Source organism: Vulpes vulpes, chromosome 4 (genome assembly GCF_048418805.1).
Source record: "Vulpes vulpes isolate BD-2025 chromosome 4, VulVul3, whole genome shotgun sequence".
Classification (NCBI taxonomy): domain Eukaryota; kingdom Metazoa; phylum Chordata; class Mammalia; order Carnivora; family Canidae; genus Vulpes; species Vulpes vulpes.
This window is the reverse complement of record NC_132783.1, coordinates 67,514,418-67,640,468: the sequence shown is the minus strand read 5'-3', so window position 1 is coordinate 67,640,468 and position 126,051 is coordinate 67,514,418. Positions and strand designations below refer to the sequence as shown.

Genomic DNA, 126,051 nt, shown 5'->3' with positions numbered 1-126,051 from the left:
ATAGCCAAAATAAGGAAAAAGCCCAGATGTCCAATGACAATGAATGGATAAGAAGATGTGGTATATACACAATGGAATACTACTCAGCCATCAAAAAAGATTAAATCTTACCTTTTCCAATGATGTGGATAGAATTAGAGGATATAATGTTAACCGAAATAAGTCAATCAGAGAAAGACAATTATCATTCAATCATATGTGATTTGGGCAGCCCAGGTGGCTCAGCGGTTTAGCGCCACATTCAGCCCAGGGCGTGATCCTGGAGACCCAGGATCGAGTCCCATGTTGGGACTCTGCATGGAGCGTGATCCTGGAGACCCAGGATCGAGTCCCATGTTGGGACCCTGCATGGAGCCTACTTCTCCCTCTGCCTGTGTCTCTGCCTCTCTCTCTCTCTCTCTCTCTCTCTCTCTCTGTCTTTCATGAATAAATAAATAAAATCTTAAAAAAAATCATATGTGAAATTTAAGAGCAAAACAGAAGCTCATAAGAGAAGGGGAGGGAAATAAAATAAGACAAAATCAATGAGGGAAGCAAATCATAAGAGACTTTTAACTATAGGGAACAAACTGAGGGTTACTGGAGGAGAGGGCGGTGAGAGATGGGGTAACTGGGTGATGGGCATTAAGGAGGGCATGTGATGTGACGAGCACAGAGTGTTATATGCAACTGATGAATCACTAAACTCTATCTCTGAAATTAAATATATGTTAATTAATTGAATTTAAATTTAATTTAAAAAATAAAAATAAATATAATTATTATCTCTCTTACATAGCCTGGAAATTCTGTGAAGATACCAATCATATCTCTCTTCTTCACTAAGAGTGCCTGGCACATAATAGGTATACAAGTATCTTCAAATGGATGACAATATGAAATCAGAGAGTGTATGTTAAATTTCAGTCCTACCACTTACAGGGGATGCACACTTGAGCAATTAATGTTTTCCATCTTTTACACTTATTCTATAAAGTAGAGTGACCATAATCCCATTTTACAGGATAGGATTTTGTGATGATTAAATTGGGGAATATATGAATAGGGTATGAGTCTCATGGCAAACACTTAGGGGAACAAGAAATGTGATTTTTTTTTATTGTCTCTGTATGTGAATTCAGTTTCTATTTCAGCCACCATTCTGCTGGATGATGGAAATTTATTATTTGCTAGTTAAGTGTTTTGTCAGTCATTTCCAGGCAAATTGCCCCACCCCTCCCACGTCACTTCCCTGCAGTTAACTTGAGTTCTGGAGGGCTTAACTTTGTGAGAGCATGTATGTGTGAAAGAGCAGTGAGCCTCTAGTCTCATATATCCATCATCTTCACACACATTGGCATCTACTGACATGTCTGGTTTCCAGTCTGGTTTCTGGTCATATGGTTCTTATAGATTCTGACTAAAATGTTACTTTAGGTTTACCAGTTTTCTGGGGGGTAGATCTAAGCCATAATAAGCCATACAAAGACATTATGGTGCTTCTGGAACACTTATGGGGAGTGCAGGGACCCAGCTGAGCTGTCTTGGCATATCTGTCTGGACATAACATGTCAGCTCTCCTGCCTTTTACCCATCTGGACCTTCCAGTGAGGCTTGTGGCTCCTCAGGCTCCTTCCAGATACTAAAGCTCTAATTCCCTCTACTTTCAGATTCCCTGCTCTGTATGAAGGGTCTGTTCTCCCCATCCCTTCCTGTGGGGCCAGTATGGAGCCAGCAGTCTGCAACACCCTCCTACTAACATGCCAACATTCAGCTTTCCAGCTCTCCTTGATTCTGTATTGTTTTATCCTAAGGACATTTTTGTTTGGTTGGTTATTGTTTTTTCCTAAAGCAGGAGAAACTGATTCTAACTGATCTCATAGTCTTCTACATTTTTTTTTTTTTAATGATAGTCACAGAGAGAGAGTGAGAGAGAGAGGCAGAGACATAGGCAGAGGGAGAAGCAGGCTCCATACACCGGGAGCCCGACGTGGGACTCAATCCCGGGTCTCCAGGATTGCGCCCTGGGCCAAAGGCAGGCGCTAAACCACTGCGCCACCCAGGGATCCCGATCTCATAGTCTTCTAAAAACTGTCATTTATGACATAATTTATGTGTACTGAGTTATTTTATGCTCAAAACTTTCTTATTCTCAAAGTTTGAAAATTACTTTTTTTTTCTTTCTTAAAATATTGTCTTTGCCATGAATTCAAAACCTTATTTGGAAGTCACAAGACAAGTCTTTATTCTCTTTTTTCTCTGTCTGGTACTACTTTGACCACCATCCCTTTGCGATAGGTGTAAGATTTCAATGAAAGGATCTTGAGATAAAGAGAAATAATTGAAAATAAACTATTATAAAATACTGAGACTATTTGACTAATGTATCAAAATGTCATTCAAGTTACATGTACATAAAAGATGTACAAGTATGAGTTGGTCACAATTTCTTTATTTAGCATTGTTTCACTAAAAGCTTTCAAATCAATGCTCTTAAACTTTAATCAATGCATAGTGTAAGCACTTGAAAGTCTTTGCTTCTTTTATTTTTAAAAAACCCTTGTTCCCTATTTTTAGCAAGTCCATTACTTCTATGTTTTCTTTGCTCTGACTGTGATATCTGTCTTAGATATTAAGCTCCTCTGGAGCAGAGATTGTATTTTTCCTAAATACTATATCCATTTCCTGAGAGATTGTTCTGATAGCTCTTCCATCTTCCTTTGTCACTCACACAAGACATGTGGCTCACTTTCCCTACTATCCTCAAATAGAGTCCTATGTTTGAGCCAAAATATTCTACTTTCAGTTTACTTATTACCAATATCTATTGAGAATATAACATATATCATATAACATATAACATATGTTGGGATGGGGGGGCAGAAAAGTAAAAGAGTAATAATACCTAATGTTTGTTGAACACTGCATACTGCCCACTGTTCTTAATGTTTTATATGTGTTACTTCACTAAGTTGTCCCAACTCTGAGGGATATACTATTATTATCTCCACCTATAGCTGAGGAATCCAAGTCTCTGAGAGATTAAGCATCTTGCCAAAACTATCCCAGCTAGATCCTGGATTCCAACTCATGTAGTCTAGCTCCAAAGCCCATATTTCTAATATCTATACTGCCTTTGATCTCAGAAGGTTTGCCAAATTTCTCTTAAAACCTAGGGATCCAGGATGCCTGGGTGGCTCAGCGGTTAAAGCATCTGTCTTCAGCTCAGGGCATGATCCTGGAATCCCGGGGTCAAGTCCCACATTGGGCTCCCTGCATGGAGTCTGCTTCTCCCTCTGCCTCTGCCTCTCTCTCTCTCTGTGTCTCTCATGAATACATAAATAAATAAAATTAAAAAACAAACAAACAAAAAACCCCTAGGGATCCTTAGGTAGAAATAAGTCAAAATATGATTGATGTTAAGAAGCTATAGTCCATTTAAGTGTATAGTGACTTCCCTGTCATAAAGGAATGCTTTTGGCTGCGGATTGGACAGTGACATGGTTTTGAGTCATCTCCAGCACTTTGTCATACAGAAGATGCCCTGTCTGGTGGTTTATGTGTTATCTCCCTTTTCTGATGTATCTTTGCTGGGGAGATGGGTGAATAAAGCTATCCGAGTTTATTTTTATTTTTTTTAGATTTATTTATTTATTTATTTATTTATTTATTTATTTATTTATTCATAGAGACACAGAGAGAGAGAGAGGCAGAGACACAGGCAGAGGGAGAAGCAGGCTCCATGCAGAGACCTACGTGGGACTGGATCCAGGGTCTCCAGGATCACGCCCTGGGCTGCAGGCGGCGCTAAACCGCTGCGCCACCGGGGCAGCCCAAGCTATCCGAGTTTAAAGCCACTTTCACACAATGGTCTGCAACTTCTCTGATCTTTCTTATTCCTACCAATTAACTGGTAGGTTTACAAACCTTGAGGGTTGGCCCTTTGTTTTATTATGGGAGACTGTTGGACTTACAGGCACTACAAATATATCCTAACATCCCATTGATTTCCTGTCTAAAATAATATTGAGTGGAGAAAAGAAGGACATCATGAACCATGACTTCTGCTGTGGTCAGGGTGAGGAAGCATGGAGCCCAACCAAGGGGAGTCAATGGCCCATTTGTGTGGGTGCTTAGGGTGAGATCAAAGGAAGAGGTGAAGCTTCGGAGGTCAAACTATGGGTAGAACACAACATCTAAGAATTAAAAGAGCAAAAACAAAGAATAGTCAAGGCTATTATTCAACAAAAACAGGTTGAGAGCAGAAAAATGTAAACATCCAGACACAGTTAACTGAAGCATCCAACTAAATATGAACATTTCCTTAATCACTTGAATAGCAGATGGGTCAACCCAATCTTGTCTTTTTGAACTCTTTTCTGAATTCCTATCTTTTCTAAAAGAAAAAGATGGCCATCATAATAGCATAAAGGCAGAGGGTTATTTCATGCAATCTAAAGGCAGAAGTGTAGCTAAGTCTCAGAAACATGCAAGGTCTCAGAAGACCCTCTTTCTTCTCTGTCTTTGCATTTCTGCTTAACTCTTCACTCTCTGCTTCTTTTGCTTTTTGTAAGATCACAACAGCTCGTTAACTTTGGTGTTAGAGGCCCACGCCATCCAGATTCTTTCTCTGGATTCCAATTCTACATTCTAGGAAGAGAAGATTTTAATTGACCCAGCCTGGTTAGATGACTACCCTTGGACTAAACAATTGTGCCTAGGTTTGGGATCAAGTTGTGTTAGCATGGCTGATGAGAATCTACCCCACAGGCCAGAGCCTACCCTTCGGTTTCACCATCTTTCAGGCCAGTCTGTGTTGCTGTAAGAACCAGATTAGATAATATATATGAAAGGATGGCTTGAAAATGTTAAGTACTATTACAATTTTCATGGCTGAAATTTGTAACCATGGGGAAATATTTGAAATTGCTTTTATGGTAATAATATTAGTTTCCATGCAGTATAAAGACACTCTGGATATATAAAGAGCCCTGTGAATTGGAGTCAATTTGTTTCATCTGATATTTTATTCTAAACTCTTTTGCTTGCAAAGGATGCAGTGAGAGAAGGACAGGCTTTCCAAGACCATGTTTCCTGATCTGTAGAGAAGAGTCTCAGCATTAGAGGAAGTGTGGGACAATCATTATTTGGTACTCAAAAAGTTAAAACAGAAGATTGTTAAGCACCAGTCAAGGGTGTCTGAAGGGGAAAGTGGCTGGATTTTAAGATTCCTCTATAGAATCTGTCTTCTGGAAAAGAAGCCAATTTTATGCCCTGGAGAGGATGCTTTGTGTTGCTAGTGGTAATTGCTCCTCATTAACTTTGCCACAAAGCAGCTTTGGTGCATTGTGCATAGCAGTGGATATGGCTGCTTTTTTCTAGTTAAATTCAAACTACTTTAGACCATATGGTCCCTGGGCTGTAGATTATTATTAAATTTCCTGAATCATCCTATACTGTAAAATATAAACAAACAAAAACTTAAAAGAAAAATTAAGTTTTCATTTCAAAATTTCAGAGATTCTTATGTTTGAGAATACAGCATTTATTTTTAGTTGATAAAGTCTTAAATACCCTTCTCATTCATACTTGAAATTCAAAGGACAAAGCAGATTGATTGTTTTACTTGTAATTTGCTGTTGCGATAAATTGTTCAACTTATTTGTAGTTTTTTGGGAGAAGAGGCAACATTATCCTGCCTCTAGAGTATTTCTGGGACACTTAGGCATAAAAACCATCCTGGAGGGGTGCTTGGATGGCTTAGTCAAGTATTTGAATCTTGATTTGGGCTCAGGTCATGATCTCAGGGTCCTGACATGGAGCCCTGTGTCCAGCTCCATGCTCAGCACAGGGTCTGCTTGTCCCTCTCCCTCTGCTCCTATCCCTATTTGTGATCTATCTCTAAAATAAATAAACAAACAAACAAACAAATAAATAAATAAAATCTTAAAAAAAAAACAAAACAAAGAAACAAGACCATCCTGCAGCACAAAAAACTCATGCCTTGATGACAGTGCACTTCTCTGCCTTGATGACAGTGCATTGTGGAGTTTCAATTATTAATGTGCTGTTCCAAAGTGTCCAAATGCTTCTCTTTTAAAAGAAACAGGGCTATGGGAAATGGACTACTTAGGGTGACACTAGAGGGATTTATTTTTACAACCAGGAATTAAATATGAGGCCATCTTTCTGAGATCCATGAATAGTTTAGAATAGAGATGGAGATGACCAAAGGAAAGAGAAGCACATAGAAATAATTAAAGACTAAGATGATCAGGAGTAAGTAAAGGATATTAAGAGAAGATGTGCATTGCTAAAAAACAAAATTCCACTGAGTAAATTTAAAAAATCCTATTGGTTTTCTTCACTGATTCATGAACTGGGCAGCATCCCACCAAACAGATAGAAAGGAGCTATTTGGAGCTATACAAAAATGAAAGACTTTCATAAGCAGAAGGGAGCAGGAATAAGGATGTCATACGAGACCCAAAAAATGGGTTGGTTATTACAAGGTGGTTTTCCTCTAGGGGATGACAAGGGTCTATTAGGCAGATTACCTAATGAGCGCTAATCAGGCGATTCTTGATTGACTGGTTTTAGATTCCATTTCTAAGAGGGCCAAAATTGTAATTTTAAGTCTCAGTTTGGTGATGTGGGGCTTAGCATAAGTGGCTCCATTTGGGGCCTGCTACCTTATTTTTCTTTTTCCCCCCCTTTTTTTAAGGTTTTATTTATTTATTCATGAGAGACACACAGAGAGAAGCAGAGACATAGGCAGAGGGAGAAGCAGGCACCCTGTGAGGAGCCTGATGCAGGACTGGATCCCAGGACCCTGGGATCAGAACCTAAGCCAAAACCAGACACTCAACCACTGAGCCACCCAGGTGTCCCCGGACTGTTGCCTTTAACAGCATGTGCACACACACACACAAAAGAACAAAAAGAAAATAACATATTTGAATCTGAGACTTAAAAGGAGAAAATTTCCTAGTGGATCTGTTGATACCTTCCACAGGGAAGAAAAAACAAAAGAAAGATTCCCACCAGTTCACCAGTTTTCAGAAAGGTTATGGGGATGAATAATCTTGAACCTATAGACAGTCAGTTGGTCCACAAAGACAGACAGGGAACCAGGCAATGATGGAGAAAACACAACGTAGGGAACAAGACAGACACGATCTCATCCTAGAGGAACTTCTTGTCACGAGGAGAGAGATATGTAAATAAAATGGCAGATGATGATACTGCTACAGAGAAATAATCCAGGCTGCTTCCAGGAACATATTAGAGGCACACCTGACCTGGAGAATGGGGATAGCCTGGACAGCCTCACATTCAACAGTACTGAGTGAGAACAGAGAGCATGGTTTGTCTGGATTCCTGAGATCCCCTCTACTGTCCATCAGTCACTCAAAGCTCAGAGGGAAATTATCAACTGTGGCTTCATAGAAATACTTGAGCTTGAAGTCAATCCAGTTCTAGGTCCATCATCACAAGTTGCGAGACCTTGAGTTTCCTCATCTCAGTTTCCTTGCTTATAAAATAGAAATAATAAAATATTTCCATAATTCTAAGTGGTTATTAGATGAACATTAATTTAATAAGAAATGTTAAAGGTCAGGGTAAGTAGAGGAAGAAATATCTCTCAATTGTAGGATACTTCCAGATTTCAGCCACATCAATACATAAAAATACGTACATCATAAGGTTGAGGAAATATGGTTGCCCAAGACTGTGAAGATTAAATGAAATTATATGTGAGAATATGCTTCCACATTGTGCCTTGAGCTGAGCATCTGTGTCACGCCCTCCCCCCACCCCCGCTGCCCCAAATTCATGTATTGAAATGTGGTGGTATTAGAAGGCAGGACCTTGGAGAGGTAATTTGGTCATGAAGGTGGAATCCACATGAGTGGGATTAGCACCCTTAGAAGGAAAGCCACCCGGTGGCTCAGCGGTTTAGCACCCCCTTCAGCCCAGGGCTGGATCCTGGAGACCGGGGATCAAGTCCCACATCAGGCTCCCTGCATGGAGCCTGCTTTTCCCTGTGCCTGTGTCTCTGCCTCTCTCTGTCTCTCATGAAAAAATAAATAAAATCCTTTGGAAAAAAACAAAAAAAAAGAAGGAAAGATGATAGCTTTCACTATCCTTTCACAGTGCTCTCCTCACTCCCCTCTCCCTTCCATGTAAGGATACAAGAGCAAACGATGTCAGCAAACACCAGAACTGCCAGTGCCTTGATCTTAGATCTGCCAACCTTACCTGCTTCACCCTCTGCATGGCCCTGACTTTAAAAATATACAAATGACTTGAAAATAATGGATATGGTATTCAATCCTGGGATCACATTTCTTCATGAGCCCTTTTTATTAAGTAGACTATATTGTTATTAATAACTAATATATAGAGTCTTTTAGAACCAAAAGGAAATTTCAAGTTCAATGAATTCTATGCTTAAATCTTAGAATACAAAAAACTGAGGATCAGAGAATAAGAGACTTTTCTACATGGCAAAGTTGGGAGAGAAAGAGGGCTTTTTATAGATATAAAAGATATATTTGACAATTGTTACTAATTATGGTTCTATACAGTGAGATATTGGAAATGACTATGTAACCTCAGTTTATACAAAGCAGCTGTAGAATACCAATCCCCCAAGTGAGCAATGCCTTAAGCAGTACAAGGCTAAGCTGATTTAGGTTGTGGAATTGAGGTGGTGGGAATGGAGGGCATGTGAGAAAGGCATAGGTGCACAATTCTGTTGTATTAGATGAGCTTCCTCTCCAAGGAAAACAAAATCATGCTCAGCCTGAGTGACAGAGTTATTGGAATTACAGGTCCTCTGTACAGGAAAAGATTTACATACCCCTCCAGCAGTCTTCCCCATGCTGCTAGGCAGTTTACCTTGGTCTAAAAATGACAGAGTGGGTCTCAGGTTTATGGCTGCTTGGTGAAGGAGGGGGCTGTTTACAACAGAACTGTAAGAGGTTATGACTTTCTTTGCAGTCACCAGGAGGCTGCGCTGGGCTAGACAGAGGGATGATAATGCTGAAATCACAAGAAATGCATCTTCAAGTGCATTCAATCACAGGCCTGCCTATACTCATGCCAGGCGTTCATGACCTGATACTGTAGCAACTTTCTTGAAGGCTTATCAAAGCATTGCAGGCAGGATCCACCTCATTATGGTTTTATCTATAGAAGGCAGATTTGGATAGGCTTGTCACCATCTCCCACCTGGGGATACTTGATACCTGGTTAAATAATTGTTCTAAGCTCCCTGTAGCTGAAGGGAAGTCAAGTCAGGTCTCTTAACCTCTGTGGGGCTCTGTTTGGCAGGAGGTCGGCCTGCCTGCTCTTCAACCTTAAGACAAACTGGAGTCAGGCTGCTCAATAGCGGACAAAATGGAACTGAACAGTCATAGGATGTTAAAGCCGGAAGTGGGCTTTGCAGTTTGTATTTAGGATTATTTCATTTAGTTCGCATACATAATTTGACTCATTTGACAGCCGCGAGATGGGAGACAGAAAGCTTAAGCAACCTGCCCAGGGTGGGGCGACGGCTCAGTAGAGGAGCCTGCAGCCTGAAGTTCGGGCGGCCTTACGGACTGCTGTCAGGAGGGCATCGCCCCCCCGTCCCCGGTGGTCTACCTGCCAGCGATCCCAAGCCGTAGTCAGGGCTGCAGCCTTTTCCTGCTGTAACCCGCCAGCCAGGGCAACCCCCAGCGGGTGACGAGCAGACGCTGAGACTCCACGCCTGGCTCGGTGGCGCCTATCTGGTCTTTGTTTGGAGTACCGGGAAATCTGAGAACGGGGGAGGCGTGACTTCAATATCCAGATCGTTTTTAAACAAACGATTTCCTAATTTGTGTCTGTTTCACGCCTGGTGACACCTCCGCAGGCAGCGCCTGCCGCGCGGCGAGCCCTTCCTCCTGCCTATCCGCACCCGCCCCCCACCCCACCCCCACCCCGGCCTCCCCCAACCCCCTTCGCCGGCAGCAGAGACAGAGGAGGGAGCAGAGGAGACAGCCAGCGCCGCTGTGGGAGGCTGTCGGTGCAGCTCGCGGCTGGCGTGGAGAGTTCCCCATTCATAAAACCGACACCTCCGCGCGCTGACTTCCCACCGGCCCCCAACAGCCCAGCCACAGGCGGGTGGGACCGGGTCCCAGGCGCTGCGTTCCGGGGGCCAAGGGGCCTGCCCCCGCGCGTCTTCGCTCTCCGCCGGGGAGTCTCGTTCCAGAATTCCTGCCTCGTGCCCTCGCCCAGCCTGTGCGGGCGGCCCGCAGGGACCGCGGATGAGCCCTCGTGGTTGAGACCGAGAGAAAATGGCTTGCGGTCCCGTCCGTAAACGAAACCTCGCCCTTTGACTTCAGGCTGCCCGACATTTTGTGACTTGGCATTTTCGGGCCTATCAGAGACCCAGGGAGCGACTGTCAAGCCCCGCTACCTGACCGTTTGCAAACAACTGGCTTTCCGGGTCCCCCTGTGCCCTTTAATGGGGATGGGCGGGAGCGCGGGAGCCGGCGGGGGAGGTGCTGGCGGGGCGGGGCGGGCCGGGGCGTCGCTCTAATTCAATTGCGCTCTCCAGCCACATAACAGATGGTCGTTAACAACGATCCTCTCTACCAAACCCTTGAAATTGCCCCTTGACTCGCCCAGCAGCCCCGGCAAGCCCTTACTCGCTGAGCTGACGCCCCTCGGCTCCTCCCGCCCCCCAGCGCTCTCCGCTCTGGAAATCACAACTCCTCGGCTCGCCGCGCGGGGAGGGGGCAGGCGGGGGGCGGGGGCGGCGGCGGGGGCGGGGCGGCGGCGGGGGGCGGGGAGGGGATTCCCGAGCCAGCCGGGCGCTCGCCCTCCGCCGCCGGCTGCAGCGTCGCGCGGCCAAGGTCAGAGGCGCCGCAGGAGCGGCAGCGGCGAACCAAGGAAGCGGGTCAGTCCTGGCCGCGGGGGAACAGCCCCAGGGCGCGTCGGGCCGGCGGCAGCGGCCCCCGGGGGGGCGGCAGGCGGAGGTCTCGGAGCGGCCGGGCCCCGCGGAGGCAGTAGCGGGAGCCGGGACCCTGCCCGCGGGGGGCGGCCGCCGCGTCCCCGCCCGCAGCTGGGCTCCGCCTGGAGCCGGGGCGCTGTCCGCCGCCTCGTGGTGCTGAACCCAGTCCCGCGGCCCAGCGGCCCTGCTCGCTCTCCTCCTCACCTCCTGGTCGCTCCGATTGGGGCGGGGCAGGGGCAACAGGGAGCCACGAGCAGCTGCCCCCTGGGGCCGACGGGTGGAAGCGGGACCGCTAAGAAACGGCAGCGCGGCCGCTGGTCCTGATGTGCCGCGGAGACGCGCACTGCAGCCGGCGGCGGCGCTAGTGCTGATTCATCACCTAGAGCGCCTCGCAGGCCACCGCGAGGGCAGCTGCTGGCTCCGGACTCCGGCCGCAGGTGGAGGAGCCTCGCGGGCAGGAGGTGAGGACCCCCTGCCTTCTCTTGCCCCCGGTGGTCCCAGGGCGGTGGCCCCAGGATAGGAGAGGGGCGTGCCCCCGGGGCTGCGAAGTGGGCATGCCTGTGTAATGCCCTCGCTTGCAGTCTCTCTGGTGCTAACGAGGCTCGGTCCCTCCGCCTGTCTCTGGAGCTTGGGCCGTTCCACCTCCCCCCCTGAGCAGCTCGGTCTGCCGGTGCAGCGATGGAGGAGGAGCTGAAGTGCCCCGTGTGCGGCTCCCTGTTTCGGGAGCCCATCATCTTGCCCTGTTCCCACAACGTTTGTCTTCCTTGCGCTCGTACGATCGCCGTTCAGACACCGGACGGCGAGCAACACCTGCCCCAGCCGCTCCTGCACTCCCGCGGCTCCGGGCTACCGGCGGCCGCCGCCGCAGCGCCTCCTCTGGACCAAGACCCGGCGGCTGGCCCGGCCTGCAGCGGCGGGAGCGGGGGCGCAGCTGGCGGCCTGGGCGGCGGTGCGGGAGGTGGCGGGGACCACGCGGACAAGCTGAGCTTGTACAGTGAGACCGACAGCGGTTACGGGTCCTACACCCCGAGCCTCAAGTCTCCCAACGGGGTTCGCGTGCTGCCCATGGTGCCCGCACCGCCTGGCTCCTCGGCCGCCGCGGCCCGCGGAGCCGCCTGCTCCTCGCTGTCCTCGTCCTCCTCAAGCTCCATCACGTGCCCGCAGTGCCACCGCAGCGCGTCCCTGGACCACCGAGGCCTGCGCGGCTTCCAGCGCAACCGGCTGCTCGAGGCCATCGTGCAAAGGTACCAGCAGGGCCGCGGGGCCGTGCATGGGGCGTCCGCAGCCGCGGCAGTGGCCATCTGCCAGTTGTGCGACCGCACCCCGCCTGAGCCGGCCGCCACGCTATGCGAGCAATGCGACGTGCTCTACTGTGCTGCCTGCCAGCTCAAATGCCATCCATCCCGGGGACCCTTCGCTAAGCACCGCCTGGTGCAGCCGCCGCCGCCGCCCGCGCCCGCCGAGGCAGCCTCAGCATCCCCAGGCGCGGCCCAGGGCGCCCCCAGCGGAGGCGGTGGCTGCAAGAGCCCGGGGGGCGCAGGGGCGGGAGCTGCTGGGGGCGGCGCTGCCCGCAAGTTCCCTACGTGCCCGGAACACGAAATGGAGAACTACAGCATGTACTGCGTGAGCTGCCGAACCCCGGTGTGCTATCTGTGCCTGGAGGAGGGCCGTCACGGCAAGCACGAGGTGAAGCAGCTGGGAGCCATGTGGAAACAGCACAAGGTGAGCGCAGGCTGGGCAGGGCGCAGGGACACAGGTGCAGAGAAGCGGGCGCGACAAGGGCCCCCGGCCTCCTCCCCGGAGAGGTGGCAGAAGGCAGGAATTCCTTCCTTCCTTCCTTCCTTCCTTCCTTCCTTCCTTCCTTCCTTCCTTCCTTCGACAGACGCTGAAATGAATCCAGGGACTCTGAAGTGGGTGTTGGGCATGAGAAGATGACTTACTCGGTCCCCTTTCCCCTGAGATTGGATGATTTTACACAAAGGGCACCCAGAATGCAGAAGCAGGGCCTTTTCACTCCCAAAGTTGTCTAATAAATTACCCTGAGGGCTTTGCAGGATTTATGGCATCCGGGGCCCCCTTCCTCCCTAGAAAAAAAAAATTTTAAGTGCAAGTGTTCCCACCCACCTGCAAAAAAGTGTCTGATCCCTCCCCGCACTTGGTTCATCTTCCCTGAAGATAGGAAGGTTCTATCCTAGCACTCAGTGAAAGGACACACTACTTCCTACAGAGCAGAACTCGCCTCTGCTTTCAGAGCAGATATGCCTACACTCTCAAGGAGTCTCCAGCACTTTCTACCTCCAGAATGCCTCCCAGCCTAGAGGGAAGATATCATTCCTCATGGGCCTTATTTAAGAGTTTGGGTGTGTGGCCTTTTAGGAAGGGAGCATCATTCCCTGAGAGATTTTCTCTTGCTGAGACGCTGCCACTCCTGGCAGTGGGAGTGTGGTGGCCCTGCAGATCAAGCCATACTTTTCTCTGCAGGCTGCCGAAAGCCTCCTTCCCCTGTGACTTGCCTGGGACTGGCACCTCCCAAGTGAAAATGGAACAGCCTCTAAGTGCCAACTCATGGTTGTCAATGTGTCCTCAGTACCTGACACTGGGAGGGAGAATCCTCAAAATGAGGTCACATCCTTTTTCAGGATCCCTGGGCAAGAGTGGAGTAAGTTCTTCTCATGAACATTCACCTTAATTTTCTATCCAAAGGCCAAGCCATGCAACCGGACTTGCTGGCACCTGAGGTCAGTGATTGTGGCCTGACCAAGTTAGAGTCCCTTATTCAATGACCCCAACTACATCAGCAAATTTGGACACTTATCATTCAATATCTTCTTTCTCATAAACTCTCACTCCACAAATAGACAGAAGGTCTCCAAATGGCCCAACAGGAGCTATGTATTCTGCTTGAGGAGGAAAGACATGGAAAAATAAGGAATTTGCCCTGGTTACATTGAATCATCCGACTGGAAATGGACAAAAAGGGTGGCATAGATGAGAGAAGGGACTAACCATTCCTATTATGGATTTGTTGTATTTAGTTACTGTATAATTTCATCTGCTACTATGTGTGTGCTATTATTGTAATTCAACATTTTCAAATCAGAAAATTAGAAAAGAAATGGGGGAAAACATTAGAAATCTACCTTGGAGTAGGAAATTTGCAGAAGAGACATCATTTCACAAATAAATCTTTTGCAAAGAAGCTGTGATCAGCACCAAGACAAGAAGCATAGGTTCACATTCAGATTTCACAAGCTGTTACTTTTTCACAGCCTAGAGGGCCAGAATTAATTCTAGGTGTTGCCACCTAAATCTTTAGATTTAGTGAAGAGTGGAAACCAGCATGATTTGAGATGAGTGTGCACTCTTAGAAGAGACTAAGACTCTTGCCAGGAAAAGTTAAGTTGGATAATGAACTATGATTTAAAGAACCAAGACTATGCAGGAAAAAATCATTGGTCATCCTTCCTTTCGTATCCAAAGCACCTTTAGAACATTTCTATCCCGGGATCCCTGGGTGGCACAGCGGTTTGGTTTGGCCCAGGGCGCAATCCTGGAGGCCCGGGATTGAGTCCCACATCGGGCTCCTGGTGCATGGAGCCTGCTTCTCCCTCTGCCTGTGTCTCTGCCTCTCTCTCTCTCTCTCTCTCTCTCTGTGACTATCATAAATTAAAAAAAAAAAAAAAGTTTCTATCCCCAACCAACAATGGAAAGTTTTGAGGAAATATGGAAAGCACATGTGATATTTGCTCAACAGAGTGGGAAAGTTATCTGTGGGAAATAGGACAATGGAGAATCTAGTGTCTCGATTTTATACGTAATGCCACAGCTTCAGGAAACTAAGGCATCATCCCAAATCCAGAAGGAATGATGTGAGATACTTTTCAAGAATGAATAGAAGTTCTCCTGTTACCTTTCAGCAGGTGCTATTTTTCTACAGAAAGGACAATTGAGTGCTTACTATGAGCAGCCCAACCAGGGGCTAGGGAGCACTGCTGGAGGTGTTTGGTCTGAATTTGTGGGCAGATGTCTAGACATCCACTGTGAGGCTGGCTGGTTTTTTTTTGTTTGTTTGTTTGTTTGTTTGTTTGTTTGTTTGAGGGTGGCTAGTTTTGAAAGAGAAACTGGAACACTCAATTTCACACTCCCACCAGGGCAGTTTAAGCTCTTCCATAAAACTTAAAGTTTCCATTGTTGTTGCCATTCAAAAATCCCAGCAGCCATGACAAAGCCTTGTGGTACTACCAGAACTAGATTTGGGACAGAAACATTTCCCTAACACTCCTGTGACTGCAGAAGCCTTCATTAAAGCCCTGCTCTAATTCTTCCCAAGTGTGGCTGGAGCTTGCCATCTAATTACTGATTCTTTAGCAAAGAGACATCAATGTGACACTGAAATCTATTTTAAAACAAGATTATCACCTTTTGAAAACAGTGTAAAACCTTTAGGTTTGGGCCAAACACATTTTTACGTATTTAATTTCTTATTGAAGTATAACTGACATATGATATTCTGTTAGCTTCATATGTACAACATAGTGATTCAACAATTATATACATTGTGAACTGACCTGTGACCGCAGTACATCTAATTACCATCTACCCCCATACAAAGTTAATACAATACTATTGACTGTTTTCCCGTGTGCTGTACATTATATCCCTATGACTTAGTTATTTTACAACAGAAGGTTTGTATCTCTCGATCCCCTTTACACACCCCCAAGCCCCTTGCCCTCTGGCAACCACCCCTCTGTTCTTTATATGTATGAGTCTGGGATTTCCTTTGTTTATTTGTTTGTTTTGTTTTTTAGATTCCACTTATAAGTGAAATCATGTGGTATTTGTCTTTCTCTGTCTGACTTATTTCACTTAGCATAATACCCTCAGCTCCATCCATGTTGTCACAAGTGGCAAGAGCCCATTCTTTTTCATGGCTGAGTAATATTCCTCTGTGTGTGTGTGTGTGTGTGTGTGCACGTGCGTGTGTGTGTACCACATCTTTATCCATTCATCTATTGATGAACACTTAGGTTGTTTCCATATGTTAGTTATTGTAACACATTTTTATATTATTCTTTTGGAAAGGGATTAATCATTTCAAAGAACTTCTGATGTGAAGAAATAATGTGTTGTAAAAGATAGAACACAGAAGGACAGCTTTTGTCTTTTTGCCTATTGATTATGGAATTCCAATTTTCCTGAAGCCAGAGGAAAAGGATCATTGTGAGCTATATCTCTTCCCTAGAATGACATGTCACAGAATGTGAATCCGTTTGTCCATAACCCTTGCTGGGTGCAAATGCTCAACCCTGAATTAAAACGGTTAGAAATTGATTCCTGAACTAGGTTTAAAATGCTGGATAAATCCTTTTTTAGAAATCTTTGGAAAACTCTGGAAGATTAGAGAGTATTAAAACAAAACTCTCATTGATACCCTAGGATTACTGTTCTTAATGAGTCATCACTTCACAAGAGCAAAGGAGGTGATGCAGCCTAGAAATCTCAGGGAAAAGAGGGCTTCAGATTACTCTCATGTCTTGAAGTTCTGCCAAAGGGCACTTGGCTTCTCAGCACTTTATTCCTATCTTGTTTTAGAAAAACAATAAGGAAAGGCTTTTAGCCTTTAAAGCCTCAGAAGAAAGACTCCTCCATTAAAAGAAATAACATATAAATAAGAAAGGCAGAACCTGTAATCAAATCATAGCTGAACTATGATCTCAAGTACACTTACTTGAATATTGGTAGTAGTTTATAGCACAGGTAATAAATGCTTGTTAAGAATTAGAATTACATGGGATGCCTGTGTGGCTCAGCGGTTAAGCATCTGCCTTCAGTTCAGGGCATGATCCTGGAGTCACAGGATCGAGTCCCACATTGGGCTCCCTGCATGGTGCCTGCTTCTCCCTCTGCCTCTGTCTCTGTGTCTCTCATGAATACATAAATAAAATCTTTTAAAAAAAGAATTAGAATTACAAATGTAGAATTGTAAAAATTAAATATCTCCATATTCTAATTTGGAGAGGAAAAAAATCTCTAATGTTTTAGGGTTTCCTTGTAGAATTCTATCATACGTTTATTTTGTGTTTTTTTCTTTAATAATACAATATAAATATTTTTCTGTCAGTTAATGTATGTCATTTGTGATGACTGCATGCCATTCTTTCATATGAATTTAATATTTTATTTGATTAACACCTCAGTGCTGGATTTTAGGTTGTTTTGAGTCTTTTGTTGTTACAGACATCTTTCTAGTTAAATCAATGCCTATACTCTTTTTTTTTAAAGATTCTAAAAATTTATTTATTCATGAGAGACACAGAGAGAAAGAAAGGCAGAGACACAGGCAGAGGCTCTGAGCAGGGAGCCCTACGTGGGACACAATCGTGGGTCGCCAGGATCAGGCCCTGGGCTGAAGGTGGCGCTAAACTGCTGAGCCACCCGGGCTGCCCCTCAATGCCTATACTCTTATTATTTCCTTAGGTTAAATTTCTAAATATGGAGATGCTATGTGAAAAGATATTTGGCCTTAAGATATTTGTTTAATGTTGCCAAATTGCCTTTCATAAAGTTTATGCCTATTTTCTTCCAAAAGAAAAATTATGTAAATAATAAAATATTCGTGTAGACAGGACCATGGGGGATGAAAATAAGGTGGATTATCTTGTTTCTAGTAATTACTGTTTGCTATTTTCATTACGTTATTGTTAGAGCTGTTTTTTTTAGAGCTGTTTTTAAAAAAAGAATTACAAGTATCTGGATTTTTATATTTTTAACTACTAGTTGGCAATCTGCCCTCCCTCAAAAATTGGTTTGATCTGAGCAGCTATTGCCCAAGTACCCCTCTTTATTTGAAGGGCTGTGAAAAGACTGGCCTTCAGGGCCCACGTAAGGCATTTTAATGTGGGGTTGGATGGGGGGCAAGAGCGTTCAGTAGAGAGTAGTAACTGGTAAGATGTCTCCCTTTGGGGAGATCTGAGTTCTACTACTCTATGGCTGATTGCTGTGCACTAGCTGCTGACCCAGGGCTACTAAATGGAAATGCAGCAGGGTCTTCAGAGCATGTGGCATGGAAATATGCATAATCTGAGTGAAAGCCTGGATTTTTGAGAATCTTTTACCAACTCTGAAGTCCTCAGAAGTGAAGTATCTAGACTGGCTTCTGTTCCATCTGCCCCAGATTGTCAAAGAACCAATGGCTAATCTGCTCAGACTTCTGGAAACATGATTCTGCTCTGATAACTAGAGTTTACCACATCCTCTCAAACTACCCTCTATGTTAACATCACCTTGCCTTCAAAGCTGGCTGGATGATAGCCCTGCCCCATGCTTGGATTTAATTCCAAGCAAGTCAGTAATTCCGGAACAGTTATTAGAAAGAACCCTTATGTTAACCACTTTTGAAATATATGCCTTCCTCAGCACTCCAAACATTCGGAAAACAGAAAGTGGATTTCAGAGAAGAAGACAAAAATCCATAAACTTGAACCGCTTTTACCTTCTTTTTGAAGATTGTTTATAGAGACAGAAGGGTTTAGAATTTAGAAAGAACTTAAAGAATGAGAAAGGACATTACTAGGGATAAATATATTTTACACTATATGCTGTTGTGTCATTTCAAGGTTGAGGTATTGTATTTTCAGCCTCTAGAGGGAGATCTTTTATGTGGATGGATATTCATGTTGATGGGACTTGAGCTGTGGATGTCAATAATGTGGACTGTTCTAGAGGGAAGCTTATATCTTCATCTCTGAGACAGACTAAGGAAAGGGTTGACAAACTCTCACCCACCATCTGTTTTTGTAAATAAAGTTTTACTAGAACAGAGCCATGCTCATTTGTTTACAATATTGCCCATGGCTGCATTTGGCTACAGTGGCTATTGGAAGAGTTGAGTAGCTTCAGCAAAGATCTGCGGACTGCAAAGCTGAAGATATTTACCATTTGGTCCTCTGTAGAAAAATAGTGTGCTGACCTCTAGACCAGGACCTGTGATTACAGTGTGGTTGGCTGAGCCGCAGCAGCAGCCAGGAGCTTGTTGGAAATGTAGAATCTTGAGACCTGCTATAGTCTTACTGAATCAGGATTTCCATGTTAGTGAGATCCCATGTTGATTTGTATGTACTTCAAAATTTGAGAAACCCTGGTGGGATGATTTTTGGGGCCCAAGGCTTTGGGCCTGTTGTTCTAACTCTGTAAGAAGTGTAACAAGATGTGTAAGCCATCTGAGAAATGGGGTGGCCCTTCAAGCCTGAAGCTAATACTCAATAAGTAGACTCTAGGGAGTCTGAGCAGATTGAACCAGAGAATCTTACTTAATTACCCTGACACTAAACAGAATCTTTGGGTTCAGCAAATTCTGTGTGTTGGGAGACAATACAGTGTTCAAAAACCACGTGGTCCAGAGAAGCAAGAATCTCTGAGGGATGAAGGTGTGTGCAAAGCTGTCTGGGCCCTTCTGGGCTCCAGCGTGGGCATCTCAGGAGAAGGAAATGCTAGACAAATGCTCTTTGCTGATTTCCTGGGGTTGAAGAGAAACAGATTTACTGTTTATATCTCTGGATTTCCTTTATATTTGCTACTTAGTTGTTCTATAAAGAGAGTGCTTTGTCCACTCTTATCCAGTTTTGAAGGGCCTGCCTAGGGAGTGGTGGAGGTTAGAAGTATCAAAACCATGGAGCCGAAAGGAGCAAGGGAGAATGCAGATGACATTGTAAGGGAAGGAGGAGGGTGTGAATTCACTCCTCCCTGCTTGGAATTTCCTCTTGCAAAGCAAAAACTGTGGATTTAAAAATTTTAATTCTAGAATAGGCTGTTTCCAACAGATATCATCAATTTCAACCTCCTCATTTTGTAGATGAGGAACTTGAGGCACAGGGGTTTGCTATAGTTGCACAGCAAGTTGTGAAATGATTCTGGTAAAAGATGATCCTTTTAAGTTCTTCATTGTACATTTTGATTAACTATATAAATGTGATAGAATGCTGTGTATGTATCTGAACAAAAACGGGTGTATATAGCATCATCTAATTAATCTAAAGTAATTATGAATGGAAGAAATATTCTAAAAGGTAGGGACAGAGATGGGGACACAATTCCTCTTTCATTTAACTGCAATGGAGCAGCAGAAAATGGAAGTAAGTGGGTGAGGAGGAGTCAAAACGTCCTGTTTAGAAGAAGTAGCATGAAAGAGTTTGAGGTCTGGAAGGAATATAACAGATCATGCAGCACTGCCTCTTCATTTTCCAAGCAGCTATAGAGGGGTTAAGTGGTTTGGAGGAGAGAGAGGGTAGGGAATGGTCCAGAAGGAACAGAGACAGGTGAGGTGGGGCTGGTGAGCTCAAGAGTATGGAAGAGGTCTAAATGACATAGACAGGAACATTAGCACTTGCCAGAAGGCTGGGCCTTGGTCACATGTCATTTGAAAAATCTGTTCAGACAGTAGATAATTTTTAAAAATGAGGTCAATGGGCAGCCCGGGTGGCTCAGCGGTTTAGCCTGGGGTGTGATTCTGGAGACCCGGGATCAAGTCCCACGTTGGGCTCCCTGCATTGAGTCTGCTTCTCCCTCTGCCTGTGTCTCTGCCTCTCTCTCTCTCTCTCTCTCTCTCTCTCTCTCTATTTCCCCTCTGTGTATTCTCATGAATAAATAAATAAAATCTTAAAAAAATAAAAAATAAAATAAAAATGAGGTCAAGGTTGCATTATGAAAGTGGGTAAATATTTTTACAAATATTGTCCAATCTCTTGATCCTTGGTAACAATTTGATTCTGGGTGGTAGTAATAAACCAGGAAACCAATAAAATATGAATAATCAGAAATGAGAGGCCTCTTAAAGTGTGTGGCTTATCATCACTTAACAAATTATGTGTTACCTACCGTATGGCTAGCTTTCCCTATCAGCTGAGTGGTATCCCCATGTAACTAAAAGTAATCTCTAGTATATGGATAACTAAAAAGCAGAGGGTGCATTTTGAACATTAATCTTTTTTTCGGAGCTTATACTTCTAATGGGTATTTATTCTTCGGTTCAACTAATTACTTATTCAATCAACAAGTAAATCTTGAATATCTATATCATACCAGGTACCATTCTAAACATTTAGGCCACAGAAGGATGTGTGTTCTCTTCCCACAGAACATAAACATAAAGAGAAAGAAGATCAACAAGTACACAAATAAATAAATATTTTCTGATATTGGATGATTTCTTAGTGGATATTATATAATTTCTGATATCCACTAGGATGGAAGTAAAATAATGTGATAAAAAAAGACTTGGGGGACTTCCTTGTGGGGAAGGTTGAAAAAGCAAGACTTGAAAACTGGGTAAGAAGTGGCCAGCCCTGCCCAGTTCTGAAGGCAGCATGTTTTATAGGGAAAACAAGAACCAAGAACCAGAGGTGGAAGATGCCCAGTGTGTTTGGGACAGAAATGGGCCCCTGTGTTTGGAGTGTAATAAAAAAAGATGAATAAGTAGTAAGAGCAGAGAGATAGGCAGGGTGCAGAGGAGTCAGGGCCTGACCCCAGATAAGTGCAGTAGGAGACAGCCAGAGGCCTTTAAGCTGAGGAGTCATTTTTTTAAAAATCATTCTAATTGCTGTTTACAGCAAGAGTAGAGGGTCAGAGCGGAGGCAGTGAGACCAACTGGAGACTATTGGAGTAGTTTGGGCTGTAAAGATGGGGACTTGAATTAGGAGAGATGTAGCAATAATGGAGAGAAGTTTATATGTTCATATCCTGCCTGGGATTCTTTGAGCTTCTTAGATTTGTGGTTTGATGTATTTTATTATTTTTGGAAAATTCTCTTATTTATTTCTTTAGATAATTCATTTCTCAATCTCTCTCTCTCTCTTATCCTTCTGGAATTCCAATTATATATATATGTTAGATTGTTTGATATTGTCCTACAGTTCTTAGATGCTCTATTCTTTTTTCTTTAATCATTCCTCTTGTCTCTTTGTGTTACAGTTTCAATAATTTATATTGGCTACTCTTCAGGCTCACTGATTTTTTCCTAGGCTGTGTCATGTCAACTGATTAACCCTTTCTGGATTTCCTCTGCATTTTCATAGTGGTCCTGCCCCTTTTCCAGCAGTAGGAAGTTTCAAATAGCCTGGCCCAATGACTGTTTTCTGCATTTCCCTACCCCCCCCCCCCCCCCAGAAAGATATGGTTTTTCTCTTTTCTTTTTCTTCAGCCACATGGGTCTTCTCCTTGCTCAGAGTGATGGGACAGAAGGATAGTGTTGTTGCTTGTCCCTAGTGGTTTAGGATTTTGTTGTGGAAGGGAGAAGGGTCCTCATGGGGCTTTGTACTTCCCTGCAGTGACAGTCCCATTCCTCTTGCAAGCCAACTTCTGGGGTGCAAATGTTTCCCTCTTTTAATCTAGGAGTCACTTTAGATTGTGTAACTAATCAGGTTTCACTTTTCTCTTCAGCTGCTAGAATGCTTAGAGCCAAATATTTGGTGCATACATAGTAGATTTAATTATGTTACAGATTCCAAGACTTATTTCTGGCTTCATTTAATGTCCCCACCCTTCCATTTCTCTCTTTTAAGTTATGCACTATTGAATTCCACAGACCCTTGCAAACTGCCTTAAATACCTTTTGAAATAAATTAATAAAGTAGCAAATAGTGGCCTGCTTGAATAAAACCAAAAGAACAAGAAACCTCTGGAAAATCTCATTAAGATAATACCCTACTTCTGAACAGTGTTTAGTCACTGTTAAAGAAATGCTGCTTGAAAACATTCAGCTCAAGGAACAGGGACCTTCCCAGTCACTGGGACATGTGACTGTTCCCTTTCAGTCCCATATAATAAAGAGACTCCAAAATAACTGTACCTGCTCTAGACAATAGGATCATTCACCCTATTTCACATCTTTCATGGGAATATCACCACATACCATCAGCTTGTTTGGAAGGTGTGGTTATTACCTCTCAAATTGGTTACCTTTACAAGTATTTGCAGCTTATCACTGATGAATGTTTGTCTTCCTCACAGAGGGACAAGTCAGGGCACATTAGAGGCAAGAAAATCCTGCTGGGGGTGATGGTGTCAGGAAATGTGAGAGGTTTGAGATTTTAGCCTATGTACAGGCTATCAAATTCACTTACCACAATTTCATGGATGCAGGCAGAAGACATGAGACTCCCACATCAGAAATGAAGAACAATTTACCACTCAAAGCAACCGCAGTAGTCAGAGTATCAGCATTTTTGTGCCAGTTTCCTGATCCCCCACTCACACCAGGTGGTATGAAGAGGGCCAGATGCCACCTGCACACGTAGTAGGTCATATCACAGGAGAGGAACTTCAAACTTAGGGAGCCCAAATCCATTATAATGGGTGATTAGTATGGGACACTTTGCTCCAGAAAGAGACGCATCTCTAGCTTCCAAGATTGTTGCCTATACAAACATTCTTGGAAAGATTGTCCAAAAAAAGAGCAATCTCGTTGGTCAGACTTATAGGAACGAGGGACCCATAGAAAATTATCTTCCAAAAAGAAAAGAAAATTATCTTCCAACAGGATTAAATCAAAATTGAAATTATTTCTTCAGTGATTTCTGCTTCATGTACATCATAGGAAGTTACACAGGGCCCCCTGGTTGCCAAAGCTGCTTCTTTCAGTTTGAGTCTACAGGCCTCAGAGCCATCTGGGTAAAAGAGGCAGGATTCATGGTATCATCTGTCATATTTCTTGCTCCTCTGGAGTTTGCTGGGTGTCATGAGGATAGTGGTAGTGGTTATGGTGATGATAATTCTGGTATCTCTGGTATCTCATAAAGTATGAGTTAAAGCTGCTCAGTTATGGTACCTTCATTCCTGAGTCTATTTGCATTTCCTCTAGCACCTGAAGGACAAACATCAGCTCATAGCTCTTTGTATTATCCAAGCAAAACATTCCATTGGATAAGCATTTGTTGGGCATCTACCATAATTCACAGGCTGTGCTGGAGACTGTGGATACATATAAAACAGGCTACAGGAGAGCTCGCAGACAACTGGATGAGAGGAATCATTTTATAACCAACCTAATATACATGGAACTAATGTTAAAAAGTGGAATGAAGAAAGAATGGAATGAGTGCCATATTTGAAATGTGAATGGAACAGTGAGGGAAGAGAGAGGAGAAGGCAGTTAATTCTGCCTAGAGTTTCAGAAGGGGAAAATAATAGTGAGGGGAGATTGAAGAGAGGATGATGTTTGAACTGATGTCATGAACGATGAGGAGTTTTGTTAAGAAAGAAAGAAAAAACTTAAATGTACAGCAATGTGTGAAGTGTTAAGAAGGATGTTTAAGGAAAAAAAAAAAAAAAAAGAAGGATGTTTAAGATCTAGTTTCTACTTTCAAGCAGCTTATTATCCGCTGGTAGAGTGCCAAGGATTAACACACATTAACTTAAAGCAGAGGGACATTGAGAAATATAATGCCATTTCTGATTTTATTTTTAAAAAAGGGGCAGCCCTGGTGGCTGGGCAGCCCTGGTGGCTCAGTTGTTTAGCGCCACCTTCAGCCCAGGGCCTGATCCTGGAGACCCAGGATCGAGTCCCGCGTCAGGCTCACTGCATGGAGCCTGCTTCTCCCTCTGCCTGTGTCTCTGCCTCTCTCTCTCTCTCTCTCAGGAATAAATAAAATACTTTAAAAATAAATAAATAAATAAATAAATAAATAAATAAATAAATAAATAAAAAATAAATAAACAAATAAATAAAATTCAAAAATAAATAAATAAGGGATCTTCAATTTTTCATTTTTAGCATCTGAGACTTACTGAAAACATTCTAGATCTGGAGTGGTAAAAGAATGATGTGATAAATGGATTCCAGAAGCCACATTTAAGGGGACATCTAGCCTGAGAGGCTAAAAGAGATTGAATCTTAGCTTTACTTCAATTTCAGTGGAGAGCAGAAATCCCCTGGCTATATTCCTTTGGAAGATTCTTGTAAATTTTTATCATTATCCCAGGTTGTTATATTTAGCCTGTTTGCCAGTAAAACCTGGTAGCAAAAACTTCTGAACATTTCAGTTTGCTTTGCTTAGTTAAGGGGATAAGAGTGGAAAAGGAAGAGACAAAAAAAAGAAATAAGAAAGCTAGATGAGAAAAGAGATTCACAGGAGGAAGGAGGCAATGAAAGGGAATGGACCAAAAGGTTGATTAAAAGGATGATTTTGGATGGTCATTAGCTCCAGTCATTAGACAAGAGGGTTCATCACTGATGCATAAGAAATAAAGAACAACATGAGAGCACAGGTAACTGGTGCTGAAAGTGTATGAAACCAACCCTAAGTATGAATACGAATGAGCACAAAGTAGGGGGCCATACCAACAGAGACATGAGGGAGGGCTATGAGAAAAGAGGAAAGTTGAGTTGACTGGAAGAATTTGGAGAAGTGAAAAGGAAGGAGATGTCCCAACAAAAAGGCAAATGCTCTTTTCTATAATTTGACCACTGAAAGAAAGGTCTAAGACCAATTCTCGTCAAATATGATTGTCACAAAGACAGTTCTATAATAGTTACCAGTGACTGCAATTGACCTGATCCTAACGAAGTAGTTTAGGAGATAGAAAACCTCAAACCTCACCTACCTTTGCTCAGCAAATGGCTTCTGTATATTGGCAAAGTCAGGATTCTGGTCCTGGGGGTTTGTGTACCTGACATCCTATTCCAGGCTTGTTTGGTACTATCCACGCATGATTGGCATTATCACCTGATCTCTGGCCTATCTTCATGCAAGCATGGTTTTGACTGTGCCTAATTTTACTTTTCTGCCAGTTGAGTATTCTCAGAGTCTTTATAGACTCTCCTTCTAATACTCTAGCTCATCTTGATTAGATTGTTCTTATTTATATCTTATTTATGTCTTATTTATATTATTAATCAATGGTGTCTTGCAGCTAACAGACTTACCAGGTGTCTTTCTTTATTTAACCAACTTTATCCCTCACATGCATAAATAACACTCTGCTTTGACCTTCTTGACAGCAAGAACTGTGTCTTATTTATCTTTGTATTCACAGTATCCAGCAGGGTAGCTGGCACCCAAGAAGCCACGAGAAACATTTATTTCATAAAGGAATAGTGAAAACACCAAAATGTATTCTAACAACAATACCACAAATGACTATTCCAGCACAGTTCCTATTAATTCATGGTGAATCATGGAACAGAGTGATTCATGAAGGAGGGGCATTCCAACCAATGGTATGGAAAATAAGGGGGGGGGGCGGATTTTGCATATTTCTGGGCCCCTGATTGAAAAGAGCCATCTACACTCATTAACATGGAACTTCCTTCTCTCATTTTATGTCTAAGAGGTTTCAGAAACAGTGAGCTGATCTCATGGCATGACAGAAGCTAGCTGGAAGTGTCGGTGTGACTTTACCCAGATTTTTTTTCATTAAGTTCTAAAATTTTAATTCCAATATAATCAAACATACAGTGTTACATTAGTTTCAGGTACACAGTATAGCAATTCAACAATTCCATACCTCACTTACACACTGCTACATCTTGTCCAGAGGCTAGATTGAGCAGAAATCTACTAAAGTGACATTACTGAAATCTTTATGCTGTGGAGGCAGTAGAATGTGGGGAATAAGAAAATTCATTTTAGAGACAACAGTCCTAAAATTCTATCACTTGCCATGGAATGACTTTGTACTAAATGTGATATTGTGCTTGAAGAACTCAAGGCAGTACACACCTCCTAGTAGGTGTTCAGTAGAAGAAATCCACTAATGCCATGGTTATTATCATGAAAGTCAAGGTCAAGTATGCTGTGGAAGGGGCAGAGGTGGAGCACAGGAGTCCTCCTGCAGTAGGGCTGAGAAGCAGTGCCATCGTTGGATGGGACCACTTCACACCATCACATTAAATGGATGTCTAGAGAGATCCATCCCAGGATCACCTGCACCAACCGTCTGGTCCCTCACTGGCTAAAGTTATGGGGAAGATGTGAATTGAAATCAAAAAGTCTTTGGAGCTGTGTCTTTGGGTCAGTTTCTGATGCCTCTGTGCCTGTTTCTTCACCCTGGAGAGGCTGGTGTGGGACGAGCTTAGATGAAGTAAGTAAAGTACCTACTGTACCTTTAAGGCACTCATTCATTATAGTCCCCCACTTTCCTGAAGGTACCAGAAACTTGACCTGCTTCCCTTTCCCTGATATCCATATTTATTTATTTATTTTTGATATCCATATTTATGATGTGAGACAGAGTGTGTGTGATATGATTCCATGCAGTGAATACATATGAAATAATATGTGGCAGGATACAAAAGTATACATAATATATTTTCTTGCTAGGGCTACTGAAACAAATGATCACAAGTGAGTGGCTTAAAACAGCCATAGTGCATCCTCTCATTATTCTGCAGGTTAGAAATCAGAGATCAAAATGCCAGCAAGGCCACACTCCCTCTTAAGCCTCTGCGGAAGGATGGGTCCCAGGCCTCTCTCCTAGCTTGGGGTGGTTCTTTGGCTTATGGCTGTGAACTCCCATTTTCACGTGGCATTCTCCCCAAGTGTGTGTGTCACTGTGTCCAATCTTCCCCTTTTTATAAGGACATCAGACACCTTTGATAAGGGCCCACCCTACTACACTGTGATTTCATTTTAATTTAACAGATTACATCTGCAATGACCATAACCCCAAAATAAGTCACATTCTGAGATAATGGAGATTAGGATTTCCATATCGGAATTTCTGTGGGACACAATTCAACTCATGGCACACAATAACATTCATAGTCAATCTGGGTAGAGGAATGAATCAAAAAAGAGCTGGCAATTGAAAGACAAAAGCACAAATCCAGACAGATTAAACCAATTGTTTCCTGAAGCCCTCTGAAAATATTCAGCCACACTGAATGGCTTTGCTCCTGATGTTGCAGAAATGAGGCTCACTAATGGGTGTGGGGATTTAGATTCCAGTTGTGGGTCAGGGGCAATGAAGGTCCTGGAGTTGGGGGGGGTAGTTTGGGGGATGGCTAGGGGTGTTAGATTGCAGTGCTGGACATCTGCAGGGCTCTGAAGACTCCTAGGAAAGATGGAGAAGAATGCAGGAGAAGCAGGTTTCATCCTTAAAACTTTTCACCCTTACATCTTTCCAACCCTACAATTTTCCCATGAGTCCTCATGATAATCACCAAAAGTAACTATATTGAAAATATTAATCATTCAGGATAACCATAATAAATGTTATTGCTTAACACTGTATATTAACTATGCTGGAATTAAAATTAAAAAATAAAAGCAGCAATATATATAAAATTGTATATATATTGTATATATATATATATATATATATATATATATATATATATATATATATAAAATTGCTGCATCAGGACATTGTTCTCACATTTAAATATCCTGAATTAGAAGGTATTTTGGGGGAAAGAGCATGGAGCTGTTTGTTTTCAGCTATAAAATTGCTTAGCAGTTCAGGATGGAGATTTCAAATGTGATCTTACTTAGTAATGTGCTTTTTTTAAAAAACAACAACAAATAGCTTTAGTGTTTTTTCTTTTTTTAAAAAAAGATTTTATTTATTTATTCATGAGAGACAGAAAGAGAGAGAGAGGCAGAGACACAGGCAGAGGGAGAAGCAGGCTCCATGCAGGGAGCCTGATGTGAGACTCGATTCCAGGTCTCCAGGATCAGGCCCTGGGCCAAAGGTGGCTTTAAGCCACTGAGCCACCTGGGCTGCCCTGTTTTTTCTGATTGTAAAAGAAGAATGCTCATTGTTTAAAAAATTCAGACAATACAAAGATGTAAAGAAAAATGTGAAAAATCACCTGTACTCTTACAACTTATAACATGTATGACACACACACACACACACACACACACACACACACACAAATTACCTTAATAGTGGCTAGATAGATAGATAAATACAATATGTCTCTATACGTATCTCAAATAGTTTCCTGCCCCAAGCTGTACGGGACTCCTGTCAAATCCATTGCATTGAAGTCAGCAGCAAGGAGGGTAGATGATGGATAAAGAAGGCAATGGTAGAAGGAGGGGTTGGCGACCCAGGGGAAAGGAAGAAAAAAAGGCACACGTTCCATTTTTTGTTTGTTTGTTTGTTTTCACTTGTTTTAAGTAAGAAGTAGGCACTATAATCCCCAACAAAAAGACTCTAGAAGAGTAAAAACTCACCCAAGAGCCAATGGCTAGTAAAGGAAAGCCAAAGTCAGCCTGATTCCAGACATCACGTTGCTACATTTTATTATTTCTTCAAAGTACTTTCTGCTCTCCTTTTGGGATAGTTGTGCTTCTTACCCCATTCATACAAGGCTGGGCCATGTAACTCATGGCACCAATGAAGTGAGAGCTGACATTATATGCATCACCTCTCAGGAGAAGCTCCAAGAGTCAGTATGTGTTTCAGCGGTAGCTCCTTTTCCTCATCTCAAATGTGAGATGCTTCTTTAGCTGGATCCTGAAATGAAGACGATACGAAATTGAGTTACAGGTGACCTGTGGTGAGCACTCTGTGTGAGCAAAAAGTAAATCTTTGCTGTTGGCAAAGTAAATCTTCCCTATTGGAAGCTTTTGAGCTATGTTTGGGGTGTTTGTTATGATAGCTTAACTAGCTTACACTGTCTGGTACAACCCCGCTCTTTCCACTTCACTATCCTTTGTCTCTCTTCTGAGACTTGCCCTGTTTCTTGGTCAAAATATTTCTCTTTTCCTTTGATTGCAAAACATTGAGGAAACACTTTTTAAACCTAGTGGTGTCCTCTACCAGACCCATATTTAGGTTTCTTCTTAGACTTGAATTTTTTTGTTGTTGTTGAAATTTGGGCTTTTTCCCAAGATCCCCTGAACTATATAGAGAGATACTCCCTGTCACATGTATAACTCCTGGAACAGGACATGTTATTCAGAGATGACTAAAAATGTCTTTTAAAAAAATTTATTTATTTATTTATTTATTTATTTATTTATTTATTTGAGAGAGCATGGGGTGGAATGGTTAGAGGGAGAGGGAGAGAGAATCACTAGCAGACTCCCTGCTCAGCATGGAGCCCTACGTGGGGCTCAATCCCATGACCCTAAGATCATGACTTGAGCTGAAACCAAGAGTCGACACTCAACCAACTGCATCACCCAGACATCCCAAAATTGTTTTTTATTATTATTTTGGTTGTCTTTGAACTTTTTTTCTCTAAACCTTTTTCTGGATAGTTCCATTTTGTATAAAATCCATGTACTCTTTGATGGTAGAAACATAAATGTAGCACTTCCTGAGCAAGTTTAAAAGTGATAGTTTGATATAGTTACTATACCTCAATAAGTATGTTCTCCTCATAATATCTCTGTGTGGTTAATGACAAATGAGAATCATATAATCCTTTTGTATAGTAAGTTACCCCAAAGAGTAAGAAGGGAAATGGCATGATCATTCTAATATCATATTGCATGTCAGATTCAAAGCTAAGATAGAGTTCTAGTCCTTGTGTCTGATCCTTGGTTCACTTTGTAAACTTCCCTGTCTTATTGTCAACTAAAAAAAAAAAATCATTTATTCAACAAATACTGACTATACCCTGGTAGTTCATATAAAAATGAAGCAGAGTCAGGCAGCCCTGGTGGTGCAGCGGTTTAGCACCACCTGCAGCCGGGTGTGATCCTGGAGACCCGGAATCGAGTCCCACATCAGGCTTCTTGAATGGAGCCTGCTTCTCCCTCTGCCTGTGTCTCTGCCCCTCTCTCCCTCTGTCTCTATGAATAAATAAAATCTTTAAAAAAAATGAAGCAGAGTCTCCATCCTCTAAAACCACACAGTTTAGCAGAAGGAAAAATAAAGACTGGATGACAGTGTAATATAATGAAGTGTGGGGTGGCATGCAGGCCCAGGAAAGATGCATCTATAGACTCAGGGAGGGCCGGGGTTGGAGGGCAAGACAACATGAAGGAGGGACACTTGAGCCAAGTTTTGAATGACAACTGTGTGCATTGGCAAGCAAGAAGGGCACAGCAAGTGCAAAGGTGCAGAGGTGTGAAGCAGCCTGACAGGTTGTGCTAAGGTGGTTTGTGTCTGAAAGGTGGTACCAGCTGCTGCCTTTGCCTGTTAACTGCAACAGGAACTGACAAGCCCAAGTCCCAGTGGGGCATGAATTTTCCAATTATTCTGAGTCTGGTTCCTGCACATGTGCACTCTTGAGGGTCATTTGGCACTAACTGACCCCCCTTATCAGAATAGGAAGGAACTGTGTGCCCACGGGTTTATCTAATGACTGGAAGCCACATCCTGGTGATATCAGCCACCAGGCTTGCCTCTTCTTATTTTTGAGCTCAGCATTAAATCCTAGCCAGGAAGTGTGATTGGGGGCTCTGACATTATCAATATTGGCAGCTTCCAGATCCCAGTTGACAGGCCGGACTGCTCCCCCTGCATGCCTGGGGGCAGGAGTTCATGGAGAACTCCTAAGCTGTCAGCATTTGGAGAGTCGTAGCCTGAAGATGAGTCGTGGTTAGAAAGGAAAAGAGGCCTCTCTCCTCACCACCTCCATAAAGATGGCATTCATCGAGGTGCAGCATGAATCATGAATTATAACATAGCTATCTTTGTGTTTGTTTGGCCTCCTAACCACTAAATCAGTTAGAGTTCTTTGTTGCAAACAAAAGAAATAAACTCTGGTTAACTTGAAGAGAATTTATTGGAAATATAGTACTTTTTTCTGAGCACTCGCGGAATCAGTGAGAGTTTTAAAAGATGGTGTTGAAAGTATAACAACAGTGAGCACACGCATAGCGTTGCCTGTTCTCACCTTCTCACATGTATGAAGTCACTTAACACGATAAAGTAGCTACCACCATTATCACCCTTTTCGTGGCTGAGAAAATGGCAGCAGGGAAAGACGAAATGATTCACCCAAGCTCACAGAGTATGTGGGTCAGGATTCAATTACAGCATTCTGGCTCCACAGGCTTTTCCAATGCTAAGAAGCAAGCTCGACAGGAATAGTCTACTACCAGGAGTCTGGACAGGGAGCAACAGAACACGTGCTTATTTTTCTAGTCTCTTTGTCCCTTTGCTCAGTTTCAAATTCCAAGTAGCTGGCATACTGCTGGTCTAGATCAGGCGGTGTTTGCTCCTTGTAGGGTGAAGGCAATGGTATCAGGGCCGACTCCAGTCCCACTAGACTGTACCCCATGGGGAAAAGGCAATTTCTCAAAGCAAAATTAAAGTTCTATTATGAAGATCTGGATGGTGAACAGCAAGAAAACCATAGTTCCTGCAATTTCTGGAGAAGCCTCTCTGGGGTCTTTTTTTTTTTTTTTTTCTATGATAGTCACACAGAGAGAGAGAGAGAGAGAGAGAGAGAGAGAGAGAGGCAGAGACACAGGCAGAGGGAGAAGCAGGCTCCATGCACTGGGAGCCCGATGTGGGATTCGATCCTGGGTCTCCAGGATCGTGCTCTGGGCCAAAGGCAGGCGCTAAACCGCTGCGCCACCCAGGGATCCCTCTGGGGTCTTATTAGTAGAGTGCTGGCCCCTAAACCCAGGGCTTTCCATGAACCTGAGACAGCCCTGTGGAGTGGATATCATTACCCCATTTCACAGGTAAGGACACAAAGGCTCAGAAAGTGTAAGAAACTCAGTCACATGAAATTAGAGTTTGCATTCAGACCCTGACTCCAAAGTCCACTTCTAGGGGTCCCTGGGTGAGCACTCAACAGGGCTTCTGAGCACGTGGTGGGCAGATTGAAGGGTCCACTTATTCTGCTCTCAGGGTCTCAGTAAATATGAAGCTGAACTATGACCTGGGGAACAGAGCCCCTCAGTCACTGTTGCCCATATACCAAAGCCTGAGTGGCTGGCTCGGTGAAAATGTCCATCTGCAGGGATTTCTGAGTCTAGCCAGCTGACATATAGCTACACTAAATCCATTCCTGTTGTCCACTTTCACATAGCCTTTATCTGAAACCTCTCTGCTACAAAGGAGTCTCCTCTTCCCCTAGACCTCTCTCCATTCCATCCACTTACTTTTGAGGGGTCTAAGGAAATTAAAAGAAGGAAGTTGGAAGGGTTCCTGGCTCTATTTTTCTCATCTGTAATGGGGAAAATCTAAAATTGCCCAAAGGAGTGGATCTCAGGTGCTCCCACCAGGGTAGGACCCCTGGGAACAGGCCATAAAGCTGGGATGAGCCAGACAGGGTAGGCCAGGAGCTGAGGCCACATCAAGAACAAGGTATCAGAACCCCTAGAAATAGAACTAAATGCAGTTTCCCTCTGTGCCCCTAAATCCCACCAAAGGGAGACGACTCATCCCTGCTTTTCTCCTGCCCCAGAGTCCATGGCACTAGATTCAGTCAATTCACTATTCACTAGTGAGCAATTCAGATACTACCAAGTGCCTGTTCTTTGCAGGCACAGTGCTGAGGACACAAAGATGAATTTGCTTCTCACTCTGAAAGTGAGAACGCCGGCCAGTAGACAAGTAACTAGATCTCAGGACAGACAGTGATGAGGACTGTCACTGGGAGAAAGCAAGATGTGGAGGGAGAACAGTGAAGAAGGAGTCCCACAACTCCATGGACTCTCAGAAGACTCTGTGGGAGAGGGGAACTAGGAGTGGGACCTGGGCAGGTTGAGCAGGACTGAAGACGAACATCATCAGTGGAAGTGACAGCTGGGACAAGGGCTCACAACTGGGGTGTGAAGCCAGGGTTGTGGATCTGCCGGGAGGTAGGTGCTTGGGTTGCAGGTTAGCCCAGGAAGGAAGAAGGTGCTAATCCTTCTGAGCACATCACTTGTCTTCCTCATCTGCAGGAGGCCAACAGATGGTTGCTGAGTGAATAAACCAGTGAATGGATGAAAGTCTTGACAGCCAGGCTGAGACGTTCTGACTTTGTTGTGCATGAGCCACAGGAGAGAAAACCTTCAAACCCAGGGGTCAGAAGGGGAGACATTCTGGCACTTTTTACAGAAGAAGGAATACATTTCCAGGCAGAACAGAACAGATGAGGATCGACAGCTGTGAATGTCCTTCTTAGACCCTTTTGCATTTTGCTGGGGCTGCCTTAACAAAGTACCATGAACTGACTTAGAATACTAGAAATTTATTCTCTCAAGGCCAGAAGTCTGAAATCAAGGTGACACAAGGCCACTTCCTTTGAAGGCTCTGGGGAAGCATTGGTTCTACGCCTCTCTCCCAGTATCTGGTAGCTTCTGGGCCTGCTGCTGCTTAATTCCGGTCTTTACGGGTAATGTCCCTCCATCTGTGTCTGTCTCTGTGTCCAAACTTCCCCTGTATCTAAGGACACCAGTTTTACTGGATCAGGGCCCAGGAGGGTACTTGGAAAGTAATCTCTCTGCTTATCCTGGAGCCCTGGCCTTTTCATTTTCTTTTCTTTTTTTTTTTTTTTAATTTTTTTTTATTTATGATAGTCACACACACACAGAGAGAGAGGGGCAGAGACACAGGCAGAGGGAGAAGCAGGCTCCATGCACCAGGAGCCCGACGTGGGATTCGATCCCGGGTCTCCAGGATCACGCCCTGGGCCAAAGGCAGGCGCCAAACCACTGCGCCACCTAGGGATCCCGCCTTTTCATTTTCTTAAGTGAATCCCACACATCTCTATTATTGCTGTTCTGAAATCAGAGGATTTCAGGCATTTTTAACCCTTTGTAGGGATTACCATCAGCCACACATTTAAAAAACCAACACCTTATTAGTGAGTGGAAGATGAAAAGGTGGTAGAAACCCCCTGTGGTCCATGTAACCCCATTTCACAACTTCCTCCCCTGTGTCAAGTGAGGTTACCAAATGCTTGCTGAATACCCAGCTCCTTTTTCAATACGTGTCCCTTTTCTACTGTCGCCCAAGGGGGTGTCAGGCTGTAGGAAGGGGTGTGGGAAAGGCAGGTCAAGAGGAAGCCAAGTGCCCCAACAGCAGAGGAGTAGGGAAACCAATCTCGCTCTGAGCCGGGATATGTACAGAAGTACTGGTGGTACTTCCCCATGGAGACCTGCTGCAAATGGGCCCCTGGTTAGGATGAGGGACATCTAGTTCTAGTGAGAGCAGAGTGAGTCATTGGGCATGCCCTTCGCAGATAAAAGCATGTCCTCTTGTCTGTTTGCCCTTCTAGAGTTGAGCTGCCTGCATGCCCCACCTCTACCTCCCTATTCTTGCCTCATATACCCTCCTGATGTGATAGTATGATATTGCCATCTATAAATAAAATAGATGAGGGTCTTCATCTCAGTTCCTGGCACAGAGCTCCTAAAATCCTAGAATATCCTATGGGATAAAAGCAATAAAGTTTTCTTTTATATTAATGAGGTGACTTTTGGGAAGCCCCTGGGTAACCTACAGATGGCCTTGTGCCTGGAGAGTTAGGCCCTTCTGTCCCACCCACCCACACCTCCCCACCCCTACCCCTACACTTCACCTCCCCACCTCCAACCCAACCTCCAGGGAAGGGAGAGAGGCTGGAGGTTGAATCAATCTCCAGTGTCCAATGACTTAATCCATCATGCCTCTATAATGAAGCCTCCACCAAACCCCAAAAGGATGGGGTTCAGAGAGCTTCCTGGCTGGTGAACACATGGGGATTTGGGGAGAGTGGCCAGCTCAGAGAGGACATAGACATTCTATGCACTTTCCCCAAGCCTTACCCTAGGCATCTCTTCCATCTAACCAATCCTGAGTTATATCTCATTGTAATAAACTAGTAATCTAGTAAGTAAAATGTTCTCTGAGTTCTGTGAGCTGCTCTAGCAAACTAATCAAACCCAAGGAGGGGGTCCTGGGAACTTCTGATCCACAGCCAGTCTGTCAGAAGCGCAAGTAATACGTGAGCTTGAGATGGGCATCTAAAATGGGTGGTGGACAGTCTTGTAGGACTGAACTCTTGACCTATGGGATCTGATGCTATTTCTAGGTATTGAGTTGAATTGGAGGACACTCAGCTGGTGTTGCTTGGTGTGTGGGGAAAAACCACACATGGAAAATGGTGTCAGGATCATAAATAGAAACATCTTTTTGAGAGCTATGTTCTATGACTGTGTCCACATAATCCCTCCCACCCTTCAATTGCATTAGGACCCATGTTAAATGAGGTGTGGGGACAACATACCCACTCTCATATACCTACCTGGCGCACTCTCTGCTCTCTTGCTTTCCCCAATAAGCCCACCCCCAGGGTAGAACTGGACTGGGAAATAAATACTGCTCAGCATCTCCTTCTCCTGAGGGTGGGCCACAAGGCTGCATGGCTGTGCAGGCACATCACCCAGGCTGAAGGGAACGTCACTTTGACATCTGGAAAGTTGCTATGGCCCTTGCATATTTGAAATTTTCATGGAGTGGAGAATGGAGCTCAGGTCTGACAAATAACTGAGATATTGGCAGATAGGCAGCCTGAACAAGCAGAATGACGGGGGCAGGGATCTGTTCAAGACTAAAGTTGCAAGGACTCCTGGGTGGTTCAGTGGTTGAATGGCTGCCTTCAGGTCAGGTTGTGATCCTGGGATCTGGGATCGAGTCCCCTGCAGGGAGCCTGCTTATCCCTCTGCCTATGTCTCTGCCTCTATCTGTGTGTCTCTCATGAATAAATAAATAAAATCTTTAAAAAAACAAAAAACAAAAAACCCTAAAGCTGCAGCCAGAGATAAGGGACAATCCCAGCCCACCAGCCCTGCCTCCAAGGAGTGTTGGTGTAAGATCAGGTTTTCTCTTTCCCCCATGTTGGTTGAGTATCTGAAAGCAGCATGAGCTAAGCACGTGGGCTTTGGGTTCAGAAAAACCTGGTTTTGAGCCCTGGCTCCACCACTTTCCAGCTGGGTGATCTGGAGCAAACTACTTCAAGTCTCTGAGCCTCAGTCCTCTCCGTTATGAAATGAGGATAATAATAGCATGTCCCTAAGAGGTTGTGAGGAATCAGCTAAATTAGGCATGTAAAGGCTTGGTGCTTAGTGAATGTTGTTCTTTATCCTTTTGTTGTTAGTGGGATGTCCCCTGTGTCAGAGAGCTGTGGCATTGTAAGAGAAGACAACTTGCAGCTGGGTTCAGGCAACCAGAATGTGCTCTGAGGCACAAAAACTACACCCCTTTCAGTAGAACCCCTGCTTCTGGCCTTAGAGGACAGGTTTTCCATGGATGGGTCTTGTCTTGATACCTGCCCTGTGACCTCAGGAAGGAACTGGGGACCCAAGTGGAAACAGGCCTTCAGTCAGGCACCATTTCTGGTCACTATGATGTGCCAGGCACCTGGCTCAGAGCTGGGAATAGAATACTGAATACACCCAACGTGACCTCACCCCAAGAGTATGTCTGAAGTAGCAGACATTGAACATTCCAGTGATCACACTGGAAAGGATAAATTCAGTTGCCAGGTGTTGCAAGCTGCATAATGTTCCCCAAGGACACCCACATCCCAATCCCAGACCTGTGACTATGTGACCTTATATGGTAAAAAGGACTTTGCAGGTGTAAGGAGTTTGAGATAAGGAGATGGTCCTGGATGACTCATCTGTATCCAATGTCAGCATGAGGGTCCATGTAAGAGGAAGGAGGAGGCCAGAGTTAGTAGTAGGAGACCTGAGGACCACAGCAAGGGGCTGACAGATGGGGGAAGGGCCAGGAGCCCAGGAGAGCATGTGCCTCTAGACAGTGAAGAGTCAGGGAAACAGATTCTCCCTTAGATTCTCTAGAAGGACCCAGCCCTGTTGACACCTTGATTTTAGCCCTGTAAGACTCCAGAACTGTAAGAGAATATACCCAGTATTGATTCAGGCCACTACGTTTATGGTAACTTATCATAGCAGCAATAAGAAACTAATACACCCTAAGAACTCACAACTGGGGGAACTGAATAAGTCTAGAAATAAAGGAAAGGTAGATCCCCTCAGAGTATTCTATTTCACATCAGCCCTGGGGTAGAGGGTCAGTAGGGAGGGTTGCTGTCTTCATAGATACAGGTTTTCAGTGTGAACGGGGCCATGCCAGCAGCCTCCATCTAGAGGTTCTGAGGTGGCAGGCTCATAGAACAGAGCACTGGATCAGCATCTAGAGCCCCATTCAAATACCATGTCTCCTCCTTACTGGCTCAGTGGCCAGAAACACAGGAGTCAGTGAGGACAGAGCTGATCCTCTATGCCGTTTTGCCTCAGGGGGCCCTCCAAATCTGTGCCACATCCACTGGAAAGAAGCTTCCTAAGTAACCCCTGGTTGCTTAGTTCTTCCACCAAAGATACTTTCTGCTACTGGGGAAGAGGGGGGTCCCCTTAGCATGTGACCCACGGTAAACGCAGAAGAGACCTGCCACCCAGCATTTCTTCCCTCACAGCAATAGTGGTCTGATCTTTCCCTAAGTGGACTTCTGCCTAAGGATCTTGTCCCCGTAGCATCAGTCCTTCACACTCTGTGGAACAAAGTTTCTATGACCTGGCCCCTTGGGTGTGGGTATTGAGTCCTGGGAGCCTACTGGGAAGGAGAGATCATATGGGATCAAGGAATCTGGGAGGTCTGGCTGCCACTACCTCACTGGGGAGAGGGGGTGTCCCCATTCCCATCTTAGCACCTGTGTGGGTCAATCGCTGTCCCTCACCCAGAACCTCCATACACCTGCCTTTCCTATGAGTTGTCCCCAGGGAATGGAGTGCTAGGTTTTCCAGTCTCCGGCTCTGTCACTATATCTATTTCAATAGTAAGGCCCACCTCTGTGTTTTCAAGCCTCAATTTAGACTGACCACTAGGATAATTTTGTTTATTTGGTTCCTGAGCTCTTAAAGCCTGTGGCTAGCAGTTTGGAGAAGACTGGAAAACAGCTGCTCTCTGCCAGCTGGAGAAGGGGTGCTGCTATGGGAAAGGGCTTTTTCAGCTATTGGCAGGTCACTTAGAAAAGGGAGTGAGCAGGAGTAGGTGGAAAAATGCTTGGCCTTCAAGCAGAAGCCAGGTATGGAAGGACATTTGAAATCCTGCCTTATATGACTACATTTGGGTGGATCAGTGGTGGCAGTTAACTAGAAAGAGTTAATGCCCAGAAGTCATGAAAAGCATCTTGATCAGCAGAGCAGGGTCAGACTGCCAGTGCCCAGTACCATATGGGGCTTTGCGCCCTAGAAACAGTAGGTTCAGAGTGGCCACATGGCCTTTTTAATTATGCCCAGCATGTGGGAGAATTGAGTCTTGCATAGCTCAAGGGAACTAATCAGACAAAATCTAGAACAAAATCACTGACACGGATATTTATGCAGCACATTCTAGGTGTAAGGCATGGTTCTATTCACACAACATGCACAGGACAAGCTTGCCAGGCATCAGGGGCCTGGTATCGGCCGACAGGAAAGCTATACACTTCTTCTGGGCCACATGTCTCAAAGGCAATGAGCTACATCCTAGAAGCCAGATCTGTTGAGATCAAAGGGGACACTTCATTTGGGGAAGGTAGCAAAAGCTTCGGGAGGAGGTGGCATTTGGGAAGGGTCTTTACAGATCAATGGTATGTTAACAGGCAACAGCAAGCAAAACTGGAGCAAGATTGCTTATGAAGCAGAAGGCACTGCAGGAGTCAAGGTGGGGAGGACAGGAGCCCAGGGGTGGCTGAGTCCCATTTGACCTAAAAGTAAAAACTACATGGGCAGCGCTGGGAGGTGACAATAGAGAGGGCAGCAACATCCAGAGCCTTAGACATTGAGCTAGGGGCTGGACCTTGATTCAATGGGGAGGTGGAGAGTGCTGGTGAGAAGGAAATGACATGGTCAGAGCTGTGTTTGAGAGACAATGGTCAGGAGGTTACTTGGATAGGCAGGGTTCAATTTTCTGGCATGACTTTTAAGTGATGATCTTCAGCGGGTAATTGGGCATAGCCCCCATCAGTGCATATGGACAGCACTGGACTCAAAGCCCCACCTCACACCCTAGTAGATGGTGACTAATGGCTCCACTGAGGGCCTTGCCTTTTCTCATTTAGCAGTGGGGTCTATAGCACTAAAAGGAAAGATTCCCCAACTCATGGAAAAAAATGTTCCTCAAACTTTAGTAGATGATGTTAGATGCACACAAATATATATTATAATAGGATGGGGTCTCGGGGAGCCTGGGTGTCTTAGTTAAGGGTCCGACCCTGGATTCTGCTCAGGTCATGATCTCAGGTTCATGAGATCAAGCCCCACATTGGGCTCAGTGCTCAGTGTGGAGTCTGCTTGAGATTCTCTCTCCCTCTGCCCCTCCCTGACTTGCACACACATGCACACGCATACACATGCTCTCCCTCTTTCTTAATAAATAAGTAAAATTTTAAAAATAATAATAACATGGGTCTTATGTCCCCACCCCCTTCAAGCCTAAGGACAATAGTTTCCTAAAACTCCTTGAGCACAGAGTTTTAGAGCTTTTACTTTCAAACAAGATGGCTTCTAGTAAACTTTAGTGCAACTTCACAAAACAAGCGTTTAGTGAGTGTCAGTGGTGCGTATGGCATACTACCCGCACAGGGTGTGTCTTCTACCATTTACCATACACTCACACACTCATGCACTCCTTTACAGTCACCTTTTACTAGAAGCTCAGTTTCTCTGTGTGTGAAATGAGACGTTGAACTGAGCCGTATCTACATCCTTGGTGTCTAACCTCCTGCATTCCTGCTGGTATCCTGATGTTAGCAAATAAAGACCAGGTTTGAAAGGAAGCAGCTTAGGAGTGACCATGACAAATAGGAGAATTATCTCTGAGGCCATTTGAACCAAAACTATGATAGATCCCAGTTAGGCAGGAGCCCAGTGGCTCAGTGGGTGAGTGTCTGCCTTCGGCTCAGGTCATGATCCCTGAGTCCTGGGATCGAGTCCCACATCGGGCTCCCCATAGGGAGCCTGCTTCTCCCTCTGCCTATGTCTCTGCCTCTCTCTGTGTCTCTCATGAATAAGTAAGTAAAAAATTTTTTTTTAATTCCAGTTAGGCAATTTTTAAAAATATAGTTATTTGAGGGAGAGCAAGAAAGCGCACAAGCAGGAGGGAGGGGCAGAAGGAGAGGGAGAAGCAGACTCCCTGCTGAGCAGGGAGCCCCACTCTAGGGACTAGCTAGATAATTTAAATAAATTCATGCTTTAGTCTGTTCAGGCTGCTATAACAAAATACCATAGACTGAGTGACTTCAACAAAAGATTCATTTCTTACTGTTCTGGAGGCTCTAAGTCCAAGATTCAGGGGCTGGTTGAGTCAGTTCCTATTGAAACCTCTCTTCTTTGGTACATGCACAAGAAGAGAGAGAAAGTAGGATATTTCTTCTGTCTTTCCCTCTAAGGACACCAATGCCATCATGGGAGCTCCACCCTCATGACCTAATTGCCTCCCAAAGCACGTCCAAGTACTATGACATGGGGTTAGGGCCTCAACATATGGATTCTGGGGGAACACAAACACTCAGTCCACAACAATTCATATATGACAGGCCTGGATTGAACAATTAAAGAGGATTTTGAGAGTGCTTGTGTTATGTGACTAAGCATAAACATATGACATCTTTTGAGGTCTTTCCCATTTTATAGGTGGGACACTGTAGAACACAGAAATGAATAAACCCAGCTAACTGGTGACAGAGCCAGGGTTTGAACTATAGTAGCCCAGAGTCCTCATGCCTAATGCATTATAATGCACTGTGCCATCCAGAATGGAAGGTGAAGGCAGAGAACTGTCCTGTGTACCTAGAAGCTGCTCCTTGGAGCTGCTGGTGAAGCTGTGATGCTGGGCTAGGAAGCAGTTAGTTTGACCCAGCTTGGAAATACTTTTTTTTTTTTTTTTTAAGATTTTATTTGTCTCTTGAGAAATGATTTCTACCTTCACCCCAAAAACGTTTCTCCCTTTCCACTTGAACACCCAGGTCCAGTTTTCACAATGCTGTACCTCTGGGCAGTTGAGGTAACTTGTGCTCATTTCACACAAGGAGCATTCGAGGTCAAGAAAAGTACAAGTATGTGCTTGCAGGACCAGCCCCAATGCCCTCCCTCCCCAGCACTTACATGGCCATCAGGCATTCTCCCATGGAGGAACAACAGACCAGGGCATTGGAGACCTCATGCAAATGAGCACACTGCTGGACCCTCAGATGGTTTGTGCTCTGGTATCCTCTCTAGGTGGTCATTGAGAAGAAGGAGCAGGAAAGGTCAGGCAGCAAGGCTGGTGGGCCTGCTAGCAGTGTCTACTGAGCTGTCTAAAATCCCTGTTGTTAAAGATCCCCTTGGAGCCCCTTTGAGCTGAGTATTTGCTTAAGGTCACTGGTGTCCTTCAAAACCACTCTGTTCTTGGGCCCCTTGCCATACTCCTTGGTCTACTCGCCAAGTAGGAAGCAGGTGGACAGGCCCTGCAGTGTTTTGGGCTGCTGGGAGGCTGGCACTGGCTGGATAGAGTGGGGACAGAGCCATGCGGGCACCAATACCAGCTGGAGGGTGGAGGACCCTCACTGAGGCAGCCTCTCAGGGCTTCTCACTGGCAAAGGGTGCAAGCAGCAGTGATGGAGCTCCTGGGATCTGTCCTATGTTAGCATGTACCTCCAGGCAAGCAATCACTCTGCTCTTTTTAATCAGCCAGTGAGCATTTTCTGAGTCCCTACTTTATGTCAGCACCACTGGCTAGAAATGCAAAAACAAAAGACAAAGCGCCCAGCATCAAGGATACTATAGGTTAATGGGAAATGGGCCCCTTTTTGGGGAAGGAACTGGTGCAGCCTCTGTAGGCCTCATGCTTTGGGAGAGCAGAATAGGGAAGGAAGTGCTACACTTTTTAGACACTGATAACTTCAATTTAAAATCCTTGTTTTGGGGGCGCCTGGGTGGCTCAGTCAGTTAAGAGTTCAACTCTTGATTTCAGCTCAAGTCATGATCTCAGGGTCCTGGGATTGATCCCCTCATCAGGCTCCACGCTCAGTGGGGAGTTTGCTGGAGAGCCCCTCTCCCTCTGCCCCTCCCCCTGCTCATACTCACATGTGCTCTCTCTCTCTTTCTCTCAAATAAATAAATCATCAAAAAAATAAAATAAAATCCCTGTTGTTAAAGATCCCCTTAGGGCCCATGAACAATGCTGACTTCTCAGTCTCCTTTGCAGGTGCAGCTATCTGGGGATGGGTTCATTTGTCCTAGGACCCACACCCCTCCAAGGATGGATGCAGAGATCTGTGCTGTCCAGAACAGCAGCCACCTCCATGTGGAGGTTGAAGCTTAAACTAAATAAAATTTAAAATGCAGCTCCTCAGTTACATTAGTTGCCCTTCAATGTTCAGTACAACATGTGGCTGGTGGCTGCCAAAGTGGACCGAGCAGACATAGAAGCCTTCTGTCATTTCCATAAATTCCATTGGCTAGTCTTCGTGCATAGATACTTGCAGTAGAAAGTGGCACATCCTGGGGATGAGTACTAAGATGAGCACTGGGTGTTGTATGTAAGTGGTGAGTCACTGAATTCTACTCCAGAAACCAATATTGCACCATATGCTAACTAACTAAAATTTAAATTAAAAGAGAGAGGGGGGGGGGGAGAGAGGGAGAGGAAGGAAGGAAGGAAGGAAGGAAGGAAGGAAGGAAGGAAGGAAGGAAGAAGGAGGGAGAGAGGGAGGGAAGGAAGAGAGGGAGGGAAGAAAGGGAGGGAGGGAGGGAGGGAGGGAGGGAGGTTGGAAGAGGCACACCCTGGGCCAGCCATGGTGGGAGGAGACTAAACCGCCTGGGCAGGGGTAGGGATGGGGAAGGCAGTGGAGAATCTTCTCTGAGCAGAGCCCAAACCCCAGCTTCCTTCACCTTCAGTGTTGGTGCTTCCTAGGTCTGAGGCTCCCTGCTTCTCTTTCCACATGACTCCTTGAGTCGTTTCTTGCATGCCATGGCTTCACTGACCACATTCCTCAGAAATGCTCAGCCAGGCTGCATTTGTACAGTTCAGTGGATCTCAAACTACATTAGATCCCCTCAGAGAGCTTCATAAAAGACAGGCTCCTGGCCCTTCATGCCCAGTCTGATCAGCAGGCCCGAGGGTGGGGCCAGAGGAGTTGCATTTCAAGCAAAGTCCCAGGTGACAGGTGACCCTGATGCTACTGGTCTGGGAATAACACTTTGAGAATCCTGGGATGGTCTAAAGAATCCCATTCATTGATTCATTCATTCCACAAATATTCCTATAAAGCTACCACGTGCCAGGCGCTCTTTCTAGATGTGAACAAAGCAGCGCTCCCTGTGCTAGGGAGCTTATATTCAAGCAACTGGAAACCGTATGGCTATGTCAGATAGCGATGAACAAAGCAGGGCAAGGGAGGAGGGCTATTTTATGGGGTGATCAGGAAAGGCCTCACTAACCAGGTGATCTTTGAGCAAAGATGTCAGGAAAGCAAGGGAGGGGCAGGATATAACCCTGACCTTTCTGCTTCCATCTTCAGCTTTTTAATTAGAAAAATGTGACTCATTTAATATGTTTAACAGTAAAGGTCATCAGTCTCTGTGGTAGCTAGGTTTGAAGACAAATTCAATTGTGTGTGTATGCATTTTGTTAAAAAGGAGCCTGAGGCTAAAGGCCATAGATTCCCTCTGGGCTGGCAATTCCACCTTTGGTGGGACTGATGTCCTGTTTGGCCCTCCTCTGCCCACACCTGCAAGGTGAGGGCTCCTGAGGGTTAAGGGGGACTGCCATAGAGCCTGTATCCCACCTCTAGAGGATGCCTTAGAGTTCCCAGTCCAGATGGCTCCAGCCTATTTCTGGGCTCTGCAGGCCTCTTCCCTGTCTACCACGCCAAAAGAACCAAAAAGGGGTGGGGTGGGGTGGGGTGACCTGGGGCCTGAAATGTCCATACCTAAACATTTGAGGGATAGAACTGTCACGGGAGGAGAGGGCTCTATTTGCCTTCTGGTCCTGGGTTCTGCAACCATCAGGAGCAGACCTGTCAGCCTCAACCAATTAGCTGAACACTCCTTATCTCTATCCAGCTTTGGGGTCCAGGCAGGAGAGTGTAGGTCAGTCAACATTTATCCACCATTGCTGGACGAATAAGCAATTGGTTAAGGCTTGTGGGTTAATAGTGGTCTCTGCCTGCATGAGGATGGTAGGTATGTGGGATCCACCCTAGCCTCTCACACATGCCAGCCTTTCTGGTGCAGTACAAACTGCACTAATTTTCCTTTGCAATACGTGATATCTTTTTAGGCCCAACTGTCCCAGGCCTTAAATGGGGTTTCCGATAAGGCGAAAGAAGCAAAGGAGTTTCTGGTCCAGCTGAAGAACATCCTGCAGCAGATCCAGGTGAGCAGAGCTCCAGCACTAGGAGGGAAATTGTGTAGGAAACAGATGAGAAGTGGCAAAATGAAAGGGAAAGACCTCTGGCTAGCATTTTATTGATGATGAACATAGAAGGTTTAATGGTCCTACTGCATAGCCTCAGACGCATTGATTAAGTGCATCGATATATCAATGCATCATTTACTGAATCAATGTGTTTACTGAGCACCCATGCTGTGTCACATGCTGAGCCCAACACAGATCAATAAGGCACAGTCTCTGGCCTCAGGAGCTGACTGTAGGGGAGAGTGCACATGCATATGCTCTATGTGAATGTGCATGCATGGAGGACTGGTTCATAGAGATGATGAATCCATGAAATATTCCAGTGTCTGCATGGAGATGAGGGACCACAGGCATTGCGTTCTTAATCTTGGATTAGGCCCACACTCATGACTGAATTTTAATTTAATCACCTCTCAAAAGGCCCAATCTCCAGACATATTCTAGGGTGCTGGGGGTGAGAGCACAGACCACAACACAAGGTTGGAATCCATGCTGACTTCAGAAGGATTCTTTGTTAAGACCAAGAAAGATCATAAATAAATAAAAAAAAATAAAAAAATAAAATTAAAAAAAAATCCCTGGGTGGCGCAGCGGTTTAGCGCCTGCCTTTGGCCCAGGGTGCGATCCTGGAGACCCGGGATCGAATCCCACGTCAGGCTCCCGGTGCATGGAGCCTGCTTCTCCCTCTGTCTGTGTCTCTGCCTCTCTCTCTCTCTGTGACTATCATAAATAAATTAAAAAATTTTAAAAAAAATTAAAAAAAAAAGACCAAGAAAGATCCTACAGCAAGAGCACTGTATTTTGGATTGTCTTACTGTCTTCCAATTATAAAAAGCAAAACTATATATTGTAGAAATTTTGGAAAGTAGAGAACAATAGACAGAGCTAAGAAAAAGTTCACCAATATCTCCCCACCTTAGGTGACTGCTTCACCATTTTGACATGTTCTCCCATGATTTAGACATACGTGTGCATGCACGTATACATGCACGTATACAGATTATTCTGTACATGACTTGTAACCTCCTCCCTCCTTTTTTCCTGATCAGTCTTTCATGAGCATTTTCCATGACATTAAAAACTCTTAATAAACAAGGTTTGAGTGACTATGGGATATTCCATTGTACAGATGTGTCAAGATTCATGGTACTCCTCCCCGATTCATGTTCACATTGTTTCCAATGTAATAATGTTACACATGATTCTAGGAAGAGCTTCTCTGAAATATTTCTTTGTGTTTAGCTCTGCCCAGGTTTCAGCCTGTCTTCTCCCTAAAGTTCTCTGCTTCCCCCAGGAAAATGGACTGGACTATGAAGCCTGCCTAGTTGCTCAGTGTGATGCACTGGTCGATGCTTTAACTCGGCAGAAAGCCAAGCTGCTCACCAAGGTCACTAAAGAGAGGGAACACAAGCTGAAGGTAGGTACCTGGGTCATGACACCCTAGTCCCCATCACACCCTCCGTACCACATGTGCAGTGGAGCACACAGTAGGTACCAGGTCAACATTAGATGAGTGAGAGAATGAATGAATGATGAATGAATGAATGAGTGGAGTGAAGAAGGGATGAGCAAGCTGTCCCTGCACCTGCTTACACTCATGTGACTTTCCCCAAAGCCACATTCTCCTTGCAAAGCTGCAATCAGATACCCTGACTCCTGCTGTTCTCAGGCCATCTTCTCTGAGGTCTTGGTTTCTAAGGGACTCTGCCTCTCACCTTGCAGAGCAGAAGTGACCAGTGACAGAGGGGAGGCCTTGTTCTGCTCAGGTTGCCAACTCTGTCCCCTCCTTCAGGCCCTCTCTAATATCTCACACACTCAGTAATCAGCAATAATAATATGACCAGTGTCCACCAGGAGAAGAGGGTTTTCCTCACATGACACTGGGCTCCTGATCCGGGCAGGTGCTGTGAATACTCTGCCTCAACAGAAGATTGTGTTATTGTCTTGGAGGTTCGACCTATTTTATAGACACTTCCCAATGAATTAGGAAATAGTACTTTTTTAAAAAAAGATTTTATTTATTTATTCACGAGAGACACAGAGAGAGAGGCAGAGACACAGGTAGAGGAAGAAGAAGGCTCCCCATGGGGAGCCTGATGCAAGACTCAATCCCAGGACCCCGAGATCACACCCTGAGCCAAAGACAGATGCTTAACCAGGTGCCCCAGGAAATAGTACTTTCAAGGAAAGAAGGAATGAGTGTTGGGGATGGTCTGTGGCTTTCAAGTGAAGCAGCTGCACCCATTGAGTCATCCATGACCACCAACAGATGAGACATATGATAAGAAGCTGGTCACTGGTCACATGGAGACTGTGCACTTTCTCTACTACCCAGAGTTCAGGAACAGTTTGTTCTCTTGAGCATTGGGCCAGCTTGTTGGGAAGTGGGTCCATTTATTCCCCAGGAAAGAGGGCACATCAGCTCAGGAGCAGAGCAGCCAGGGGAGAGGGTCAAGATGGTTGCCTCTTCCAGGGCTTTGTCCATGCTAATTTTTCAAGTCCCACCACAGTCTGGCTGCTCTTCCTCTGATAGATGGTTACTAGGGGTTCTTTTCATCACAGATGGTTTGGGACCAGATCAATCATTGTACATTGAAGCTGCGCCAATCAACAGGGCTGATGGAGTACTGCCTGGAGGTGATCAAGGAGAACGACCCCTCCGGGTTCCTACAGGTAGGCTTGCACTCAGAGGACATAGACAGGTTTGGCTTCCCATCTCCAACTCCACTGGCACTCCCCAAACTAGCTGAAGTTTTAGGACAGTCCCTTTCAGTGAACTGAGTAGATATTCTTTTGCTCAGAGATTCCAGAAGACCTAGGTTCTCATCTTGGGTCTGATTCTCACTTGCTGTGACCCCCGTTCTGTGTCCTTGTTAAGAGAGGAGGTCAAATGTCATGATTTCTAGGACCAAAATGTCATGCGTTTATGCTTTGACTTCAAGAGACCCCAACTCAACATTTTTCCCACAAATGGGAGAAGACAGTCTTTGCCAAACAAGCTAGAAAGACTGCAGCAGAGGAAGTAAGTAGCAGAATCCACCCGGCCCATTACCTCAATGTGCAGACCCCTGTAGGCCTGGACATATGGCCATGCCTGCAGAGCCCGGGCAACCTTGCTGGGGCATCCCTCCAACAGCCAGGCTGAATCAGAGCCACGAGCATCTCTCAAGAACATGACAGTGATTCAGATGGTGGCTCAGTCCTCCGTCTGTGGGGAAAATGATGAGTCCCCTTGACTAGTCCTTAAGAAGAGTCCACGGGATCATGGCTACACAGGGACATGTGCCAGTGTCTGAATGAGCAGGACTTTCCAGCAGAGGAGAGCAGAGCTGAGTGCATGATGGAGAGTTTGGAGCAGACCAACTTGGAGGGAATACACCATGGGGAGTGAGCTTCAAAACTCTGAGGATATAGGAAGTGCTTTCTTCAGACCCTAGGACAAACCACTAGCATGTGGTTTCCTACTTTCCACTTTGCAAAGTACTAGACCTAGCAAAAGCAATATAATGAAGAATGCTTTTGCATATTTAAAAAGAATAATTTGCTTCACAAAATGGTTTGGCCTGATATCCTTAAAACAGCAAGCTCTTCTTTACATTTATTTTTTTAAGATTTTATTTATTTATTTGATAGAGAGGGAAAAAATAGTGAAGGAGAACACAGGGCAGAGGGAGAAGCAGGCTCCCTGCTCAGCCGGACTCGGGACTTGGGGCTCCATCCCAGGACCCTGAGATCATGACCTGAACTGAAAAGGCAGACGCTTAACCAACTGAGCCACCCAGGTGCCCCTCTTCTTTACATTTAAGTGATTGGTCCTTTAAAATATGATTTAAATGATCCAGTGCATTTTTCTTTGTGCAGTCATGCTGGCAGCGATCATAAATTTTCTGCCATGGCTTGAGAGCACATGGCTAATACAGCCCCTTCCCATCCCCCAAGCCACAGAGACCAAGCCCCTACTCCTTCCCTACCACTTGCTCTATGATTTTTCCTTTGCATATTGAAACTCTAACCTCTGTGCTCCCCTTTAAGATCTCAGATGCTCTGATCAAGCGTGTCCAGGTGTCTCAGGAACAGTGGGTCAAAGGTGCCCTGGAGCCGAAAGTATCTGCGGAGTTTGACCTGACCTTGGACAGTGAGCCACTGCTGCAGGCCATCCATCAGCTGGACTTCATCCAGATGAAATGTAGGGGTGAGCCGTAGTTGGCCCAGTTCAGTCTGTGCTTCTTTCTAAAGAGGAACTCACTCTGAGAGGGTGTAGGACACAGCTTTGAACAAGTCAACAAACTCCCTCACAAGACTGAGCTGATATTTTAGAAAAGGAAATAGACAGTACACAAATATATCATATAATGTCCAATGGAGGCTTTTTGGGAAAGGGGGATATTTTGAGGTGAGGAGGAGGAGAGAGATGCAATATAGGGGAAGAATATTCTAGGTGGCACAGGGGTGGCAAATGCAAAGGCCCCTGAAGCAGGAATCCATTTTCTGGGTTCCAAGAAGAGCAAGAATGTCAGAGGTGAGAGCAGAATGAACAAAGTGGAGGATGCTAGAAGGCAGGGGAGAGCCATGAGAGACAGGCTAAGGGTCAGATAAAGTTGCATGACTTGCACCAGGTTACAACATTAGCAAGTGATGGCCAGAACCAAAGTCCTATTCTAAAGGCTACCTCTCCAGAGGCATCAAGGGTACATTCAGGAGAGGCAATAAAGCTCTTTGATTTTTTAAAACCAAAATACCAAAGGACAGAGTGCCAAATCTACAGAATCTGAGTGCAGGAAATCCTTTCCTGAAAATCATGTGGCCATTTTTACACTGAAGACAAAACCAGTGTCTTACACAATTGCATACACACTCCCACACTCGGTTTGCACCTCAGGTGAGGTTTGGAAATGCTGCCTGCACCTAGGTGTGAATGAGACGTGGTGCTGAGGGGCAGGAGGAGCCTGGCAGCGTGTGGGAAAGTACAGCAGAAGAAGGGGGTAGCTCTGGAAAGTGGGGGTGCAAAAGGAGGAGGCTGCTCTGGGTGGGACTGGGTAGTGGATTCACAGAGGAAGTGGGAGAGCCAACAGCAGAGCCTAGGATGGAGAGGGGACCCCTACATGCTTGTAAACTGAGGCCTGGGGACTCGGTTATGCTCAGCCAACCCTGAAACCAAGACTGTAAACAAGACAGGGCTGCACCCAGCTAAACCACCAGATGAAACTTGGGAGGCAGCCCTAATAATTGGAGCCAAATTGGAATCTCTAGTGTTTACCAATCTGATGTTACAAATTTCCCTTTAACAACTCCTAGTGTGGACTGGATTTGTTTCCAAAATCTCTTGAGCTTGAACAAAGCTAGAATATAAAAAGTTTCTCCCGATCTCCTCACGATAGAACTTACGGTACATTTGATTCAAATCCCTAATTCCAAGGGTTGACTGCTGGATGCTCTAAGATTGCATCTCCCTCTCAGATCTGGTTCCCTGGGCCTTTAAAGTGCCTCCAGCCAAAGGTTTAAATGTGTCTTTGAATTCTGCATGCCCCCACCCCAACAGGACCCTCCCAAGCCGTGGTGTAAGCAGCACTCTGGCCCCACAGAGAGGGTCCATACAGGCCTGAGCGTGACCAGGAGGCACGCGGAACCCAGCTCTGTTGAAATCCCTCATGGGCTTCTCTCGAGTCTGAGACTCAAATCTAGGGATTCTCAGTGAGCAGGTGGGGAAGAAGACAACCCTTACTTAGGGCCCTGGACGCATCTGCCATGCCTCTCCCACCCCTTACTCCTGGGGCTAAGGTGCGCCAGCGAGAAGTTGGGAGTGACCACAGGGGGGCCCCGTTCCTTCTGGGGACCAGGGGCCCTGCCATGGGGGAGGAGAGTCCCCACAGGTGTCCCATGCCTTGTAAGGGTTTCATGCACTGAACCAGTAGTTCCTGTTACAGTACCACCCGTCCCCCTGCTGCAGCTGGAGAAGTGCTGCACCCACAACAACAGTGTCACACTGGCCTGGAGAATGCCGCCCTTCACCCACAGCCCTGTGGACGGCTACATCCTGGAGCTGGATGACGGCGATGGGGGGCAGTTCCGGGTGAGGCCCTGCTGCTTGTTTTGAGGGGTCCTAACATCAAGGCCTCTGGACTAGCCCATGGGGCTGTTCTCAGTTCTGATGCTGCCCCCAAAGGGCATTGGCCCAAAAACAGAGAGCCGGTGGGTCTGGACCCTTGGGAGATGGGGCTTCCTTACAGAGGGCTAGGTCTGGGCAGCTCTGGCAGGCAAAGGTGGCAGCCCCAGGGAAAATTTAGGACAGCTTTCCTGTGCAGACAGAGGTCTGAGGCCAAGGAAGAGCTCAGAGAATGTATCACCTGGACGGATCTATCTCCCAGTTCACCCCACCAGTGCAGTCCTAGCTATTCTTCACCCCCTCCCAGATATCCCTGCTCAAGCAGGTCTCCACTCCCTCAACGCTCTATCACTCCCTGCCCTGCCCGCGTCACTGATTGTTTTACCTGGCAAGGTGCTCTGTGTGTGTGAAGATAGACACTTGGTAAGTGGTTGTTGGGTTGGGATGAACTTCTACACTCATGTTTCCAGTGATGAAATATCACGGGGACAATAAAACTCTTAGTGAGTCAGAAATGGTCTTCTCTCCCCCCTCTGGTTGAGACCCTAAGCTGACCCTCTAATGTAAATCTATTTTGAGATTTCACACAGCGAAGCTCAGGTCACTGTCAAGTTGCATTGTTGGAATGAATGCCGAGGAGCACAAACTCTAGGTCTTCTTAGAGCTCCTCCTTTCCATTCCTGAGGAGACTAAGGCACACTGGCCTACCACTGCCACTGTGACAACTGTGACATTTCTTCCCCATGGGACCATCTAACAAATCTTGCCGAAAATCAATATCCCTTTTGTTTCTCTTAAAGGGATGTATGCATATGTCATTTCATTTTTTTTTGTTTGAAAGATAGCCTATAAGAACAGAAGAGTTGGGGGAAAACCTGCAGCATTCCCTTGAGAATTATTGGGTCCCCTGTGAATATGGGCAATTTAGGGAAGAGAGGAGTTGAGGTTGGGTCAGCCAGGAATGGCAGATCATTCACTGGGTTTAGAACCTCAGTCATTCTGGCCACACAAAGGAGCTAAGACTGGAAATAACTCCTGGACCAGAAACCAGGAAAAGAGCCCCCGTTTTGGAAATGGGAAGAGAAGACTGTTTTTAGAATGTTCAAAGAAGCAGCCACAGAACTTAAATACACATGGCCTCTTCCCTTTGAGACATGACCACTAACAGGAGCTAGAATTTATGAGGAGCCTCATGTTATAGTGGGAAGTGTGCTGGGTTTGAATGCAGGCAGACCTGGATTTGAACCCTGGTTTCCAAATTGGTTCACTCTGATCTTGGGCAGGTTCCTACCTTCTCTGAGTCTCCTCATATATAAAAATACAAAAGATAGTAACAATATCCAAGGGGTGTGTGAGGATTAAAATGCCTTATACAATGCTTGGCACACAGCTAATTATCATTAATAACTTAGAATAACAAATGAAGAGCCAACTCCCTAAACAACCCTATAGGAAAGATGTTTCAGACAAAGTAGAAACAGTGGCGTAGGAGGAAAGGGGGTTTCTGGACCTCTACCCCCTTGGGGAGTCCTGTCTGACTGGCTGGCCTCAGCAGAGTCAGGACATTCTCAGGCAGCACGCTAGCTGGCTGCAGACCCACCTTCACTCCCTGCCTCCCTAGGACCCCGTCACACCTCAAGTCCTCACAGGCAGAGGGGCTGACCAGCCAGTAGTCAGACTCTGTGCCCCACTTGGACATGGTCTGTGGCCCTGTTGCCATGTATCCAAATTCCCCTGATCCAAGAACTCTATTGGGGCGCTAGCACTTTAAATGTCAACACATTGCTAAGAAGAATTTTCCAACTAACTGAGGCGCCTCCTGAATGTTCTTGGCTGTCTTTTAGGAAGTGTATGTTGGCAAAGAGACCCTGTGCACCATCGACGGTCTCCATTTCAACAGCACCTACAACGCCAGGGTCAAGGCTTTCAACTCCTCTGGCGTCGGGCCTTACAGTAAAACCGTGGTCCTGCAGACATCTGATGGTAAGCACAGGGTGGGCTGGGGGGTGGGGGTGGGGAACGGGGGAGGATCAGATTCAGGCACTGTGGATGAGCTTCTAAAGGAGAATGGGGCAGGAGGGAGGGGGACCCAGCTGCCTAGGACAGAGGATTGGAGGGGGGCGGGGAATGTGACAGCAGTGAAGCATATATGTCTCCTCCCTGCCCTGCCCCTTACCTGCACCTCCCTCCCCACAAACCACCAAAAAACCATTTTTTCACCCCATTTGCTGGACTGGGAAGGGAAACGGGGGTCTGAGAGGCTCTGGGAGACCCAGGGGCTGAGAATGGGTAGGACGGTCCTGGAAAAAGACCACTGGTCCCTGGGTGTGACCTTCCTTGCAATGGAAAACTATCCCTTGACTATCTAGTGTGAGAGCCCCCATCTGACTGTTGACACACCTGGCTGCATCCTTTCAGGTTTCTGGTAACAAAAGCAGACCAGCATTCGTGGGATTTTGGTCGTCTGAGCCTTTAGCAGGGAGGGATGATGTCAATAAAGAGCATGTTCTATAAAGAGTCTGCCCTGCTAACCCAGGCATGCCCCTGCCTGGGCTGCAGGGTCCCGGGATGATGCCAATCCTGTTTGTCATCGTGTATGTATCCCAGCACATCCCTTGGGCACCCTGAGGAAAATGTGACGCACCTGGTTAGTCTCCCAAGGATGGAGGGGAGAGAGGGTGGGAGCAGATGCTCTTGTCAAGGGCACAACTGGGGATGGTTGTCTGAAAATGGTGCAACCCGCAGAGTCACTTTAGAAACCACCAGCTCTCTGCCCTCAGGGGCTCCCTGCTCTGCAGGGCAGCAGGTGTTGCCCCATGTACTGTGGTCACCATTTTAGAGTAAGCACCCCACTTTCCACAACCTGAGGACACTAGGGAACAGAAGGAGGGGCCACTCAGTGGGCTGCAGAATAGGAGGATGGAGTGTGGTGATTTTGGTTACCTCACTTGACGTCTCTGTGGGTCAAATCCTCCACCCAGAGTGGGGCACAGATGTCTACTTCCTTTAACTCACACCAGTGCATGGAGCTATTGGAAGGGTGTCAGAAACCAAGACTCCATAAAATGCATTTAGATTTGGGGCTCCGAGACCCGAATGTCTCCATTCCTTGGCAAGGTTGGCTTCATGGGATTGAGAACTTGGATGAACACACATTGGACAGAGTGTGTGTGCATGCATGTACATGGGAACATGTGTGTGCCTGTGTGTGAACCAGCCAGGAAAGAACATTCGATGCTGGATGCCAACTTTCTGATAGATGCAAGTGAGTCTTCCTCTAAGCCCAGGTTAGAGACGGCTAGCGAATTCTATCCCTGACTCAGCTTCCTTCCTTTACAGTGGCCTGGTTCACCTTTGACCCCAACTCTGGTCACCGGGACATCATTTTATCCAATGACAACCAGACGGCCACCTGCAGCAGTTATGACGACCGGGTGGTGCTGGGCACAGCGGCATTCTCCAAGGGTGTACACTACTGGGAGCTGCATGTGGATCGGTATGACAACCACCCGGACCCCGCTTTTGGGGTGGCCAGGGCCAGCGTGGTCAAGGACATGATGCTGGGCAAGGACGACAAGGCCTGGGCCATGTATGTGGACAACAACCGCAGCTGGTTCATGCACTGCAACTCCCACACCAACAGGTGCGCCGTCATGGGGTGTTTGGGAATGAGAGCCCTGTGAGGACAGCGTCCCTGCTGCCATTCCCAAGTCCAGGCGTCAGGAATGTGGGGGAGGTATTTCAGCTACTTGGGTGTCCAATGTCCAGGTAGAAATGGAGTGTTTGCTTGCAGAGCATGCCATGGAGACTAGAGCAGCCCCAGAGCACAGGGCTTCACAGGTTACATGGCAAGCCCCAGCACCAGGGTCTTCCAGGCCTCTTGGCTGTCATTCCCCTCCCAGTCCTGCTCCTTTCTCCTTCACACACTATCAGCCGGGCCTGAGTCACTGTACCGCTGGTGCCCTCACGGCTGTGACAGGGTCTCTACAGAGGGAGCAGGTGCCATTGCCCTGGCAGTGCACCCTCTCACCACCCAGCCTCATGTGGGCTTTAACAAGGCGGAGCCTGCCCTCCAAAAGGGGCAGGCCTGGGAGGGGTGCTCACTGTCAAGGCCACCCCCAGCACCCCTTCACCCTGAGGCTGGCCCTGGGAACAGTGCTACCAGGATAGACACAGGGAGATGGGCCCTCTGGGGTTACTCTGGGAAGAAGTCACTGATACCTGGGCTCCTTCAGGGACTCGTGGGCGCCTTGGTCTCTCTCCTCAAACAGGGAAGGAAGGCAGTGAGCCCCCCACCCTCCCTTCATAGCTCAGTGCTCGCTTTCTCCTCCCACAGGGATTCTGCCCTCACACCGGGTCTGTGTGTCCAGGGTAAGGGTGAGGGATGGAAAATCTTTAAGGCCAGCACTGGCCAAGGAACCCAGAAATAAAGAACCATGGCCACCGGGAGCTGCCTCCTCACAGTGTGATCTCCCTTCTGGTCTGCTAAGGGCCATCTCCCCAGCCAGGAGAGGCAACAAGCCTCAAGGAGCCAGGCTAAGGCAGCCCAGAGGCTCTCAGTGTTCTGGGTCCACCTGTGGCTCCTGCAAATGGTCCCAGGGGTCCTTGCCCGAGCCTGGGTGGGGGGGGTGGAAGCCGATTGGACCTCTCCCACCTGCCTTTTCTCTGGCAGTGACTCCTGTCTCCAGAGCCTGGAGGAGGGGTAGCTCCTCTATCCCTCTGCACCCTCTGCCTGGGCCCCGCAGGCTTACTGGGTGCCCCAGGATGCCCAGGCACTGGACCTGCCCCGGTCCCCCTTTTCACAAACCACAGAGGAGCTGGGTCCAGACCCACCAGCTCCATCTCCACTTGCTTAAACCAAATGGTGCCCAGATATCCTGCGGATGGGAGTAACAACAGCATTTACCGAGCTTACCTCCTGCCTGAGGCTGTCTGAAGCACCTGGTTGAGATGATTTCATTTAGTCCTCCCCAAAGTACAAAGGTCATTTACAGATTCTCCAAAAGGCTTAGGTTAAACCAGTGTCCCAAGTCTCGTGGCTCCCTAGCGGCTGTCAGGCCTTAGCTCGGGGCCCCGCCTCCGCTCCTGTGGGGGGTGGGGGAGCAGTGGGAGCCTGGGCAGGGAGCCGCCCCGGGGAGCCCAGCGCAGGGGAGCCCAGCGCAGCAGCGCTCAGGTGGGAAGCACGTGTGCGCGCCTCGGGCCGGTCTCTACCGCCACCCGGCCGTCAGTGTCTGAATAGCACCAGGGGCTGTTGGAGTTCCCATTTCCCACCTGCAGGATCCTGCCCTGAGATCGGAACACCGCCCCCCGCACCCCCACCCCGGGGAAACCTGTCAGCTTGGGAAGCTCCTTTCCCATCAGCACCCCGAATTTCCTCACGACCTTCCTCAAGACCTTGCTCTCTGCCCTGCCATCAGCCTGCAGCTGATGGGCTCCTGCCCCAGCCGGGAAATGGGTAAAAATGGTTTTCTTATCGGACTGGAGCAGCTGAAGGGGAGGCTGAGAGCTCGGCCCTCAGCTAAGGGAAGGGGGTCTAAAGGACCCTCTTCTAACACGGAGAGGAGGCGGGTCGGCCAGGGCGCCGCACAGGGCTGCTCACTGATTCTTCTCCCCCGTGGAACGTGCATTCCCACCACCACCAAATGTAAGATCTAGACATTGACGGAGAGTTTCACAGTTTAGCCTCAAGGCTCCCACACCGTTGGCACCCATGGGATGGCGACTCAGACAGGGAACTTGAATCCAGGTTCAGCACCTGACCCTGCCATGCATGGCCTTGCAAGAATCCCTGGGAGCTTTCTAAGATGAGCTGAAGCCTGGTGGAGCTTTTGGAATCTCCCTAAGGCCTGGCTGTCAGCCTCTTTGCGGATCTCAACATCCTCACTGGTTAAAGCTGTAAAGGGCGCCAAATTATTTCCTTTCCCTGGCAGGTAAAGGAGCCTTCCCTACCCACGCTCCATGCTCCAGGTTTTCAAGTGGGACGGGCTTATCCAAACCCTAACTCCCTGGGGTCCAGATCTCAGGGATGGTGAGGATAAAAGGGACAGAATAAGCTGGTCCCCTATGTTAAGGAAGCATACACACAGGATGAGGCCTTCCTGTGTGGCCCTTAACTGGAGAGTGTGCTTCAAAAACAAGTCTCAGAGCCCAGAGGAATAGCTCCCTACACTACCATGGGGGCTGTGTGTTTTAGGTGAGGATATTCCCAGCATCCTTTAGGTGACTCTTCTAAGCCATCGCCTACATCCCGAGCAGGTGTGGTGATGGGGCATCCTGGGGCTTCTCTTGCCAGGACGGAAGGCGGTGTGTGCAAGGGGGCCACTGTTGGAGTGCTCCTGGACTTGAACAAGCACACTCTGACCTTCTTCATCAATGGGCAGCAGCAGGGGCCCACAGCCTTCAGCCACGTGGATGGGGTCTTCATGCCAGCCCTCAGCCTCAACCGCAACGTGCAGGTACTGCGTACCCCTCCCCGCAGGAGCCCAGCTGACTGCTCGCCTCGTGGCTCTGGGGCCTCCGAGGTACACTTGGACAGTGCAGGCTACGAAGGAACTCACTGTTGCCTGCCCAGGCAGAGAGCTACCTACCACCAGCCCACCTGCCCTGGAGACAGTCTCTCGGGCATGAACACTTCCTACTTACTCACTTGCAAGAAGCAGAGGCTTTAAGGTGGCAGCTTGTGGAAACACAGTTGGAGGGAGGGGGGAAGCAGGTAGGGATTCCATTTTCTGGAAAGGGTGCAATGGAGGCATCTGTTAGGCAGTTGGGAGGAAGTCAGCGTCCCCTGGCCAGCTAGAGCCAATGGCCCGGTGTGGCTTTCCCCTGAAAGGAGAAACACAAAGGAAGGCTGGAAGACACTAGTCCTAGGGGCTGTGAGTCTTCTGCTCCCTCTCACCCCGTCTGCCCCCTCTGGCCCTCACATGAAGCAGGCAGAAAAGTTGTCCTTTTAGATGACAGGGCTGGGCCGTCCTGGAGGAGGCTCAGGAGGTCCCAAAATGACAGAGACAAAATGGGAACCCAGTAAGGGTGTGAGGTGAGCATGCTTGGTTTCAAACAGAACCCTTCTCACCTCTGGGAATCCTGCTTTGTGTTGTCCACTGGCTCTGAATATTGACAGGGCAACATCAATCCCTGATCCATTGATTTGTACCTCCACTCATTCACAAAAGGGCTTCGAGGCAGCCTGAAATTTGGGCTGTTCTCCCATGGGGCTAATAGAACAGGTGTAGGAGAGGAACGAGGGCCACGGAAAGAAAGCAGAAACAGACAACCACGAGAACGGCACACCTGCTGTGACAGAGCCTCAGCCTTGCCTAGGCTCCTGGCAGCTAGGACAAAGTGGGAGGTCCAGGCACAGACCGGCTCCTCAGGGCAAACTCAGACCTTATACTAGTGCTGGCGAGCAACACAATACACAGCATAGCCCACAGTAGAGAGAGGCCCCAGGGCCGTGGCCCCTGTGCTATCTGAGCACTCAGGGTTCTCGTGGTGGCCTCCCCTACCTTCACTCTCCGTGTCTTCTTTTCCAGGTCACCCTGCACACAGGATTGGAAGTGCCAACAAATCTGGGGCGGCCAAAGCTGTCAGGCAACTAGCCTCCCAGCTCCAGCTGTTCACTGGCACCTGGGAAAAGCCCCATCACCCCTCAGTACGTTCAAAGAACCCATGAGGGTAGAATGATGATGTCATGAGTGCAGCCCCAGCAGTCGCTGAATATCTTAGAGACATGTTTTCTTTGGGAGATGCTGAATAGGTCTGCAGGCCATGCTTGTTGGGGCAACTGGTTAAACTGGCCACTTGTCAAAGTGGCCACTCGTTGGTGGTGAACATGGGTGTGTTTCATTCTGTTTCATTCCTCCTGGACATTGCAAATACTCACAAAGAAGGACCTTTCTCCAGGGAGTGAGAATGCATCCGGGGTTTGTGGTTGTGTTTCCTGCCATCTGGTTTCAAAGCTTGTCTTTTGGGGGAGGGGGGCAAAAGGAGGCCAGACTGGCATCCTAAGAGCAGGAGGCAGGAAGACACTTTGGAATCCCATGCCCCGGATGTTGACCGTTTGCTGGGACATCACTCAGTCCTGAGGCTGCAAGTTCTCATCTTCACCAGGAAATGTTATCCTTTTGCATCTTGGTCCTGGAGCCTCCACTGTGTGATGCCCTTGCAAACCTAAATCAATGTCAATAGAAAGGGGCATTAATTTTGACGTTCACCACTCCCACTGAACTATTGAGAACTTTTTAAAATGGTTTCCTATGGTCCTTCATTAATCAACCAATCTCTCTGTCTTTCTGTCTCTCTGTCTCTCTCACGCATGTGCACAGTGTGCACGCACACACACATAATAGTTCACTAAAATTCATTTACTTGGTTCTTAGTTCTTAAGCACGGGAAAATACTGAAATTGGAATGACAGAGTGAGGAGTCTTCACCTGGTGGCTCTTTTCTGATGCAAGCCTGTCATGAGTTGCTTTCTTCCAGGCTGAGCCCCACCCAGATTCGTAGCACGTGACACACGAGATGGGAGGCCATGGGGGAGCCTCTTAGAGCCTCCTACCTTTGCTTGGAGACCCATTCTACTGTCATCCTGAAGGCAGCAGGTGGCCCCAATGGTGGTTCTGCCCCGGGGCGTGGGGGGGAGGGGTGCAGATCCTCTGAAGAAGGCAGCAAACAGCAATATCAGGGTGTTCCTTGCCCCCACTGCCCAGAGTCCAAGGCTGAGAGGCTGGAGCCCAGCCTCTTCCCTGGGAGCAGGGACCTTCTCCCAGAGATGCTCACTGAGTCATCTACATCTCTCGCAAAGAGAGCTCGCTTTCAGGGCTCTGAGCTTGCAGCCCGCCTTGGTCCTGTCCCCAAAGCATGTTTCCATCTTCTCCTGCTTTTCCTCCCTGTCACCTGCCACCTCCATTTTCCATCTGGTTAGTGAAACTTCTCTCTCCTTTTTCAAAGAATATATTTTACCAAGCATTTTATTTTGTCCATTTTTCTGGATTGGATTTTTATACAACTTAGCCCATAAACCGGCAGCGACTGTTTACTCTGGTCTACCTGCTCGTCTAGACGCTGCCCTTTCCGAGTCGCCCGGCCAATGCTGTGTAGATCCTGCCCCCTAGCAGCAGATCCGACAATCCTACCTCAGAGCCCACGCCCTGGGCCGCAAGGCTACCTTGTCCCCACCACCTGCCCACGCTGCGGCCCACATCTCCAGGAGCTGCTTGGTGCTGTTTAAGCCTCCATGTGCCCCGGTCCTGGCGGTCACCTGCAGGGTCACCTGCAGGGTCACCTGCAAGGGCAGCTGCGGTCCTGCCTCTTCATTCTCCGCCAGCTGCATGGTTCCTTGGGTGCACGGATGTGCTCTTCGTCCTGTCCCGGAGCTCCACCAGATTCCCCTCCCCGGGGGTGTCACTCCCTGGGCCCCAGGCTGCCCGTGTCCTCTGCTTCCACTTGCCTTTGGTTTCAATCCTTAGCCATAGCTCCGGGTGGACTCAGCGTGGAGGTGGGGAGGATTCCTAAAGACTGGAGGACACAGAGGAGCCACGGCCGGCAGGTCCAGGGGGCTCGGCTTTGGGAGAAGAAGGGCCACGCTGGGAGTGATGCTGGGCGTGAGTGTGGCCAGGAAGGCGGCGGTGGCTTCCTGCAATGGAGTTCCCCATGAAAGGCTGGGGAGCATTGAGAATCCCCGAAGCCCGGCCCACCAGGTGGCCCTGTATCTGCCTCTTTGGAGAGGAGCTGCTCCAGATCAGCTGGACTTGGTGACATCCTCAGGACAGCCAGCACCTGGGTCAGACAGATGTGCAGCAGGGAAAAGAAGTCCTAACAGCAGGTGATCTTTTTAGGGAATAAAAGATAATTTTCCAGAGCGAAGCCTCCAGAACTCTTGGCCACTTTTGCAGTGGATCTGCAGCTCCCGGAGGCCCCGTGAGTGCCTGGAGCAGGCGCCTTTGTACCTTCTCCAACTCCTCCAGGAGCCCTCAGCAATACGGCGATGCCAGGCATGTCAGACTGTCCTGCAGCCACCTCTCCTGCCCTCAGCACAGAACACCTTTCAGGGACGAGAATGGACCTAGGAGAGAAGGCAGGTCTGGGCCACACACCCATTGTTTTTGAGGGATCAGCCAAACACAGAAGGAATCATCAACAGCTTATGGCTTTATGTCACCCTCGGAGATTTGGGAGTACAGGCGATGGATCATGGGTTTCGCATCTGCCATCGAATTCCCTGTCCCTTTACAACGTGGTGGCATTTTTTAACATAAAGTCATATCTAGACGATGCTTTCGTTGGGCTGGCTGAGGAATAACGTGGTGTTTGTCTATGGAGCAGTTTCCATGAGAAAGGAATTCAAAGTAATTTAAGACGTCAAGTTCTATTGCATTGTAAATACTGCCTCCTTAACTACCGTAAGTCTGCAGTTCATTCTTTGCTAGTGAGTGAGTTTGATCAAAGTGTTTGCCTTTCCTTCTAGAATTCATCTTCTTTAAAAGTGTCCAATAGCAACTCACTGCATAGCATCCTAGCTCCTAATTCAAAGAAGGTAAGACATTATATACAGCCTGCTTCCCCCCTTTCTGTCCTGTTTGGGAAAATAATGATTCTAATTAAAGTAGATGTCAGTCATCCTGCCCCACAATGTGACTGACCTAAAAACTATAAAACTGTATATACTTCTAGGCTGAATCTTCAGCTCTGTGTGAACTCTAGCTGTGACAGAGCCGCAGACCCCCCCCACGGCCCACTGAGAGGGAGGAGGATGGGCCATGCTTTCCAGAGTGAGCCTGGGCAGAACCGGAGCTCACCAGCAGCCTTGGGATCAGGCCTGTCCTCCTTGCTCGTGCTGCCCGGCGATGCCCCTCCCATCCGGTGCCCCCTGCCTACCAGAGCACTCTCAGGAAAGGATCAGAATGCAGGTTCCACATGTGCTTCTTTCGGGGATTTTTGCATCTTAGCCTTAATTCTGGTTGCAAGTGAAAGGTCTGGTCCCCTGTGAAGGCACGTCTCGGCAGATGTGCGGGCAGCTCTTCCGTGAAGCTGTTGCGGGTCCATCCCATGGCCACCTGCTCAGGGTGAGAGAGTGAGGGTAGGGAAGAGCCCTGGGAGGGACCTAGCATGTGATGCTGGAAAACACTATCACAGGGCCCACGGAGGGTGCCAGTGTGCCTCTAGTTCAGCAGTATCGCCATTTAGGGGTGATTGATCCTCTTATAGTTGGGTGCTGTCCTGTGCTCTGTAGGATGACTGGCAGCATCCTTGGCCTCCACCCACCAGATGCCAGCAGCAACCCCCGTTGGGTGTGCCAACTGTCTGTGGACATTGCCGCATGTCCCCTGGGGGACACCCGGGTTGAGAACCACTAGGCTGTGCTAGTGGTTTGTCCTGTGTCGATATGCAGAGTGATGTGTGGGGTGTCCATGTCAGTGTTACACGGAAAGCCCATGTCACAAAGCTGGGGGCCTTCATCTTAATGCCCCAGATCAGGATTTTCCAAGGGTCTGCAGTGTTCTGCCAACTGGGGAAGGTGGCAGGAGGTGAGGTGAGCCATGAAAGGAAGCCAAGTTGTCAGGTCTCACCTTGTATTTACTGAAGTTGCTCCCCATGCCACACACCCCTTCCTAGAAGGCAAACCTTATTACCTTCTTTTTCCTTGGCCACTTTCGATCAGAAGCAACAGGAACTTCCTAATGGATATGTGGCCTTTGTCTGGTTTTAAAAATCAAGTCAGATCTCATTAAAAGGTATTTTAGGTCTATGCTGATTCTGGGAAAGCTCCACTTTTGTTTTGCAAGCAAGCCAGTACCTGTGCCTGTTGATCACATTCCTTGGCAGTTCCTCCTGGATGGGAACAGGATCCTGGTGGCTTTAACTTTAAATAGACCATAAAATAGGTAACAGTAGGTTTGGGGTAGGATGTGTTCATCAGATACCAAGTTCAGCCCTCAGAAACCCATCTCTTTTTAAGCTGGCTTTGATACTGGTTCATGGTATGGGTGTGGGCAAACATCTTAAGTCTTTCTGTGCCTCTGTATCCCCACCTGAAAATGAAACCAGTCATACCAACCTACCTCCTCTGATGCATTGTGAGGATTAGAGAATAACACTTTTTAAAGGAAAAAATGTAGTCTTTCATCTGAGTCTAGGCTAATGGTCCCCATTCAATAAATTAAGGCTGTGTGGTGACTTCCCAGAATGTTTTCTGACCAGTGTCTTCCATTCAAGCCTCTTAATGACCAGCCTGCCGCCTGGCCTTGACAAGAAGTTGACATTTCAAATAGGCTTCACATGACCATTCAAAGCAACACAACACCCCAAATGTTCCCATTCTCAGTGAGGCCTGTTTTAACAGTACTTTCTGTACAAAGTTCTGTAAACAGGCTATGCACATATCAGCATTCTCATTGTTGGTCCCAAAGGCATCGGAGTACAGAGCCCCTGTAAAACCTGGAAAGAGGTCAACCTGCCTTTCTGCCTCCTTGGTCACCTTAAATTCTAGTATCTAAGGTGACCCCAAACCAGAGTGTAACTCCATTGGTTCCCAAGGTGTCAGCAGGGGAGCAGCTCTGAAAACCAACAGGCTAAGAGTAAGACGGGAGGCACCCGCATGGCGGCTCGGAGGCTGCTTCACAGTCGTCTCAGCCCTGGGATCTATTTGCACGACCCACTAAGGGAGAGTTCCTGGCTTTCTCAGTGAACGACATCGTTGGCTTCAGGCAGGGGCTGGGAGTTGAGACCTCATCTGGAGTCTTGTCTGGAGGCGTCACTGTTCTCTCAAAGAGTGCAATTCACCAAGGGCGCAGGCTGCCCACCCCAGTCCTGGGAAGGACCCCAGCAAGGTGGGCACCACTCATCAGGCCAGGCCCTCAGACAGGCTCTGAGGAAAGACCCAAAACAGACTTCAGGTTTGGAAAAGTGACTGCCTGTGGCTGTGGAAGCAGGAACGTGGCAGGTGTCTGCTGGGTGACAGCCCAGCCTGGGGACAGACCTTTGGAGCTCCTCCCACACTTGGTGACAGGTATCCCAAGCCAAGACTTCCTCAGCACAGAGAGGAAGCGCAGAGTAAGCAAAGCAGAGGATGTTAAATGCATGATGTAGAATTGCTGCTTTCCCACTAAACTGTTGTATGAAGCATGAGAGATTTGTTTCACGTTGGCAAAGGAATTGAAAAAGTAACAAGCTTTGTGTTCTTGTTTTGACTGTCCACAGAACTTCATGTTCCTGCCTTTCTTTACCTGTTTTTCTCCCTCTCTCTGACCCCACCCATCGCATCCAAGTCCTGTTGGAGTTGTTGGTATATGGTGGCAGCTCTGGGTCCCATTGGTGTTCATGTTTCACTGGAAACACGGGGGGGGGGGGGGGGGGGGGGGGCTGGGGGCGGGGAGGTGGAAATCAACTTTTTTCTAATTTTTGTATTGGTACCCACAAGCGTTTGTATTTTTTGAATTGCAAACACTGTGTTTTCTGGTCTTTGGGGGTTGGTTGAACTTTGTGTATTGCCTTTTGGAAAACCTGAGTTTTATCACAGTCTTAAGCAGATTTGAAATAAATTCTTTTGACACTGCCAACAACTTAAAGACAAGGCGTGGTCTGTAATTACTGTTCAGCAGCAAGACAGGCCTCTTTCCCTGCAGGCCCTGATTGCCAGTGGGTGGCTGGGGCAGAGGCTGCCGGCCACCCTTTCTCTCACCTAGAAGGTCTGGGCCTTGTGAGGTACCAGTGTCAATATGGCCACATTGCATGTGCCCATGAGATCTTGAGGTGATTGCATGACTCAAGAGGATAGGTTCCATCTCAAACAATGGGGAATTTGTGCATTAATTCTTGCAAGGGGCAGCAGGGCTGGAAACTGATAACAGGTAACATATGGTTTAGATACATCCATGAATAAACATTGATCAGAGGTAACATGGAACAGATTTGGGGAGGACATCCTTATAACCTATGAACACCCAGGAGACTGACCAGCCCCTTCAACCACACAGACTGAACCCAGGTGTGTCTGACCTGAAATCTGTCCCTTGTAGCCTGCCTCAAACTATGATCCTCAGGAGCATCCATGTCACATGCCTCTCAACAGCCCCTTTGGCCTGTACTCACAGTTCAGCTACCCGCTGGATCCCCAGATGACTTACCTGGGTAGTGATGATTGAGATGAGGCAGCAGGGCATTTACTAGAGGGTGCTCTGTGGATCACCCCCCTTAGAAGCAAAGAAAGCATGGACTGGCCACAGAGTTTAAGCTGTACCACAGACCCAGTAAAGGCCTCGGTCAGTCTAGGCTGGGAAGTGAGCACTGGGTTTTAACATCCCTAACTCAATCCAGCACAGACCACCCCAGTGTGGGGGCAGGTGAAGTGATCCCCACTCAGAACAAGGAAGTAGTAAGTATTCATTCCTGAAAGGGGATCTGAGACCACATGGCATTCACCATCATCTCTGTACCACAGATCTATGCTTCACTGAAGTCTGGGGAGCAGCTCTTCCAGAATTCCAGTGAGGGAAGCTCAAATAAGGGTAGGGATTCAAACTACTTGTCCTGCCACTGTAGCTAGTCTTGGAGCTTCGAGGGACGCTCACTGTCTGCCTCTTCTCCCACTCAGTCTAGACTCCACTTGCCCTCACCTAGTCACCTCTGCTATCCTTGGGGTTTGAGCCTCAGGTCACCAGGCCCTTCTCATCCAGGGTTGCTGTATTTGTCTATTGACTATCAAAATCAGGCAAAAGGAATATGAAGAGATGCCTGAGGGGACTGCCTGGGTGCAGACTGTTCCCTGCCCTCACTGGGTGACAGCAGCCTTTATCTCCGCTTGGTGGTCACGGTCAGCCACCCCCACAAGGTGGTGGCTCTTCTTCTCTGGACTACTGGGTATTCGGTGGGACATGTGCTGTATTGTTTCTTCCTTTGGGAAGCAGGGTCTCCAGGTCTGTGGGGCCGAGAGTTGTGGAGACAGGAAACTCAAGGTCCCTAGGTAGGTCACTGGGAATAATGGTAAGTGGGTTGAGCAATGGTTGATCTGCCAGATGTGGCCAGGACTGGAAGAAACCCCTGCAAAGGGGAAATGGCAGTATGAAAACAGTAAGGGGACACTTATCCACTGCACTGAAGCTCATGTCCATTTCCTTTGTGGCTGTTGTCAGAATCTTCATCATAACCATCTTCCTCTGAATGACGGTTTTTCATGGTGGCTTCTTTCTGCTGCTAGTATTGCTGGAAGAGACTTTATCAGCGGGGAAATAAAAAGCATGGTCTTAAGCATGATCACCAGCCCCTAAAATAACAGGTTTCTCTTAGTCCCTAAACGTCTGAGTATTTCTAGAGCACCCAGTGGTAACAAAATCATTCTTTAAGTATTAATTCAATAAATTATAAAGTGAAACTAAAACAAGGTAACTTATACTTAGAACTTTTCCAGAACTGACCAGCCTGCGGCTGTGGTCCGGAGTCTAAGTGCTCAGCTGTCTGAGCCACGTGGCTCATGGAGGGCAGGGTGAGGGAGGCTGCCTCAGACCCTGGGCTTTCTCTAGAGAAATGGAGTCAGACTGCCCCAGAAGTCACTCTGATAGGTCACTTCTAGCTCCTGAAATGTTTCCTGGTGCTTTGTCATGCTTGGGATCTTCTACACCTTTTTTTTTTTAAAAAAGAAAAATCACTCTTAAAAACTGCCGAAACGTATATCCTGCCAAGTAACACCTTCCAAAATAAATTTGAAAAAGAGGACATGGATTCCACTCTTGCTTCAGTTCAGAGCTTTCCTGGAGCTCCTCATTTGGCAATGCCTTTGGAGTCAAGTTCTGACCTGCACAAGAACATCAGCCTTTGTTTCGACCAGAACCTTACTATTTACTAGGTTTGGATCAGAACTTTTTGGTCATAAAAAAAGAGTCAAAATTAACACCACTGAAGACTTTTTTTTTCTTAATGTGTCACAAGCTTTGAGAAGTTCCCAACACCCTCAGCAAGGGCAGTATCATTAAAAAATAAATGTTTAGCCACCCGAGGTGATTATCTTGAAGGAGATAACATTAGCATACGTGTTCATACTAGGACATGAGTTAAAGTCTCTGCTGTGTTAACAGTCACAGCCACATTTACTACAAAGTTGTGTTTTGTTTACATAACTTCTTAGGAAGGACATTTTATACAGTGGGGAAGCTAAAACTTACAACTGTTTTTCCTATAAAACAGCTGACGAATATTCACACTCTTGATCTCTTCATGATACAGTATCATTACATCACTTTTAGAAAATAAAAGGCAATTTGGGGGCACCTGTGTGGCTCAGTTAAGTATCTGACTCTTGATTTTGGCTCAGGCCATGATCTCAGGGTCATGGGACCAAGCCCTGCTCCATACTCCATGCTGAACGGGAGTCTGTTTGGGATTCTCTCACTCCCTTTCCCTCTGCGCCCTCTGCCCCATTCATGTGCTTGCTGTCTCTCTAAAATAAATCAATATTGAAAAAAAGAAAAGGCAATTTAAAGCTAATCATTAGCATTTACAAATCAATAAATTATTACATTTATGAAAAATTACATCACAAGCAAATGTACAAAACACCAGGGAAAGCGAATCTAGCATAAATCTTGCTGGAGAAGATTAAACAATCTTTTCAATAGATTTGTTTTATACTCCCAGCACTGCTGTCCCTTCTCATGCTCATCACTGTAAAACAGACACTTAAGAAATGACAAACTTTATTATTTCTATTTGACATTTTTTCCCCTAAAATAGAAAAGCAGTCTATAAAATATGAAATAAATAAGAATAATCTGGAAGTTTTGTGGGAGTCCAGTTTCAGTACAACGTTCTTCCCTTTATTTTATGAAGTATTTCATTTAGCCACTCGAGACGAATTTATTTTCTTGATATCAACCTGGCTCAAAATCAGGGTCCCATTTTTGAATTTTCCAACCTGCCCAATCCGTCCATTTGACAAAATACTGGGAGCTGATTTCTTCTTTTTGGATTTCCTGCAGTTAAAGGGAGAGAAAAGTATTAGAGTTAAGCTTATGAAGATGGATTGCAGCACCATCAACCAGGTGACTGTGGTCTGCTCCTGCAAGCTCCTGGGATCCTCCCGTGCACACCACCCCCAATGCCCTACCGCAACAACCGCCTGCCTTCCTGTCTCAGGGCCTTTGCACTGGCTTCTTCTTCTTCTTCTTCTTCTTTTTTTTTTTTTTAAGATTTTATTTATTTATTCACGAGAGACACACAGAGAGAGATAGAGGCAGAGACACAACAGGTAGAGGGAAAAGCAGGCTCCACGCAAGGAGCCCGACGTGGGACTTGATCCTGGGTCTCCAGGATCACACCCTGGGCTGAAGGCGGCACTAAACTGCTGAGCCACCAGGGCTGCCCTGCACTGGCTTCTTCTATGTGCAGTGTTCTTCTACAGATCTTTCTGGGCTGTCCCCTCCTCTTCACTCAGTTCTCAACTCAGAGCCCACCCTCAGTGATTTTCTTTTATAATGCTTTATTGCAACCTCTTCACAGAACCTTCCGGCACCTGACATCCCCTTGCTTACCTGTTTGTATGTTTTGGTGTGTTTCCCTCACTACAATGTAAGGTCCTCAAAGGCAGGGATACCCCTCGTGTGATCATGGCTGTATCCCTGACACCTAAGACATCTATATGCTTGGCACGCAGGGGACCCTCAAAAGACAGACATATGTGGCCAGGATAAATGACCATCCGCATGCCAGCTCTCCAGGAGTCCAAGAAAAAGGTTAAGATGTCAATTTTGAAACAGTAACTCAAGGAGGGAGAGAAGGCATTTTTGAACAAAAGCTAAGAAACAAGCATGAAGCAACAAAATCAACACTCTGTTACTCAGATGATGGTGCTCCACCTTGTGTGGTATGGCAGAGGACAGTATATAGCCCCAGACTGCGCTATTATGTGGGCAGGCTCTTGGGGGTGGGGTGGGGGGGGAAGATCCCCAATTCAGTTCTGAAGTAGCTGTTTGATCTGGGGCAATGTCCTAAAGCCTGTCTTCTCCCAAGACTAGATCAGAATGCACAGAGACAGTGAAGCACTCTAACAGGTCAGAAACACCAGGTAAACTCAAGGTGTTATTTTCAGGACTAACCAGTAGGTTTATCCGAGTAACTCCCCCTAGTACCTGAGGATTTCACTCACCTGTCTTCCTGCCCTCTCTTCTTCTTTTTCTTGAAAATATCTGTGTCCTGGGCCTAATTTCAGGATTTAAGACAACATATATGTCAATAATAGGTAATGGAGATTCAAAAGCAGACAAGAGGTTTGTGATCAAAAGCCAGGGAGACACCATTTACTTTTCATCTTTTTCTCAAAAGCAGGCATATTAAACATACACTCAATTTCATCCCAAAACTCTCTCAAGAGTGTGAAAGGTCATTCCAGAAAAGACTTACAGGAGAAATATGAAATCTTCCATTTTAGGGGAAAGGGAGGGAGCACAGCATCCACCCCTCTGTGGCCCCTATGTTCTATACAATGTAAAATACAACAGAGGAAAAAGATCACAGTAGTTTACATGATCTGCTGGCTTACCTGGCTACTGTTATAGAATGCAACTGACCTGAATGGGTCGGGGAAGATAATCATTTCACCCTCTATCTTACTGTGGTCTACACTGCTTCCCAGGTAGTAGGTCCAGCATTCCCCTGTGGCCAACCATAGGCAACTTCCTGTTCTAGCTTAGTAACAAAAAGGCTGTTACTCTTACCATTCTCTTTTCTTCTTCCTTTGCTGCCTTTTTTTCTTTGATCTGCTCCTGCAGAACCTTGTAATTCACATAACTGTTTTTGGGAGGCTGAAATCCAAGGGGGGAAAAAAGTCAAGAGATAATCATTTTTTATTTTGCAAAGATCTCTCGGTGACCCCTGTCCTCCCTTGCCCTGGGATCTCCCCTTCCTGTATCCTGTCTGCTGATGGAAGACAGAGGCAGCCCCTCACCTTAGCACCCAGCATGATGGCACGTTCCCGTTCCAGGACTCGTTCCTTTCCCTTTCCATAACCTGAGATCCCGAACCGGTGCACTTCCAAGCGAGCCTGTGGACACAGACCGGAATCAGATCCAAGTGCATCCCAGAGACTCCAGAGAAGAAATACTCCCTTGGAGCAAGACACATCAGACAGGATGTGCTGTGGCAAAAACTCTGTTGTGCTGTAGTTTGCGGAGCTTTGTGGAGGTCTTAACAATAATCTCATACCATAACCTCACAACGCACATTCTCCCATGTTGAAATTTGGATAGCAGAAGCAAAGACTCAGTAGCACACAAACTAGCAACAGAACTAGGATTGAACGCAGAGTTCTGTATACTCTGTGCTCTCTGAAACAAGCTATTACACTAATGGGCAAGAATTTCGACCTAAAAGTACCTCTCCAAACACTCTTACTCACACCAAGAAACCATTTCCTATAGCAGCTTCAAACACAGATCTATGTTTGTCTTTTTTTTTAAGATGCTGCAGAGGAAGAGAAAAAGCCACTGATGCCACTCTTAGCAATTGAGTTACCTCCTCCTTTTTTCTCATGCATTTTAAAAACCTAGTTACAACAGGAGAATACACACATCCCTCCCTACTTTCTTACTTACCACTGCATCATGGGCATTGCAGTCACAAACCATCATGTTTTAAATGACAGCCTAATATTCATCAACTGATGTAGTGTGATTTACTTCAACCACTGGACATGTAAGCATATTCTTTGTTTGGTATTATAAAGCTGAAAAAAAATAAGTTTCAAACACATACCTTCTCTAAGTTAAATTCTTGTCTATCCACATCTTTCTCAAGGATACTACCTTTGGTCTGAAAGAAAAAAAATTCTTATTAAGATCATCTGTTTCTATGTCGTTGGGGTATTTGTCATCAACAGAGTAATCATATTTTAAAAGGCCTTGAAACTGGCCCAGATGCCTAATTACCAAACAATAACATAAGTATGTTGCACAAAAGCTGTAATGGAAGAAAAATGGAGAAAAGAAATGTTAAGGTCTCAGAGCTTAAGAAAGGATAAGAAATTATTTTAAAATACAAAAATAATAAAAGACGATGAGATCAATGTCTGTCTCTCATAAATGACATGCAGATTCTGTGCAGCAGGGGAAACAGTCTAGAAGAGGGTGACTAAGCAGGGATTCTGGAGGGTAAACATTATATATATATATATACACACACACACACACATATATATATACACACACACACATATATATATACACACACATATATATATATTTTTTTTAGAGGAAAGTGTGTGGATGAGCTGAGGGGAGGGGGAGAGGAAGAGAGAGAGAATCTTAAGCAGGTTCCACGCCCAACATGAAGCCCAACTCAAAGCTCAATTTTAGGATCCTGAGATTATGACCTGAGCCGAAACCAAGAGTTGAATGCTTAGCTGACCGAACCATCCAAGTGCCCCTGAATATTATATTTAAATAACTCTTTCTCTCCCTTCTTCCTCCCATTCAGCCCTTAAAATGATGGCTAACAAAACTCTCTTAACCTAGATATTTCTTTCAGGAACCTCACAATTCTAGAAATGGTGGAGATTTGGTTTATAATTCCCAGTAGAAAATAATAATGCTGCAAATGCCTTCAAAGTATGACTCTTTACACTGATATAGCCACTCACTAGCTTTGGTTACCAATCCACAGAACTGACCAGAAGCTTGAGATTTTAAGGGAATATATTGTCACATCTGGCTAACAGCAGCAGTCACTACCCAACCCCATCCTGGACCAATAGGAAGCAGGCTCTAAAAGCTGTGAAGCCTCTAGAAAAGGCCCCCCTCTCCCTCAAAGGACAATGTTGAAGACAGATAGCCAGCCAGCCGCTCACCAGGGTGGGACCTCCTGCCATCCCGTTCAGCAGGGAGCTCTGCAATGTACAGGTCTCCCGGTCTCTCCTTCTCCAAATGGAGCTGTACTTCAGCTTATCCTAGTCTGTTCCCCCAGTGTGTATTTTGGGTGTGCAGGTCACTGAATGCTTCCACAGGTGACAGGCTCTGTCTCTGTGAGGCCATACACTGATCTCACAGAGGGCTTCTTACAATGAAAGTGGGTAAGGTGTGGATATCCACACCTTAGTGGCTTCTTACAATGAAAGTGGATAAATGTCAGTGAGGTCCAGTAAATAGGAAGACGTGGCCAGCGCTCTCATTATTAGCTAATCCACTGTGAAATAACAGCCTCCAGCAGTCACCCCAGCACTGCTCATCTGCTGGCATGCTGCATGCTGACACCCAGCTGGACAGGTGGAACATGGTACCATGAAGGATGACTGCCGTGCGCTAAGCATGTGACCCTATTCTGGGCTCTCAGTCACAATAAAGGCATCTTCCACATTATTTTACCAAGATTCCTGACTTTTGTTATGCTTCCAATTTTCTTCCATCATGTATTTCACAGAATCGAATGCCTTAGTTAAGGCGATGGGCACACAGAGGACACCAGGCACTTCCATTCCTCTATGCCACAAAGTCTGATTTCGTGTTCCATGTCAGAAAAAAAATGCTCTATTTACCTTGAAGTTAAAAAACCTTTTCCATTGGCCTGCACACCCAATCTATTTAATATGATAAACAGTAATACTACTTTTGGAAAACAAATTGCTTATATCTTAATGAATTCAGGATTATCCAGAACCTCAAATGCAAATTGTATGCTAAAAAGAAAAACTGGGGATCCCTGGGTGGCGCAGCGGTTTGGCGCCTGCCTTTGGCCCAGGGCGCGATCCTGGAGACCGGGGATCGAATCCCACATCGGGTTCCCGGTGCATGGAGCCTGCTTCTCCCTCTGCCTGTGTCTCTGCCTCTCTCTCTCTCTCTCTCTGTGACTATCATAAATAAATAAAAATTAAAAAAAAAAAAAAAAAGAAAGAAAAACTGTATGTGGTTCACAGATCTCCAAAATCCCATGAAACATTTACCTCCTTTCCTAAAAATTTAAAGAGTTCTTTCTTTCTCTTCTTCCCTCCCATCCATCCAATGAAAGCAACTAATTATGTCTTCTGAGTTGGAAATTTCGTTCAGGAGCATGAGATTCCCAGCAGTACTAGAGAAGTCACAGATGCCCTAGGCAGCCCTGTATCAGATCAGCACGAGGAAGGAGCAATCTAAGTGGACCTAAGTGCTGTGATAAAATCCCTGGCCACCTGTGTGACAGTCACTGTGGGGCCAAAAGCCCTATGTCTGGGGGTGAAACTGACCCATGGAGGAGAGGGTCACAGCCTCTGAGGTCCCTGCTTTCCCCTGCAGCCCCACAGAACACCAAGTCCTTGCACACAGGCCTCCATTTATCCTGGCTGTGGGGACATGCAGGCTGAGGGGCAGTGTGGACAGGGTTAGCAGGTGTGGTCGGTCACACATAGACACCTTGCTATTCCCTCTGTTATCATTTCACTAGAAACATCTCAGCTTTGCAGCTCTCGATGTTTGAGAAAAGGTTTGGATTCTAGGTCTTTTTTTTTTTTTTTTTAATAATAAAAGCAAACATTTAGAAAATAATTCTTAGCTCACTGTCTTGTGATGCTGAATCCATAGGCATGAACCCACCAATATCTAATATCAAAAAAAATTTTTTTTATTTATTTGAGAGACAGTGCATGTACAAGCAGCGGGGAGGGGTAAACGGAAGGGAGAAGCAGACTCCACGCTGAACAGAGAGCCCAATGTGGGGCTCTATCCCAGGACCCTGGGATTGTGACCTGAGATGAAGGCAGATACTTAATTGATTGAGCCACCCAGGTGCCCCCAATATCTAACTTTTATTCACAGCTTTAAAGACCTTTCAGTTCATTATTCATCATATATTGCCTGATTTAGAAATCATCAGTAGTTTTGCCTGTTTTCTTTTCCCTCATGCTCACTGTAGCAGGAAGCTTACTACCTACAGGCAATACTAGGTCCTCCCCTACTTCTTGCTCCCTGCCGGAAGTTTGGCAGGGCTACATGACTTTCTTTGGCCAAAGAAGTATGAGCAGAGGGGACATATGCCCCTTCCATATGGAACTACTAAAAGCCATTCACTGACTCCCCTTCTTCACCAAAGCAACTAACAGCCTTCTTTCTAGACGGTGGAGCCCCTATTATCCTGGGTCCCTAGATGAGCATGGTGTGGAGCAACACACTCTGTCCTTGCTAACCCTGATGGACATATGAAAATAATTAACTTTGCCTTCAAACCACTGAGATGTAGGGAGCATGTTACCAAACCACTGCCTAATCTATCCTGACCTGTAAAGCCTTACTGTCCCACACACAGGAAAGAGAAATGTTTACAGATTTTGAAAACTTGCGTGTTAGGCTCTGAAGAAAGAAGAAAGCTATAATGCAAAGAAAAGTTCAGGGGTGCGGGATAAAAGCTGGCAGTCTCCTGGGCTAAGTGAATGCGTCCATGGGCTGACTTTGCTGACCACGACTATTTTCTGCTGCACTGGTTAGATTCTTTTATTCTACTAGTTACATTGTCCAACCTTTGTCCAATGAGAGAGTAGTTCAGTAATTAAACACTCTTTTTAAAATTCAAGCAGTTCTAAGAACATTGGGAAATTTATTCAAATCTTCTAGAAGGCAAATTACTTCAACTGTTACTCTCCTCCTAATACTTAATCAAAACTGGATTTGCTAAACAGGAGTGTGGAACAAAGTTAAAGGGTGCCCTGGAGCATGAAGCATTTCAGGGATGAGTCCTAGGGAATGATCTAGATATTACAAAGGTTATGAGAGCAGTAAAGAACCTGTGGCAGTAACACAGGGACAGGTCTTTCTATCTAGTGAAGATTCTAGACCAGCGCATTTGTGTTACTAAAAAGATGAAGAGCCTAACCTAACCTGCTCTCGCTCTCTCTGGTGTAGCAGCTTTCAAGCCAGAAACCCTGGGGTCAAAACCTGAGCTCTGGTAGTCACTTCACATCCACAATCCTTTCTGTGGAATTCTTAGAAAATTCAGGAGCTTTCACATTTGAGAAAGGTAATATTGTGAATGTACTGAATACAATATACCATTTTCACTGGGGGACAAGACAGCACCTCATGATTAAGTACATTTATATTTCTGCCGCAGTGTCTATGAATATTCATGCCAAATGGAACAAACAAAAATTATTCCTTAGCCCCATGAGTTGAGTTCAGATCAGCTTTTGCTGCCCAATAAATCTAAAACACAACAAAACTGTGACTTCCAAAGCTCTGGGGTTCTGGAACTGTAGATATGGGGTGACTGACAGTTTAAATGTAGGCAAGTATCTTAACCTCTCTAAGGCATCGATTTCCTCTGTAAAATGAAGACAGGGTGCATGAACTGTGAGGATCCAGTGAAATAATGAATTAGTGAACAGAAGTAATCACCTGTGATACATAGTATGCACAGGAAATCTTAGTTATTAAAGTGATTTACTGCATGCTTAGTAGCAGTCTGCATGTACGTGCGTCCAGGCCATAAGGGCCAAGAGCCTCTTCTGATCTAGAGTCCACTGTTCTATTATTTCTATTCCCTCTTTCTCATCCCTTTTCTATGGAGGCCAAAAAGAAGGCTAAGGTCCAGGACGCAGATGCTACTAAGGGTAAAGAAAATAAAATACTAAGATGTATCCCTTGAGCAAGCAACACTTGGATCATTTCCAGCCACACCTGGTGCTTTCAGTCTCAAGACCTTTCTTCCTCACAGGCAGCCTTACACTCATCCCTCAAATCCGGAGTCTAGGCCACCCCATCTTGAACCAGAACCACTGTAGGAAACTTCTAACCTAGTCCCCCGTAGGCCTCTTGCTACTGCTTATCTACAATCTACCATACAGGGACCTCAGTGAACGTTTAAAATGTAAATCAGATCACCTCGTGCCCTAAAATTCTTTGTGGTTTTCTATATACTTTAAATTTCAAAGGCCTTGGCCGGTCCCTCTACCATGGCTTGGACTCTTCTCCCCTTTGTCCTACTCCATTAGGTTTCTAGCTTCCAGAACCCAAAGGCCTTTTCTTTTCCCTTTTTTTTTTTTTTTTTAAGATTTTATTTATTTATTCATGAGAGAGACAGAGAGAGAGAGAAGCACAGACACAGGAAGAGGGAGAAGCAGGCTCCATGCAGGGAGCCCGATGTGGGACTCGATTCCGGGTCTCCAGGATCATGCCCTGGTCCAAAGGCAGCGCTCAACCACAAAGCCACGGGGCTGCCCTCCATAGGCCTTTTCATACCTGTCATGACACTTCTGGCTCCTTTCACTGGTAAGCTTTAGCAGAGCCTCATGTCACCTCCTCCTGAGACTGCCTGCCCACTCTACCAAAAGGAGGTTCTTCCTATTAACTCTCAAGACTATTTCTCTCCCTCAGGGGGTTTAAAACTCCTTATTTTATTAATTTACCTGATGCTTGACTCCACCAGTAGACTGTAGATTCTATGAGGGCAGAGGACTATATCTCATTCACTGCTGGATCTCCTGGGTCTGGCAAACAGGAGACACCCAATTATTCATGGACTAAATAAGGAAGATCATAACCTACTATTTCCTGTCAAACTACTTCTATAGTCACTGCTTTATAAAAGGGATATGATCAGTTAGTTCATTTGCAGGTTAGATAGTTGGAATGGGTAAAATGTTATATAGATGGTGGCCAAGTTCCCCGATTAATCCATTAAAAGGCGTGTTATGGGGAGGATTCCCCCACATAGCAATGCTCCCACACCAGCTACAATTCAAACTAATGGTGACACTCTCTACCTGGAGATAGCATCAGATTACACAGGTTGAGGGCTCAGTCCTACAAGATGGCCACCCATCTCATTCTCCAGCTGCAAGTTCATGCTGTGACCTGTGTGTGCTTCTGACCAACCACCTACAGATTAAAAGTTCCCATGACTCCCTCCTTGGGTTCCATTAGTTTGGTAGGGTGGCTCACAGAATGCAAGAAACCTGTCTAACTTACTAGAGCACTAGTTTATTATAAAAGAATATAGGGGATCCCTGGGTGGCTCAATGGTTTGGCGCCTGCCTTTGGCCTAGGGTGTGATCCTGGAGTCCCCGGATTGAGTCCCACGTCAGGCTCCCTGCGTGGAGCCTGCTTCTCCCTCTGCCTGTGTCTCTGCCTCTCTCTCTGTCTCTCGTGAATAAATAAATAAAATCTTAAAACAAAAACAAACAAAAAAGAATATAACTCAGGACGAGCCAGATGGGGGGATGTACAGAGTAAGATAATGTGGGACAAGACGAGGCATTTCCATGTCCTCTCTGAGTGTGTCAGTTTCCAAGCACCTCCACACCATCACCAACCCAAAAACTTTCCAAACTCTTTGGGTTTCTACAGAGGCTTCGTTTCATAAAGTATGACGGATTAAATTATTGACCATAGGCAATTAATTGAGCCCATTATTTCCCCCCAGAGGTCAGGGAGATGGGATTGAAAATTCCAAATTTCTAATCATGTGGTTGATTCTCCTGGCAACCTGCCCTAATTCACTCACTATAAAAGATACCTTTACTGCTCTCATCACTTAGGGAACTACAAGGGTTATAGGAGTTCTGCACTAGAAATGGGGGACAAAGGGATCCCTGGGTGGCGCAGCAATTTGGCGCCTGCCTTTGGCCCAGGGCGCGATCCTGGAGACCCGGGATCGAATCCCACATCGGGCTCCCGGTGCATGGAGCCTGCTTCTCCCTCTGCCTATGTCTCTGCCTCTCTCTCTCCCTCTCTGTGTGTGACTATCATAAATAAATAAAAATTAAAAAAAAAAAAAAAAAAAAAAAAAGAAATGGGGGACAAAGACCAAATATATATTTTGTATTAAAAATCACCATACCACACCATGAACACCTGTTTTGATATACAATGTAGTTTAACCACTGTATTTACGGCACAAGCCTAGGGAAAGAAGGTCATTTCCTGGGTTCAGGCAGGGCCTGCTGGGTTGTCCAACTTGTCAGTACCTCTCATGTATTCTCCAAAGAAAACCAGCTGACTCCATGCAGGCTATCATTATCTTATTAGACATTTTTGCTGATTCCATGTCTGTCTGAACTGTCCTACAATGACCTGTAAGCTTTCAGAAAACAGGGATCACAACTATCTTTTACCACATTATACAAACTCTTAGCATAGCATCACATATCCTAATTACTCCCAACTGACCGACTGACTATTCCTTAGCTGGCATTCCCAGGATGTGCCATTAATAATTAGCGTCATATTCACTGGTATTTGTTTACATGTTGCAATGTAAACATCCTGAAGTCTTGTACAGGCTTACGTGTTTTTACTGTGTTCATAATCTGTCTCTTTAGCCAGACACATTCATGTGTTCAAAGGATAAATTTTAAAAAGGAGGAAAGGACAGAACGCCAAGGACAACTGAAAATTTTCATTAAAGTCAGGAAATCCAAAATGTCAAATGAACTGAAGTTCCTGAGAAAAGCCAACTACAGTGAAAAAGGGATCAAAAGGGAAGGGAAGGGCAGCCCGGGTGGCTCAGCGGTTTAGCGCCCCCTTCAGCCCAGGGCGTGATCCTGAAGACCTGGGATGGAGTCCAGGGTCCGGCTCTCTGCATGGAGCCTGCTTCTTCCTCTGCCTATGTCTCTGTCTCTCTCTCTCATGAATAAATAAATAAAATCTTAAAAAAAAAAAAAAAAGGGAAGGGAAGGGAAGAAGATTGGAAAGGGAAGAAAGAATCCAACAGCTGGCAGCAAATGTTCTATTATTAAGAGACAGAGAAATGCACCCATTCAATGCCAACATTTTTGTCCTATTAGAAACTTTCCATTCTACAAAGAACCCAGCAAGTGTAAGAGGAAACAGAAGACTGAGACACCTGAAGAAATGAGGGAAGGTACTCAGATGCTTTGTTCGCTAAATTCTCCAAATGCAGAATTAGATAATAATGCAAAGCCAACCTTTTCCTTTGTGTGGCACATAGAGAAAGTACTACTCTTGGTAAGGTGCACAACAGTTGGCTGTGGTAATACCAATCACTCTAAGTTCCCTGGCTGGCTGAAGGGCCAAGGGAATCCACTTCCTACCCTGCCTTAACAGTTCCCAGTGTCCCATGTTTGGAGTATGAGTTGGAAATTGACCTAGAATCCTAAAATCAAGGTAGAGGATTACAAAAAGCACTTAGTCTTTGAAGAAGGCATGCTGGTGAGTGTGACATGAAGAGCTGGCTGAATGCTAGGAAAGATGACACAGATGGCTTTTTAAACCATGAAATAGATGTGGAAAGCACTGGACACTAGCATGTGATCACAAGTTTATCAAGAAGGATGCACGCCTGACTATCTTTGTGGTGGGTTGAATTGCTGTCTCCAAAAAGACATGTCCATGTCCTAATCCCCAGAATCAATGAATGGATCTTACTTGGAAAAAGGGTCTTTTTAGTGTAATTAAGTTAAAGATCTCATGATGAGACCCAACCTAGATTTCAGGTGGGCCCTAAATCTAATAACAGCTGTCTTACAATAAGGGCAGAGGGAGATTTGAGACTCAAACATATAGAGAGACACATGCAGATGGAGGCAGAGTTTAGGATGATGCAGCCACAAGTTAAAGAATGCTTAGAGACACCACAAGCTGAAAGAAGGAAGGAAGGATTCCCTTTCAGAGAGGAGTGTGCCTAGCCAACACCTTGATTGTGGCTTTTTTGGCCTCCAGAACTAGGAGAGACCAAATTTCCATCCAGCAGCCCTAGGAAACTAATACAATCCCTTTTTCCTTTTATGAGACAAAAGTTTATAGGACATGAGGAATCCAACAGAAATAGAATATCTGGATTTTTGCAATATATTTGATAAAACTATAATATCCTTGTGGGAAAAGCTGGATAAGCAATGACATCTCTCTCTTGGCCTGAATTTTGAGTTAGACTTACAAAATTCAGTCTGAGAGAGATTACTGCTCAGTGAAATCAAATTGCTTTCCAACAGAATGTAAGTTCCTTGAGAGAGAACAGTTTTCTCTCTTGCTCAATGCTGTATCCCGGTGCCTGAAACAGCAGCCAGAAACAGTTGTTGAATGACTCCGTTTTCTCTGAGCACCGTCAAGCAGAAGGCTTATCGGTATGAAAAGATCCACTCAGCAGGCTTGCATTTCTCAAACTCTGCAGATTCCTAAGAAAGTCTTATTTTCATATTTGGCCCTTGGCTGGCTCCTGGGAGCTGACCAACTGGAATATTGTCTGATAAGAGTGTTTTTGCATCCCCAAGCCTTGAGCCAAGCCACACCAAGTCTGCCCAGATCATTTATTCTAACAACGTGATTTATGGAGAATACCTGCTTTTATTCTAGGGGTCTAGAGCTTTAGTAACTAAGGTCAGTCTGCATGTCTACATAACTGACCTCTAACAAAAACCGTGGACACCCAGGCTGGGGTTGAAAGTGGTTAGCAACACTTCCCACATACTGTCAGAGGACACTGCTGGGGATATGAAACATCCCATGCAACACCACTGGGAGGGGATATCTAGACACTTGCACTTGCACTTGGTTTCCTCTGGCCTGACCCAATCAGGCTTTTCCCTTCACTAGTTTTTACTCTGCATCCTTTTGCAGTGGTAATTTGTACCTGTGATGATGACTACATGCTGAGTGTTGAGTCCTGTGAGTGCTTTTAGCAAATCCTCAAGCTTAAGGGTGGTGCTAGGGACACCTGACGCGGTCTATATAGAAACTAGAAACTCATCTAGCGGTGCCTGGCTGGCTCAGTCCCTACAGCTTGCAACTCTTGATCTTGGGGTCATGAGTTAAAGCCCCATGTTGGGTGCAGAGATAAATAAAGAAAAACTTATCTTTCTAATTTTTTTTAATAAAAACTTTTTTAAAAAAAGGTTTTATTTACTTAAAGAGAAAAAGAGATTGCACATGCCTGTACGAGCAAGTGGAGGGGCAGAGGGAGCATGAGAAGCAAGCTCCTGGCTGAGTAGGGAGACCACTGTGGGACTCAATCCCAGGACCCCAGGATCATGACCTGGGCCAAAGGCAGACACTTCACTGACTGCGCCACGCAGGTACTCCCTGCAGAACTCTTTAAAAAAAAAGGAAAAGATACTTATCTAAAACTGTGATATCAGGGTTTTCACCATATACATATAAACCAACTCATTACCTGCATGTTCTCATTTTGATCTAGCTTCTCTTTTCTTTTTTTATTTCTGCTGTGAAATTCTATCACTTCTACTTGCTCCCTGCTGTTCTTCAGGGTTGAGGGTGATGCTGCAGCACAAGGGTCTTCTGGTCCTGAAGGGGGTTCTGCGGGGGTCACAGCAGGAGTGCACTGCAGCTCTTCTTGGAGTTCCTTGAAGAAGCAGGAAGCACTTTTCCTTTGGCCTCTTACAAGAGAACCAGGTAGGGGAGCTGGCTCTCCTGTCACTGCCGCTGGGGTCCCAGCATCTCTCTTCTTGCTTTCTCCTTTCTTTTTGCTCCTTTTCTGTTCTGCTTCATATTGTGTTTCTCCTGTTTGTTCAAACGCAGAGTGGAAAAATAAATAGCTTTGGTTTTATCAAATCGTTAAATCACATGACTGCGCTTATGTGCAAGCCAGGGCTATCCACACCCAGAAATACAAAGAAAAAAAAGTTTTATTTTTCTTCAAATGGGGCTGTAGTTGCACAATTATTTTTACTGTTTAAGCAAGCTCAGAATTTCGACCAATGGCTCCACGCTAAAACACATCTTGCAGTATCAGGTTACAAATTTAAGAAATGTTTGCTCCTTAAAGTCCCTAATGCCTTGGCTCTCTGCGTTGTGCGAACAAGGGATGTCCTCTAACGTGGAGCAGGTTCTCAGAACGTGTGGAACCGCCTTCTGGCTAAAGTGCCAGGCGGCTGCCAATCTGTAATAACTTTCTATTTCCTTTTCCCCAGGCCAGATTAAAGGAGAGCACAGACTGGCCAGCTTGGTATTAGAAAAGGCTTTACGCGAAATGCTCTAAGAAGTCTGCGGAGAGGACACCCTAAAGGATGGAGCTCGGCCGAGACAAGGTGGTGCCGACGCCCCGGGGTCACGCGGGGCTGGGGGGTGGCGCCGGGAGGGCGGGCTTCCCAGCGGGCCGCGAAACGTGCCAGGGTGGGCTACTCCGGGACCCAGGCCCCGCGCGCATCTCTGTGCTTAGGCCGAGCACCTCGGCGCCCACGCACGGACGACTCGGGGTGTCTGTCCCTGGATAACAGAGCCCGATCACCGCAGCGGTGTGTGCGGACCCATCCAGGGACCCCGGGCGGCCCAGTCCGCTCTCCACGTGGGCTCCGAGGCCCCGCACTCACCAAAGTCGTAGAGGTTCCCGAGCAGGGCGTCCAGGAGGGTCCGAGAGCCCGCGGGCGCGCGGGCCCCCCGCCCCCGCTCCTGAGCCATGCGGGCCGCGCCGCCGCGCTCCCGCCCAGAGCCCGCGGACACCCGCGCCTCGCGCGACCCGCACTTCCGACTTCCGACGCGGTGCGCGAGCGCGCTCGTCGCAGGTCCCGGCGCGGCTTCCGTCCTGGTTAAGATGGCGGCGCCCGGGGTCCTGCGGAGCGGCAGCAGAGGGTGCCGCCGCCCCAGGCGAGGTCGGGCCGCCCTGCGCGGAAGAACCGCCCCCAGCAGCGGCAGCACCACCACCGCCTAGCAAAGAATGTCAGGCCCCGCCCGGGACGGCAGCCGCACCATGGATTCTTCCAGCTCCTCTAACTCCTGTTTCTCCGTGGGCTCCGCCAGTCCCGGCGCTGTCGTGCTCCTCTACTCGGTAGGCGCCCAGGGGAAAGAGGCCCGGGGCGGGGCCGCCGGAGAGGACTCCACCCGCCCGGCCCCGGCCTCCTGCGGGCCACGACCCCCGGCCCCCCGGCCCCCCGGCCCCCCGGCCCCAGAGAGTGGGTTCCGGGGCCGCGCGGGAGGGGTTGGGTGCTTGACTTGGTTTCCAAGGCAACGGTGTATCGGTGCGTGTGTGCGTGTGTGTGCGCTTTTAGAAGTTTCTATGGGTGGCGGGTCCTGTGGTTCCTTCCCACTCATTCCTTCTGGTACCCTGCGCCAGGCACGGGGCCTTCAGAGAGCCCCTGAAACAGGAACGAGACGCGAGAATGGACCGTTCCGCCCCTGGCGAGGGCCAGGCTTCGGGTAAACCCAGAGACCTGCGGGTCTGACCCGGCGGCAGACGCTTCAGCCTGTGGCTCCCCGCCCCGCCCTTCTGCTGCCGCGGTCCTGGGAGAAAAGTGTTGGGCTTGCATGCGGGCATAGGATTTGAGAGACGGAAAGTTTTTTGATCTAGGAAGACTTGGAACTTCCGGACATTTTTATTGCGTTTTTGTCTTCCATCCGTACTTTTTGCCGTAGTCATTTCGGAAGACGGGCATCCTCGGAGAGGCCGCCCAGCCTCTCCACAGCTTGCCTCCCGGCCCCCCACCCCTCTCCCGATTTTCACCGATCTTTTTGGCCACCGGAATGTTGGTCACTCACAATTTATGTGAAGAAATTATGAGGTAAACGGTTTGTAGTTCTCAAAATTGCACAATTGTGGGGCAACTGATCTTTTTTTTTTTTTTAACCACTAAATTATGTCTACAAGGAAATAAAGAGAATGCATTTTAAAAGCACGTTACTGTGTCCAGGTTAGTGCCAGTCTCTGACTTAAATATAGTATTAATTTGTGTAGGAAGATCACGGCAGCAAAAAGACAAGACAAGGTAAACAAAAAGCTCAGTTTCAAAAGAAGCGATATAGAGGGCTACCTTCACATTGGGACACCAGTATTCTTTGGAACTTGGGGGAAACTTCTCATTCCTTGATGTGGAGAGCTCTGGGTTTATAATTGCTGTCAACTGTCCACTTGTGTGAGGATTATTACTTTAACCTCTCTCCTCATTGACCTTTTCATTCCACATCTGTGGTAGAACTATTTTGACCTCGTTTTCTGACTGCTAATCCAGAGCCAGCATGTAGGGAAGCCGGTTGCTGTGTAGATCTGACTCGCCATAAGTAGCTTTCTCAGCCCCCAGCTGGTTTGTGAGTTGACGGTAATTTTGCAGGAAAGAGTAGGGGTTTTTTATTTCCTCATTTACCAATGGTTCTTTCATGAGAACACTTCTGTAAACTTTTTCACGTGAAGAATTAAGGCAATTGTATGGGAGCTTTTTCTGCTTCTGAATCTGGCCAGAGCCCTCACTAACTCTCAGGATTGTGTCGTCTACTATCATGATAGCCTGAACTTTTTCTTACTCTTTCAGGCTGTTCTTATTTCCTCAGCCACCGTTATTGTGCAATACTCCACCTAATGTGAGAGTAGTGCTTAGGGATATTTAAGATACTCCTGATTGCAGCAAACATTGCAGCACTGGTTGATTACCTACAGCGTCCTACTCATCATACTCATTACTCTCAATGTCTGAGATATGGAAGTAAAAGATCCAGCCCTTGCCTCTGTGGACTTGAAGTCATAGAAATAAGCAGTTACAGTGGAGATAAGGGCAGTGATGGAATCATGCCAGTATGTTGTGGGAGGAGTGAAAAGGAGCACCTGACTTGTCCAGGGCTTCAGGGTTTTTAAGAAAAGGTGACACCTGAGCTGACTTTTTGAGGTGTGAATGGGAGATAAGGGAGGAGAGGAAGGCTGGCCTAGGCATCCATGTAAGAAAGCCACTCCCTTGCATGTTTGGGAGGACCAAGTAGTTAGATAAGGGTAGAATAAGGAGACATGAGAAACAAAACTAAGGAGGTACCTGAAGATATTTCCTAAGGGGGCTTTATATATTATGTTTATATACCTTTAAGGATAGAATCTTCACTTCCTAAGGGAACATTTCAGGATTATCAAATTTGTGTTTCATTTGTTTTGTTTTTTTGTTTGTTTTTTTTCTAAAGATTTTTTTGATTTATTTGACAGAGCCCAAGTTGGTGGCAGAGGGAGAGGGAGAAGCACACTCCCTGCTGAGCAAGAAGCCTGATTCAGGACTCCAGGATCATGACCTATGCTGAAGGCAGATGCTTAACTGACTGAGCCACTCTGGTCCCCCCAGATTTGTATTTTTGGAAGTCTAAGAAGACTAGGTTGCTAGAGTGGTTAGTTGTGTGGATAACCTTTACTTGAGTAGAGACTGTAGGAGGGGAATCTGATTGGAGAAGGAATCTGATACCAAAAGCACGGAGATCAGCAGAACACTATTACAGTAATCCAGAGAAGTGATGAAAGCCTGAGGCAATGGCAGTGAGCCTAGGGAGAGAGGGGATGGGTGAGTTTGTGTGATCTTTAGGACAGTTGAATGCAGTGGCTAAGGAAAAGGAGGTGGGTGGATGTTGCTGCCTTTTGCTGATAGGAAATCTGGGGAAAGGAACAGGTATAGTCAGGGTAATATATTTCAGTTTGGAATGTGTTCAGTGTGAGATGCGAGTGGTAAAATTAATGATTTCGAACTTACGGATTGCTGTGTTATGGACCAGATACATCACAAGGTGTTTGGGAGATACCCAAATAGAATTAGAAATGTGGTACCAGAGCAAAGGAGGAAGGTCTGGCCTAAATACATGGATTTATCAGGCATCAGCAAGTAGACTGTATCTGAAGCCATAGGTCTGCTTGAAATCTTTCAATGAGACCACAGAATGAAAAGAAGACTGGGAGTAGATAATTACTGTACCCAGAACCCAAATTATGGCTTTCTCTTAGAGTCTGAATGAAAAATCGGGACTCCTTACAATGTCTTACAAGACTGCATAATTGCTTCCTCCCTGATTTTACTAATCTTGCTCACAGGGCTTCAACCACACTGGCCTTCTGTTTACTGTTCCCTCTGTATGGCATGCCGTTTTCCCAGAAATTTACATTTGCTACCCTCTCCCTTGTTTTTTTTTTTTTTTTTCCCAGTCCCAGCTCAAATATCTCTCAGAGATATTTATCCAACCATCCAATCTAAAACCATCCAATCTAAAATAGCTCTCCAGGGCAGCCTGGGTGGCTCAGCGGTTTAGCTCCGCCTTCAGCCCAGGGCGCAATCCTGGAGACCCGGGATCGAGTCCCACATCAGGCTCCCTGCATGGAGCCTGCTTCTCCCTCTGCCTGTGTCTCTGCCTCTCTTTCTCTGTGTCTCTCATGAATAAATAAATAAAATCTTTAAAAAAGAAATAAAGTAGCTCTCCAGTCCCTCCTCCTTACTGTATTTTCTTTGTATTCCCATTCCAGTGTTGTACTACAGTAGTCTCGTACTGACTCAAAGCTGAGTGATAAATTTTCATGACGTTAAGAGCACATTGGTGGAACACAGCCATTATCAAAAAGTAAAGATTAAGTTTTATAAATTTACAGTTAAATAAATTCTGTTAAAAACAAAACTAATAAATGCTCAAAACTCAACACCTCCTAATTATTTTCATCAGATTTTACTGTTACCTCTGCTTTCAAGTTTATGTCTGTCAGACTGTAAGATGGAAATCCTATGTAATACTGGTTACTACCTATCTGTCCCCAGATCGGTGTTCAGTGAGATCATGCTGATAGCTTCAGGTCTGCCATGTGGGGGGAGTGTAAATACGACAGAAATCAACAAATGCTAGAAATCAGGGCTCTCGCGTAGTTAAACATCCACTAGCATGCTACTGCTAGTAGGCCTAAGTAAAACTTGTTTATTTGTTGTCTGTCTTTCCTGAAGGGAGTGTAAACTCCCTCAGTACCCAGTTTTTGTCTGCCTTGTTCATGCTTTATTCGTGGCCTGTAGAACAGTGCCTGGTACATTGTGCGCTCTCCGTAACTGTCTGTCGAATGAATGGATACTCCAGAGCTGTCAGCAGGGAGGTACAAGGAGAAGCCTGTTTAGCTACAGATGAGGGGCTGCTATAAAAATTTAGAGAAACAAGGGGGGGAAATAACCTAAATCTTTCTGGGACTCCTCTCTGTATTGTGCATGAGTAGCCATGTAAATTTATTTATTTTATGATGGTAAATACTACCATGGTTTACAGAAGGCCAATGAATGAGTAGTTAACATTCAGCCCAAGCTGCATGTAGGAGTCACTTGGAGTACTTTTAAAAATAATTCTGATGCCCAGGTACCATTCACACACCAAATTAATCAAGAATATCTGGGGGCGCCTGGGTGTCTTGGTTAAACACCTGACCTTTTTTTTTTTTTTTTTTTTTTAAGATTTTATTTATTTGTTTGAGAGAGAGAGAGTGCACAAGTCTGGGGAGGAGTAGAGGGAGAAGGGGAGGGAGAGGCAGGCTTCCTGCTGAGCTGGGAGCCCCTCTCAGAGCTCTATTTCAGGACCCTGAGATAGATCATGACCTGAGCTGAAGGCAGATGTTTTAACCAACTGAGCCACCCAGGTGCCCCTAGTGTCCAACTTTTTATCTTAGGTCCTGGCCTTAGGATGTGGAGCCTACTTTAAACAACAACAACAACAACAACAAAACCACTATGTGGGGACCTGAGCATCAGTATATTTTTAAAGTGACCAGATTATTCTCATGTGCAACCTGGCTTAAAAACTACTGGATTAGACATCGGCTTAGAACCAGATTGAGAGAAGTTTGAGCTTTAGCCTGTGAATATTGGGGAGCCATCATCAGTAGGGTTCAGGAAGTGGCTTTAGTCAGTAATTTACTTTTTCATTCTACAATGATTGAATTCCTATTAGGAAATGGGAATACAAAAACATATAAGACACATTACCTACACAGACAAGTTTACAGTCTAGTAAGGGAGATACCAATCCAAGCTAACAAAGTATATAGATGCTGTCTTGAAAGGCTCAGTCAAGACTCAAAGGAGAAGATGTTAAGTTCAGTCAAGGTTGAGGCAATTGGACACAGAGATAAACAGTAGCTGTGGTTAATGGCTAAATATTTCCAGGTGAACAGTGGGGAAGGGTCTTTCTCCATCTCTTCCTCCTCCCCCCCCCCCATCTTTGTGCATATGTATATACATGTATACTTATTTATAAGTATTTTATATATTTATGATATAAAGTATATTTATAAGCATGTTATACATGCCTGTATGTTGATACATATAGTATATCTTTATCTCCCCAGCTGATTCTGATCCTTTTCTCTTTCCACTCCCAGGACCACTAAGTAGAAAGTCTTTGAGTCCCCTTTCATTCCTAAAATTATATAATTTATAATGATAGGTTGTTGCATTGTACCAAGTCTGAGTCTACATAAACTATTATTTTACTAATGAGAAATGTGAAATTGGAGAAAGTTCTTGAAACTTATAACCAAGAGTATGGTATGTTGCAGTTTTACACCAGAATTCCATCAGTGAGAAGCTTTTCCCTCATATATTCTCTATGTATGTGGGCATAAAAATGTTCATGTTTGAATATTTCACATGTTTTAGATGCTACCCTTTTTATATTGAAACTCCTAAATGCTCTGCTGTTTATATTCTCATTATGCTTAGTCATGTTCTTAGCTTAACATTTGTTATCATTTTGTTACTTCAGCATTTAGTTGTTCAATTATGCTATATTCCGAGCACAGCTCTATGTTGAGAAATAGAAGGAGGACATGTGTTTCCCATCTTCAAGATAATTGCATTTTAGGGAGACAGACTTGTGAATGATTGCATGCTATGAATACACACCCTAATAGCTGTAGGTAGTAGGTAAAGATGTTCCACTGAGGACAGCGGAGTCATTCCCTGTGGGCATCTCAAGGAGGGTTCCACAGCAGAGTGATGGCTGAGCAAGGATGACAGAGGAATGAAAAGGCCTTCGGGGCCCAGAGTTGAGCATGCACCAAGGCCTAGAAGCGAGTCAACAATGGATTGTGTTGGGGAAATGCAAATCATTTGCTATTGAGCGTGGGGGCCAGTGAATCTAGAAAGGGAAGGACAAGTCAGGTCAGAGTTTCTTGTCTGATACCAGAAGTGGCTTAGGTCTTAATTCTGAAGGAGGTGGGGAGTCATTTATTTTAAGCAGGGAACGATTTGGTCAGAATTGTGTTTTGAAAAGAGCACATGGCAGCCAGGTGGGTTGGTTCAAAGGGGCAAAGAGACCAGTGAGGAGGCTATAGTGATAAAGTACAGAGGCTGGATTTATGACCGAGGAATAGACCTGTTCTGTCCTTGAAGGCCACCTGCACGGTATTAGATGGATCACATGTAAGGATCAGGGAGGAAGGATCTAGAATAAGGCAAAGGATTATACATGGTACAGCAGTTGTTGAGATGCCTGGAAAAAAAAAAAAAAAAAAAAAAACAGAGTGTAAGACTGTGCAGAGGAGAAAGAAGTTCAGTTTTGGAAAGGCCAAAGATGAAGTGTTTACACTAAATGTGTCCATCAGGAGTTCACATGGGAGAACAGAGCAGGAGATTCAACAGCATGTATAATTAGTACCTAAAACCAGTTGAGTTGGTGCGAGGATTCAGTACTGTGTGTGAAGACAAGAGGGCTGGAGATGTTAACATCAAGAGAAGTAGGAGGAAGACATGTTTTAGTTTTGGTTGGAACTTTTCCTCCCAAGTTGAGAATCGCTAGTTTAGAAAAATGAGGTGGATCTTCTGCTGTGCCAAGAGTCATGAATGAAAAACCAAAGTAGGAAAATTTCAGGAGGATTGGAAGAGGGGAAAGAGGGAGTCCTTGAGAATGGTGTCAGGCTGCTGGGGGCGTTTAGGAATTTGAAAAGTAGAAAGAGAGCAGGAGGGCACCTGGGTGGCTCAGTGGTTGAGCATCCACCTTCAGCTCAGGTTGTGATCCCTGGGTCCTGGGATCGAATCCCGCATCAGATTCCCCACAGGGAGCCTGCTTCTCCCTATGTCTCTGCCTCTCTCTGTGTCTTTCATGAATAAATAAATAAAATCTCTAAAAAGAGCAGAGTGTAATATTGAAATTCAGAAGAAATGTTGCATTCATAATAGCAATACATGAAAAATAATTCAAATGTCTATTGTTAAAAATATAGTGGAAGAAACTTAAAGGGAAGCGTTTATAACATGAAGTGGAAAAATCATGTGGCTATTCAAAATGTATGTGTGTCAGGGGAGGGAATATGTTCACTAAAATGGGCCCTGGGTCATCAGATGACAGGTGATTTTAGTTTTCTTAGTGCTTTACTGTGTCTTCCAGATTTTTATAATGAACATATATAACTTTGGTAATCAGAAAAATACTTTTTTTTTGCCTTTTAAACATTTTATTAGAATCGTTTTGATTAAACTTTGTATTGTTTAAGATAAAGTAAAGAAGTAAAAATGACCTAATTGCTATTTGAGTGCCCCAGAATTGCTAAGCACTTTTCCCCTAGTAAGTTGACAGCTGCTCATACAACATGCAGGAAAGATGTAAGTTCCTAGGGTCTGCCCAACACTGGAGAGAAGACACGGTTATGTCAGCAAAACCCATGGAAGCCAGGGAGAAAGGATGTGGCTTTTGGCTCCTCATTACAGCCTGTATAGGGATGTGGCAGGACCATGCATGACCCAGGCCATCTCAGCAGCAGTCCTACAAGAGGGTAAAGTCTAAACCTTAGCCCTTCAATCCACCAAGGAAAAAAGGTATTTGAAGAAGCTAGGGCACATAAAATGCATCCACTAAAATGTTTTAAGCCAATTATTAATACAGAAAAATGCCCATAACATACTTAGGCAAGATAAACTGTATTTTGTATCGTCCACATTTTGAATAAAAGCTATGTATTTGTGTAGCTGTGAATGAAAAAAAAGAAACTAAGTAGTGGTAAAGAGTAGTTATTCCTGGGGTGTAAAATTGTGAGCAATGTATATTTACTTGTATGTTTCCAAACTTTCCATAATTAACATGGTGAGTGGTATAGGGTAGTGGTTAGGAGCAAGGTCTATGAAGCCATAAGGCTCGAGTTTGAAACATGTCTCTGCCCTTGGTGAGCTGAGGAACCCCAAGTGAGTTATTTTGCCTCTCCATACCTCGGTTTCTCCTTTGTTGTGAGGATCGTTTCCATATTAAGGAATAGTGCTTGGAATAGCAAATCAGACTGCTCACCAGTAGCTTCTAGGAGGACACTTTTTTTCTTAAGTGAATTTTTCTTAAATTTATAAGGAAATTTTCCTTATATTTATAAAACCCATGTAGTTTTATTTGATTTGACATCATTTTGAATTTCTATTTTATGCTTTAATTTTTAAAGCTAAGTAGAAGAGGCAAACAGATTTATCATTGTGCTTGATAAAATTGATCAGATAAAGTTGACTATAAAGTTGATTAGATTATTCTAGAGCTTAATGTCACAATCTTTATTATCCTTTTTAACTTTCCCAGAGGGGTCCTGGCTTTACAAAGATTGATTGCAAGTAGAAATAATAAAATATCATGATAACTCAGTATCAATTTATTGACCCCAATTTTCTTTTTTTTTTTTAATTTTTTTTTTATTTATGATAGTCATACAGAGAGAAAGAGAGAGGCAGAGACACAGGCGGAGGGAGAAGCAGGCTCCATGCGCCGGGAGCCTGATGTGGGATTCGATCCCGGGTCTCCAGGATCACGCCCTGGACCAAAGGCAGGCGCCAAACTGCTGTGCCACCCAGGGATCCCTATTGACCCCAATTTTCATTACATTTCTTCCTCTTAGTATAGGAAAGCCTATTTTCAGTGCACTCTGCTCTTGTTCATATGCCATAGCATAAAAATGTTGGCAAAGATGAAACCTTAGTAATGTAATGTAGTCTCCGATCTTTCCTGATTTACTTTACAGTATGTGCATGACTTTCTTTTATTTGCCTTACCCACAGAAGGAGCTCAAAAAATGGGATGAATTTGAAGATATTTTAGAGGAGAGGAGGCATGTCAGTGACTTGAAATTTGCAATGAAGTGCTACACACCTCTTGTCTATAAGGGAATTACTCCTTGCAAGCCAAGTGATATTAAATGTAGTGTTCTCAATTCTGAAGAGGTTCATTATGTCATTAAACAGGTAAGTGATTCCCTCTTCAACCCCAGCCAGGTTTGTTCATTGTCAACAAGGAACAACACAGGAATGAACTGCACAGGTCCACTCACACATCGATTTTTTTTTTTTTTTTTTCAGTAAATACAGTATGGTACTGTAAATGTGATTTCCTTATAGTTTTCTTAAAAATGCTTTCTTTGGCTTATTTTATTGTGAGAATACAGTATATTATACATATAACATTGAAAATACATATGAATCAACTGTGTTAATCAGGAAGGCTGTCAGTCAACAGTAGGCTATTAAGTTTGGGGGGAGTCAAAAGTTACACGTGGATTTTCAGTCACATGGGTGATCGGCACCCCACCCCCATGTTGTTCAAGGGACAGCTGTTGTCTGACAGGGAATGATGACAGTTATGTTGTCAATTACAATGAAATATGATACATGACATGCTAGTAAGAGTCCAGTGTACAGGGGCATTAATTACTTATAGGGCAAATACTTTTGTGTAGGGAACTAGGAAAGTGATTTTTTTTAAGTGATGCCAAAAAGATGGTTAGGGCTTTTTCAGATGAAGTGGGTAAAGAAGTATTCCTAGCAGAGCAAATAACTTTTTCCCCATGGTTAAACCTCACTTCACATTAAAATTGCTGGAGAAACTTCCAAGAATCCCTGTACATAGATCTCACCCTCATATGAATTAAATCAGAATATCAGGGGGAAGGAACCAGACATCCTAGTAGTAGTTTTTAAAGAAGCCCAATCAAGGGGTGTCTGGGTGGCTCAATTGGTTAAGCACCTGACTCTTGGTTTCAGCTCGGGTCAGGATCTCAGGGTCATGAGATCGAGCCCTGCGTTGAACCCCGTGCTTGGCATGTCATCTGCTTAAGATTCTCTTTCTCCCTCTCCCCACCTTACCCTACCCTCACTTGGATTTTCTCTCTCAAAAAAAAAAAAAAAAAGTTGGTTCCAAAGTATAGCAAAGTTTGGGAACCACAGGCATATTTTAACAACTAAAGAACATGCATATTCACAGTACCAGAAGCAGTTCGGTATCAGACCAAAGAGAGCAAAGAACAGGTAATGGTGAGAATTGAGACTAGAGAGCCAAGCAGGGGCCACATCACAAAGGGTTTTATAAATCATCCAGAGGAATTTGATTTTATCCTACATACAGTGCAAAGCCACTGCAAGGTTTCAGGTTGGAGTGTGACCTTCTCTGTTGATGTTTTATTGTATTTTTAATTTTTTTTATTTTTAAGGATTTTATTTATTTGTTCATGAGAAACAGGGAGAGAGGTAGAGACACAGGCAAAGGGAGAAGCAGGCTCCAAGCAGGGAGCCTGACGTGGGACTTGATCCTGGGACTCCAGGATCATGCCCTGGGCCGAAAGCGGTACTAAACCGTTGAGCCACCTGGGCTGCCCTCTGTTGATGTTTTAGAAACACCATTCGGCTACAAATGGAAACAGGAAGTCTGGTTATGATGCTCTTGCAATAATCCCTTTATGGAATGACAGTTGCCTAAATGGTGGTTGTAGAAACAGAGATGGACAGATTTAAGAATTTAAGAGGTAGGGGCACCTGGATGGCTCAGTCGGTTACGTATCCAAGTCTAGATTTTGGCTTAGGTCATGATCTCAGAGTTCTGAGATTGAGCCCTGTGTCAGGCTCTGTGCTGAGCATAGAGCCTGCTTAAGGTCTCTGTCTTCCTCTGCCCCTCTCCCATCCTTCCTCACTCCCTCTCTTAAAAAAAGAAAGAGAGAAAGAGAGAGAGAAAGAAAGAAAGGGAAAGAAAAGAAAGAAAGAAAAATTCAGAGGTAGAGTAGACCTTATTTATGACCAGTTGGGTGAATGAAGGGAAGGACAAGAGAGAGAGAGAGGATGACAGAAGAGCTCACTGAGATTCAGGATCTAGGAGAGGGAATGGGCTTGGGAGAGAAGCTGAGGTCTGGTTACTGTCATTTGAAGACATCATGATAGAGGTATTCAGTGGGCACCATGACAGCTTCCTGACGGCTGGCCCTCCCTGTCACGTTGTCCAGGTGTTCCCAGGCCTTGAGATTTACCTGTAGACATTGTGCTCCATTGACTTTTTTTTTTTTTTAAGATTTTGTTTATTTATTACAGTGAATGAGAGAGAGCACATGAGCAAGGGCAGAGGGAGAGAAGCATACTCCCCTGTCAAGCAGGGAACACGACACAGGGCTCGACCCCAGGATCCCTGGATTGTGTCTTGAGCCAAAGGCAGACACTTGAACCAACTGAGCCTAAGTGCCCCTCCGTTGACTTTGAAATGGAATTTAGTCAGGCCTACGGCCTCAGAGAAGTTCTTTATCCCTACTGTTTTGTTTTGTTTTGTTTTTTTCTGATTTGAACATATAACCTGTGCTCCTAATCTTTTTTGTTTGATCTGTCATGATTTGTCTTAGAGAAACTATTAGCCCTCCCTACCCCCCACCCCTTTCCCTCCCTACCTCCTCCTCTTTGTCCCCCTTTCTCCTCCTTCCCCCCTCCTCCAAAAGCTCCCCAAATAACTAATACACAGCCAGATTAAGTGTGACTGACATAAGCCAGTGTTTCTCAAACTTGGCTGTGCTGCTGAGAAAAAAAAAAAAATCACATAATGCAGGTAGTTTGGAATTATAAACTCAGAATTGGGCAACACACTGGGCCCTCTGCGTTACCCAGGAATTCCGTTTCCCCAGTGAACTCTCCTGTTCTCCAAAATTGTAGTGTCCGTGTCTGCCCTATTCTTTCTGAGTCTACAGCCTCCTCTTTTCACCCTCAACAAGTGACATTTCTTCCTACTTCACAAAGAAAATATAAACCATTATACGACAACTCTGTGATCAAGCTACTAATATAATATAGGTACATCTGATACCCATCATTGTCTTCTTCGCTCCTGTTACAGAGGGACAGGGAGCCCTTTCTCCTCTGGGAGTTCAATCCTCCCCTTCTCCTTTGCTCTGAATTTCCTCTGCTCCCTCCTCTTCAGGGACTTTGCTCTGCTATCTGTCCCTTCAAATGTGTTTCAGCTTCTTCCTCTTCATTAGCTCTTTACTGTTGTCACTGAACTCGCTTGATTCTCTTCCAGCTGAAATCAGCCTCCTTTGGGCATATTCCTCTCCATATGACTCAGTGCTTCCTTTCCCACTTCTGTTCTACTCACAGAAGAAGTTGGCTATGTTTTCTGTACTTGGGGCTGTACTTTGTCACCTTCCATATATACGCAGCTCACTGGGATCCAGTTTCCAGCCTGCTGTAATTCCTCTTTCCAAGACTGTGAATGGTTCCTCCCTGATGGCTAAAGTCAACCTTGTCAACATCCTTCGTAGCTTTTGGCACAGGCCCCCTCCTTTCTTTCTCTCCCTTACCCACCAAATCTTTTTTTTAAGATTGTATTTTTAAATAATGTCTGTACCCAATGTGGGGCTCAAACCTACAATCCCAGGATCAAGAGTCATATGCTCCAACTGAGCCAGCCAGGGCCCCCTCCCCCCCATCTTTTTCAGCATTCTTCACTTGTCTTTATGGGCTTCTTTTCCTTTGCCTGTCTCTTTAAATGCTGCTGTTCCTCAAGATTTTATTCTAATCCCTTCTCATTCTACCTACTCATTCACTGGGCAGTTTTATTACCAGAATTGTAAGTACCTTTCTTATGCTGATGTCTCCCTGTTATATTATTATTATTATTACTATGTTATAAATAAATAACAATATGTAATGAGTATTAGTATCTGTTACTTCAGCCCAGATCTCTTTTGAGTGTCATACGTATATTTTTCTGTTTACCGGAATACCTACTTGGAAAATCCAAAATCAGGATGAATGAAACTCTGAGACCCTCCCAGCCCTGCCACTGTACACGTACCCCTCCCAGTCATAGCAGTTTTGCACAGATCTCCAAGAACGGCCCCTCCGTTTGCTGGAAGCTCATAGCAAGCATCTGATGGCCATCTTCGGCTTCTTGCTTTCCCATCCTATGTTGTCAGTCATGAGGAGCCACCAGTTTGCTCTCCTCAACAGCTCTTGTCTCTCTTTGTCTCTGCTGCCAACTCAAGCTGCCTTTGTTTTCACAAAAGCTACTGAAGAGCTTTTTGCCAAGGAAAGATGCGATTATTTCTGCATTCAAGAAACCACTCAGGTGTGTGACATGTAGTACAGACTGAAAAGGGACATCACTGGGACAAGGAGTCATAAAGCTGGTGCTCATCTTTTAATCTAATCTTAGGTTTCCAGGAAGAAGGATCTGGAAGTACAGACAGGTCTCTTGGGCAAATGAGAAGCCCAGTTGCACAGCATAAGAGATCAGGTCATTCTCTGCTTCTGTACTTCCCTCCATTCCTGGGGAAGGCAATTCCTTCTGAACAGACCAACCTGCTCACTTGTGTTCTTCATCTGTCTGACTCCTTCAGATCCCCAGGGGTCTTGTGTCCTGCTCTTCAGCCTTTTGCATGGGCCCACCTGGTATCAACACTTCCGGGCTGGGGAAGGCCCTCCCGGCCATGTCTTCTTCCTAATGCACCGTTTCTCTTTCCCTTCTCTTCTCAGCTCCTGAAAGGTGTAGTCTGCCCTCCCCCAGGCACCTCCTACTGTCAGCAGGTTGGTGCACTTGGTCCAGTAAGGTTGTGGATCTCCAAGTGACCCAGTTCAATGGGTCCTTTTAGTCTGTACTTTGTCTTTACCACTTTTTCCACTCCTGTTGCATTTTCGTCTGTAGTCTGACATTCCCCAACAGGACCTCTAACGTTGAGTAGGTTATCAGAGTTCAAATTCTTATCCAACTGGCCTACTCCCTACAGGTCTTCTAATTTATATGTTTCACAAACACCTCAAAATCAGTATACCTGCCTTCTCAACCCCTATACCACAGTGCCTTCTATCCATCGTCTCTATCCTCAATTTCAGGATGGCCCCATGGTCCATTCTGTTGCCTGAAACAACTGAGCATCTCACTGCCCTTCCCCTTCCCTTCTGCACCTATTATTACCTTTTGGGGGGCCTTTTTTGTCTCCGGCCTGAATTATTTTGATGGTTTTCCAAGTGTACTCCCTTTCCTAGGCTTCTTTCCTGAAATCCATCCTTACCACCAATCCACTGATTCCTCTATTTCCCTGAAAAAGATAAAATATGGAGCTGGGGTGAGGATGATTATCCATTTGTGAAGTGGCTACTATTTTGAAGTGGCTAATTTTATGCTATGTTAATTTCACCTCAATTATTAAAGAAGAAGCAGCAGTAGCAGCAGATTCTCCACTGCATGTAATTTTGGAAGCTGGGACTCCAGCATCCTACCCTCTCATTTTCTGGGCCTCACTCTAAAGCAGAACATTCTCCTTGGCGAAGGATAAATACTATCTATCACATAGACGCCACTCTTTTTCAACCTGCTTCTTTAGGGGGAAGTTAGAAAGGTCAAATTAAGGTTTCCTGAGGACAGAAACTAACTTGTTTATCCCCAGGCCTAGTACACAGCCAACATTTTGTTCTCTTTACAAAAAGATGTGGTATATTTTTTTAATAAAGAGAGTTCCAGTGTGAGGTCACTGATTTCACTAGTTATCCTTTGATAACTTTGGAGAGTTTTGTCCCAGTGACCTGTGTATCTGATATAGTCTGAATGGTCACTTCAACATAATCTTATATTTTTACCTTGTATATTACCTTGTAATAGCATGGAACAAGCAGATGAAGTGCTGTGACAATCTGCTGAAAGAAACTGCTAAGTATATATGCTAGGACACTAGTTCATGGGCAACAACTTATTTCAGAGAATTTGGTTGTAAGCTTATTGACAAATCAAATGGAAAAATGAGATGCTATCCTAGAAAGCCTATTCTCTTTGAATTTCCAGTCTTTGAAGTTGTCTAAATAGGATCGTTTATCTACTGGGTTATGTCAGAAGATAAATTATTTCAACTGAAATGAAGATGAAAACATAGCATTTTTGAGCTATATAATGTTGGTCCGTTTGGACCTAGTCTTACCAGTTTGAGTGATTAGAGTTCTGGTGGCTTTTCTTCAGAGATGTATCCCTGCTTTCCTTTTCCTTTTAGCTTTCCAAGGAATCTCCTAAATCCATCGATGTCCTCCGAGAGGAAGTGTGTGAGATTTTGGATGAGATGAGCCACAAACTGCGCCTGGGAGCCATTCGGTTTTTTGCCTTTGCTCTAAGCAAAATATTCAAACAAATTTTCTCAAAAGTTTGTGTAAATGAAGAAGGTATTCAGAAAGTGAGTATTGCTTGTTTGAAAGCAGTCTCTTCTTCTACCTCTCACGATATAATCAACTCAGAGACACGTCACTCTGCTCATGTCTACTCACTAAATGAGTAGCCCTCATCAGCAGGCATCCAGGCCAGGTGGACAAGGGTCTGCCTAGACTTACAGACTAACCTAATGTCACATGTCTGTTAAGTTACAGAAATAATACCGGGAATTTCTGTATATGATCTACCTGGATCCCTTTACAACACCACTTTTATTGTCTCCTCAAACCTCTGCTGTGTCTTTTCCATAAACAAGGACATTCCCTTATGGCGCATTTATTAAAGTAAGCAAATTGACGTTGATAGAACACAAATACACAGTAGTACAGGCATCATTCATATCGCATTGATTGCCCCAGTTATATCTTGTATAGCAAAAGAAATCCTACATCATATGTTATATTCAGCTTCCATATCTCCTTAGACTCTTAGTTCAAAACAGTTCCTTAATCTTTGTATTTCATATTAGTTTTGAAAAAAAAAAACAGACCAGTCATTTTAGAACATACCTTGATTTGGATTTGAGTGATATTTTCTTAGTATTAGACTCAGGTTGTGTGATTTGGGCAGGAAGCAACATTGTAACCTTCTCAGCGCAATAGATCAAGGAGCGCATGGTGGCTGCCTGTCCCCTTATGGTGGTGGTCACTTTCATCATCTGGTTAAGGTGGTATCAGCCAGGTTTCTCCACCGTAAAGTTACTGTATTTCAATTGGTAGTGAATAAGTGTTGTGTGTAGAGATACTATCTAAGGATGGTTCAGGGTCCTGGTTTCCATCATAGTTTCCTCCATGAGTTTTCACATCGACTGATGATTTTTTTTTTTTTTAAGATTTATTTATTTTAGAGAGAACTAATAGGCGGTGGGGGAGATGGGGAGGGAGAGAGAAAGAGAGAGAGAGAGAACCTCAAGCAGACTCCTCAGTGAGTGCTGAGCCTGATGTGGGGCTTGATCCCAGGACCCCGAGATCATGACCTGAGCCGAAATCAAGAGTCAGATGCTCAACTGAGTGAGCTCCCCAGGTGCCCCTCAGCTGATGATTTTTGCCTGAACCAGTTATTACCCTAATGATTGTCAAATGGTGATTTTTCTAAATCCAGTATTCAGGAGTGATTTAACAGGAGTGTTATAGTCTCCTCTTTTCCAAAAGGAAGAGCTTTTCCTATTTTTATTCATTTTTAAAAATTTTTTTGAGAGTGAGAGCACATGGGGTAGGGTGGGGATAAAGGCCAGCGGGAGAGGGAAAGAGAGAGGGAGAATCTTAATCAGACTCCATACTCAGCTCTATCTCATGACCTTGAGATCATGACCTGAGCTGAAATCAAGAGTCAGCTGCTTAAAGACTGAGCCACCTAGGTGCCCTTCATTTATGTTTCTTTTTCTTTTTTTAAAAAAGATTTTATTTACTTATTCATAGAGAGAGAGAGAGGGGCAGAGGCACGGGCAGAGGGAGAAGCAGGCTCTACGCAGGGAGCCTGACATGGGACTCGATCCCAGGTCTCCAGGATCACACCCCAGGCTGCAGGCGGCGCCAAACCACTGCGCCACCAGGGCTGCCCTCATTTATGTTTCTTAATATTGTTTTTCCTCATACTAAGGAGCTCTTATCTTCATTGTCCTTCCTCTCCACGTCTTTTAATGTTTGGTTTTATTCAGTCATTTACTTGACTTTCAAGTGTTCTTCCTTTTTCCTGCAGTAACTATTCTCTAGATTGCTGACTCACTCTCTATATCTCTGTCAGAGAATTTTTGGTATAGCCATCCAGAGAATGTTGATCGACCATGTCTCCTTAACTGATCTCAGATTACCTTGCCTTGGTGAATTATAGTTAGATTGGAAAAACAACAACAACAACAACAACAGATGCCTGGGTGGCTCAGCAGTTAAGCATCTGCCTTTGGCTCAGGGTGTGATCCTGGAATCCTGGGATCGAGTCCCACATCGGGCTCTCTGCATGGAGCCTGCTTCTCCCTCTGCCTCTGTCTTTGCCCCCCCCCCCCCCCATGTCTCTCATGAATAAATAAATCTTAAAAAAAAAAAAAAAGAGAAAAACAGCCCATTAATCCTGGTGAGTATTTTTGAGGCTGACAGCCTACAAAATATATCTGGAAGCTCAAATTCCTTCCAACTGTGGGGCACCCATTCTTCCTGGCGGTGAGTCCAGTGTATGGCTAGAGAAACACCATACCTCTCATTTGTCTTACTGTTTCAGGTTTGTTTTTATTAATATACCTAAGAGACACTTTGTTTTCTCTTATACACACAACCAGTCTAGCTCAGCGAGTGACGACAGCTAACTTTTAAAATCAGGCACACTTCAGGTCCATTCCTAGCTTGGCCATGGATCAGATGTGTGACCATGTCACAAATGAGGAACCTAATGCTTAGGCCTTATTTACAAATTGTGGTATTAAACAATGCATGTAAAATACTTAGTATGTAAAATGCTTAACTAGGGATGCCTGGGTGGCACAGTCAGTTAAACGTCTGACTCTTATTTTCGGCTCAGGTTGTTATGTCAGGGTCATGAGATTGAGCCCCACTCTGTGCTCAGCACAGAATCTGCTTAAGATTCTTCCTCTCCTCCTCTACTTGCTCTCTCTCTAAATAAATACATCTTTTAAAAATTATATGGTACCCAAATAATACATTAGTGATCATCACTATTATAGTAATCTATAAAATTTATATTTTTAATGTTCTTGCATTATGTGAGGTTATTTAATTAGAACTCTGAAATAAGTTTTCTGTATGTAGTAGGGGAGGCAGAAAAACATCTTCAGTATTCCCTCTGTACATATGTACATTCTTCCGTTTTCTGATGTGACATGTGATTTTAATGATATGAAAACTGAAATTACTCAAAATGTAACATTTATTTTAAAGCTACAACGAGCTATCCAGGAGCATCCAGTTGTTCTGCTGCCTAGTCATCGAAGTTACGTTGACTTTCTGATGTTGTCTTTTCTTTTATACAACTATGATTTACCTGTACCAGTCATAGCAGCAGGAATGGGTACGTATTGTTTTTCTCCTCTTTTGTTTTAATTATAAAAATGAAAATATTCACTGACATAATTTTAACAGTTACTGAAGTATTTGAAGATGAGGATGAAAATACCCTCTCCTTTCTTTCATCCAACCCCAGTGTTCGAGTCTGGATTAGGTCTTTCTGTGCTGTGCTTCGCTACATAGACCTAAACAAGTATGTATGCACGTAGGGTTTTTGGTTTAGGTTTGAAAAATGAAATACCACCAATATGTATGACCTTCCATGTCTTTTTTTATTTGATAATGTATCAGTGGTTATCTCTAAGGTCAATAAATAGATCTAACTTTTTTAAAAAATATTTTTAAATTACAGTAAAATATACAAAACCTAAAACTTGCCATCTTAGCCATGTTTAAGCATATAGTTTAGTGGTATTAAGTACATTCACATTGTTCTGCAGCCCTCACCACTTTCCATCCCCAGAACCCCACCTACTTTTCATCATGCAAAACTGAAATTCTATCCCCATTCAACACTAACTCCTCATTCAACTTTCCCCCAGCCCCAGGTCATATGTTGCACCATATTTCAGAATTTTCTTCCTAAAGGCTGAATCATATTCGACTGGGTGTATAGACCACATTTTGTTTATCATGTATCTGTCAGTGGACATTTGGTTGCTTCTACCTTTTGACCATTATGAATAATACTGCTATGAACAGAGGTGTACAAACATCCGTTTGAGTCTCTGCTTTAAATTCTTCTAGGTATATACCATAAGTAGAATGGCTGGGTTATATGTAATTTTATTTTTAATTTTTTGAGGAACATCATATTGTCTTCCACAGTGAGTGCACCATTTTACATTCCCACCAGTGTAGTATGCAAGGGTTCAGTTTCTCTGCATCCAACACTTATTTTTTTTGTGTGGTTTTTGGTTTGTTTATTGTTGTTGTTTTTTTTTTATAATAGCCATCCTAATGGGTAGTAAGTAGTATCTCTGTGTGATTTTGATTTGCATTTCCCTGATGACTAGTGAAGCTGATCATCTTTTCATATACTTGTTGGCCATATCCATGTATTCTTTAGAGAAGTACCTATTCAAGTCCTCTGCTCATTTTTGAATTGGGTTATTTGTTCTTGAGTTGTAGGAGTTCTTTATATATTCTAGATAACACCCCGTTGTCAGATTCATGATCTGCAAATATTTTTTCCCCTTCTCCCATCAGATTTCTCCCATAGTTGACTTTGCACTCTATCAGTGGATCCTTTGATGCACAGAAACTTTTCATCACAATGAGAAGCCTGATTTCTCTTGTCAGTTTCTTCTGTTCTCTGTGCTTTTGGTGTCCTATCCAAGAAATCATCGCTTTACCTCTTACGTTCTCTATTAAGAATTTTATATTTTTAGAGCTTACATTTAGGTCTTTGATCCATTTTGAGTAATTTTGTATACAGTGTAAGATCAAGGCCCAGCTTCCTAACATTATTATATAATATTCAGCAATATAGATATACCATAATTTGGTAGTTTTATGGATACAATTTTACAATATATTCTTAAATTGGTGCTTTTATTTCTGTAGGACTGATTCCTAAAGGCAGGATTGCTAACACAAATCATTGTTTATCATCTCCCTTTCAAGGTAGCCAGGAAAGTTGGGATTCAGGCATACGCTATGGTTAATAAATGCAGTAAACAATAAGGTAAAAACTGCCAGCGACTTAAGTACTTTAAAATCATTTTCATCTGTACAGACATGTGAGGAGGTTCTTTGAAAATTAAGGAAAATGGAAAAAAGGAGGTTTTTAAAATCGATGGTAAAATAAAACATCCCAGACTTGCTTTATTTAATCTGTGCCACTAAAAGAAGGCTATGTTTATCTCATGGGTAAGAAAGAAAGGTAAGAGCTGGTCTGGTCAGCTGTCCAACAGGGAACACACATGCCAGTCTTTTGTCAAGATCAGCAGCATCACTAGCCGAAGAACTCAGCATGATGACATTACTGTCACCTTGTCTGCTGTGTCCCCCATCTCTGGCTTGTCTAGTTGTAAACACGGAGGTGTGTGGGGGCGCATGAGGTAGCTTCCACACGCACCCGTACATTCCCTTCCCTCCCATAAATATTAGATGTCTCTTCATATGGATTTTCAGCTTTTGAAGTGTGATTATTAATATCATAGAGCTGTTTTCCATACATGAAATCTTTCTTAAAAGAATGTGAGTTTAGATATTTATAGAAAGTTTCAAGATCAGCAACTCAAGATGAACTCCTTCTTTTATCATTTAGACTTTTTGGGAATGAAGATGGTCGGTGAGCTGCTGCGGATGTCGGGTGCCTTTTTCATGCGGCGTACTTTTGGTGGCAACAAACTCTACTGGGCTGTGTTCTCTGAATACGTGAAAACCATGTTGCGGGTAAATGCAGATAGTTTCCAAGGACTTTTCAGGCTGTGTTTCCTTTTCACTGGAGCTTGAGCTTGCCATAGGATCTTAAATTCTTCACTCCCAAATGGACCACTTAGCTGCTTATTCCCCTGAAGGAATGTGTATGACCTCCTCGGTCTGCGTGCAGCCCTCGTACCTGAGTGCCCCATGTGCAGTGTTTGCTCAGAAGGCTAGGAGCGCGGGGGCAACTTGGGGAAAGGAATCAAAAGAAGCATTTGTCACTTTGAGAGTAGGCAATGGGTTTTGTGTTTTGTTTTGTTTGTCTGTGTTTTCTCTTTAAAGAATGGTTATGCTCCTGTTGAATTTTTCCTCGAAGGGACAAGAAGTCGCTCTTCCAAGACATTGACTCCGAAATTTGGTAGGTCCTTTAGAGATTGAAAGAATACAAACCCAAAATGTGTAGTGTCCTCATAGCTGCTAAATACAGCTTGACACTTTCCTTTTTTTTTTTCAAGAGATTTGTTTCTTTTTTAAGTGTAACTGTTTCTTTAAGTTGTAACTGTTTATATTTATGGGCTTAGTATGTAATGTACACTTTGGTATCTTCCTGTTTATGTATCCTTGTTTGCTCCACATTTCAATACATAGGGAAAACCATTTTTCCCTGTTGACAGGTCTTCTGAATATCGTGATGGAACCATTTTTTAAAAGAGAAGTTTTTGATACATACCTTGTTCCAATTAGCATCAGTTACGATAAGATATTGGAAGAAACTCTTTATGTGTATGAACTTCTAGGGGTTCCTAAGCCAAAAGAATCTACAGCCGTACGTAAAAGATAACCAAACTTGATATTCTTTGAATTTAGAGAAAATGCTGATTTATACACCAACTCCTTTCTGAATTTACTCTTTGTTTCATTTCCTCTGTTGTGATACTACTAGGGATTGTTGAAAGCCAGGAAGATTCTCTCTGAAAATTTTGGAAATATCCATGTCTACTTTGGAGACCCGGTGTCACTTCGATCTCTGGCAGCTGGGAGGATGAGTCGGAACCCATATAACTTGGTTCCAAGGTGCAAGACCTGTGTTTTCATAACTGACATAGAAATAAGGATGAAAATCTGAAAGTGTGGATGTGATTCTTGAGTTGACCACTTCTAGGACTGAGACTTCGTTATCGGAGATCACATATCAGGGAAGCAGAAAGCTTCAGTTAAAGAATTAGGTTTACAGGGTGCTTGGCTGGCTCAGTCAGTGAAGCATATGACTCTTGATCTCAGGGTTATGAGTTTGAACCCCACATTGGATGTGGAAATTACTTAAACATTTTTTTTAAAAAAGAGTTATGTTTGCCAAAGAAAACAGCTGCAGGAGATATATATGTCACATTCACAGTCAGACTGCTGCTCTTTCTCCTCAGGGGAACCAGTACCCTACTACCTATACTATACTATACTACAGTATATGCAGTACTGTCCCATACTGTGTGGGGGGCAGTTGTTGAGCACTATTGGTAGGTCAGCCAAAGTATGTGGTAAGTAGTATTTTGATACTAGAAGGGATTATATAATATGAAAGGGAGTGAGTCCCTATCCTTAAGAATGGTATAGTTTTGTTTTTTAAGGTTTTATTTATTTTAGAGAGTGAAAGGAACAAGCAGACTCCCTGTTGAGTGCAGAGCCCGACGTGGGGCTGGATCCCGTGACCCTGAGATCATGATCTGAGCTGAACCCAAGAGTCAGGCACTTAACTGACTGAGCCACCCAGGTGCCCCAAGAAGATTATAGTTTTATGGGCACGGAAATGCATTAGGTTCTTTTGGGATGCAGGTACAGATACACATTTGGGTTTTCTAAATTTGGAGAAATATACCTGGGGAAGTGAGGGCAACCGAAGCCATCTACTCAGCCAGGCTTTGTGTGACTACATCATCATAATTTATCTATAGTGCCAGCAGTCCCACAGCCACTAACTTGCCTCCCTAGCTGCTTCATTAGCTATCAAGCAGGTGTTAGCTTTTTGTTGCCACCGGCTTTCACTCTCAAGATCAAGGCCAGTTATCTAGGACAGAGTGTCCTCATTGGCCATAGCTTTCACATTAAGCCACCTTACTGTGTGGCCGCTCTAGGTCCTGTGCATATCCCTGCTTCATCCAGCTCCTTGTAGGCTCCTGATATCATTTGATTCCAAGTCTGGTCCATGCATGAAGAATCTGTTAGGGGAGGTTCATGGCAGTTCTTGGCAGGTGACCTTGAGCTTCTCAGGAGGGCAGCATAGTAGCCAGGTAAACTGTATAGCCTGTCTAGTGTGGACATGAGCAGTTACCATGTAACCTGGTAAGCATGGTATGGGAGACATATTTGAAGCACAGTCGATTCCAAGAGGACAGAGTAGCTCAGTCTATTGGAGGAGGCCTCAGTTTCACAGAGGAAATGATAGATCCTATTTATAAAGCAGCAGCAGCAGGGTTTTTTTTTTTTTTTTTTTTTTTTTTTTTTTTACTTGAACCAGGAAGAATAGGACTCTGTCCCCTTGAGTGTATTTTATCACGTCTTGAGAGCGTCCTGTAGACAAATGGACAGTTTACACTACCATAAAGTTATATTCTGGCTTTGTGACCTGAGAGAATTCGGTTGGCAGAAAGTATGTGCAGCCTTCTCAAGTGTCTATCTTCTCCCACCCCCCCATTCAGATTAGCGTAGGGTAGCAGAGCCGTGATTTGTTCTTCTCTATTCTTCCTTGTAGGTATATTCCTCAGAAACAGTCAGAGGACATGCATGCCTTTGTCACTGAAGTTGCCTATAAAATGCAGCTTCAGCAAATTCAAAACCTGGTTCTGAGTCCCTGGCCCCTAATGGTTGCTGTTCTGCTTCAGAACCGGCCATCCATGGACTTCGACGCTCTGGTGGAGAAGACTTTATGGCTAAAAGGCCTAACCCAGGCCTTCGGGGGGTTTCTCACTTGGCCTGGTATGTATGTGGGACCTATGTGATAAGAGTACTTGCTTTTTATTTCTTAATCTGGAAGGATTACAGCCTAAGCATGAAAAACCCTACATAAGACACTGAACAAAAAGCTTTGCTTAGAGAGAAAGAAAACTTTTATCACTCTGGGACTTTGCAGCATGGTGATTACTTGAGAATAATTGTTTATACGTCACTTCTTCCTGTGAGACTTGAGTATCTCGAGAATTAAAACACTGTCTCCTTGGTACCCAGCAGAGTGGAGGGTAAATGAATCATCTTGTCCTCTGTGTATTATTCCCTCCATACCCATTTCTTTTTATTTTCGTTTTTCCAAAAATTTTTTTTTAATCGAAATACAGTTGGCATACCATGTTATATTTGTTTCCGGTGTGCAGTGTTGATTAGACAGTTCTATACATTACTCAGTGCTCACCACAATGAGTATAGTACACTCACCTCTTTTTAAGCCACAGTTGGAAATGAAATCCATTTATAGTCAGCTACCTGCTGTTCACTCATTAAACCTCTTGAGTCTGGTTGGTGCTGGGAACTGCCAGCGATACAAGGATGAACAAGATGCCACCCGTACTGGGTTCTCCTGGCTTTTGGAAGGCAGGGGTGGGTGATCTTGTGACAAGGGCCCAGTGAAGTAAACACAAAGAGCTATGGACAGATCACAGAGGGTTGCTGAGAGCTCTGTGTAGGGAAGGGCCCACACTCAGGGAAGCTCTCATAGAAATGATTTTTTTTTTTTAAAAGGTTATATATTTATTTGACATAGAGCACAAGCAGGGAGAACAGCAAAGGGAGAGGGAGAAGCAGGCTCCTCGCTGAGCAGGGCTCCTGATGCAGGGCTTGATCTTGGGACCCTGGGATCATGACCTGAGCCAAAGGCAGACGCTTAACTGACTGAGCCACCCAGGTGCCCCATAGAACTGACTTTTGATGTTAAGTTCCACATTGATGGAAAAGTAGGAGCCGTTCAGGAGAATGAGTGGGTGAAGGATTGCTAACATAGGATCAGGTTCTAGGGGCGAATTTTAAGCAGGGAAGCATGACTGAACACAACTGTAGAAAACAGCCTGTGTCAGCTTTAAAGATGGGCTACTGGGAGGGGGACTGGAGGCAGGGGGACAGGCCAGGAGGCTGCTCGGCCTCAGAAAGGCAGGAGCCTGATCCAAGGCCATGGCAGAGCTGGGGAGGAGCTACAAGATGTTTAGGCGGAACTGCTAGCAGAAGTGGCCATCAAATTGGATGGTGGTCACCAATAGGGAAATAAAGATGAATCAGGCATGTGTCCTGGTATTTTCACAGTCTTGTGGGAGGCAGAAGACATGTTGAATTTGATTCAGGTAGAAAATCCTAAAAGAATAGGTAAAGTACTAACTCAATTTGGCCTGGAAGCATGTGAAAATAGAGGCACCTGTCTTTCCAAGCATCTTGCTTTTTCAAGGTGGGATAAATCAGTGGCCAGTCGACAGATAAGAGCCTCTATTCAGCAACTAAAATAACTCCAGTTATCATGGAGTGAAAGTCTGTTGGTATCTAAGTAACAGAATCATGGAGAGTGCTTCAGTACACTTCCTGATGCAGTTCCTTTTTTCTTTTTGACTTATCCCATACTCCTGTTTTCATAGCTAGAGCTCTTTGTGATCCATTTATCATTATACCATAGCATATTCTGTTACATATATAACAGTATCATATGTTATATCATGACCTTGAGCAAGCTGAGACAAGGCGTGTGAGTGGAGAGTGATGTGATTGAGTCCAGAAGGAATACCACACCCCTCAATCATCCCCTCCATGAAGCATTAGCAGACTTTGTTGCCCAGCTGGAGTGGTGCACCTGGTCACACACCCTGTCAGCTAGTCCTTTGGCGCAGGGTAACAGTAAAATGATTTCCCTTGCTAAGAATGTTAAATAACGCCATCTCTTCATCATGCTTCTGTAATTCTCACTCCTTAGCTGTCTTCTGGCTTGTGCAATGCCAGTGTGGTGAGTTACCAGGACCTGTTATGAGCCCAATTGTTTAGTTTTCTCTGATGTGGGAAAACTAGAAAATCACCTCAGCATCCCTCTGTACTCAGGGAGGCCTGGTGCTATGGGAGTGCCTCTGGGTTGTCCTTTGTTTCACCAGCAAATTTGCAAAGCAAATTGTGTGTGTGTGTAGCATGTTTTATTCATGAACCTTTTTGTCTTAGTATTGTTAAATTCACATACACATGATTTTTCTTGTCTTGTAACTTGCTATTACAATACTTTGAGTATCCTTGGTTCCTGAGGGAAGTGTTGGTTTTCAGCGTGGGAATTGTCAGAATGGCTAACAAATTTGGGGTAGAAAAGAAAGTGCATTAAATGTCTTTAGAGAGAGAGCTTATAGTACTTTTATAAATAACCTTCACACACAAAAAAATAAACTTCACACAAGCACCTGGCTGGCTCAGTTGGAGGAGCATGTGACTCTTGATCTCAGGGTCATGAGTTCAAGCCCCACATTGGGCACTGAGATTACTTAAAAAAAAGAAAAAAGATATCTTTCCCATAGAGTATCATTACTTCAACTGATAGAGCTCAAAGCTAGAAGCTGATACTTGAAAGTAAGTCTGTCAGGTCAGTAGCCTTGTTGGATGGTAGGCCTAAAACTCCCAGCAGAGACCCATCCTGTTTCTGTGCCATTGGCCTGAATGAATTGTCTCTTTGTGTAGATAATGAACCTGCTGAAGAAGTTATCCAGTCCAACATTCTCTTGCATTCCAACATCGCCAGCCTTGTCAAAGACCGGGTGGTTCTGAATATGGACTCCGGAGACTCAGAAGTGGTCGATGGACTTATTTTCCAGCATATCACTCTCCTCATGTGCTCAGCCTATAGGAACCAGTTACTCAACACTTTTGTCCGTCCTTCCTTAGTAGCTGTGGCACTGCAGATGACCCCTGGGTTGCGGAAAGGTAACTTGCAAGAATATGGTCTTGAACTTTGGAAGAGACCCGACCATTGAGTTCCGCATAGGCAGCAACATTTGAAGCCTTATAATGCCCAGCCACGTGTGTGCAGCCCAGGCAGCAGCAAAGAATGGGGCTTGTATACCCAGAAAAATTAAGTTTATGCCCTAAATACGTGGCTGTCTGCCTCAAATTTGGGAATGGAAAGGGACCTAAGAAATTGCCCAACCTAAACTGTTCCTTTTATAAATAAGGAAAATGAGGCCTAGCAAGTTACACAATTACCTCGGGAAGGGTCTGGGCCTAGAGCACAGCTCTCCATCTCCTGGTCTGGGGCCGTTTCTCTGCTGCCAACAGTTCCGGTATCTGGCAGAAGCAGGCAGGGTAGGTAAACAATCCAGGAGTGTAGGAGTGCCTACTAGATACACAGTAGAGTTCTAGAGGCAGTGAGGAGCAGAACAATGAATAAAACCAGTTTTGTTCACAGGAACCTGTAGTCAAGGTCAGGGGTTTTCTACCCAGGCTCCACTGGAGGGAGAGCTACCCCACCACCACCACCAAAGATGTTAATTCAGTTGGTCTGGGGTGTGGGCCAGACACTGATGTTCTTGTTTTTGTTTTTCAAAGCTCCATACATAATTCTAAGGAGAAGTCAGCCATAGACTTTTAGCCCTGGAAGGAACCTCAGGTGCTGTGTCCATGCCCTCATTTTGTGAATGAGGAAATGGGCCTGGAGAAGTCAGACAATTTAATTCAAGACACAGAAAACTCAAATCTTATCTTTGTTCTGAGATTTCTTACATTGGAGTTTGTTTACAACTAAAGGCTACATGTGTAGTCTTCCAGAGTTGGGACCACCCAGAGATTGGAGGCAACATTTCACATACCTGTGTCTATATATTCTTCTAATGAGAAAGTTCACAGCGTGTGTCAGAGAAGGTGGAGAAGCCTCTGATGGGCCAGGCAACCCTATGTGTCGGGAGAATGAGACTGTTTTCTCTATTGTGTGCTGGTGAATTCTAGTGCTGCAGGTACCGTAAAGACAACAGGAAGTAGAAATAGAGAAAGAAGTAATTCATTACTTTCCTTCTCTTCTAGGGAGCCATGGGAAGGGAAAGTGAAGCATCTTAGCTTCTAAGAAATGTGGCCTCTTGCTCATCACCACATTGACTGGTAGAGGCCTGGTTGTCATTCAGATCCGTTGATACCACTAAACTGTAGTTTGCTCTGTGGGTAAAATTTGGAATGGTTTAGCTTCCTCTGGGGGACCTTAATTCTTATCCTTGGCATTGAATAATTTGCCTTGAGAATAGTGCATTTTGGAGAATCACGGACTTCTTGACATTTCCTGAAAGTCTAAAAACCAGTGTTGTAATGTGACGTAATTAATTTATTTCCAGAGGATGTCTACGGTTGCTTTCGCTTCCTGCTCAATGTTTTTTCAGATGAATTCATCTTCCTTCCAGGAAACGCACTAAAGGTAAATCTTTATGGCCAAAGAGCACAAGTAATGTTCTCAGTGTGAGTTCTAGAGGTAGTAGGCTTGGATTCACACATGTGACTTCCCTTTCTCCAAGGCTACATGTGGCAGAATTATAGAGACACTTGGACACTCACTGTTCAGTGAGCTCTATTTTGATTCTTAGTCAAGTTTAATAAATAACGTAATTTAAAAAAATAAAAATAAATAAATAAATAAATAACGTAATTATTTGGTGAGAGGAGAGGCATTCTTTGAACATTAAGCGCAGCCACTATGAATAAATCAATAAATCAATTTTTAAAAAAATTTACCAACCAGTACACATTTTCTGTTAACAACTTGTTGAAATGTGTTGGGCCTTTTGCTTTGATATTAGAACGCCATGGTCTTGCCTGATGGTGTAGGTAGCTTGTGGGCTAGACTGCTGGGTTTGTTGGGGTGGGGGGTTTACCAGGATAGCAGAAGGTGGTTGGGTTTATGAGCACTGTGCCAGGGAGCACAGGTTTTACTTAGCTAAGAGTGAGATGAGCAATTTTTTGAGCATAGCATAGTTCCACATATGTTTAGGACTTGCTATATGTGCTTCCTATTTAAATTTAAGGAACATGGCTGTGCAAAGTGAGAAAATCCATCACCCGGTTGGTGATTCCTAAGACTTACAAATTTTTGGAGTGTTTTCTGTGTTTGGGGTTCAACATTTTGAGTGTTTGAACACATGCTTCTCTGGCAGCTAACAACCAGAATCTTCTGGAAGGGTTGTGGAATTAGCTGATGTTCTCTTATTCTGAGGGCACATGGCTGCATTTACTGAGACCAGCAGTGTACCCATTAACCTGGATTAGTGGATACATTCTGTCCTCTCCCCTCCCTTGCCAGGACTTTGAAGAAGGCTGTTACCTGCTCTGTAAAAATGAGACAATACAAGTGACGACCAGGGACATCCTAGTTACAGAGAAAGGAAATACTGTGTTAGAATTTTTAATAGGTCTCTTTAAACCTTTTGTGGAATGTTATCAGGTATGTAACTCTCTTGCAAATTCTCCTTCATTCTCTCATACCCAGTATAACTAAGACCTCCCACCCTGTGCTTATTTCTGGTCCAAAGGGCAAGAGTCTTTCCACGGTGAATAATGGAACTAGAGAGATTGTCCATAGGATGAAAGATTCACCTCTCAGGTGAATCGTTAGGGGAGCAAGGGCTCCTGTAACGGGGCCTTTTCCAGACCCCAGAGGGTAAAAGCTCTAAGATGCGACATAACCACACTGATTTCCAAGCCTGTCATACTGTGTCTTACAGCTTTTTCCATAGCAAGTAGCACAGTGTTTGATACCTTGTGGGTACTCAGTAAATGCAAGATGTGAATGATACATAATGTCAGTTATTTATATCACTAGATATTGGAAGGGGAAGAAAGGTTCAAGTGCAAGTATCCGAAACAGTTTGTCAGAGCTCTAAGGAGTGGTTAAAGAGAGGGGATTGGATAAATGGCCAGCAGGATCTGGGCAGATTCAAAGGGAGAGGGGAGTTTGCAGTGGAACCCCTCAGAGAGGCCATACATATTTGCCAGAAGAGGACTCTGGCTCTGAGCTCTGTGTGCTGGTCAGAGGCCACTGGGACCGACGACCTGGTGGGGCAGTGCTCTGACTGAAGACATAGCCCCTGTGCAAAGTCCAGCATGAGTAGGTATTTGACAAATGCCACTTCTACTTGTAAGCACCTTTCTGCAGTAAAAGTCATTGAGCATTTTGGGACCTAACAAACTGTTAGATGTTTTCAGGGAAAACAGTTACACAAAATCTGGCCTCTCTCTTCGTAAACAGAATAAGACCTGCTGATAGTAATTCACTTAATTTGCAACCCATTAAAGTAAGAAAGTGACTTGTAATAAATATCAATACTATTTCAAGCTCTTTTTTTCTAATTTTCTAAGCAAGGATACAAGCTCCAGAGAGACTTGCTAAGAATTCTGTAGCTTTTCTGTGCTCCAGCCTTGGAGAGTCTTTATTCTGCTCTATCTATAGTGTTGCTTTCTATTAAGGGGGTGCCATGTCACATTGGCGGCTGTTGCATTGTATTTGGATTGTACTTTTTGCATTGTACTTTCTCTCTTTCTCTCACCTTCCCGGTTAAAATCAGATAATTTGCAAATACCTCTTGAATGAAGAAGACGACAACTTCACTGAGAAGCAGTACTTGGCTGGAGTTCGAAAATTCACTAATCAGCTTCTTGATCAAGGTTAGCCACACCTCTGTGGGTGGTGACTTCTTGTAGTTGAGAACAAAAAGGGTCCACTCACGCTTTCTCCTCTGTTGTAGGCACCTCACAGTGTTACGACGTACTGTCTTGTGATGTACAGAAAAATGCCTTAGCAGCTTTTGTGAGGCTAGGTGTGATAGAAAAGAAGAAAGTGTAAGTATTGGGCAGGACTGCAGGGCACTGGAGGGTGGTGATAGCTAATGGCTGCTGAGCACAGGATATACAGACCAAGTCCTCTAAACGTGATATCGGGCTTCACTCATTAATCTCCAGAGGAGTAATTGTCAGCATGAGTTAACTGTGCAAATTTTATGTAGTTATGAATAAAAATGGTATTGAGGGGCGCCTGGGTGGCTCAGTGGTTGAGCATCTGCCTTCAGCTCAGGGCATGACCCTGGGTCCTAGATCAAGTCCCACGTCGGGCTCCCTGCGGGGAGCCTGCTTCTCCCTCTCTGCCTCTCTCTCTGTGTCTCTCATTAATAAATAAATAAAACCTTTAAAAAAAATGGTATTGAAGCAAAGAAAGTTTTAGGCCAGCATTTTGGCCTTGGCCTAATATTGAAATATATAGATTAATCATAAGAAAAGTTTTGAAAAAACAAAAAAAGTTTTGGCGGAGTATAGTAGAGTGTGTGTGTGTGCATGTGCTTGTATACACTTACATATATACACACAGATGTACATGTATGATAGATAAATACACACATGTGTACATGCAGATAGTTAGATGTTTCCTCTTCTGGGTGAAAGAATTTAAAAGTGACCAAGCTTCGTGAGGAGAGTCTCATAGTATGTCTCTCCTGTCATCAGAAGGATGAAGCATGAAGCCAGCAAGTGGAGCAGGAGCAACAGGCTTGTCAACTACTTAAAGACTGGCCTTGAGGAAGACTATTGAAAAGTAGCTGGCTCAGTCAATGGAGCCTGAGACTCTTAATCTTAGGGCCATGAGTTCAAGCCCGGCATGGAGTGTAGAGATTACCAGGAAAAAAAAAAAAAAATTAAACAAACCTGAAAAGAAAAGTAGTCTCACTGTATAAATAATGAACACCTCCCCCCCCTCCCCACCTGACTTTAAAGAGCTTTTTGCTTTTTTCCCTAGAAATGGTGACAGTTTATTTAATGTGAATGAACCTGCCATGACAAAATTAGAAGAGATGCTTGGTAAGTTCAATTTAGTGACAATACGATGGGTTTGTATTTATTACCATATAGCAAAACAAGAAAGTATAACTGTGGCACCAAATACGCTATCAAAATGAACAATAGAGTTTTAATATAAACAGAACTATTTATATCATCTAGGTTTTTCCCAAGGAAAGTGACGAGAAAGTGCAGAGAACACACAGCAAGCAGAACCTGGTCAGTCTTCTACAATATAACAATTATCAGCTTCTAGGTTAACTAATTAGGGTCCAGGATCTGGACCCTTCACATCCAGTCTTGGTGAACATGGAGAAAATACTCCTCATCTGGGTCCTTGGATTCATTCTTTCCCTCTCTACTTTTAGATCCCTTCTTTCCCCGGTAAAGGGTTGGGGTCAGTGTTGAGCGTACAGATTTTCTGAACTCAGAATTGGGGCTGATAGCACATTCTTGAGAGAATAAGCCAACCCTTACTCTTCTCCAGATGCCATCAGCTTCTCAAATAGTCCAGCCCAGAAAGGTAGGGTCATTGTGGCTTGAAGAGAGAGTCTTATATCCCAAGAGTGTGGATATAAGGAAAGAGATCTAAAAGGTCTGAAGAGGTAGCAAACACTTCTCATAGGAATGATGAGGTAGTTTAAGAAGGGGAGGGTCTTAGTATTCAAAAAGAAAATACTTATCTGCTGATTATATTGACTAAGCACTACATCGTTGAGTGGATATTCTTATAAGTAGTAAGTTTGTAACTAATCCTAATTCAGTACATTTCTCCAACCTCATGGAAGAGCTTCAAGTGGATGTCTGGTGGGATGAAGGGAAACCATATGGCTAAAGGAAATGGTTGAAGAAAAAGTGTAGAAGGGCAAAGGAATGGTTGACAAACAGGGAAGGTGGAAATACTAGTTTATTGTTGAAGAAAACATGAAGGTTGAAATCCTAGTCTTGTGTTTGTATTATGTCTGAAATCTTGGAATTTGTACCCTTGAAGTTCAATTTTGAGTTTGGTTAGAGGGGCATATAGCTGAAACAAACCCACAAACCCTCATTCTGTGAGGGTGATGGAATTGATTCCTTAATCATCAATGGCAAATGTAATGTGGGTATGAATGTACCAGAACATACTAGACTGGAAGTACCAAAAGCAGACTGAGTTCTGACCCTGGCTCTACTCCTGGCCCTTGGAGGGGTGGAGGGGATGGGGGCTGCTGCTGCTTCCCCTGCAGAAGGGCAGGTGTCTCTGTCGGTGCCCTCTCAGCCTGTGAAACCACACAGAGCAAAAACAGCTTTGTGAGGAAGGGCAAATTCAAGGTCATTTCATGGGCTGTCTTTTTTTTTCTTAGGTTGTAAGACACCAGTAGGAAAGCCAGCAACCGCAAAACTTTAATATTGCCAAACAGTTATGAGAAGTTTGGTCACATAGTTGCTATCATCGAAGGACTCTTACTCCAACAAGCAGGGACATGAAAGAAGAGAGCCATCTGCTCGTGGTCTGTGAGAGCCATGGGCTCAGCGGAAAGGAAGAGGTGACAGGTGCAAGCAATCAGTGTGACCCTCTCCACCACGACAGTTAAAAAGGCAGTTGTGTCCAACTCTGTGTGTGTTTTAAAATAAAATAGTCTTTTGGAAACAAAGCCCACTCCTATTTCACTAACACTTTCAGCTTATTATTACATGTGTCAAACTTTGATGCCGACTTATGCATTACTGTGTGACCTTGACCCTGAAGGCATGGCTGTGAGAAACACACCACTGGGAAGTGTACACCTGTATTTCTGTCGCTGTCTTTATATCAGGTAGCCTCAAACAAGTACAGATTTGACAGAGATATGCAATTAATTTGCTAGCTGATGTTCAAGTTGGCCACCCAGGGGCCTTATCATTGAAACTGCTTTAGATAAAGTATGTGCACCAAAGAGAAGTTATATGATGTATCATGAATAGGCTTAAGAAAAAAAAAAAAAACAGGGCTAAGAATTTGGGAAGAGGGGTGTCTTGCTGTAGAGCAATCGACTCTTGAGCTTGCTGTCGTGAATTTAAGCCCCTGCTGGGTGTAGGGATTACTTAAATAAACTGTCAGGGTGCCCAGGTGGCTCAGTCAGTGAAGCGCCTGCCTTTGGCTCAGGTCATGACCTCAGGGTCCTGGGATCAAGCCCTGGGTGGGGCTTCCTGCTCAGTGGGAGGGTCTGCTTCTCCCTCTGCCTCTCCGCTGTGCTGTTCTTGCTCACTTACTTCCTCTCAAATAAATAAATCACTTAAAAAATCAAAATAAAAAATAAACTTTAAAAAAAGTTCACAAGAAGAAAAGTTTAAAATGGGTGAACCCCAAAAACTGACAGAGAGCCACCTCTGGAAAAGGACATTTAAGCTGAGAGTTAAGATGCATAGGTGTCAGCTATCAAAGTGTGAGAGTAGGGGCCAGAGGGGCAGGGTGTGCAGAGAGAGTAGTGATCAGAATGTCCTGGGGTTGGTTCAGAGAACCTAAAAGACCACCACGGCCGACATAAGAGTCATGGGCAATGAAATTAAGAAAGGCTGGTATAGTATGCTTGGGCCACCAGAACGAAATACCAGGCTGGGTGGCTTAGAAGTTTCTTTTCTCATAGTTCAGAGGTCAGGGTGCCAACAAGGTAGGGCTCATCCTCCGGCTTCTCCCTGGGCTTGTGGGAGGCCCCACCCTCATCACTCCACATAGCCACAGTTGCTTCCTGAAGGCTCCATCTCCACAGTGGTGTTGCGGGGGACAGGACCTCAACATCACAATTTGCAGGTCACAATTCAGACCATAGCAGCAGGGTCAACACACATGAGGGCTTAGGGACTCTTATAAAACATTTGAGCTGAAATACAAGTGCCATGGAATATGTTGGGAAGCATCAGCATGTGGTGCCAGAACTTGCTGTATCCAAGTTCCTGGAATGTGCATTTGTTCTGCAGAGGCCGGGCTGTTTTTGTTGCACATACAGTTGTGGAGAACCACTGCTCCAGTCCAGGCCTTGGTGGCAGAGGGGTCTTCTGTGTGGCTCTGCTTGCTTGGGAAGCCAGAGATTTAGGTGTGCTGGTACTAAGTAGAGGAGACAATGAAGCAATGTTCCCTGGCAAAGGATTTTATGGCATGCCAGCTAGACAGGCAAGGGCACTTGGCTGCCACCACCCAGGGAGAGGGAGTCAAAGCAGCTGAGAGCCTGGGACCCAGGCCAATTCTTGCTGACTAGATTTCCCTTAGAATCCACATACACACCCAATTTTGGTTATTTGGGTTTCTCTATGACATTCATACTATGCATATAAATGGTGAAGATGAGTAAGATGACTCATTTATACTGCAGACATTTCAGGTCTTGGGGTACGCGCCTTTCAGCTCCTCTCCTGGCCAGCTCTGACATTGGAGCCAGTGAAGAAGCAGATCGTAGAGGGCAGGAAGATGGGGTGCAGCCAAAACCAAGTGAGGCTTTGGAGCAGAGGCTGCTGTGAGGGATGAGGGAGGGAGACTTTGTCTCCCTCTGTCTCTACAAACCCTCTCAACTCACCCAAGTACACTAACATCTTGGAGGGTAGCATGCTTCCTCTGCTAACGTACTTTTAAAGCATGTATCCTGTACTCTACCTCACAATGCTCCTGTACACACCCATAGTTTTAAACAACACTGCTGTCCCTAAGCCCTTCCACTCGCACCATTCTATAAATTCTAAAGTTGCCACTGCTTTGAAGTAAGGAAAAAGGCCCATAGCATGTGGCTTTCCAAGGAAGTCTCCTATCCAAATGCAATATAATGTAGCAGCTTAAGGATGCAAGGTCTAGAGCCCAACTGGGTGTGAAATCCACGTGCTAGCCCTGTGTTCTTGTGTGATCTGTTTACACTCAAAGCCTCAGCTTCCTTATCCATAAAATAAGGAGTGATGGATAATCCCTCTTGGGCTGTGAGAAGTAGAAATGCCGAGGGGCACGTGGCTGGCTCAGTCAGTAGAGCATGCAACTCTTGGTATCAGGATTGTCTGTTCAAGCCCCATGTTGGGCATAGAACCTACCTGGAAAAGCAAAAAAGAAATAGGAATGTTAGTAAAATATTTGAAACCGTCTTTGCTAATAGATGTAATCTCATATTGTTGATGGGGACACACCCTAGTTGGCTTCTCAAGATGAGATCGGCTGCTTTCAGGCGGTTCCCATGGCCATGGATGCTCGCATCCCTGACCTACAGCCGTAGCAGCCTGCCTCAGCCCAGCTGCCCAACCCAACAGCAGTAGGCCGTCGTACAGAGCTCCAGCACCTCACTCAAGACACCTGCTGTAAGAGAAACCACTTCCACTAATAGAATGAGAACATTCAATTTGGGTTAGAAAACAGATTTTGATGCCTTGTGTAACTTTGTTCATATCTTTACTTTTTTCTCTAAATTAAAATGACCAACTCTGACAGAAATAACTATCTCCCATCAATAGATTCAAATGTCATTTTTTTTTTTCCTAGAGCCCACTCTGGGCCTACTGCATAGCTATCAACCTGGGATTCTCCATCACTGTCCTCTTGGCAATTTCGTTCACTTTTCTGTGTTGGATTCCACTCTTTTGGATCCCATTTCTTCCTTTTTGATGATCAGTTCTAGCGAATCCGGTCTCTAGCTGTTTGTGGGATTAATGTATTAGACTTCACATGTTCAAAAATGTCTTTTTTTTCTGCTTATAGTTGTCTGACAATTTAGCTGGGTTTAGAATTCTAGGTTAGAAATCATTTTCCCTGAGAAGTTTGAAAAGCAGTTCTCCATTGTCTTCTAAAGTTATTCTTCTGAAGTCAAAAGAGCATTCTGATTCTTGAACACAAACTATTTGCCTTCTCAGAAAGCCTTTAGGATCTCTTTTCTATACTTTCTGAAATTTCGGGTTGTGTGTTTGCTATCAGTGTTTTGCATTTTGTTTTCTGTGGATTAAATTTATGATCTTACAGTTGAGGAGGTCAGAAGTCTGAAAGGAATCTCACTGGGGGGATCCCTGGGTGGCGCAGCGGTTTAGTGCCTGCCTTTGGCCCAGGGTGCGATCCTGGAGACCCGGGATCGAGTTCCACATCGGGCTCCCAGTGCATGGAGCCTGCTTCTCCCTCTGCCTGTGTCTCTCTGCCTCTTTCTCTCTCTGTGACTATCATACATAAATAAATAAAAAAATTTTTTTTAAAAAAGGAATCTCACTGGGCTAAAATCAAGATGTCAGTGTGATCAAGAGGCTCAAGTGGGAGAATCTGTTTCCTTGCCCAGCTCCTAGACACTGCCCTCATTCCTTGGCTTAGGGCTCCTTCCAATCCAGCAATGCTGGGTGGAGTCTTCATTCTGGATCTTTCTGGTTTTATCTTCCATCCCCCTCCTTTTTTTTTTTTTTTCCATATTGAGATAACTGACATTATATTAGTTTATTGAGATAACTGACATTATATTAGTTTCAGGTATAAAACATAATAATTTGATATCTGTACATATAGCAAAATGATCACCACAAGTCTAGTTAACATCTGTCACCATATAGTTACAAAAATTTTTTTCTTGTGATGAGAACTTTCAAGATCTACTTTCAAATATGCAATACAGCATTAACTATAGTTATGCTGTGTATTCCATCTTTATGACTTACTCATTTTGAACTGAAAATTCATGCCTTTTGAGCCTCAGTGTCCATCGAAAGATGAATGGATAAAGAAGATGTGGTTTATGTATACAATGGAATATTACTCAGCCATTAAAAATGACAAATACCCACCATTTACTTCAACGTGGATGGAACTGGAGGGTATTATGCTGAGTGCAGTAAGTCAATCGGAGAAGGACAAACAGTGTATGTTCTCATTCGTTTGGGGAATATAAATAATAGTGAAAGGGAATATAAAGGAAGGGAGAAGAAATGTGTGGCAAATATCAGGAAGGGAGACAGAACATAAAGACTCCTAATTCTGGGAAACGAACTAGGGGTGGTGGAAGGGGAGGAGGGCGGGGGGTGGGGGGGAATGGGTGACGGGCACTGAGGGGGACACTTGACGGGATGAGCAGTGGGTGTTATTCTGTATGTTGGTAAATTGAACACCAATAAAAATTAATTTATTTAAAAAAAAAGAAAATTCATGCCTTTTGACTGCTTTTACCCATTTTGCCCATTGCTAAACCCCCTTCAGGCAAAAACCAAAGTCTTCTCTATATCCATGCACTTGTTTTTTTGTTTTTGTTGTTTTTAGTTTTGGGGGTTTTGTTTGTTTGTTTGTTTGTTTGTTTGGTGGGAAGGGGTTTCTTCAATTCTACATATAAGTGAGATCATACAGTATATATCTTTTTCTGTCTGCCTTATTTCATTTAGCATACTGCCCTTAAGTTCTACCCATGTTGTTGCAAATGGCAAGGTTTTCTTCTTTTTGATGGCTGAATAATACATTGTGTGTGTGTACCACAACTTTTTTATTCCATTCACGAATAGACACTTGGTTGCTTCCATGTCTCTGCTGTTGCAAATTATGCTGCAGTGAACACAGGGGTACAGATGTCTTTTCAGGTTAGTGTTTTCAGGGGTGCCTGGGTGGCTCAGTCAGTTAAGCATCTGCCTTTGGCTTGGGCCATGATCTTGGGGTCCTGGGATTGAGCCCTGCATCGGGCTCCCTGCTCAGTGGGGAGTCTGCTTCTCCCTCTGCTCCTGCCCCCAGCTCATTCTCTCTCTCAAATAGATAAATAAAATCTTTTTAAAAATTAATGTTTTCATTTCTTTGGATAAATCCCCTTAAGTGAAATTACAGGATAGTTCTATTTTTGATATTTTGAGGAACCTCCATACTGTCTTCCATAGCGCCTGCACCAATTACACTCCCACCAACAGTACACAAGGATCCCTTTTCTCCACATCCTCACCAACACTTGTTATTTCTTGTCTTTTTGAGAACAGCCATTTTAATATGTGTGAGGTGATCTTTCAGTGTGGTTTTAATTTGCATTTCCCTGATGATAAGTGATGTTGAACATCTTTTCATGTACTTGTTGGCCATCTGTATGTCCTCTTTGGAAAAATGTCTCCAGATACTCTGCTCATTTTTAAATTGGATTGGGTTTTTTTGCTATTGAGTTGTGTGCATTCTTCGTATATTTTAGAGAATAACCCCTTATCAGACATATGATTTGCAAATATTTTCTCCTATTCAATAGGTTGCATTTTCGTTTTGTTGGTTTGTTGTCTATTTTTTAAAATCCTTTATTCTGGGGGCACCTGGGTGGCTAAGTCGGTTAAGCATCTGACTCTTGATTTTGGCTCAAGTCATGATCTTAGGGCTATGAGATTGAGCCCCACATTGGGCTCCATGTTTGGCGAGAAGTCTGCTTGAGATTCTCTCCCTCTCCCTCTGCCTCCCCCACACCTGAGAGTGCTCTTTCTAATAAATTAATAAAATCTTTAAATCCTTCATTCTGGGGATTTTTAATAGATGTGTGTTCTTCAGTTATACAGGAATGTTCTTGTATTATTTCTTTTATAATTGGCTTCCTCTGTTTTCTCCTCTCTTTATTGCTTAAGTCATTTTATTTTATTTTAGGACCTCCGAGCTTCTAGTCTTCTAAAACCCCTCTTTGTCTCATGGATGCAATATCTTCTTAATCTCCCTGAGAGCATTTATGGTTTTGTGGAAGTTCTGTCTCTTGCAGTTTTATCTCTGCCAGTTTTCTGCTTTGTTTTTTGCCTTTCATGTTTGAGATTTCCCCCAGATACCCAGTGACCTCTGCCTACTCATTCACACTCAGCAATGAGAGACCACAGAGCTGGCTGGCAGCTCTCTCCGTGGGCTCAGGCTTCCCAGAGTGGTCTGCCCAGGTAGGTCCTGGGACAGAAGCCTGGAGGCTTTGATGATGGATCCGAAACTTCAAGAGATTTTGGTCTTTTTCTCTTTGGCCAGTTTCTCCAGAGAGGGATCATTCCATCTCCTGCAAGTTGCTGCCAGCATGTGGAGGCCTGAGAGCCTCATCCAGTGAATATGCTTTCACAACACCTGGACCCAACTGTACTCAGGAATCTAAGACTAGAGTCACTTGAGTTTAGCCTCCTCAGAAAGTATGTCTCTAATCTGGAGGCTGAGGAGCAGTGCCTGGAGGAGCAAGGTGGGCAGGCTCTCTGGACGTCTAACTGCTTCTGTCACAAGCTTCCAAGAGCAGAGCTCCTCCTCATGCTCCTGCCTCTCTCGAGCCTCTGATTCCTGGGTCTTGCTGGGGTTCTCTGGCACTCATTGACTGGCCTTGTCTCCAGGTTCAGGTTTGTATCTCCTAAATCAGTGAAGTCAACCACTCATTTGTTGCCTTTCAGCTCATAAGTATTCAGCCTGTAAGGCTTTTGCCAGATTTCTCTCAATTGTCTATGTTGAAGAAAAAATGTTTGATCATTTAAAGCATACATGTTACCTCTCTGTAAGAGAAAGGCCCTTCTGAAAATTTTTTTCACTTTTATTGTGATCTTTAACAGATAACCTTCTGTAAAACCAGTTTGCCTGTGGTGGTGGGGGAAAGGTTTCGCCCAAATGTACGATCAAGATTGCATCAGCATGGTTAGAACAGTCTAGAGGCCCTTGAGGGCCCCCAAGAACTGGCTAATATTGATCTACAAAGAGCTATTGAATAGGCACATCCCTGAGACCAAACTATGTTTACATGGGAGGTTGGCTTAGGAGGTATTAGCATCTTCCGGAACAAAACTGGATGGAGGGATGCCTGGGTGGCTCACTGGTTGAGCGTCTGCCTTTGGCTCAGGTCATGATCTCAGGGTCCTGGGATCGAGTTATGTATCGGGCTCCCTGCAGGGAGCCTGCTTCTCCCTCTGCCACTCTCTCTCTGTCTCTCATGAATGAATAACTTACATATTTAAGAAAGAAAAAAAAAAACAGATGGAGAACAGTTCCCAGGAATCAGGAAATGAGAAACCTATTAAAGTTATTGACCATGAAATAAGAGGAAGATGAGAGGAAAGATCACAATTATCTCAGGGGGAAAAATGGTTTTGGGGTCCCTAAATTGCTGCTTCTATGTAGGCTCTTAGGGTTTGAAACACTCTTTGGAAACTAGGCCATTAAATACTGAGAACAAAAAGGCAACAATCCCACAAATAGCTAATAAATGAAAATGAACTTGTTTTAGAAAGTGAGTCTGCCTCAGCTGTGTTAGCTGGGAAAGAAATATGTATTTTCTGACTGCTTCATTTTGACAAAGAGGCAAAGTGATTTGTCCAAATTTCTGGCCCCCTGAGAAACTCTCAGAGGTAGAATGACCTCTCAGTTTCTTAAGGCAGGCTTGGAGAACACACCAGACCACATCTGGGTAGTGAATTGTAAGTCACTGTGTTTTTTGCTTTTTAAAAAATGTTTGTAGTGCCCAGGCGACTCACCCGGAGAGCTGGTCTATCTGATCGAGCGTGCAGACTGGCAGCTTGTCCCACCAGGCTGGGTCTTTGAGGTCTAGGCATGGCATCCAAATCTGATGGCTCCTAGGAGACATCCATCTCAGCGACACTGATGGGAACAAGTGGAGGTGGGCCAGACAACCAGTACTCGTCTTGCGCTGAGCATCAAGTGCAAGGAGGGGTGAAATCTGAGAACTGACAGGAGCAGACTCATGGAGGCCTCAGCCAAAGGTTAGCGCCCCATCCAGCATGCGCTCAGGGACAGCACCACACATGCATATGCTGCTCATAAAAACGATATTGTGGAATGGTAGCAGAGCACTTGGTCAAAGCAGAATCAATATCTCCCATTTTTTCAATGACATGTTTTTGTTCTGTTTTGTTTTTTTCTTATCTGATTTTCCTTCGTGATCTTTCTTTTGACAATTGGTACTAGACTCCTTCACAAGTGAATTAAAAAGTCTAAAATTAGGGCACCTGGGTGGCTCTGTCGCTGAAGCGTCTGTCTTCTGCTCAGGTCATGATCTCAGGGTCCTGGGATTTGTCTTGCTACACTGGGCTCCCTGCTCCATGGAGTGTGCTTGTCCCTCTCCCTCTGCCCCCACTCGTGCTTTCTCTCTCTCTCTCTCTCTCTCTCTCTGTCTCTCTCTACCTAAAATAAATAAGTCAAATCTTTAAACATTTTTTTTTTAAATTAGAAAAACTCCATCCCCCTTCAGGCTGGAAGCGCCATCACTGTATTGCCCATACCCTGTATTTCCCAGCTGCAGATTTTCTGCAGACCGCACCAGTGTGACGATGGAAGGAACAGGGCTGGGAGTTCCTATGCAGCTTGTTCTCTCTGCCTACTCGGTGGGGATAGGACCGGTTTACAAAGGCCCAGCGCTGCCTGGACTCCTCTGAGCCCCGGGAAGGTGGGTGTTCTGGGCGCCCTGGCAGCTGGAGACAAACAGCAATCCTAAGCAGTTAAGGTCTATTAAGCATCCACCCTACACCTAATTAAATTGAAATAGAAGGTGACGTTATGCTCAAAAACCTGCAGCTTAACCTAGCACACTGCTTGTTGTGGGCAACAGCCTCTGAACCGAAGCGCTTCGTTTGGGGGCAGTAGGAGGGGTCCGTGTGAGGCCTCGATGGCCCTGTGGTGTCCCCTGCAGAGGGAAACCCTGGGACTTGCTCTATTTCACTGACCCTTAAGGCCACTTCCTGCTTGGCCCCGCAGCTCACTGAGTCCTCAGGACACGCAGGCGGGGGTCACAGAAGGAGGACCCTCTTGCCATCAAGGAGAGAAGCGAGCTGCCTGGAAGGTCAGCTAGAAAATCGTCTTCTATTTCCCATTTCCATTCCACGAATGCCTTGCGTGAAAGAATCACACATGAACAAGACTACAGAATCCAATTTTTGTTTCTTTTAAAAACAAAACAAAAATCTCAGGCCAGAGAGCTAATGGCTGAAGCCACAGGAGCCCAGGCAAAGGCCCAGAGATGCTCAGGGCAGGAGCCCCAGGAAGCAAGAGCTCCTGGTCACTTCAGCTGCCCTGGGCCCCTGCTAGGGATGGAAGGGCCCTTCCCACAGCCTCGGTTCCCTGGTTCCCGGTTCCCCGGTTCCCGGTGAGGCTGCTAGGTCTCCCAGCTGCGCCTACAACTCTACTGTCAGCCCTGAGACCACCCTCTCTCTCCCTCCCTCTTAAGATCCTCCTCCTCCAGGTGAGGCCCGGTATATGTACCTATTACATAGGTGGATGAATACCATTTCTTGATGTTTTTGGTGTTTTTCTCCTTATATTTTTCCTTTTCCTTTTTTGCAGTTCAAGCACATAACTAGACTTCGTTCTCCACGTCTAGCAGCTGAGTGGAAAGCAGCAAGTTGGCAGCAAAATATTTCCCTTGGAGGCTTTTGTTTTCGGTCATTTAAACCCAAGGCAGGAAATAGGATTTGCAGGAAAAAGCAGAGGCCCTTGACAGGAGCCCGGAGGAGGGAGGGGGAGATGCCTCCCACGCTGACCCCCCCCAGCCCCTCCCCCAAAGAAAGAAGTTGGGGTGGCTTTTGCCTTGCAAACTG

At 45.0% G+C, this 126,051-nt stretch overlaps 3 protein-coding genes across 10 annotated transcripts; 2 read left to right on the top strand and 1 right to left on the bottom strand.

The window, feature by feature from the left end:
• The first annotated feature begins 11,531 nt into the window (after positions 1 to 11,531).
• On the top strand, positions 11,532 to 64,915 carry TRIM67 (tripartite motif containing 67). Of its 2 annotated transcripts, none has more exons than XM_026008683.2 (10): positions 11,532 to 12,685; positions 45,113 to 45,208; positions 46,545 to 46,667; positions 47,813 to 47,923; positions 49,283 to 49,436; positions 51,175 to 51,320; positions 53,198 to 53,336; positions 54,693 to 54,996; positions 57,646 to 57,808; positions 58,883 to 64,915. In XM_026008683.2, exons 1-10 carry the CDS (start codon positions 11,642 to 11,644, stop codon positions 58,946 to 58,948), a joined length of 2,346 nt encoding a protein of 781 aa, XP_025864468.1. In that variant the 5' UTR covers positions 11,532 to 11,641; the 3' UTR covers positions 58,949 to 64,915. The 2 variants fall into 2 exon arrangements, with proteins under 2 accessions (XP_025864468.1, XP_025864467.1); XM_026008682.2 differs by having other exon boundaries at positions 49,283 to 49,442.
• A 2,478-nt stretch (positions 64,916 to 67,393) lies between these two features.
• On the bottom strand, positions 67,394 to 82,706 carry FSAF1 (40S small subunit processome assembly factor 1). The gene is made up of 7 exons (XM_026008686.2): positions 82,576 to 82,706; positions 81,420 to 81,766; positions 71,088 to 71,144; positions 70,282 to 70,377; positions 70,052 to 70,138; positions 69,484 to 69,536; positions 67,394 to 68,311 (listed from the first exon to the last, which is right to left on the bottom strand). The coding sequence occupies exons 1-7, from the start codon at positions 82,661 to 82,663 to the stop codon at positions 68,173 to 68,175; spliced, it is 867 nt and encodes a 288-aa protein (XP_025864471.1). The 5' UTR covers positions 82,664 to 82,706; the 3' UTR covers positions 67,394 to 68,172.
• GNPAT (glyceronephosphate O-acyltransferase) lies at positions 82,002 to 116,228 on the top strand. Of its 7 annotated transcripts, none has more exons than XM_026008685.2 (16): positions 82,002 to 82,293; positions 91,981 to 92,163; positions 98,205 to 98,381; positions 101,305 to 101,434; positions 103,703 to 103,830; positions 104,143 to 104,218; positions 104,475 to 104,626; positions 104,744 to 104,874; positions 106,547 to 106,770; positions 109,477 to 109,719; positions 111,114 to 111,193; positions 112,073 to 112,213; positions 113,334 to 113,433; positions 113,514 to 113,607; positions 114,554 to 114,615; positions 115,938 to 116,228. In XM_026008685.2, the coding sequence occupies exons 1-16, from the start codon at positions 82,273 to 82,275 to the stop codon at positions 115,979 to 115,981; spliced, it is 1,986 nt and encodes a 661-aa protein (XP_025864470.1). In that variant the 5' UTR covers positions 82,002 to 82,272; the 3' UTR covers positions 115,982 to 116,228. The 7 variants fall into 7 exon arrangements, with proteins under 7 accessions (XP_025864470.1, XP_072612089.1, XP_072612092.1 ...); XM_026008684.2 differs by lacking the exon at positions 82,002 to 82,293 and adding an exon at positions 82,691 to 83,030; XM_072755988.1 differs by lacking the exon at positions 115,938 to 116,228 and having other exon boundaries at positions 82,014 to 82,293; positions 114,554 to 114,833.
• Positions 116,229 to 126,051: the final 9,823 nt, after the last annotated feature.

Excerpts from the sequence above, each read along its gene's own strand:
- GNPAT (XM_072755987.1), top strand. The coding sequence starts at position 82,920 with ATGTCAGGCCCCGCCCGGGACGGCAGCCGCACCATGGATTCTTCCAGC. Across the intron at positions 109,720-111,113 it reads GACCCCTGGGTTGCGGAAAG|AGGATGTCTACGGTTGCTTT; the intron begins GTAACTTGCAAG and ends ATTTATTTCCAG. Across the intron at positions 111,194-112,072 it reads TTCCAGGAAACGCACTAAAG|GACTTTGAAGAAGGCTGTTA; the intron begins GTAAATCTTTAT and ends CTCCCTTGCCAG.
- TRIM67 (XM_026008682.2), top strand. The coding sequence starts at position 11,642 with ATGGAGGAGGAGCTGAAGTGCCCCGTGTGCGGCTCCCTGTTTCGGGAG. Across the intron at positions 47,924-49,282 it reads ACCCCTCCGGGTTCCTACAG|ATCTCAGATGCTCTGATCAA; the intron begins GTAGGCTTGCAC and ends CTCCCCTTTAAG. Across the intron at positions 51,321-53,197 it reads GCGATGGGGGGCAGTTCCGG|GAAGTGTATGTTGGCAAAGA; the intron begins GTGAGGCCCTGC and ends GCTGTCTTTTAG.
- FSAF1 (XM_026008686.2), bottom strand. The coding sequence starts at position 82,663 with ATGGCTCAGGAGCGGGGGCGGGGGGCCCGCGCGCCCGCGGGCTCTCGG. Across the intron at positions 70,378-71,087 it reads AAGAATTTAACTTAGAGAAG|GCTCGCTTGGAAGTGCACCG; the intron begins GTATGTGTTTGA and ends CTGTGTCCACAG. Across the intron at positions 70,139-70,281 it reads CCATCATGCTGGGTGCTAAG|CCTCCCAAAAACAGTTATGT; the intron begins GTGAGGGGCTGC and ends CTTGGATTTCAG.